We start from the raw sequence: 144179 nt of genomic DNA, 5'->3' as shown, positions 1-144179 counted from the left end.
TGCTTGTTTGTAGTTACTCGACATTAAAAAGCAGTCTGACGTCATATGGATAGACCCTATAGCTTTGATGGCAGTTTGAAGAGTGGGAACAAAGCAGTAAATTTTGACGCCACCTGCCGGCAGGGGAGCTGAGGCTGTCCAATTGCCAGGATCTACAGGTCCATGGCTGAATCATACAGGCTGCGTCATGAAACGCTGGCTAAATCGTTGCTCAAAAACTACACGTTGCACATAAAAAGCTAATTTAATATAATATGAAAATTCTTAAAGTTTGATGTTCAAATAATTAGGGTGTCAAAAATTTTGAACAATTAACTTTCTGGAAATACTAAATTTAAAAGTATGGTCAGGTCAGGGTAAATAAAGACCTTGCTAAACTGCGTCAAATATTGTAAAACAAATAGTTTGACATTTTATTTTCAAAAATATTGTTTAATACAATACATTTCTTAAATTCAGTTACCCTAATAAAAGCTTATAAACTCATTCACACAAAAAGAACGTTTCGGCCGACGTCGACGGCCGCGTGAGCAAACGAGGGTGGACGCACAAGGGCAAACTGAGTGTATTCTAGATGTTTCATTCATCATCAATTTTTGTATAAATGTTCCTTGTGTGGCCGTCCTTCTTTGCTCAACGTGATTGTCGACGCCGGCCGAGACGCGCGACTATATACCTCGGACGGGGCAAGCTGATGAGTGCGCCGTATACGCCGTGCTCTATCGGTGGACACTTCGGCAAGAGAAAAGTAGCCCCCCTATAAACTATTTACACCTTGTCGCTGTAAAATGCTGGTGGCCACCGTCGAGGAATAGCCCGCTCGCTTTCTTTGCCTCACCTTACCATAGGCAAACCGTAGGGGCTGCGACTGTGACCCGATAACTTTAAAACTTGTCACCCACCACGAGTGCTTGTGCACAGCCGAGCCGGCGTCAAGCGCGAAAAGTCCGCGCTTGTAGCCGTTATGGTAAGTCTATGCTAAGGTGAAACGAAGTAAACCCGTTTTCCGCTATCCACCGGCTACACCAGCCGGTATCTGAATAATAATAAAAGAGGCGATTCCAAACGTGCTTTTTAGAATACAAAAATATTGTGTATAGATACCTGTATCGTCCAGGACAGGGTCCGACTTGTCCTTTGTTGGCGAGAACACAAGTTACTAGTTAGGAACTCCTTCAGCAATGGACTGTAATTCGCTATTAGCCAGTGAGCTACATAATTACCCAGTCGGTTATGCTGAAGAAGACTGTGCCCGCAGTAACGGCACCAGCCAAGTTGGCTCAGTAGGGGTGGTCGTGCTGGTCGTGCCGCCAGATCAGCGGGCCGTGTGAACCCATCGCATTCACATGTTTCCTCATGGTTACACCGCCCGCGTCGAATTGCTTTGGTATCTTTCGACGTGAGCATCCTGAAGAACTAACTCACTGTCCCGCGGCTTCGGCGCATTGTCTAACATAGGCTTACATCACTCTGATAAGAAAACAAATGTCACCCGCAGATGCTTCCGATTAGATTCGTACTTCATACGTTCGAAATTCATCGTCCTTGCACGCTGGCTGCGCCCGCAGAGAACACTGGGCGGCCTCTACTGCCGCCATCTAGCGGAGAGCAGAGTGTTTTTTTCTCGCTATAATGCGCATAGCCGGCCCGATTTTGCCGGCCCTGCACAAACGGGCCGCCAAAAATTACAGGGCCGCCTACGGAGCCGCACCATCAAAGAGGGGAAGGGCCAACTGCAGCCGTGACGTTGTACACGGCTATTTTGACGGGGCCGGATCAGTTCGCGGCTAAGTCATAGAGTAATATACACAAGGTAAAGAGCGGACACTGCCATTGGCCCCAGCGGCCCAGATAGACCAGTGACAAGTTGCGCTCCTAGCGGGCGGTATTAAGTATAATCCGATTCCGTTTCCGGTCAAGTTAGTTTCGGTTTCGGTTTGGGCGTTTTTGCTCCGGTTCTCCGGTACCCTTCTCTCTCTCTTTCCTCCCCGCCTCGCTCGGCTCTCGGGAGCTCCTTGACTCCCAAAGCCGGTGTTTCTTTTAGTTCTTTTTTTAATACTGACGCACTTTTGCTTTATTTTTCACGATAGAGTCTGTGCAAAAGGTGTCAAACAATATTTCAACTTACTTCACAAAGCAGAAGTATATATATTTCTTGCTCTTTTTCTATTGTAAAGCATTGAAGTTACACAATCGCCGCATTGACTCCTGGCTGGTGGAGCATTTTGGGGTCAACAACAGTAAGTGGTTCGAACACATTTTATTGGACCACATTCATGTATACATGATTTACTTCAGAAGCAATGTATGTTTTATACGAAAGAGACCGATACTCACAAAAATAAATGAGTATGAAGGACTTCGGCATATCGTACACTTCGTAATAGATTCTTAGCGGAACCAAGTTAACAAAACCATTCCACGCAACATGCTGTATGATACATTCACTTTCACGCCGACTCGGGTACGGGAAGTAGGTGCAAAAGTAAATAAGTCATCGCTATAATTACCAGTCATAATAGCATAATAACAGTGCGAAGCACACGCCGGATAGTACAAATTCCCGATTTCCGGCAAATATAAAAAAAAACACCAATTTGCATAGCCTCGAACTCACTGCGGGCGAGCCATTACCAAACAATGAGAACTATATTCGAAATCTGACAAGATTCAACGTCCCTAAACATTCCCCCAAATTGTTCAGAAAAGAAATATGGCTTCAGAAAAAAGCGGCTAAAAACTATGGACAGTGGATACAAAAGTGGATACATTTTCTTTCAAATATTTTTAGCCTCTGTACACTATTTTCTATCGAAATTTTGTAGAAAGTGGACAGATATTTTTGTTAGGGAGCCGTGATACACATTCGCTGGAAAAGGGGGAAGCAAATATTTGGAGAGCAAGCCGCACCGCCCACTTAATAAGCACTTTTTGTTATTGGTTTGGCAACCACTTCTGGTAATACACTATTAACAGTTAAACCTGTCTCGTTCTTACTAGCCAGTGAAGAGTGCAACCGAAATTTGTCCAAATTCCGGTTATGAAATCAAACATGTCAACACAAGCGTATTCTGCAAAACAGTTTTAAAACGTCTTTGTGGTACGTACTCCTCTGGGCAAAGGCTAAAACCATCCAGACCTCAAAGTGTGCTATACAAGGCGGCACACACTCCTCGAACATGTGTCACACTCTCTATTATGGGAAGAAAGGGATTTTCTAGTTGCTGAATGAAATAAAAGGCAGCCTGTGATGGTACTACTAAGTTCCCGAAGAATTTTCCAGGCACGTGGTATGCCTTAGGAACAAGACAGTACTGGTGAGGCCTGGTCAAGTTATTAGACTCATCCGATAGCAGCTGAGAACAGCCACAGCTGTAAGTTGCCTGTTCAAGCAAAAGCTTAAAGGAGCTGTGCAACAATTTTTGTACTGTGCACAAATACCGCTTAAAACGGATCCCTAACGTTAATGACCTATGAAACACGCGTTCGTTTTTCACCCCACGCAATCGAAGTCCCAGAAAAAAATTTAAGAAAAGCGAGCAGCGTTCACCCCCTCAACTCGCAGCTAGAACAAGCGGGCACGTGATCTGGAGCCGATTATATGCCGCCAGTGTTGATCATAGCCACGCGCTGGGGTTGGCAAAGCGCAGGGCACGCGCTGAGTTCCAGACATTGTTATGGCTCGGCTGTTGTCGTCGTTGCAGCGATTGGACACGGGTCACAACCCGAATGCTTCTCGAGCTAGCAATTGTCACGAGCCCGAGTCGAGTGCTCACGCAATGCTCGGGTCCAATCTATGAGCCACATTCAAATATCGTCACTTGGGTGTACTGCGATCCCCGAGTTACGTCATCAAATTTTGCAAAGGAGAGATTGAATGAAAATGATCGCTTTTGTCCTTGAAATTACACCGCAACAAAGGAGTTTCTCGGGCGATGGCGTTGCGTGTGAGTATCCTTGAGTCCCAGGTGTGCCAGTAAGCTCGTGTAGAGAGAAAAAACATTCCAATTGAATATCGTTGCACAGCTCCTTTAATCAGATAGCCCCAAACGTAATAAAAAAAGTGGACGAGTCATCAATTATGTTAGACCTGATGTCTGATGCCAGCTCAGAAATATCCTCTAGTGGCGGGAAGTTATCAATTGGAAGACATTCCACAATGTCTAAAATTAAACTTTCATGGTGCGAAGATATTTGCAACTCCTTTAGGAGGTCAGCTTTGTCATCCTCTACGTTTTCATTGTCCGACAGTTTGAACAGTTTCTTTATCCAGAGGTGTTTTGGTCCTGAGGTGAACTGATGCACATTTCGGTTTGTGTTGCAGCCCAGCATTTGTCGTATATAGCTTCAAAAACGTTCTCAAGTGTGTCTTGCTGCAGGCGTCGTATAAGTAAGAACTTAAAGTCATGGCTGCTTGAAAGCTCACCAAAAAGAGCATGAGGACACTCTTTATAGTAACTTGCCGCCCAATGATGGCTTATGGCTGCCTCCTACTTTGGAACTGCCATGCTGAAATCCATCCGAGTTACTGATGGAGAAAATCAAGTATTTTAAATTCTCCCTTCAGAATGGCATGACGCGACTTCTGCCCTGTCTTCTTGATTTTTTTAGCTATTTAGACAATCAAAAAGTATGCACATCCTATCACAGAAATAGGCTGTAGCCATGGCTGCCTCAGGAAGTTCCTTGGCATAAACAAGGGACATGATTGCAAGAAAGAGTGAGGCACTCAGTACCTGTGGGGCACAATTTTCTTCCATGTTACAGAAAGGTTCTTGAAAAAATATGCCTCTCAGTAAGTTTCGGAGCCAATTGCAAGCTCATCTCGTGGATAGAACAATAAAGTTCAACAATAGAAGACCACTCAATGACCTCATTTCCAATGCAAAGTTTGTGGGCCTGGAGATTGCTCTTGGTTGTTTTGGGAAGGTGCGGAACATCAAAAACAAAGTAAACGTGTTCGTTGTCACCTTCAAAAAATGGCATACCACCACACACACCAAGCTTACGTTTGAAGCCCCCTAACCACAGACCACAGCCTTTACTGTGAAGCCAGCAGTCTTAAAGGGGCGATGCACTGATATTTGTATTTTGCGCAAATACCGCTTAGAACGAATTCCTGACGTTAATGATCTGTGAAATACCCGTTCGTTTTCACCACACGCAATCGAACTCGCAGAAAAAACTAAAGAAAAACAAGCAAAGTTCACCCCCTCAACTCGCAGCCAGAACAAGTGGTCCCGTGATCTGGAGTCGATTATATGCCGCCAATGTTGATCATAGCCATGCGCTGGGGTTGGCAAGGCACAGGACACGCACTGAGTTCCAGACATTGTTATGGTTCGGCTGTTTTCGTCATTGCAGCTATTGGACACAGGACACTATTCGAATGTTTCTCGAGCTATCGATTATCACGAGCCCAAATCGAGTGTCCACGCCATGCTCGGGTCCAATCTATGAGCCGTATTCAAATATCGTCACTGGGCGGTACTGCTACCGCCCAGCTACGTCATTGGGTTTTTCGAAGAAGAGATTGAATGAAAACACTCGGTTTTGTCCTCGAAATTACAGCGCAACAAAGGAATTTCTTGGTCAGTGGCGTTGCGTGCGAGTATCCTCGAGTCCCACTAGTGCCATTAAGCTCGTGTAAAGTGAAAAACATTCCAATTGAATATCGTTGCACCGCCCCTTTAAGGCCGGTTCACACATACAGCGGAGCGCTAAGTTAGCGCTACGTGAGCGCTCCAAGGAGCGCTCATGTGGCGCTTCCTAGCGCGTGATGTAGCGCTCCGTTAGCGCTTCAGAAGCGCTCTGTTAGCGCTTCCGAAGCGCTTTGTTAGCGCTCTGTTAGCGCTACAGAAGCGCGTTGTTAGCGCTCTCACGCTCCTTGTATCGTGCTTGCTGCTGCGGAACAGCGCGTGCACGTCGATTCCGTTGTTGTTGTTTTGTCTTTGGCATTGAAAGAAGAGGAAGTAAAAGAGCCACTCTCCAAGCAAAGGGTCGGGCACACGATCCAGACTCATGGACTCTGAGCGACTAGTTGATTGGGTACGGCCTCATCGCTTTCTATTCGATATGCGTGACCCTGGTTTCAAAGACACGCAGTTAAACAAATAATCACCTTCGAAAGAGCTCTGTGCTAGTCCGCAGCCCCGCGGTACAAGAAGCGCTTCTGAAGGGCTAACAGAGCGCTACTGAAGCGCTAACAAGGCGCTACAGGAGCGCTAACAAGGCGCTACAGGAGCGCTAACAAGGCGCTACTGGAGCGCTAACAAGGCGCTACAGAAGCGCTAATCGCGCGCTATGTTAGAACTAAGTCACGCGCTAGGAAGCGCCACATGGCCGCTCCATGGAGCGCTCACGTAGCGCTAACTTAGCACTCCGCTGTATGTGTGAACAGGCCTTTAAGCTCCCGAATGCGAGAAATAAGGAGACTGCGTTAAACAGAAGACGTTGGAGTGTGCACAACAGTGTCTGCAAGGGGCTAAATGCACCTCCTGGAAATTTCAGACAGCATAACAACCAAGGCTCTATGTGCAATGTTAGCGGTTCGTTCAACACCGTCATCTGTAAACCCATGGACAATGTCGTGTGCAGGGTCATAAGTTAAATTCTTTTTTTTTAAACAATCTCACCGAAAATCAACTTGCACACACGTTCAAGTGCAGCCAGACAGCCCGGCAGAAACAACAACGCGGGAAGCTCGAACCAATCGGCTCCACGAATTCACGCCGAGCATGCGAGCTCGCGGGTGGTCATGCGTCACCTTGATTGATGCAAAGTCGACCGAACATGATGCAGCAGAAAGCACAGATGGACGGCACGCACGGCACAGACGAACGACGCAGGGACGAACAGAGGCCATGCAGAATGATGTAGAGGCGACGGCGTGCATGCAGGCAGGCCATGGCAGGCGCCATTCATCACGTGGTTTTTGTGACGTATTTGACTTTAAACTATTTGGTGGTTTTAAGTACTTTAAACAATTTTAAAGCATTGCCATTTAAAAAATAAATACTTTTCACAGAAATAGTTTTAAATAATTTTAACTAAATTGCAGAAAAGCGCCACGTAGCGGAGGGTATGAAATGCACTATCTGGGCCGCGAATCGGCTCCTGTGTCCTCTCTTTACGTTTACTATATTACTCTATGGCTAAGTCCTGAAAACTTTGAACGTCACGGCTATGGCCGTGACGTTTGACGGCCCCAGATTAAGAGTGTAGTTATTTCTGGTGGCGTGTCAGGGGCCGTAAGTATTGTCTCGTGGGCTCGATGCAGCACACGGGCCGTCGTTTGCCGACCCCTTCCTTATGCCGAATGAAGTCTACTACGAGAGTGTCTAAAAAAATCTTAGTGCAATATTTTGAGAAAGGAGAAAAAAGCGGGCGTTCAGACACGTAGTTTCCGACCTGTGGGAGAAACATCGGTTTTTGCCTCTACCACTTCAATAATCATAACTAGTAAAAAAATAAAATAAAAACAAAAACAAAAAAACGCTCACTTTTATTTAAAGAAAGCGCCCCAAAACAAATGTTTGTTTTGGACAAAATTAAAAATTTGACCCTAAAACCATTGCGGAATAGAGCTGAAAACGCCTATATACGTTTAGCTGACGATTTCGCACTACCCTAAAATTCTGTCGACGTCTTCATCGTACCATTTAAGTATAGCATTACTCATTAAATGTCTTGCCTAATTGGAAAAAAAAAAGCTATTCAGTACACAGTCAGAGCAAACGATCTCTATCGATATTGACCCCCGTCGGTATCAATACATTATTCCGGAAATATCCAAAGCCTCCCATCGTCTTCCAACGCAAAACGGCTGTCCGATGTACGGCGCGTGAAGGAGTTGCCATGAATAAAAGGAGCGGTTAATGTTTGTTTAGACATTTGCAATTTCAGAACGCAAAGAAAACAGGAAAGTAACAAAACTGAATACGTATTGGCTTCGGGATGTGTTCGCTGGGCTTTATTTGTGTTCTGAACTCACGCTGCTAAGAAAGGAGGGGCTGCTTCCAGAACGCACGGAGCTTGCGAGCTGGTCTGAGCGTACATCGGAAAGGACCCATAATGTACCACGCCGCGCGGTGCAGTTCACGAGAGATTTGTGGAATTTTCCGGAAGGGTCTATTGCAATGAGAATTAGATGCAGTGCTTTATTCGTTTTCACGCAGATAGAGCCGGCTTGGTAGCTTCAGATCAAACTTGGGAGGTAATACATTACAAGCAAGGGGTTACATGTACTCAGTTAGTTTATTAAGTAATTGTAACGTTACATTTTTGCCGCGGTGATTTGTAACGAAACTTAGTTACAAGACACTTCTAGCGATCTTTCTTTACTTCTTACTTTTATATAAAAATAAAACATCATATAGTAATTAAGAACTTAGTGCCATCGCCTTAACACACACAAAATAAAATAGCACCAGAAATTTATGCGTATCATTAGAAAATTTGTAGTGTGCAATCAAAACATTATTACAAAACATTATGCCACTATTCATACACTATTTCAATTTTATTTTTATGTTTATATTAAGTAGGCCAAACTGCAAGTGCAGCAGCCGCAGATGGCGACTACGTAATTATTTCGTTATACGAGCCAGCAAAACCTGCGGTGCAAATTTTTAAATTGGTTTATTAGCCCATGTTACGCATAGAGTCACTGCACAGGAATTAACTCGTAAGTGCTTATGAAGCTGCAAGCTTAGAAAATAGCTTATTTTATTTATGTATCTGCAATTTGCACAGCTTTAAACAAAATATAACCGTGCGCGTCTTAAAGCTGTCACGTAACACGTAACTTCCACTTCGTTCTGTTAAATCGCACTGACACTACCTTTGGAAAACATCGCACTGCACTTTTGTTCGCTCGCATTTTTTTACAGCGGAATTGTTAAGGGCTAGTTTCCGCAGCATCCTGTCCGGTCCCAAACGAATGTCGACACAACACACTGGTTGCCGCCTTCGCTCACAGATGGCGGTAGCTGTCAATAGTGTGTTGTGTTTTTGGCGGTTGTCTGCTTGCCGCCGTCGCTCATATTTTGCGCCAACCTTTCCAGCGGCCACCAGACGACTGGTTGCTGCCGTTGCATACCTGGCGGCAACATTTCTTCGGAGGAAGAAGAGCGGGAACGGGACGAGCGGCCATGCGCGCAGCAGCGCGAATAGTTCTGCAATGGTTCGCCTAAAGTTCCACTGCGCCGAGCGCTTCAGATTCCCTTACGAAAGATGAGCAGATCGCTCGCCTGGAAAGCCACCGCCGGGAACAGAAGCTGCAGCTGTGCTGCTCTTTCTTCTTCACCAAAGTAAAAAAGCTAAACGTTTTTTTTTCCGGGGGGGGGGGGGGGGGGGGGTGTTATGTCAAACAAGGTAGGCACATTTTGGGGAACGGCGTGGACACGAGCGTATGTCATTCCAAAAATATTTGGCGTGCAGGAGCGTACCGCATTAAAAAAAAAAAGAAGTTTGATATGCACGCACACTAGCTCAAAGAAAAGTACCGTCGAAACCTATGCTTTCGTGTTCGTAAATTTGTACATCCAACAACACCTACAGGCGTCTCGTGAAACGCACGAGCAGTCAAAGCGTGACTGAGGGCGACGAGTACGTGCTGGAGGAAGATATTTTACTTACATTCTTGTCCTCTCATTGAATAATGTATCAAGTAAAACTTCCTCATCAGTAATTTCAAAAACATGAAATACGTTTTTCTACGCCCAGGAATTTGTTTGTCCGTTAAATTTAAGGAGGAAATTGAAGTAACGTGATCTGACGTCACGGGATGTCACCACTTGACACCGTGACACCGGCAAACCAGACACATTTAAGCTTGCTCGTCTCGAATTTTGGCGTGATTCGGCGTTGCAGTGAAGAAAAAATACAGGGTTGCCTGGTCATACCCGTGTGCCATGTATCAACGATCTAATACCCGAATCGAAGGGCTTAATACTAGTTGTTAAGAAATATTACGGATGGTATCGATGCTGTCGAAACCGTGTTGTGTTACATGGATGTGCACAACGACCATACAGCTTACCTGCACGCTCATTTTGCTTGAAGGCCGGGAGGTCTTCCTGGAGTTCGCTTCGTATATCGCGGGCCTGCGTTGTACGGAATGACACCAATAGTTTGCTACAACTACCTTCTTCTCAGACAAGGACGAATCCGCGAAAGTTAGTCATTCAAATCGCGAGCACAACGGAGAGCTGGGGAACACTGCGACCTGACCGGACACAAACGTAAAGGGGCGAGTAACAATTTTGGTACTTTTAATATATACACAGGTTAGAAAGATTCCATTGAAATTAAAAAAAACATGAACCACACGTTGTTCTTTTTCTCCACGCGATGGCAGTCGCAGGAAAAAGAAATCAGAGAAAAACAAACACCGTTTTCTTACTAAACTTGCAGCCAGAACGAGCGGCCATGTTATCTGAAACATTAATATGCCGCCAAAGCTTTTTTTTTTTTTTTTTTTTTTTAAGATAGCCGCGCGTTAGCATTGGCAGAGCACAGGACGCGTGCCGAGCTCCACACATTGTTAAGGTTCGGTTATTCCCATCACCCGAGCGATTGGGTACGAGCCGCTCTCCGAATGCATGTCGAGGAAACATCCACGCAGTGTTTGTGCCCTCCACCGTATGAGCCGCATTTACATATCGTCTCATCGGGGATCGGAAAGCGTGATGGTGCAGTCCCGGTCACCGCATTGTCCGCGTTGTCCCCGCAGCTGCGTCATCAAGTTTTGCGAAAAAGGGACTGAAAGAAAAGGTCCGCTTTTACTTTTGGGATTCCACCACGACTAAGACTCTTCTTTTGTCACTCAGTGGGGTTGCGCTCGAGTATTCTTGGGCCCCAGTTGTACGAGTAAGCTGGTGTAAAGTGAGAAACATGCCTACCCAAGAACGTTGCACGGCCTCTTTAAAACATCCATCACATGTCTTGATTTTCGTGGCGTGAAGACATAATTGGTGCCCCGTGACGTAAACGAGTGTCAGGTAATAATTAACTCGGATAAATAATTACCGTAAAATCTCGAGAGATGCCCCATCCCCGAAAAATAGCCCACCCCTAATTTTGGCTTGATTTGCTATATTTGTTTTTTATACACCGCAAGCTAGTCCACTTTTAGTAATAGCAGTGTTGTGACCAAAGATGGCCTTGGCGTTAACGCGGTTTGGAATCTGAAGATGTGGGGTTCTGCCGGGCACTGTTAGTGTATTAGTAGGAATATGAAGTATTCCTACTAAACGCGGCTAGTTAGCTATGGCGGGATGTGAGCGAACGTTGCTGACTGGGAAGTACAGTCATCTTTGCTTCGTTGCCCCTCGCCACCATAGGAAGCTTGGAAGGGACACGACCTAAAATAACAATTTTTTAAACTTTTTCTCGATTGTACAGCGAAAGTTATACCACTCCATATTTTCACCCGATTTGCTCTCGATGTTAGGTGGGCCATCTCTAGGGGTTTTTACGGTAAGCACTCATTAGCCTTGGGCGGTGCGAGTGGGAGCCTAACCGGCTCGCAAACAAGACTCTCAAAACCTTAAGAAAAACAAACTTTTATCTCCAAAGTTTTATGTTACATGAAATGCGGTATATGAGGAGGCGATGTTTTAAATTTGTTTAGAAGACATCAGGCCGATCGCTTAGTGGAGCGAAGAAGTACAAATGCATTTATTAATTTACCCGCTAAATTTAGCGGAGAAACAAGTTTGGCACAAAGGTCACGTGAAGTAACTAATCCCGTTAACTGTAGCGAACTAAATTGTTGTAGGTCGCGCGGCATAAATTTTCTGCAAAATTTAATAGGGAGATTGAATTTATGAATAGGTCACGTGGCGTCAGTTTTTCCGATAAATTTAGCAGAAAAAGCTAATTGATGTTTAGGTCACGTGAGGTCAATCTTCCTGCTAAAATTATCGGAATGGAAGGAAGGACGGACGAAATTTGGGGACTGGGGGTCCCATAAAAAGCATTCCAAAAGACATTGAAGGGAAGCTGAATTTGTTTTAAATATGATTAAAAACGCATGATTTTCTTTTTATCCGACTCCAAGCATCACACATATCACAAAAAAACTAGGCTATTTTATGCCCACATTATCTAGATAAACGCCTTTGAAGTTGGGCAGTAAAAGGAGAAGGGAAAACGTGTTGTCAGGAAAGGTTCCTCATGCTCCTCGGCTCGCAGAGCCAGCTTTGTGCATCGTCGATACTAAGCTAGTTGGTGATTCATGCTTCTCAAAGATGCCAGCTGAACGTAGGAAGATACACGAATAGAGGGAGAGAGAAAAAAGGACAGACGCACTGCTGGACTAGCAACCATTTACTGAAGATCTTCTTCCACACCCATTAGTTGGGTACCTCGGAACGAATGGGTGTGGAAGAAGAGGTTCAACTTCAGTAAATGGATGCTGGTCCAGCAGTTCCGAGCATCTTGCTACAAAAGATGCAGGGACCTCAGCGAATTCGAGGAGCTTACGCGAAGCGGAGACGAAACGAGGTAAGGATTTCCGATTGGTAGTTGAGCGACAGATGCAATTACAACCGTGCCTGCTCATTTTAGGACATCACGGCTCGACCAACCGATGACGTTCGGCGGTGGTGGGCGGCTGCATTTTTTTTCTCGATTGTTTTCATATTCAGTGTTGTTTTGAGAACAGATGATGGTAGCCATTGTGAATAACCTGAGACTGGGGCAGAAGTGAACAAATAAGTCGAAGGAACAGAAAAGGACAGGACGACGTCTCAAACTCAGCTACCAGGTTTATTTAGTCCGCCTCCTTATATAGCCCACAATCAGCCACTACCTACACAACGGGACAACTTCTAAACAGTCCAAACGTCAAAGCCTCCAATACACAAAGTAGTACTATGGACGGCCTTCATGCCGATTCACAAAGATAACTCTACAATCTCCCCCAAAATTTAATAAATGAATAAGTACCTAATTCATTAAAAAAATGTTTTCTTTACAAAAAAAAAAATTATGCCAGCCATGAAGGGCTGACACACACTGAATCTCAAACGGGGCGAAGGTACACACAAAAAAGAAAAAAAATCTTTTGGAATTTTTATTGAACTGTAACGAGGCCCGACTTATGCAATTACCTAGAGATTTTATCCGCACCGTCTCCATTACTAGTCTTTTGCATCATTCCTCTCCTTGTGAATGATTTCTGTCTCCGACCAAATCGCAGTGCAGTCGTTACATTCGTGGACATGTTTTGCGATTTCTGAGTTCGGTGCATTGTTTTTCACGTTTCTTTTGTGTTAATTTAATCTGTCGTTGGTGCATCATGATGTCTGTCCTACGTACTCAAACCCGCATCCCAGTGGTATCTCATACACAACACCATTCTCGCAATTTACCCATTTTTCACGGTGGTTCTTTTTGCAGTTATTCGCACCTGTTTGAAATGGCGTCAGTCTACTGAGTTTAATATCCGAGGTAAAGACTGTGTCTACGCCAAACGTTTTCGCGCATGCCTTCAAGTTGTGCGAAATTTCATGAAAATATGGGATCACAACAAATCTAGTCCTTTCACCTTGTTCCTTTTCTCTCCTTCTTTTGATAACCATTTCTAATTTTTGTTTGATAAAACTGTCTTTATACCCTACACTGATCAACCTTTTGCATTGTCTTTCAACCGAATCCGCGAGGCAATGAACACACGATCTGTCTAGCGCGTTTCTGACCAACGACTTTACAACCCCAGCTCTTACGATCTTCGAATGACAGATTTTGTCCATGGATATTAAGGACCTTTATTACTAGAAAAGACTCGGTTGATGCAGAGAGTGAGTGAGGCATTGGAGTTGACTTTCGTAAATTTCCAAGCAGGTTCAGGTATATCGGTAGAGAGTTTCCTAACGATCCTCGAGGTTTATCTGAAGTCGACGGTAGTCGAACAGGAAGGAAAGAAGTACGGTTAAAAAGTCAGTTCGGTCAGTCAGAGTCAGTTCGATAACAATTCCAAAAGTTTCTTAAAAATATTTTTTTTTTGGATGTGTGTACTTTTGCCCCGTTTTAGATTCAGTGTGTGTCATCTGTTCATCGCTGGCATAAAGTTTTTTTTTTTTTTTTTGTGTGTAAAGAAAACATTGCTTGTGTTTCTTTTGGAATGAAATGGGTACTGATTCTTTTGTTAAATTTTGGGGTAGATTGTAGAGTTATCTTTGTGAATCGGCATAAAGGCCGTCAATAGTACTACTTTGTGTACTGGAGGCTTTGGCGTTTGGACTGTTTAGAGGTTGTCCCTTTGTGTAGGTAGTGGCTGATTGTGGGTTATGGAAGGAGGCGGACTAAATAAACCTGGTAGCTGAGTTTGAGACGTCGTCCTGTCTTTTTCGGTTCCTTCGACTGATTTGTTCACTTCTGTCTTAGACTCAGGTTATTCAACATGGTTAACATTCACCAGCTCGCCTGCACCCTTACTATATAATCTCAGATGATGGTGATGTAGATTCTCCAGGAAAACCTACGCCAAAAAGAAGCATTAACTCATTCTTTTTTAAAACCGTTTCAGCTTCCCTTAGCTGATCATTGCGCGATTTTACTTCATATTGTGCAGAAAACAGGGGCCATGTCTCGAGAACGCGAGAAAGGAAAAGTGTGTATATTGGTGAAATATTTATTTCATTAGGGCGAAACTGAAAACCGTTTTTGCGTCCTATCTTTTAGGGCTGGGCAACTGATCGATGAACCTACCGATTAATCTATTAATTTTTTGATCGTGATTAATTTTTAACCGGTTATTCGGTAACGCTCTGAAGAACCAAAAGAAAGTCAAAATTAAATGCTTTCACAACGCAAACATGAACGAGTACAGCTACATGAACAGCAAACTTTAGGGATATTTTAACCTACAGTAAACACAAAGGGCAATATTTGGGACTCCAGACAAGTGAGGAAAATGGCACTTGTCCCGATCACTTCGACGCCGTATGAGTGTCCGTTTAGCGCATCAAAACCATCGTGAACAATCAATGGAGGCCAACGTTGCCGGCGATTATCAATGAATGCCTTTGCCTCACGCAGATGAAGTAATGATCTGTGAATGTGAGTGTCTTTGAAACTGTTCTCAACTACGTATGAAAGTTGATTCATAGTCGAAATTGTATTGCGCCGTTTATCACATACTATAGACGACTTAATTTTTGCGAGGACCTATTTTTCGCGAATTTCGCCTACAATTCGCTAAAAATAGGTCCCACGAAAAATTGCGATAAAATGCAAACATATTGGAATATATATTGAGATCCCACCGCGTCGCGAAAATTAGAAGCTGCGAAATATTAGAAAGCTTCATCTTTGTACTAAATCGCGAAATTATGAGCCGGTGACAAATAAGTCCTTTACAGTATTGAGCAAACCCCGCCCCAAACAACCAAACAAACACACACACACACAGACATACATATATATATATATATATGAATATTACTTTTTAAAAATATTATGATGAAAAAAACGAGGCTGATTAATCGTTTAATTAATTGATTAAGGGGTTAAAATTAATCAGGTAAGATTTTTGACCGACGCCCAGCTCTATATTTAGTTCTCGAGTTTTTGACTTGTAAAGGACCAAAGGCGAATGAATTTTAGAATTAGGAAATCGTCAAAGTTCGCGTATTTGGGAGCTGTGGCTTGACTCCACAACACGAACATTTTTTAGGGGCGAAGCTCCTTAGGGTCTAGCCTTGTCCGTCCGGCGTCCGTACTCACATCGATTGCCATCTCATCTGTCTTCTTAAAAAAAAAAAAAAAAAGAAAATCTTTACGCAGTCGACAGGATTCGAATTTGTGCGGGGAGACCCCAAGGGATTTCTAGTCCATCGCCTTAAAGGAGCGATGCAACAATTTTTGTACTGTGCACAAATACCGCTTAAATCGGATCCCTAACGTTAATGACCTATGAAACACGCGTTCGTTTTTCACCCCACGCAATAGAAGTCCCAGAAAAAAAATTAAGAAAAACGAGCGGCGTTTACCCCCTCAACTCGCAGCCAGAACAAGCGGCCACGTGATCTGGAGCCGATTATATGCCGCCAGTGTTGATCATAGCCACGCGCAGGGGTTGGCAAAGCGCAGGACACGCGCTGAGTTCCAGACATTGTTATGGCTCGGCTGTTGTCGTCGTTGCAGCGATTGGACACGGGTCACAACCCGAATGCTTCTCGAGCTTGCAATTGTCACGAGCCCAAGTCGAGTGCCCACGCAATGCTCGGGTCCAATCTGTGAACCGCATTCAAATATCGTCACTTGGGTGTACTGCGATCCCCGAGTTACGTCATCAAATTTTGCAAAGGAGAGATTGAATGAAAATGATCGCTTTTGTCCTTGAAATTACACCACAACAAAGGAGTTTCTTGGCCAATGGTGTTGCGTGTGAGTATCCTTGAGTCCGAGGTGTGCCAGTAAGCTAGTGTAGAGAGAAAAACATTCCAATTGAATATCGTTGCACAGCTCCTTTAACCACTCGGCCATGACTGCGGGACGAGTAGGGGGCTCTGAGATGTGGTAGTAACTCAAGAGCTGGGGATGCCATGGATGAAACGTTGCATGTAGCCGCTCAACATCTATACAGGAGAGGGCGCTGCGGTCAAGTGCGTATATAATCGCGTTAAACTTTGCACGCATTGGCTCAACGTTTATAGACGAGAGGGCGCTGCGGTCAAATGCTCAAATGCGTATATAACCAAGTTCCTTACCACACATTCTCTTTCTGACATGAACCGTTGACTTAAGCGGTTGAGATGCGTTCCCACGGCTTCTAGCGGATCCAGGCTGATTCGCTAGAAGAATCACTGACTCTGCATTTCACCGACCATAAAGCCGTAATAATGAAGTCGAAATGCAACCCGGAACTCAGCACTACCTATGAGCAATAAAAAAATCGGCACCGTCAGCACTACCTATGAACAATAAAATCAGTATCATCAGCACCACCAGAGCTTCGCCCCAATCAACATCATTCACCACGTGGAGATTCGGTCATTTTTTTATGTGGCTGTCGAAACCACATTAAAAGGCTGCGGCGCGGTTCGGCCGCCGTGGTCTTTCGCTCTGTTCGTTCGCTCGTTACGTCCACTTTCGCTTTGTCCGGGGGGAAAGAGTCTCCTTGCACGCTTCCAGTGACGCGCGGCGGGAGCGGAACAGGAGGGTTGGAGTAGCCGTGGTGGTGGCAAAACGCACGCGACAACATAAAACCGAGGCTAAGCGATCACGTCGTTTGCGCGAAACCGCCGACACCCGGGGGGAAAGTTTGGCTCTTCGAAGAGAGCAGTGTGAGCACCGTTGCCAGATTAGAATTCCCCTTCTTCGCCAGGTCGGAGATCTCGCGCTAGATGCTATCACATTTCGTGGAGAATTATTGTGGCGACAGCAGCGATTTCGGAATAATTTTTAATATAACTCAGATATAACAAGGTGCTTGAGTATAAAATAAAAAATTTACGAAGAACCGTCAATATGTGCCGCTAGGGGTCCATATCACAAGAGCGAATGACATTTTAGCGAACGGCGACATTTGAGCGAATGGTCGTTTTAGCGAATAACGGGGGCGCGCGTTAACCCATCCGTCGCGCTGCGCTTTACGCCGCTTCGCGGCGACAGTCTGCGGCAACTCATTACAAAAATATGAACTCACTTGGCCCACCCGAAAACGCCGCTTCGCGGCGTCCGACTATTCGCTAAAGTGTCATTCGATGAAACGTGGGCGTTCGCTAAAACGTCATTCGATCAAGAGAGTGCCTCCCGTGCCGCTAGTATAACTTTTCTCTAAAACGAGACAAAATCAATTTGGCAAGCTTGGAGTTTGCTTCACGCCTGGCGGGGCTCATTTCTCCGCTAGTTTTGCGATGCAGTGCGTGAAGAACAAGGACCTCCCTTGTCTCTTGCCACCTCTAGCCACGCAAGCATGCATGTGCTACCAGTGTGCGCGGGAAGCTGCCCTTCCTTTTATTTGATAGCCTGTCCTTATACGCCGCCATAAAATTACGAGCGCTCTCGGTGGTTTGAGTTGCTTCCTCTCGGCAGCCAGGGGTCTTTAGTTCTCGATTGATTCTCGCTGCACATTAGTTAAGTGCCATATTTTTTGTTAATTTTTTTTTATTAAAAGTTTACGAACAAAATATTATTCCCGTTATTGACACTTCAAAAACAAGTGAGCATAATGATGACCGGTTTAATATTTTGATTTACATGTAACCCGATTAATTTCATTGGGCCACATTTTGATCTGACAGACTGCCCAGTAATAATTCTATTGTGCTCGAAGTGTTAAGGGGTCGTACGTTCGTGTGTTAGAAGAAATAAGTGCCATATATTTATTTATTCTGACACAGGGTAAGAAGAGATGAACAGATCTGACAGTGAATGTCCGTGCAAGCACTTACCGATCTTTCAATCAACTTCATCCAGACTTCAAATTTGGCCGATGCGTCCTCTGCGATCGTAGTGTGGCCCTCATTTCTCTGTGAATATAGTTTGAAAGGACGTTAGACTTACTTTCGCCAGCGGAAATCTTCGAGTGCTAGAAAGTGCGCGGCAGCTTCTTTTTTGCTCCGTTTCTTGTCTGTGACGGAGCTTTCTCGAAAGGGCACCGCTGTACTTCGTTTTAGCTTCCGCACAGACGAAGCCGACGCTATGAGCTAATGGGACCAATCAAGCACAGTCAAAGAGACGAGCCACTGGGCCTTTTCTGCTAATAAGTGGTTCAACGATGACAGAGCGCGTACAGCAACACGAAGATCCCCACGATAGCGCGCTTTTCAGGCTGTCTGATGGGCCCCATCAGCAGCTTGTAGCGTCGGCTGCGTCTGGACTTGAGGAGAAACCAGGTCCACAGTTCGAAAAGCGAGGCCACTCTCGGAGAAAGAATTCGAGCGCATTTACGTTTCCGCGTAACGCGTGTTGCAGCGACAGCGACTCGTCGCTCGCGTACATCGCTCTCGTTGTGCCGTTTCTGCGTCGCCCTTTCCGGTTCCGCTCTCGAATCTGCCAGCGGGCCTTGTGAGGAGTTGGTCTACACACCTTTTCTGCGTAGTCGTCGCCATCTTGAATGTTGCAGCGACAGCCGCGCCGTCTGGCGTACGGTTGTTGTGCGCCCATTTTGGTATGCGGAGAGCAGCGTTGTTCCTAGCTCCCGCGTTGTCCCCTTTGACCCCGTGCATCGTATCTTCATTGTTTTCCCTTTAGTGAGTTCTTAATTTGTTTGTTATTGAAAGTGTGAATTATTCCTGAGTTATGGCGTGTTTATTCGCCTTCATGGCGCCCGTTGTTGCGCCAACAGCGCAGAGAGGTTCGTCGCCAGCGTCGCCGGTAATCGAAATTGGAGGTGTGTTCACTTTTCCTGAACACGTTCACCAGTGTTTACTCTTCGCGTGTTGTTGTTTGTGAAAAATGACAGCCTTCTGCGAATGACTAACGGATGGTTTCTATGCGCGAGCGAGGGCGACCCTGGGCATAGAAGTATCATCGTTTAATCGTAGTAATACTCACAATGGGAGTTGGCGACGCGGGCCGAACGTTTTTTGTTATGGTGCACCGTCGAGGTGCGATCGCTAGTTACCGGGACATCTCTACTTCGTATGACGCCCAGATGCGTCGGAACTATTCAGGAGATGGGGCTGGGAGGGGGGACGGCGACGACGATTTTGCGCCCTCTATTCGTATTGTTTCCATTAACGTATTTTAATGGGCGTCGCTACCGAGCAATACACAAAATTATAGTGCACATCCTCGTACGAAAAAACGGAATGAAAAAGAAAACTTGAGTAGCCAATAACAATCATAACACCCAAATTTGCACCACAAGCTGAAAAATTTGTTCTACATTTGACATGTCGAGGCCTATTACTGCACTTGTAGATGTTTGTTTCTATTCTGCCGGCTTGATTTTTTTATGTGCTGAGATTGCATCGCTTCCCCGCTGATATCAGCGGGGAAGCGATGCAAAGTGTATACTTTAAAGCCGCATTCGCTTTGCGACTTGTGTTCGGTGCACACATTGTCGCGCGCTATCTTCCGTTTTCGAAAATTGCTGCTGCAGCCAACGACTGCGCAGTGGTAGCCCGATGACGAAATATGCGCGGGCATGATACATCGACGTATTAACCCACCTTATTACAACTCACTTCGCTGTCATGGGCTTCAAAACCCATTTAACGCGCACCACTTCAGCACCTTGTCAGCCGGCTAGGCCTGCTCCCGCATACCGGAAGTGTTAGAACCGGAAGAACTATTCCCGCTGTGCGCCGAGTTGCCGAGTCGAGGCTACGCACGTTACGCGCTGGGTCGAGGTTAGACGGAAAAGGGACCACCTCAACTCACTGACGTCACGCCGCTGCGGTGGCGATACTGTCTGTACCGCGCTTGCGCAAACGCTTCCCTCCTCTCGAATTTGGTTTTCGCGCACGCGCAGTGCCCTCACCTGGTGTGGGCAGAGCGGGCTTCTTTGTAAACACTCTGTTGGTGTATACGGCGAACGTCCTCGGCGCGCCTCAACTAAAATCCGCGTCCTTCGGATCCGCAACGGACCTTCTGAGCGTGGCGTACAAATTCGTCTGCCCGCGGATGGACGTGCGCACGCGCCGGAACAAAGTTGTGTCGACTACCGCCATTACCTCCTTGAAGACCACTCGTGCGCGTGACGTCATCCTTATGTGCGCATGACGTCAGCGCTGATCCGCCCCAAGTAGCAACCACGCTGAAGCGAGACGAAAGCCGCGGCCGCCGCGGCAAAGCGTCGGACGCTTCCATCTCGACGTCGCCGCGCGGTAACATTGCGCCCGTTGCGACACTCCGCAAGACGCGCCGTGGATGATGCTCACGTAAGGAAGGCTGCGCTGCGTAGATCCACCGGTGATTCTTGTACGAGATAAAGTAGTTTCTACGGTTGATTTTAAAGGTCGCGAAACTTGGGTCAAAAAGCAGTTTAAAACTAACTGTTAGGGACATCAGCCTTGAGGATGCCCGATTAAAGCGCGTCTAGGAGAGTTGTGGAAAAACATTATTCTGATACATTGTTCTGGAACTACAAGTATAATAAGTTTTATTTTAAAGGTAGTAAGGCAAACACGAACCGGTTCGGCACACTCATAAAAGCCGAACTGACTTTGTATTTTTGTACAATATTTGGAATTATTTTCACTATTTTGAGGACGTGGGTAGACCTTCCGACAATCGTGTTTTTGCGGAAAGGAAGGCTCGCGACGGTATTCGCCTGTTTATTTGCTTGCTTGTTTTGAACCCTCGCGTTCTCTTCGTTTGGAAGAATTTGTTCCTTCAATGTGATTAACTAAAGTTACGCGCAGGAAAGCGCAACACAAGAGTGACAGAACGATCACAACAGTTGCCTTCGTGCGCTTGGATTCTGCTTCGTCCGGCCGGTTCGATATTGTTCATAACAATAGGGAATTGTAGTAGACCGTTTCCGCAGCCCGCTAAGCACCCGGATAGCGCTCCGTAATCCGCCACAAGACCTTGAACTATGCAGACAAGGCTGGCAGCGCGCATGCGCAGCTGCGGCGTTTTCTTCGGGGATACCGTAGCGGAGGAGAAAAACGATCTACTACAATTCCCTACTAGCGAGTTTTAGAATAGCGCACGCTAAAGCTTTGCGTACGCAAAGAATAGCGCCGTTGCCACACTCTAAAAAAAGGGTGTATTGTTACACCCTTTTGTCCCGTATAATGCACCCCAAGACTTTAGTTCGACGTACAGCGTACTGACGACAAACAGACGGCCCCAACTTTTACAATGGGCTTGATAACGGTGCGAAATAATTTAATGAACAGCACAAGTACGTATCATAGACTACAAAAAGAAAACAGTGAGGTTTTGCAGTAGGGCCAAGAAAACTCCGATTTTTGTTCTTTTTTTATAGTGAGTAACACGTACATAGATATTTTATTAAGTTGTACCACTCAGCGATCAAGCCGCTCGTGAAAGTTGGTACCCCCAATTTGACGTCTGCGCGCTGCACGTTGAACTGCGGTTTTGGGGTGTATTATGTGGGACAAAGGGTGTAAGAATATACTATTTTTTTCTGAGAGTGCACCGCGCATGCGCCTAACGCTAACCACGTTAGCATACTGCGGCCTGCGTGCGCTATTTTTCGGAAATTGCGTGTGTACGCAAAGAGTCTTTGCACTCCTCCAAGGAGGATTTGTGATGAGAGGTTGGCTAAAGCCAAGACGAGCACAGTTGAAAAAATGGCGACTCCTAGGACCGTGGCAGCGGCCGCTTTCGCGGCGTCGTGAGGGCAATGCGACTGCGATTTTAAATTCGGGACGACATTGCACTCTGTTTGGAAAACCCGGTAAGGTGGGCAACGATCACCGGCAACTTGATGCTCGCGACGCGCGATTCTTTATCAGCCAAGGTATGGTGTGCGAAGATCAGTACATGAGACAACCTCTTGCCGAGGCGACGCGAGCGGACACGACCAAACAACCGCTCGCGTCGCATTCCCATGTTTAAACAAATATAATATGTCACCTTAAAGAAAAAAGCTTGTTTTTTTTCTCAAGTTACAGCATTTCGTGTGTGAAGTAAAAGTTGTGACTGTAAATTGGTGGCGTTGCAAGCGCGAGATGCTTGGGCTTTCGCGTAGCGGCGGAGAAACGCACTTCTAAAACTCTTGCGTAGCGTGCCCTAACGCAAGCGCTAAGTTTACAGCTAGCGTGCGCTAAAATTTTGTACGGTTTTCTAATACTTTCTAATAGGCACCGTACAGTACGCAAAGAAAAAAGTGTTCCGTAAAATTATACGAAAGTGACGACCTCACGGCTGGCGTCTCGCTGCATCGGGTTCACTGCGACTTTCGAGGGTGAGGTTCGTTACTGCCATCACATGTTGGGTATATTGGATTAGGTATGGCATGCGGATCGTTGTGTGTTATTTTAACGGCTTACATAGAAAAAACATCATGGTTTGTTATGTGGGCACCAGGAACTAATAACAAAACAACCATTGGCTTAGTGTTGCAAAACCTGAAGGCGTTATATTTAGGAGAAGTACGGTGTCGCTTTATAATCGCTGTACATTTGCAGTGTTTTGTACTTTCATGAAGACGCTCATGACATTCCAATTTATTTGTGATGGTTTGGAACTCAGCAGCCTGTGTCTAGTGTCGTAATCAGCGGTGTTGTAATCAAAGATACAACGCAACACAGATACGTACGAGCAGACTTGTACACGTTACTGAAAAATAGTAAGGAATTACATTTACAATTACTCAAGGCTAAATTGTAATTTATTACAATTACAATTACCCTCCCATGAAAGTAACTGGCCGTTACCCCAAAAAGTAATCCGTTACTTTCGTGGCGTTACTTTTAACATTATTCTCCTCAAGTAAGAAACAAAGGGAAGAGGGTTATTCAAGTTCTTATTGTTGCAACGTGTTTCATTTAATGACCTTGAGTATTTTGAGCAACAGTTGGCTCTCGAAAGTCTCGTCAGACATTTTGCGTTACTTCGTACTCAATAAGTCGACTGCTACGCTGAACACCATTTGAACTGAGGCTCTGGATGGGAGTGCCATATTGTTCCTCACGAATTCTTCATGGTCTGCATTGAGCTTTTTCAGCGAAGTAAGGGAAGTACCGTTTACCTCGGATCTAGAGCAAAACTTCGTCGTTGCAGCCATTGCCTGCTATGCGAGAGATTTAGTATATCCTTCCGATACCTTCGATACCCGCGATAACGGTACCCGATAACGATATGATGGATCTGCATAACGATATCCGAAGTATCGGATATCGTTATCGGAGTCATCGGACCGATCTACTAAAAGTCTCCATTGCCTAAATCGCGAAGCTGTGGAAGTCATCACTAGCAAAACATAGGTGTAACACTAAGGTGATAATTAAATAATAAATAAGGTTTGGCTCGGTATTCTTCTTTCTTTGGTTCTGAACAGTTCGAGCCTCACTTAAGACGTTGCTGAATAAAAAAAAAGTTTCCAGTATATAAATATAAGTAATAAACGAAAAAGAAGGACACTCAAAACAACAATTAATTAGAACGTCGTTTAAAACAAGGAAATGTAAACGCACGCTTGCCGTGTGTACCTTTCTTAGTGCCGTTCAAGAACGCACGGAGCACGAACCGACTGCAGTTTACTCCGGTGTTCTCCAGATAAACGTCCGTTGATGCCACGGGCAGCAAAAGGTAGAATACTACGTCAGCCACCATTATGTATTATTTGTAAAAATATCTGCTTGAGATAAGATGCGTCCTGCTAGGGCAAAACAGGAAGAAGAAGAAAAGAAGACTATTACAATTTTCTAAGTGCTCGCAAAAAGCTGACTCACAAAAAGGGTAGGGTAGACGAAGCGTTGTCTCGTGCTGTGACATTATGAAAATGGTCGTAGTCACCATAACCGAGAAGGACATTGCGAATTCTTTTCAGCGCACTTACCGCCTCGAGCTACTCGAAGAGGCGCACAATCACTTGGTGTCCTCCTCTCCCCGTCTTCAATCGCAAAGAAAAAACAAAGGACTAAAAAAAAGCGGAAATAACTTGCCCCCCCCCCCCCCCCCCCGCCCTATTTTTTTTTTGTTGAAATATTTATTTGGATTTTTCGACATTGTTGTTGGGGTCTAAAAAGAAAAATAGATTCAGGGCCTTGGTATTGCAAGAAAAAAAAAAAAAAAAAAAGGCTTTGCGGAACTGAAGAGTGCCAGCCTCCCTTTGCGCTGGTGAATTCTCGTGACAGTGTCATTGCGCTCGACTTTCCAAAAATGGAAAAAAAAAAAAAAAAAACTTTATTTAGAATGGAGGGGGGGGGGGGATCTGACAAAAAAATGTAACAGATTACAAGGAATCCGTTACGTCAAAAATGTAAGGGAATTACTTTACAATTACTCTAGAAAATATGTAATTAATCCGTTACTAAATTACTGATAAATGTAAGGGATTACAAGTAATTTCGTTACTTGTAACGGATTACGTACAACTCTGCGTACGAGGCATCTGTAGGCATCTGTGCTAAAGTCTTTTACGCTTTTACTTTCTATGGTCCATACAGAGTGGTATTGATGTGCATTTTTTAATGGTCTCGCTTTGTTTTGCATTGGTGTGTGCACATACCAGCTCCGCTTCCGTCCTACAAGCTCGCACGACATTTACATAGTATCATGCTTGATCCGCAGACGGCAGGTCTGGATTCGATTCTGCAACAATCGAAGCGTACTGGGGAGGACTTCATAGCAGCTAGGAGACATGCAAGTTTGCTCCTTACATTTCTAGGAATGAGCTTTTCCGGGGCATGGTTACTCACTCTCCAGCGGTGGGCAACGCCACACACCCAGAATACATCGGAAAACTCCTTGTTCTTTGTTGTTCCTCAAATTACGTCACTGCATACGTAACTTGGAGAGTTGAGACGCGCCAACAACTTCAATCTTTGGCTTTTCTTTAATAGAAACGAACGCAAGCGGGAAAACTTGGCTTTCAGATATTTTCTCTAGACGGTGAGAGGGCCCCACTTTTACAAAAATTTGACCGAAGTCCAAATATTGTTGCCTCGACCATCTAGAGAGATAATTCAAAACGAGAGTGTTTTAGAATAGATATGAATACTTGAAAGGATAAAACATCGAGGACGGAAACGGAAATAGGACTTCTTTCAGAGTGTTAGTGAATAGATATAAAGAAGTCCTGGTTTCCGTCCCCGTCCTCAATGTTTTATCCTTTGAAGTGTTCGTATCGCATTTAAGGTGCAGCGACCACAATGCTTTTCCAAACATTTGTTGCACATAGGCTCTTTTGTATAATTCAGACGGCCTTCATATAAACGTGTAAAAGCAGCAAACTCGTGTGTAGCAATTTTGTCAGTGATTAGCCCAGTGGGAACACTTTCTGCAAAACCCGAACCCAGGGATACTGGGTTCGAGCCCCACCCCTGCCCGTTTCGATCTGGATGAGCATCGTACCGGCGTGCGGTCGTGTATCACTGCTGCGTGGTGCACGTTAAAGACCCCAGGTTAGCGGTTGTACTGCACTGGCTAAATTGCTCATCTACAGCTGGTAGACTCGTCGCCCCTGTGAGGCAGACCAAGTTCTAGGCTGTAAAAACATACACACAACCCAATTTTTTCTGCAAAACCCGTGCAGTGAATAAGTAAGGTAGAGGTATGACATACAAATTTATAGCATTCAAATTTGTGTCTATCTCAAAAACTGTCCTCAATATACTGTATTTCAGTTACCTTTGGTAGTAATTCAGTATCTTGGAAATACATGCGACCGAGAGTATTTGCAACTCTATCCTGATTGAATTTCTCAGTACCTTCTATTGATTATATCAAATAAATTTTCAATTAAAAAAAATGTCACTGAAATATTTTCGGAGATAGGTTGCTTTTCCACCGGCGTTCGGTCTGCTCAAGTGGAAAGGGGTGGCAGCAGCCTCCCTTCAAATCTTATCTTATCACCGACTATATATCCCTAAAGTCAATGCAAATTACGCAATGGGAAGTATCTTCGAATGTAATTGAATTACATTTTGAGGCATTTGTACTTTAATCAAGCTTTTTCGCAGACAAAGCATCTTGTGTAGTACTCTAAACACTTGCTAAAACGTGTATTTATTAAATTGTCTCAAATACTTTTGTCGAGTATCTTCTCCAATCATGATTGATTATTGCTTGCTTGATCTGTGCAAAATGTTTTTTTTAGTGAGGTATGTTGATGTTGAAATGCCTCTTTTATGATGTTGTAAAGTAAGGCTGGATAATACAAAGACAGTGTTCTGGCATCTTTCATTTAGCAGTTGCTTAGTGATTCTGATTTTATGAACTTTTATTGCACAGTGGAGCATTCGAATGATTTGAGATATGCCTATATGCTTTGCGTTGTATAAATGTGCCACACAATGCATTTGGTAATCTGTATATCTATAATTACATAATCATTACCTTCGTCTTCAGTACAAGAGCCGCAAAAACGGGTGCTTTGATTTTCTGCGTCTTGAAATGTTGAACACAGCTGCCCTTGACACACTGCAAAGCTTCCATGCTATTTAGAGCGGTGTATCCTGCCATTGCCTACACAATATGCAGCAGTCTGTACAATGTGTTATGAAGTTACGATGTGCCTTATGTAGCACTTTCATCCTCCATAACACTTGATACTGATTCCTTGTTTCTGATTAATGTATTAAATGGATGGTTGTTAGTGAATAAAAACGCGACTGCTAGACTAATATTGGACCTGCATTACAGTTACTTTGTGTCTTCTTTAAAACACTCAAGCAATGTAATTCACGTTTTTGCCTTGAGGATACATCATTCACTTTCAAGTCACTCGCATATGTTCGAAGAAACTTGAAAGAACAAAGACTCAAAGAGGGCGGCTCGCGTTTAACCGACGTTTAAAGTATCGGCCATGTGACGAAGGAAACGATTTTCGCAGCGAGTTGCGAGTCGGCTAGAAGAACCGACTCCAGAAATAAAACGAGATTCCCGTCAAAAAGCCCGCAAAAAATGACGTCATGTTTTATTTTTGTAAGTGACGTCACTTTCGGTTTATTTTTTTGTGAAGTTTCCCCCCGGTACACAGATGGCGCTATACCCCATGAGCCGCCATTTTTTCGCCGTCTGTGCCTCTCGGGAAACTTCGCTAGCGCGTATACATATGCCTTGTAATTTCCGTGAGCCTCGGTGCTCAGCGTACACTCTTCACCAATTTGAAAGACGCAGTCAAAGCGCGCGGCCGAGACGGTGGCAGGCGGGGGGCGCGGGGTGCGTTGTGGCCAGTTTCACGTCTCTCCAAATGGAGTAAAACTTAATAACGCAGTAAAACTGAATCGGCGCCTACTGATGAAGCATCTTTCATCCCTTTAGAGTGAGATGGAATTTTTCAAAGCCCGAGCACCGCCCCACTAGCCGCCGTTTTGGCAACGCGCTGCATGCGGGTCTTTCATATTGGTGAAGACCCGCATGTGAAGGTGAAGGTGAAGGTGCGCCTGACGGAGCACAGAAGTGTCAGACTAACTACGCGCGCAGGGGTCTCGATATTACTAAAGACACTTTCATCACCAAATTAGCCGCATGCGAGAGTATATTAATGACTGTTGATTTGATTAGGCATTCATTTTAACTTGTTGCTAACAGCGCCCACTTTTTGCACCGGTACAGCACTGAGACTCAAGACAAAACCAACAAACAAAAAAAAAAAACGGAGCTTTTTTTATGAAAAACTGTGGCATATTAAAAAAAAAGCTAACATTGACACCAACATGATTGCTATCATATTATGTGTCTGCACATATTACATTAATTGCTGCGGAAGATCCCGATTTCATTCTGGTGAGGTCTTCACGAATAAAAAAATGCGCTAAGTATATAAATAAAGCCAAGAAAACTTTTGATAAATCGGACAGATTTATCACGTATTGGTACCAGTATAAAACAAATAGGCAAATAAGAAACATTCCTTTTTAGCTTACCACCTCGTCCATCGATTTTTGGAACACTGAAAACAAATATCAGAAATATCAGAAACTGTTAACCGGAGTTCGAAGGTCAAGAACAGGACGACTCATCTCCTTCTCGTACGACAATAGTGAGATTTAGCATATCGTTTTAGCGCTCTAATAACGGTACTTGATAACGACGCCATGCAGGTGCAAAAAAGGACGTGTAGTATTGGGTATCGTAATCAGCATATCTACTGCAACTTCCCTATAAACGAGTTCTAGTAAGTCGTTCTGGCGCTCCGACAACGATACTCAATAACGACACAATGCACGCAGAGGAGCAGGTGTAGTATCGTGTATCGTTCTCAGTCTTAGTTCCGCAAATTTTGTAATTGCGAGTTTTGGTAGATCATTCTAACTCTTCGAAAACTATGCTCGATGACGACTCGATACACGCTTGAAGGCGCAGGTAGTATTGCGTATTGCTGTCAACTTACCTTCTGCCTCTTCGCTAATAGCAAGTTTCAGTAAATCGCTCTATCTTTCAGATGACGGTACCCGCGATAACGACCCGATACACGTGTAAAGACCTAGGTGTAGTGTTGGGTATCGTTATCAACCTACTTTCTGCAACTTTCCTAATAGAGATATTTAGTGGATCGTTGTAGTATTTCAGCAAAGATACTTGATAACGACAAAAACGTAATTTTTTGGGCTAGTTGGTGATGCACCTTTTGAACCATGGATAAAAGCGCTAAAAAGAAGAGCACAAGAGAGAATGATGATGATTGGGGTTTTTTGGCGCAAGTGCAACTTAGGCCATATTGCGCCAAACAAAGGTTTTTCCAAAAGGCTTAAAAGTATAACCTATAAGAACTGGAGGCTACAGCTGGTGTAAAAAGCCAGTTTTATGAAGGAAATTTAAAACTCGATTGAATGGTACCAATGGTTGATCGCCGAGCAGAAATATGGGTGAAAGGGAAGGTGACCTCGAAAAAGTTCTGGAAAACATGATCGCCGCTCTTGGTTTAAAGATTTGCAATGCCACAGGATGTGCAAAACAGTCATAGCTTTCCCACAGTTGTCGCAGAGTTTAAAGGGATACTGAAGCGAAACTTGAAATACACCTATTATGGTCAGAAATAGGTTCAATATGATCAATGATATTCATAAATCATAATCACGCGTTTGTATTTTGAACGGATGGCTATATTTTTCACCCTAAAGGGCCCGATTGGGCGCGCGCTCAAAAATCGGCCATCGGAGAGCGCGATGCGTCTTGGGATACTGGGCGCATTCGTGACGTCACTTGTGCCAGACGGGAAAGGCTACGGCGTGAATGTTGTGGTTACGAGCGTTGCCACTTGGTGGCGCGTCGACGATTTACGACCTGTGACAACGGGGCCGTTTGAGATGTGCAAGGGCTGCACGCACGCTGCACCACGGCAAGTCGGCAACCACGGCAGCACTGACAAAACCAGCTCTGAGGCCGGATTCTCAAAGCGAACTCACGACGAAAAAAGTGCGTACGACAAACTTGAGAGAAAACCCGTACTCTCGAAACGAAATTGTCGTAACCTTTGCGCAGGTTACGACAGAATCCTACGACAGCTCCGAAGCTGTCTTACCCACTTTTTACGATCAAATCAACAAGGCCGACAGCGTCGCTCAGTTACTTGGTATCGGCCACCAACGGACATTTATTTTTCTACGTGCTCTTCTCGTGCCTCCCGACTTCAACCGGCAAGAAAAAAGGAAGGAGTGCTTAAAACAGACGTCGACGATCAAGAACGCAGGATCCACAAACACACGAGAAGAGCTACAACGGCCACGATTCTGCCGACCGAGTGAGCTCGGCGCACCGTTGCTCTGGCGGTCCTTGGCCAAGACCGTCTGTCCATGACCGGCTGGCCTGCTGAATGGAATATGCCCGCGCGACCCTTGTGGACCCTTACCGGATGAGTAGTTTGATCCCTGAACTAAATTTCAGAGGTCAATATTTTCCCCTTGTCATCTCGATCTCCTTGTTTTTCGAGACAGCGGTGACGAACGCTGTCGTCAAAAAGGGACTCTCATTGATTCTATCTCCTTGTTTTGTGTGATATAGAGCTCAAATAAACGCCATATGGATTACCTTCGTGCCAGAAGCATGCTCGGGTCGTGTCGTGCAAAGGGCCGCAACGAGAACGAGCTCACTGTGGCCAACTACGCTTTGGCTTTCTCCGCCAAGGCTTTGCAAACGCGTTCAGGCCTAGGCGAATTCTGCCGGCACGCCGTATTGCCGCAGAACGGCGCTGCTATTATGGCACAAGTGATGTCACGAGAACTTCCCCCCATCCACCAGGTGAGAATTTGAAATCGTTTAATTATGTTTAAAATTAGTTCTCCTGTGTTTTACAGCGCAATATTTATATTTCCGAGGTGGTGCCTGTCCCTAGCCCATATTTATGCAACAAGATCGGCGCTAAAATTTCGTTTCACTACCCCTTTAACGTCCTCACCACAGAGCAGGTGCAAATGAGTCAAACGGGTATGACCGATTCGTAAGCGGCAAAGGAGAACTTCAACCTGACGGTCTTTATGGGAGGAACTCTCCCACACTCCCAGTTGGGGCTTGATAACATGAAGCTTGTTCTCTTTTTCCATATTCCAATCCAACTGCCATGACTTCATAATTGATTTCTGGATGATTGGTTTCAGGTCTTGGTGTGGCAAGCCAAGAGGCAGTTTTGGGGACTCTTTTGCAGATCCAGCAAGCAGGTCTGCTTTCTCATTGCCGGAAATACCTACGTGGCTAGGAACCCAACAGAATTTGATCAAGTGTCCTAGCTGAAGTGCTCGGTTTAACCGTACCCGAAGGTATTGTACGAGAAGGTTCTTACTGTCTTTTAAGGACGAAATGGCTAGAAGAACGCTCTGGGAGTCGACGAACAGAATTGCTTTCATGATATTGTTCTCCAGTAAGTACTCAACAGCCATTGAAATGGCATACAATTCAGCAGTAAAAATATTTGCAAGATTATGAAGTTGTCTATTTTTTTTAAGGCAATGGAGTAAACCGCACACCCCACGAAAGTTGATGTTTTTGATCCATCAGTGTAAAAGTGTGAGTAGTCCTTGTATTTCTGTTCTAGTTCGGCAAACTCCTGCTGAAGAAGGAGTGAAGAAATAGCTCTCTTTCTGTACTTGGACAGTGACCAGTCACAATAGATTGGCAGAAGGTCCCAAGGTGCAATTCTTTCATTGCTCTTCAGCAAAGCAGCTTCACTAATGGGAAGCTGGAGTGATGTTGCCATGCTTCGAACTCTGAAACTCAGAGGCCGAACAATACTTGGCTTGTTTTCAAACAGTCGGAGGGATGTAGCAGATTGGAGGGCATCAAAAGAGGGATGTTGAGGAAAACTGTATATCTTGTAAGCATAACAAAGAGTCAAATATTGCCTTCGTCTTTCCAGAGACATTTGATATGTATCAGATAACAAGCTAGGCACAGGTGATGTTCGAAATGCCCCCGTGGCAAGTCGGAGCCCCAGATGATGGACGGGGTCCAACATCTTTAGGGCAGACGGACGCGCCGACCCATAAACAATCGCGCCATAGTCCAAGCGGGACCGTACCAAGGAGTTGTAAGGTCGCAAGAGGCAGCGTCTGTCAGACCCCCAGGTTGTATGCGACAACACTTTGAGAATGTTTGAAGAACGTAGGCATTTATGTTTCAACTCTTTCAAGTGGGGTATAAAAGTGAGCTTTTTATCAAATATTATTCCTAAAAACTTGTGGGCCTCCTTTACAGATATAGCAACATCATTCAAGTGCAACACTGGATCTGGAAACAGGCCACGGCGGAGTGAAAAGGGAACACAGATTGTCTTTTCGGGGGAGAACCTAAAGCCATTTTGATCAGCCCACCTGCTCATCTTATTGATTGTGAGCTGCAGTTGCCGTTCACAGCTGGACAAGTTACAAGAGGAAAACAATATCTGCACATCGTCCACATACATTGAATAGGATACAGATGGTGGTATAACCTTTCCTGCAGGCTATTAATCTTCACGGCAAAAAGTGTAACACTTAATACTCCACCCTGAGGGACGCCATTCTCCTGGAGAAAAACATCCTACAGGATGGAGCCCAAACGCACTTGAAAGAACCAACCCGTCAAGAAGCTTTGAATACAGCGAAGCATGCGAGCTCGGACACCATATGAGTACAAGTCTCGAAGGATCCCATATCTCCAAGTCGTGTCTTAAGCTTTTTGTAGGTCAATAAAGACAGAGACACAGTACTGGCGATGGACAAATGCTTTCCGAATAGAAGTTTCCAGGCGGACAAGGTGGTCTACTGTGGAGCGGCCTGCTCGGAAGCCACACTGATTTCTATCAAAAACACCCTCTGTCTCTAAAAAGTCTACAAGACGGCGATTCACGAGTCTCTCATAGGTTTTGCCTAGGCAGCTTGTCAAAGCAATTGGGCGGTAACTTGTCGGTAAAGAGGGGTCTTTGCTGGGTTTCAGTAGAGGGATTATGTGTGCCATTTTCCAACAGTCCGGAAAACAAGCAGCATCCCACAATAAATTAAAAAAAGTGAGCAAACTGCTTAGGGATTCAGGCGACAGTCTTCTTAGCATCTCGTACTGAATCCTATCCGACCCAGCCGCAGATTTCTTTTTGATGCCGAGAGCCAACTCAAGCTCACACCTTGTAAATGGCTTGTTATAAGAAGCACCCTGACCACCAGACAAAGAAATAGTTTGTTTTTCTTCTGCTGATCTAAACCTCTTAAAGGATTCACTATGGTTGGCTGAATTAGAGATTTCCTGGAAGTGTTCACCAAGAATATTTGCTTGTTCCCTCAGGGATGTTGCTGATGGAAAGAGGGGTATCCTGAAAGACCGATAGTTTCCCCTAATCTTCCTGAGACGATCCCACACTTCCTTTGAAGAAACAAAGCTGATCAAAGAGGTGACATACTTTTTCCAAGACCTGCCTTTCGCTTGCTTTCGCGTCCAGTGAGCTTTGGCTCGTCTTTTCTTGAATTCAAATAAATTCCTAGAAGTGGGATAACGTCTGAAGATGCACCATGCCTTGTTTTGCGACTTGCGTGTTGTGGTGCAGTCATCGTTCCACCATGGCTTGCACCTCTTGGGGAGTCGTCCAGAGGTCTGGGGAATATTGTTTGACGCGGCATTTATAATCGCTTCAGTAACATACAGCGTGGCATCTTCAGGGCTCATATTTACGAGAACAGATGAATCAATAAAAGCCTCCAAACGAAAAAGAGACCAATCAGCCTTTTCCAATTTCCACCTTGGAAGTCGTGTCGGAATGGGAGGAATTGGCATCGTGCTTTCTAAAACAATAGGGAAATGATCGCTCCCAAAAGGGTTATTTAAAACAGCCCATGAGAAGCATGGAAGTAAAATTGGTGATGCAATGGAAAGGTCAATAGATGTAAATGATTGATGTGCCGCACTAAAAAATGTAGGTTCCCTCCCATTCAAAAGACACAACCCAGATGATAATAAAAACCGCTCTACGACAACTCCACGTGAATCTTGGCGAGCACTACCCCACAAAGGGTGGTGGGCATTAAAATCGCCTAAAATTAAAAAAGGTTGAGGTAATTGTTTTACAAGTGACTCAAGTTCACTGATTTGCAGCAGAGAGTTAGGAGGCAGATAAAGAGAAACTACCGTGATCAAACGGTGAACAAGAAGGCGCACCGCTACAGCCTCTAAGGGCGTAGAAAGGGGGACCTCAGAGCAAGCAACACCATTCTGCACCACTAGTGCCACTCCTCCAGACGAATTTGAGGAAATTCTGTCTCTTCTAAAAACCTGGTGCTGACGTAAAATCTGCGTATTAGTGTGATTTAAATGTGTTTCTTGGAGGCTGAGTGCAATGGGTCTCAGCTCGTCCATAAAATAATTTATGTCATCAATATTTCTGATTAGGCCACGGCAGTTCCATTGCATAAAATGGAAATTGGTCATTGTTTTAAAATTGAGTTAAAAAATGAAAAAAACAAACAAAAAAACTGGGAGAATAAATAAAAGTTTTAAAGCTGCCGCATGTGGCAAAAATTAATTCGTAACGTCATGTTGGTGGGATCACCGGTTTTTTGCTTTTGTTTTTACTCTTAGTAGTCTGCCACTCCATGTCGTCTTGGTCAGACGCAGGAGTGGAGACTTCACACTCATCCATGCCCTCAGTTTCCTGAGGCGAGGCTTTTCCTTCAGGGTTCTTTAGCTTTGGGGAACGGGGCGCCATGCGCCGTCCACGACCAGACCCAGCCAAAGGGGCAGACGAGGTGCTGGGCGAAGCGTCGCCCAGGTCCACCCGTTCCTGTCCCTTAGGCGCTGCAGGTGCGGCACGAGAGCCATGCCGCTCCTTCGATGATGCTCTCTCCAGGGAGTGTGGGCGAGAGTGTCGACCCTTCTCCCTGGAAGGAGATCGCGGAGGAGGGACGGTTGCGGCAGCCACCGGCCCCTCCTGGGTTTGGGAAACAGTCTGAGAAGACCCAGGCTGTTGCCCTGTTGGAGCGCGAGGGTTTGCACTCTGGCTTGGAGGGTCCGTAGACCGCCCAGCCGAGATTGCACGCCCCGGAAGCTGAATCTTCAGCTGGGGTGTGGGGGACTTCCGTGGCTTCCCATAGTCCAGGAAGGACGTCTGGGTTGCCACTGCAACCTTCAGTGGCGCAGGTCCCCGCTGCACCACTTGGGCGTAGCCGCCTTTCTGCACGAATGCGAAGCGACGGCGTGCTTCAGGGAAAGAAAGGTTTTCCTTAACTTTCAAGGTGAGGATCTCTTTCTCGTCTTTCCATTTCTTGCATGATCTGGAATATGCTGGGTGAGGTTCTGAGCAGTTTACACAGTGTGGGTCGTTAGAACATGCATCAGCTTCGTGGTCGGTTTTGCTACACTTCGCACAGGTGGCCTTTCCACGGCAGCTCTGAGAGCCATGGCCAAATCTCTGGCACTTGAAGCATCTACGGGGGTTTGGCACATAAGGCCGAACCCTGCAGCGCAGGTACCCAGCCCTCACAGCTTCAGGAAGGACGGTCGATTGGAAGGTGAGTACAACGTGTTTTGTTTTCAACTCGTTCCCGTCACGACGAATGGTAATACGCCTTGCAGCTGTGACACCTTGGTCAGAGAGGCCTTCAAAAATTTCACTCTCAGGGCTGTCAATAAGGTCATCTTCGGAGATAACTCCTTGAATGCTGTTTAACGTTCGGTGGGGACAGACAGAGACGTCATAACCGGAAATAGATGTTAAACCTAGTAGTGCAGTACTTTGCTGATTCGTTTCCCCCTCAACAAGTAAATCGCCGGAGCTCATTTTCTTTGCCTTGTAGTTTTTCCCAATTGCACCTTGAAGTACTTTTGCAACTAAGAATGGGGACATCTGTGAGAGCTGTTTATCGCCTCCAGAATGAATGACTAGAAACTTGGAGAATCTTGGAGGAAGGTCAGGTGTCTTTGCAGTGATGGCTTCGGTGCGGACCCTTTTCAGGGCCCGATCAGAGGTTTTTTGTCTAGAACCCATAAAGATGGGAGAGAAGTTCAGTGCCCGGGTGCACCGCCCACCACGGAGCCCAACGAGGGGGTAGGTACACTCTCAGAGAAAAAGGTGTATTATTACACCCCTTGTCCCATATAATACACCCCAAAACTTCAATTCGACGTAGAGCACCCCATAACCGAACAGGCGGCCCCAAAGTTTACGAGGGGCTTGATAGCCGTGTGGTACAACCTATTAAGATAGCTGATGTACGTAATATTGACTACAAAAAAGATTATCGGAGTTTTCTTGGCCGTACTGCAAAAGCTCAATGTTTTCTTTCTTTGGTCTTTGATACGTACTTTAGCAATTTAATAAGTTACATCGCACCGTTATCAAGCCCCTGGTAAAATTTTGTGCCGTCTGTTCGATTATAGGGCGCTGTACGTCGAAATGAAGTTTTGGGGTGTATTATATGGGACAAAAGGGTGTAAGGTGATACCCTTTTTTTTTAGAGTGTAATGTGCCATAACAAGAAAGGCTTGGCTGACACAATTACTCTACCAGTGCTGCCCGGGCACTATAACCGAGTGTGGATGCAGGGACAGGACCTGTTTCCACTCAAGGTTAGCCCTTGCCGCCTAAGAAGGTGAAAAAGGAAGGAAGAGAGTGCAGAAGAAAAGAGAAAGAGGTGGAAGGAAAAGTGAAAGAAGGAAGAAGAGGGTAGAAGAGGCGACTGACTGAATCATCCTGGTCGGGCCAAGCCAGAACACCCGTCTACGAGAAGCTGGGGTCGAAGCGGTGTATTGCCTTGCCCGGGGGGCCCCGAAGGGTCCAAACATACCCCGGGCTCATCTCAACCACCAGGGTCCCCTTTTCCCCGGACACGGGTACGCCACGCACAGCCAGATGTGGGTGGGCGAACCCACAAGGCTCGGGGTTCGTCGTGACGCCACTCAAAAAGCACCTACTAAAGTAGGTGCCCCCTGCGTGTGGGTACGGTGGCCCACGTGGCTGGGGTCCGTGGTGACGCTACTCACCAAGCACCTAGCACCTAAGGTGCAGGCGCCCCCTGCGGGGCTCGGGGTCCGTGGAGACGCCACTCTCCAAACACCTGCTTTCACAGGTGCCCCCTGTGGGGAGCACAAGAGAGAAGACAAACACGGGCGCTGCTAACAACTGTATTTGAAAAGACATTTAAGACTGCTTACGTGCAGGAATGCGAAATCATTCCTACACGCAGCGCATTTCTACAAGCAGCGCGCCACGTCCTCCTTTTTCAGACGACGCACCGTCGCTGACATCGGGCTCCCCCACTGCGCAGGCGCGGCGAATCGCGCCTGCTTCAAGACGGCCTCCGTGAGGAGCAACGAGGTAAAGTGGCTTAGAGCGATAAACTGGGGTTCCGGTCTGCACTCGAAAGTGACCCCCGTAAGGCGGCTGCCATTGTACGCAAATTTGACCACTCGTCACATGACAAAACCAAATACGTGACGTCACAGGAAAGATGGCAGCGCCCATGCAGCGGCTGGCCCCAGCTGGGCCGGAGCTTGTCGGATGCTTTCTTGGTTGTCGTTCGTCTCGGCGAGTTGATTTCAGACGCGGAAGCCGTCATATGAGGCCAGTGGAAAGCGACTTCGGAGTTCAGCGTGGTGTTTGACGTAGGTATAACGTGAAAATACGGAGGAACGGTGTGCATTTCGCTGGTGACCGACGGGGATATTGCCACGGAAGAGACAATCTGCCCTAAGTTGCTCGGACCTCGGATTGATTCGGATACCGCTATGATAAAATTTAAGGCGACGTTTCTGTGCTGTCGTTGACCATCGGAATCTTCGAGGTTTGGTGTGAAGCGTGTGCAATATATTTAGATACACAGTTTAGCGACGGAAATTGCGTGAGTCGTGCTTGGCACTGTGTAATCGTGGTGCAGCTTCGGTCAAATGACTGAGGGCTCACTTTGGTTGTGCGGCGCACCGGAAAGCTGCCTTGAAGCTGGTAGTTCCCGTGCCGCGCTAAATGATGCTGTGCTGCTTCCCAAATTGTTCCGGCGTAGGCGTGCACTTTCACGGAGCACAGGTGTTGCAGTTGGCATTGATCCCGCTTGTCTGTCGCACGTTTCGCCAACACAAACGTTTCTTCCACACTCGTTACGCGAATTGCAAGCTGTACGGACATTGCATCGAGCGTGTTACCTACCCAGCTCACGCCGCTTTGCGGCAACAGTCTGCAGTGGCTCATTACCAGAAAAGTTGTCCCACATCCATTTCAGTTCAGTTTGTCCACGGCAGTCGCCAAAACCCGAAGGAGAGGATTTATTCGGACAGAATGCCACTAAAGCAATGCAGCTTCTTCAGTGGTCAGGATAGACTCTCTTCTGCGAGTTTTCTTATATTGTCACGGATCCTTGTTCCAGTCCTATCTTCTATCAATATTCACTATTCTGGAACACTGCAGGTCATGCTCGGCTGTCATTGTATGTTCTGGTGGAGGTGCTGGGTACTTTACCCATAGCCCTTCACTCTGTGTGAACCCGGCGGCTCTTCAGCCGAGTTACCCGATAATGGGACACGGGTGGCGGACTATCCTGCGTCTTACACCCCCGGCGAGCCGTAAGCAAAGTCCTAACCCGAGCCTGGCAGAAAAACCGCAAGATGAGCGAGTACCACAAGGACGAACCTCCGAAATACACCACGAAGCACCTGAAATCCGAGCCAGTTGCTGCTACCAGGAAAAACCACCGGAATTCGGTCTCCTGCCAGAAAAACCGAAGCTGACTAAGCCAACAATGACAAACTTGTAGCAGCAAACCGCGTCCCTTCCCACCATTGTTTGCATGCCCGTCCCACCTCACTCTCCGACACTCTTTCACCCGAGGCGTAGGAAGACGTCGAGGGCTGGATTGAACAATATGACAGTGTCGCCCGCCACATTGGGTGGACAGACAACCAGGTCTTGCAGAACCTATACTTCTCGAGGAAGAAACTGCTAGACGCTGGTCTGAGAACCATGGATCCTTCTTAACGTCATGGGAAGTTTGCAAGGTCGAGCTGAAGCGCGCATTCGTCAGCCAACATCAACGAGAGAGCCGCATTCTTGATTCTGTCCAGGACACTGCCCCAACGAGAGCGTCACCGCACTCGTGGGAAATGTTTTGCGCTTGATCGAGCGCCTACGCCCACGTCGACCTTGATGCTACAGAAGACAACAGCCTAAGAATCCCATGTCCCTCATGTGAGGGACAACACCTTCGGCAGCATTGTCCGCAACCCCCCAACAACAGTCGAAGTGTTCATATCACCGAGGCTTCCAACATTGAATGTGCACTGCATGCCCGAGCCTGTCACTATGAAACACTTCCCGGCGTCTCGACACTCGAGTTGTCCAGCTGCTACTTCAACGCCAGCCTCCCAGGCATCCGCGACATCATCCACGACGTTGTCTGGGAGGAGATCAGGAAGCTACTTCCTGCCATCAGTTGCCCGGCTTTTATTTTGATTGCCGAGATTGTTTCGGAACAAGTTTGACAGGTATTTCAACCGAGACTTCTGCGAGCGAAGCGGCATCCGACAAGCCGAGGGCAACTTACGCCACAATGGCACGACGACCGCCACCGGCTGCCCCTTAGTATTCAATGCCAACTCAATGAGGTACCCCAACGCCGAAGCATTCCCGACATCATGTGTAGGGTTGTGCTCAACAAAGTACACCGAGGAAAACGTAGGTGATGCGAATGGCCGACCGAAAACCACTTTGCTACCACTGCATGAAGCCGACCATGTCTACGAGAGCTGCCCGTACCAATGAATTGGCCTGCGAGGGTTTGTGCCGAACGACCCTCGATCACGTCTCGAGGAGCGACCATGGGAGATTAAGGATTACCCTCGGCGACCTTTGTCCCTGATGCCGACATTACCCCGAAGCTCCTGATGTCCATCACCTCAACGAGAGGTGAGCACGACAAAGCAGGTGAGCGGCAACGCAGTGACAGTGGATTTGGTGTCGGTTGTCGTCCAAGGACAATACCTAAAAATTTGCTGACACCAATTATCTGTGTCCACTCCACGAAGCACACAATTTTCAGCTTTGAGGGAGAATGCTGCTGAGTGACTTGAAGGAATAGAACGGTTGGTTGCTCTCAAAAGTGGACTGCAAGCATCACCAGTCTTGAATAGCAAACAAACATTGTTGCCAGCTATCAAGTCAACGGTACAGCAAAAGGCACAGCCACGTAAGCAATACATGCCCGAGCTTGCTGCATTGATGCAGAAAACTACCAGGAAAATTTTCGGATTAGAAGCACATGACGTATGATTACAAGACAGCATCAGTCGGTCAAAGTTGCCACTCGACCAAACTGAACACCTACGTGCCAGGAGCGTCATCCGACAACAAGATCCACAGGTACAACGACTGAACGCCTGACACGAGACTGTCGCAGAAAGAACTCAATATGGAACCATTTACTAAGAATCAATAATTATGTAATCAAGTGGAAATAAACATATTTCATACACTAACCAGATAAACATATTTCCGCTTGCCTTCACGCCTTGAGAGTCTATACACCGAGAATTGTGTTCACTGCACGCTCTGGACCTTACGAGGACACTCGCATCTCTGACCCTTCAGTATTATCTAATGGCACATACAAGACTGGCAGACTTGTTGCACGGGGCTGCATTCGTTCAACCTTTCCTGAGCATGTGGTGCATCCGAAAACCAACTCCAGTGATGTGAAAATATTATTTATTAATTTATTCCCTCCAGGGGCCTTCATACGCATTGCAGAGAGGATACTTAAAACTACACACATGATAATAACATTAAATCACACTGCTGTAACTTGTTAATTGCAAAAACAAACACACCTCTGAGCATATAGTTTAATAGTATGTGTTGATGCATTATTATATAGCAGGACACTTCCTATACGTATGACACAATAGACCCTTTGCAGTACCCCATCAGGCAACACAACTGTCACCATTTTTTTCGGCGTAAAGCACACGAATGGGCCCCAGTTCACGTCGAACGCTAATGCAGGAGTCGAGTCCAATAGGCGCGGAGCCGAATTCACAGGGATGGCGGACACAACATTCTTGTCGAACAAATGCTCAAAGTATGAAAGCCTGGGGTAACTAGAGTAGTAGCTACTGTATTTGTTTAACCAGAATTTGGCAGACGGCAAAGGCTACAGTCTCGGTGAGTCAATACGCACATTGGAGAGAGGCACATGACAACATATCATCAGAGTGCTCGTCTGCACAGATTTGTCACACATTCGCTCCGTCTCTCTGATTGGCTCGAGGGAGCTGTGGCGGTTGGCCTTTTTCAAGCTACGGTGACACAAAGTACACACTCTAAAAAAAGCCCGTGCGTCTACTTTCCCGCACAACACTCGGAGAGCCAATCACCGCAACTTACGGAGGCGGCTCAGCGAATGACGATGCCGAAACATATGTTTATGCCAAAAAAACGCAGACAGAGTTGTCACATGAAGCAATGCAAAACGTCACGCTTGCATTGCTTAATGTCGCAACTCAGACTGCGTTTTTTGGTATAAACATATGTTCCGGCATCGTCATTCGCTGAGCCGCCTCCGTAAGTTGTGGTGATAGGCTCTCCGAGTGTTGTGCGGGAAAGTAGACGCACGGGCTTTTGTTTGAGTGTAGGCAGCCCACACTTTGAAAAAGAGTCTATTGAAGAGACCGAAAAAAATGGTAGTACATTTTTCAACAAGACTGCTCTCCAGGCAAGGGATGAACACAAATATAAATCATCTTATCCAGGTATTTAGAACAATTAAATAAATGTCCGACTAATACAATGCACTCTTGATGGAAAAGAGTATTGCTGCAATAAATGCTACAAAAGAAAAAAAATGTGCAGTTAACCTATGCATGCACCAAGACAGTTGTTTTTATACCAAGTCGAATACCTGTGAAGCAGGTGCCTGCAACGATTTATTCTTCCCCACACTCAATAAGACGTCATCCTCGTAGCTGAAAATAAGTGTGCACTTCGCACTCACAAAAAAAAAGGAAGAAAAGCGATCGAATGTAGAATCGTCGATTAGCACAAAAACTTAAAATCGCAGGAGCTTCCTCGCTAAAAGTTGCTATGGTTGTTCGGTGACGCAGGGCTGAAACAACTTCCCCTAACGCGACGTATACGTTTCGCTTCGATTTTCGTACATTCCAATGTTCAATCGAAGCTAGAAAAATGCGAATATTTTATGCCTGAAGTTATATCGTAAAATTGTTGATAACTGCGAAACGTAAAGATCGCAGGAGCTTCCTCGCTAAAAGTTGCTGCGATTATGCATTTACCTAGGGCTGAAACGAATTTCCCTAGGCCCTACACCCGACGCATATATTTGGCTTCGATTCTCAGATATTTTAACGTTCAAACAAAGCTAAGAGAATGCGAAAATTTAATGTTAAAAGCACTCAAAGTTCTATCGATCCTTGAACACATCCCGGAATCCTGAGCACCGGTACGGCGATGCATAGCTGATGCTGTCTCGCAGGCGTTAATATCCAGATGATCCAGAGCGATCTTGCGCAAAAAAGGTATAAAGTCTCATTCCTTCACATTTTCACATTATACCTGCGTCAGCGAGCAGGAAGAAGCCCGAAGTCGCCGGAAAGCAGCTGCACATCACGGCTACCGCGCACCGAACAAACTCGCATCCGGCAGCTCTGGGCGCTGCCATCTTACCGGTGACGTCACGGCTCTTGGGAGGTCACGTGACGAGTGGTCACATTGGCGTACAACATGGCGGCAACCCGGGGGGGGGGGGGGGGTGCCACTTCCGAACTTCCGGTTTATCACTCTAAGCCCCTCTCTCTACCTCGTTGGTGAGGAGGCATCTGCATCGCTGTGCTTTTCTTTGTGTTTTAGTTCAGAGGCGCGTCCGCTTTGACCTTGAGTGCCTCCACCGGCTACCGCGACGAAGCACCTGCGTTTCTGCCATTTTCTTTGTGTTTGAATTCTGAGGCCCGTGTCTGATTAATTCGCTCAGCCAATGGACATTTAGGTGTCGTTTTTTCGCGGTTACAGACAACGCCGGCTTCGCTCCATGGGAATGTTAATGCTTTTGCATTAAAAGAAGATAGAAGTTTACACACATTGACACACACGCGCACACACACACACACATATATATATATATATATATATATATATATATATATATATATATATATATATATATATATATATATATATAGGCAAAAGTAAGTTGCGTAGACACAGCAGCCATGGGATAATAAGAACAAATTTCAATTCAATAGCGAACTAAGAAAAAAGTCACACAAGAAAAGAGTAACGTGCCGAAAAGAGGTTGTACTAGCTAACAAGAGGAACAATCAAAGCTAGGCAGAATACCGCTAGATACGCGGAGAATACACTTAAAAATGACAAAATAAAAGTCAAAACATAAGAACTTACAAAAACGAATTGTTAAATGGAAAATAGAGTGAAGAATTAAAACTACAAATAAAAATAAGGACAAGAAAGGGGTCTGACGTCCGTCGATGTTTCGACAGTGCAGTGTCTTCTTCTGGACGTCCTGAAGAAGACAGAGCCACTGTCGAAACGTCGACGGACTTCAGGCCCCTTTCTTTTTTTTCTTTTTAATTCTTTATTCCATTTTTCATTTAACAATTTATTTTTATAAGTTCTTGTGTTTAACTCCGACTTTTACTTTGACATTTTTAACTTTATTCATTGCGTATCTAGCGGTCTTGTGTCTAGCTTTGATTGTTCTTCTTGTAAACTAATACAACTTCTTTTCGGCACTTTATGCTCTTTTTTCTTGTGTGACTTTTTGTTAATTCACCATTAAATTAGATTTTTTTCTATCATCCCACGGCAGCTGTGTCTACACACACACACACACACACACACACACACACACGCACGCACGCACGCACGCACGCGCGCACACACACGCGCACACACGCGCGCACACACACACACACACACACACACACACACACACACACACACACGCACGCACGCACGCACGCGCGCGCGCGCGCACACACACACACACACACACACACACACACACACACACACACACACACACACGCGCGCGCGCGCGCACACGCGCACACACGCACACACTCACACACTCACACACTCACACACGCACACACGCATACACGCGCACACACACACACACACACAGTGCTTCAGAATTTGTAATATGAACCCACCTTATAACATGATCCATCCGAGTCACCAATATGAAACCAAACAAATTAACCGTGGTTTAAAGAAGGTTACTTGCAAAAATAACAGAATAAGCTGATCTCACAAAGCCCTCCACTCCGCAGAAAGCCCTCCTACAATTTAGCTGAGCGAACGCTGTAAAAGAGTTGAGTGGAAAGAAGGTACGGCTCTGTTGTCCAATCTCCCCACACTTTGGGTGACTCGGAAGCATATAAGACGACAGTTTGAGACGCGCCATCACAACAAAACAGGGTTCATTTCGTGCAGACGCCTTTTGTCGACCATGGCAAGCAAGCTTTACCGTTCAGTAACTATGAGGCTCACCGGGGGTGACGTGTTTCTTTTAGCGGCCTTAATATTAAAAGAAAAAAAAAAGAGTTTGAGGTAAGGGGAAGTATGTACAAATGTCACAAAAAGAGGAGCACACGCATTAATTCTTGTTTGTACTCGCCACAAACGACGCCCTCCCCACGTAGCACCGTTTGGGAACGAATGCATTTCTCTAAGTATCTGTATCTGTATTCTGGAATAATTTTTCGCAGTTTTTGTAGAAGTATCTCAGGGATATCTTTTTGCATAAAATACAAATGTATCTCAGTATCTCTATTCTCTAATATTTTTTCGAGTATCTCTGCCCATCCCCAATATATATATATATATATATTACTATAAAATTGTAAATTATATGCTATAAAATATATGGTGTATAAATTGCCTGATATAGTGGTTTTCGATTATGCTCAGCATGTTTCTAATTGAAACCGTATTATTAATTTTAGTAATTAAAAGTTATTGAAGGAAGTTTAGTTAATAAAATACTTGTCGCAAAGATTAGCCGCCTATAGGATGTCCCCCTGGCCTACAAGTGACCAGCCCAAACTGTATTAATGCATCTTTTACATGTATTTTATAATAATTCTGTTAAAATTAAAATTAAACGCCTGGTATATTTTGTGTATAGTAGACACCTGTCATCATCGTTCGTCGTCTCCAAAGAGGAAATAATCGAAAATATGCAAATGAATGAACCGTACTCGATCGAATGCATCAATATTTTACGAAACCACCGAAATTCAAAATAAACGGTGGAGTCAGGATTTGAACTTCGGGCCTCCCAATGCGACGCTAATACACCTGTTGTCATAGGGCTAAGCATGCGCCGGTATACACACCCTTCATCTCGTTTACATAAATATATAATAAAAAAAAAAAATGTGTCTCGTCATTCTTTAACGGAATCGACGTGTAGCTGACGCGTTGGGGCCCCCTCTTCCTGATAAAGAAGGCCTCTTGCAGTTTGCGTGTTCTTTAATTTTTGCTTCTACCTATACCTCGTTTCAGCTTCGGTCCGAGGGCGGACGATGTTATGAGCCGAAGGGCCTATCAAACGGCGCGCGCAACGTCCTGGCGCACTCTCTGCGCCTGATAGGACTAGCCGGCGGAGGAACACGCTCAGAGAGACGGCGAATATCGGCTGGTTCTATCAACTGCAGAGAGCACGCCATGACTTTGTGCCTCTTTCGCTGTCTGATTGGCCCTTCGGCTCATACCATAGGCCGCGCTCGCACCTAAGGTGAAAAGAAGAATATAATCATGGTATCACCGTAGCGTGGTTCGCATTTGCATGCCCCAAATGCGTGTAAAAATATGCCATCAGTTTGTTTTTACATTTTATGCATGCTTCCTCAAAACGCTCACTGATGCACTTTCCCGTTTGCCCAACGTAAGATTTTCCACACGTTAGGGAGATTTCATACATGACCCCTGTGACGCATTCGATATACGTCCTGCAGTGCTTCGTACCACATTCTCGCTCGTGTTTGCTTTCACTAGCGATTTGATGAGAAACTTTGCCGAGTTTCTTTGGCGCTGAAAACACGAGAGGTACACCATACCAGATCGAAACCTTCCTGAGGTTATCGGACATTTTGTGTGCGTATGGTACCTCAGGCCTCATGTTGATCACTTCCGAGTGCGTCATTTTCCTGGTTGTGTGACTTTTTACTTAATTTAGGATGGCCTCTGTGAGATTCGCCAAGACCGTATGAGCGTCTTGACGATTCGACTTATCAAGAGCAGGTTAGTATTTGGTACTGCTATAAACCTAGCTACCTTTGAAACTTCCCTAATAGCTAATTTTAGTAGATTGTTCTAGCTTTCTCATAACGATACTCCCTAACACGATCCACGCGAAAGAACCCAGGTGTAGTATTGGGTATCGTTATCAACCTTCTGCATCTTCTGTAATATCGCGTTTTAGTAGATCGTTTTAGATTTTAGATTGTAATACTGCATTACGACACAATGCACGCGCAAACACCTATATGTAGCATTCGGTATCTTTATCGGTCCACATTCTGGAACTTACCTAAGAGCTAGTTTTAGTAGGTGATTTTAGTTTTCCGATAGCCGTCCTTTATAAGCACACGTTGCATGCGCAAAAACCTAAATGTAATATACGGTATTGTTATCAACCTACCTTCTGCAGCTTCCATAATAGCGAGTTTTAGTATATAGTTCTAGCTTTTCAAAAGCGGTATCCGATAACGCGAAGATGCATACGGAAAGACGCATGTGTCGTTATCAACTAATCTTTTGCAAGTTCCTTAATAGCGAGTTTTAGTGGATCGTTCTACCTTTCCGATAAGGATACTCGATAATAACGCAATGCTCGTGCGAATACTTTGCTGTAGTGTTGGGTATCGTTATCAACTTGCCTTCTGAATCTTGCCTAATATTGAACTTTAGTGGATCGTTCTAGCTCTCTGATAACGATACTCGATAGGGACACGATGCACGCACTAGGACCCAGCTGTTGGATAGGGCATCGTTATCGGCCAACCTAGTGCAACCTCCCCACTAGCGAGTTTTAGTAGATTGTTTTAGGGCTCCAATAACGATGCTCGATATGGCAGGTTCACACGACGGACCGAATTGCGATTGTAGTCTTGACGTGACCGTCACGTCACCAATTTCTGCGATCCGCGCTTCGTCTGCGGACACGCGGACTGAAATAGCTGAGCGCATCTTCACTCGCAGATACTTGGTCGAAATTGACTTGAAAATCGTTTAATGCAACAACTGTACTACGTTTTCTTTTTTTTCTAAGGAGCAAAACAAAGATAGGGCTTATTCTGTATTGTGCGTTCGCTGTATCGTTTTGTCGTGCAATGTTTGGTTCCACGCATAAAAGAAGCAGAAAAAAGCTTCTTTGAAAAAAGGGTCCCTATAGTCTTCACTAAAGAGAAGAACACTCTTGTAACCTATTTTTCTTCATAAATGAAAAAAAAAAAAAATTTCGTCATGGAAGCAGGGTAGTAAAGTTCCTCTGTCGCCTGCATCTCATAATGGCGGCCCCGAATCGAGCAAATCGAGCTCCAGTACGGTACGAACTGCGCATGTGCGAGTTTTCTGGAGTAGAATTTACGTAGTTCGCACCGGAGGGCCTATCGTATCGTATCAGATGTGCAAAGATGGTTTTCTAAAATTAGGAAGCTTTAGGGAGCCGCCTTTGCACACCCGGTATGGTATGATAAGCCGTTTGGAACGAACTGCGCGTGAGAGTGTCTTCTGCGGCAGCGCATGCGCAATTCGTACCGGAGGGCCCATCGTACCGTATCGGATGTGCCAAAACGGTTTCTTAAAACTGTCTATTTTTTATTTCTTGAGTTACAGTAGGTCTGATGTGCTACCTCCGAGGCTGATCTTATAGACTTCAGTCAGGATGAAATTCTGGCTGGATTCCAGAAAAAGGCAGTTGTGGCCATCAAGCGGATCACCATCGGTAGAGACGGGCAGGAGCAGCCAACCGAGCATTTGATCCTGACATTTGAGCTGCGTACGCTTCCTACAACCGTTAAAGCTGGTCACCTACACTTTAATGTCCGGCCTTTTATTCCCAATCCACAGAGACGTTTTCAATGTCAGCGCGTCGGGCATGGCTCGCGGAACTGTCGGGGCCGTGAAACTAGCTCGAAGTGTGGCTGCACTGACCACGTTGCTTAGATGTGTGAGAATACTCGCAAATGTGTCAACTGCCAAGGCTACCATGCTACTTATGCTAGAACGTGCCCACAATGAAAACAGGAAAAAGAAGTTGTAACCTTCGAAGCACGGAAAAACATTACTTACAAGGAGGCGAAAAAACGGTTTTCCTTTTTGGCAAAAGGAGCGTTTGCCGAGGCGGTACGGAGGGGACCAGCACCGCAAACAGAATCGTAGCCAACTCAGGTCTCGCCTGAGGTCCTGGCAGTGGCTCTTCAGTCCCAACCCCCAGCAGTGGCAGCAGCGTCCTCCGGTTTCTGGAGGGAGTGCACCAGCTGCCCCGGACCACAGGACAGGCAGGGAGCCCTCTGTCCGTCCCCACTACGCGGTCTCCCCCAAAGAAAAAAGGAGCGAGAGTCTCGCCCCAACTCACGGCAGAGGGCCTCATTTAATGAGCGGAATCGTGCTGCTTCTTCGGCAACTGAGGGGCAGGGACGGACTGAGTTGGGAGACGCTCAGCCCAGCACCTCCACTGCTGCCCTTTTGAGTGGGAGCGGTCGTGGCCAGGGTGGTTCTGCCCCGTGCCTCGACTCTGCCCAGACCTACATGAGAAGCTTCGTCTCAAGAGGTGAAGGCGAAGGACGAGGTCACTGAGCCCTCCGCTCTTTCGTCCGATCAGGACGTAATGAAATGGAAGATTCCTAAAACTCAAAAACCAGTAATTTCACCAAAGTTGTTTCCTCTGGGGACTTCATTTCTGGATCAGAGTAGTTGATTGTGTTTCTCATACTTGCATCTCTTTTTTTATAATAATGCCTCCACTTCTTCTACAATAAAACTCTGAGCTATTCTTGCCAAATAGGATGATATTACTGATTTATTGGAGGAATACTGTCCCATAGGCTCCTGTTTGCAAGATACTCATCTAAAATAAAGTCACACAAACATCAATCACTTCCAAGTGTTCCAAAAAGATCGGCAGCATTCAAGCCATCCATCTGGAGGTTCCGCTGTTGTTTTGCAACGCTCGGTATCATGCTCGGAAGTATCCTTAAACGCAGAACTAGGCTGTTGCTACACGTATATGGGGGATCGGTGGCCGAGTGGGATAGCGCACACCAGCTCGAAGCACGTGGAGCGAAAGCTCGCGCTGCAGAACCCCGGATTCGGGGTTCAATCCCCAGCCCTGTCCGTTTCGATCTGAATGAGCCTTGTACCGGAGTGCGGTCGTGTATGACTACTGCGTGATGCACGTTAAAGACCACAGGCAGGCGGTTGTACTGCACTGGCTAAATTTCTCATTTCCAGCTGGGAGACTCGTCGCCCGTTGAAGCAGGCCAAGTTCTAGGCTGTATAAACATACACACAACCCAATTTTTTCGCTACATGTATACTGACTAATTAATTGATTACTATTTGTTCAGAATATATACCGCCAAACTATCAGCTTAATTATGAGGTACTTGAAGCACTCCGCGACCAGCTTACTTGTCCTTTTGTGCTTCTGGGTGATTTTAATGCTTATGATCCTCTCTGAGGAAGTGGGCGGAGATACAGAAGCAGCACATATTGAGCGTTTTTTACTGTCATCAGGATTGTTTGCTCAACTCGCAAGAGCCTTCAAATTTTTCATCGCAAACACGTACATTCACATCCATCGATCTTTCAACTCTGCATCCCCATTTTTTTTGACATAGCTCATTTATTTATTTATTTCAAAATACTCTCGGTCCCTGACAAGACCAGGATAGGAGTGGAATATATGATACATTTACATTTATATGATACATTTATTCACTGTCATAGGCAGTGATAAATACATATGGCAGTGATCGTTTCCCCATTATTTAAGACTTTCACAATTTCTCTCTCACACTTCCAACTCGGACACCTCAATGGAAGTTTGGCAAAGCCAACTGGGCTCTTTTCAAGCAATCCTCTGTTTTAGCTATTACATCTCTTCAACTCTCTGTTGAATAGGTAGTCGACCATATCACGTAGCACATCTTGAAGCTGCTATGCTCGCAATACACCATGACATCCACTCACCTTCCCAAATGACCAAAACCATGGTGGAATAAAGATTTCTGAGAGGTTAAAAATCACAAAAATAAGCATGGGGCAATTTTAGACGGTACCCTACACCGCGCATCCTTAATACATTCAAGGAAATGAAGGCTTTTCCGTGATTTGTTCGCAGACTATCTAAACGACATTGCTGGGAGAAGTATTCATCCTCTATAAATAGTCTGGCACCACCAAAAGACGTATGGGATCAACTCCACAAAATAAATGACTCCTACCATGTTTATTCCACTCCCATTTTGACAAAAAAAAAAGTAATATGCCCTGAAAGCCTAAAAAAACAGGCAGACATTCTTGACGAACATTTCTAATTTGCCTTCAGCTCAAGGAATTCTACGCCTACATTATTTCGACAGAAAGCACAGGTAGAGTTTGACTGGTTATCAAGACCCATATAATGCCCCACCCATATTGCATGAACTTGAAATGGTTCTTCATTCTCATAAGCAGACTGCACCTGGCTCAGATGGAATTCATTACATTATGCTTCAACATCTTCATCCCTCAACTGTTCAACTCATCATCTTCCGTTTCAAAAAAGTTTGGTCTGAAAGCCACGTTCCAACTCCTTGGAAGGTGGCCTTTGTAGTTCCCTTGCTTAAATTGGGAAATGACCCTTCTAGTGCCTCCAGTTATAGGCCTATTGCCTGACTACCTATCTATAACAAAATCATGAATTAATAATTAGCAGAAGGCTTATGGATTATCTTGAAACTCACAAAACTCTAGACAGGTATCAGTGCGGCTTTAGATCGGCACGATCCACAGTGAACCACCTGGTTCGCTTCAAGACAGTCGTAAGAGAGGCATTTGTAAACAAGCAGCACTGTCGTTTCGTGTTGTTGTTTTTTATCTCGAGAAGGCTTATGATATTGCCTGGTGATTTAAAATCCTGCAAGATCTGGTCGACATCAGTATTTGCGGAACAAAGTTCGGCGTCATTAAAAGCTATTTGGAGTTTCCAGTTTCACACATTTTGTGTGAAACTGGAAACAACTTTCTCTCAAGAGATTTCTTACAGGAAAATGGTGGTCCCTAGGTTGGTGTATTTAGTGTCACTGTTTTAATTAAAAATACAAACTCCATTGCCCGAGTAGTACCTTCTTCAGGTCAATACCCTATTCATGTTGATGATATCCAAGTTTCAGTATCATCATGTAACCGCTTCAGTTGTAAAATGACAGTTCAAGTGGCAATGAATAATTTGACGAACTGGGTTGATACCAACGGTTTCAGGTTTTCTACAGAAAAAGACAATGTGTGTATGCTTTTCTCGCCGGCAAGGATTTTTTCAAGAACCTTCATTAACCATTTATGGACTACCGCTAGCTGTGAAGAGTGATCACAATTTTTTAGGTCTTCTGTTCAATTCAGAGTTATCTTTTGCTTCTCACATTAAGCAATTGAAGTTAAAATTGCACAAAATCAATCAACATTGTAAAAGTATTGTGTCATCAATCTTGGGGTTTTGATAGACTGTTCCCATCTTACGCATTTATCTTTCAGTGGTTCGCTCCCATCTGGATTATGGTTGCTTTTTGTATGGCTCAGCTAAAGCATCAGTACTGAAGATGTTAGACCCTCTTCATAATCAGGGGCTACTGCTGTCTGTCGGAGCTTTCCGCACTTCACCGGTTCCCAGACATTATGCGGAGGACAATTGGGCATTCCTTTGAAAAAAAAAAAAAAAAAAAAACGTTTTGCTCAAGGATCTATGCATTCACTCCGAGTAAGACTTGTCCATGTTCATCCTGCACGTAACTCTGTTGTAAAAATTAGGTTCCAAACGACTTTGCCAAGTAAGCCTAGTTTTGTGCCTTGAGAAATACTACGGCAGCAGAACTCTGGTCTTGAGCCCAAACCCAGCGTCACGCAGCACAGAAGCACTGTAGCTCCTTGGGATTACTCCCTCATTCATTGTTACATTACATTGACAAAACACAGCAAGAAAGACACTCCGGACGAAGTGCTTAAGGAAGATTTTTTTTTAAACTACGGAGTCACTATCAGTACCACACGAGCCCGTATACATATGGTACAAAAACGGAAACATTTTAGGCTGTGCAATGACTGGACCATCTGTTTGCAAGGTAAAAGGACTGAACACCTTTGCCGCAATTTTAACGGCAGAGTTTAATTGTCTATTTCTTGCTGTCTAATATATTATTAAGAAGCTTTGTCGCTTCGTAGTATACGCAAAGTCTTTAAGCTCATTTAAAGCAACTGTCTCACTGAATATTCCCACACAGCGGCGTAGACTTTTCATTTTCCCGGGGGGGCATGCTGAGAAGTTCTCCGGGGGGGGGGGGGGGGGTTTCGCACAATTTTTGTTCCACCGGCATTTATCACAAGTTTATATTAGGGGGTACATTTTGCAGCCGACGCACACGGCGACGGACACACCGCCATGTGTCCGTCGCCGTGTGCGTCATTTTGTTTACATGCCACTACTAGAAGCTCGTTACGTGGCACGTAAACAGCGTCTCGGTAAGGATCATGGCCCAAAGGGGGGGGGGGGGCTCCTCCCCCCCCCCCCCCCTTCCCCCGGGATTGCACGGGCCCCGATGCCCCCCCCCCCCCCCCCCCCCCCGTAGTCTACGCCGATGTTCCCACAAACCCCTTGGTTTTATACCTGCAGAGTAAAACAATCTGTGCGATCAAAAACAGATACGATATTACGTTTTGTTGGGTTCCAAGTCACGTTGGCATCCTGGGTAATGAGGAGGCAGATCAGGCTGCACGATCTGCTGCCACACACATTGAGCACCCCAAACAAATTCCTCACAAGGAGTATCACGAGATGGGTAGACACTGCATACTGCAGCGATGGCAGCATGAGTGGGATATTGAGATAAACAATAAGCTGCATATAATGAAGCATTTCTTGAAGAAATGGGAGACTGCCCGACATTGTGAACGTGTCTATGGGGTGGTACTCTGCCGTTTAAGGATTTGCCATACACGGCTCACGCATGGGCAACTTTTGCGTGGAGAAGACGCCACGGAGTGTGAACATTGTCATATCCCTTTCATTATGCTTCATATTCTAGTTGAATGTAAAGGCCCGTTCACACTTTTGCGACAGAGTTAGACCGAGAGAGACCAGACCGGTCTTTAAGCCTCTTGCGATCTCTTAGGACCAGCTCCGCTGCATCGCATCCGGTCCTAAGAAGTCGCAAAAGGCTTAAAAACCGGTCTCGTCTCTCTCGGTCGTACTCGGTCGCAAGAGTGTGAACGGGCCTTAATTCGTATGGCCTAGAACGCCGTAAATACTTTTCACAGCTTTACAAAGAGCATAGCATCTGGTAATTTTACTTGGCGATGAACCTCTCATATCACACTCTTGTGTTTTTAGAGCGTAGCTCTTAGGCGCCCGTTTCCGGCTTGAGCGGAGTCGGCGTCGCAGTAACCGCGCGGTGCATTGTGGGAAATGTCCCGTAATGCACCGCGCGAGCCCCCCCGGGGTTACGTGACCTGGGGGGAGGGGGGCACGTGACCCCCCGAGGTCACGTGACTCCCCCCCCCCCCCCCCCCCCCCGAGGTCACGTGACCACCCGAAGTCGCGTGACTCTCTTGAGGTCACGTGACCCCTCCCCGAGGTCACGTGACCCCCCCCCCCGATGACGTCATCGTCACTAATGACGTCACCGGCATTCGCATCGTCATCGTCATCATCACTGATGACGCCATCAGTGACGTCACTGATGACGTCACCGACATCCGTATCGTCATCGTCATCATCACTGATGACGTCATCAGTGACGTTACTAATGACGTCATCGGTATCCACATCGTCATCGTCACTGATGACGTCATCAATGGAGTTGTAAACGGCTCACTTTTTTAAACTTCCTCAAAGCAATCAGCCTTCTACAATGGCGTAATTCTTTTTTTCACTCATGTCCACACCTTTTACACTAATACACACATCATGTACATTGTTGTATCCTATCATATGCTACTAGATATTTCTTCTCTTGAACCCCCTCTCAGCAACAATGAATGCACCTGGCGCATTATAGCCTTAGATGCTTTTGCGACACTAAAACCCAATCGACCAATAAATGAACCATCCGAGCGTTGGTCAAAACTGTGTCATATGCGCTGGATTTGCAGTTGTTATCTCTAGAGAACCCGCTTGTTGTGCAATAACTGCTCATGAGGTCCCGAGAAGTCTACTGGGAGGCCATTTTTATTTGTGAGAATTTCGATATTCTAGTTGAAAAAAATTCTCATTCCCACGTTCAAATGCCTGATTCTCAAGATTGGATGTTAAAAATGAACGTAAAAACCCACGTAAAAATGCAAGAAAGCGTCAACCAAAACACTAAGTGCACTAAGAAGCCCAGCTGACATTCGACTTCAGGGTCAAGCATAGAACTTCCAGTAGTTTTGCTTGCACTCGCGTCCGAGCCTGGCGAAGCGCTAGCCAGCCCCCTCGACGCGGCGTACGCCCTCTGTCGGCAGCCCTTCTCTCTAAGCGTGCATGATCTGCGAAGTGGCGGCGTAGATTGCCCAAAACAGGTTGTTTTCTAGAACGCGGTAAGTTTATTCTTTGATTTTCTTAATGTTAACTTCCACTACCTGCTTCCGCCTTTGTAGTAAATAGCAGCGCGATACGTTGAGAATCTGATATTTGAGGGCCGTCTAAATTTCTTTCAAAGCGTTAGTTTACTCGCTGCACTAAACCTCGCTACTAGGGAAGTTGCAGAAGATGGGTTCATAACGGTAGCCAATACTAAACCTCCGTCTTTGCACGTACGTCGCGGCGTTATTTAGTATTTCTTATCGGAGCGCTAGAATGATGTTCCTCCTAGGACTCGCTAGTAGGGAAGTTGTAGTAGGTAGTTTGATGATAGGAAATACTACACCTGGGTCTTTGCGTGAGCATCGTGTCGTTATCGAGTATCGCTATCGGAGCGCTAGAGAGACCTTTTAAAACTCGCTGGGTGAGAAATTGCAGTATATAGGTTGGTATTGATACCCAATATTACACTGGGACTTTGCAAGTGTGTCGTGTCGTTATCGAGTAATGTTATTGAAGCGCCAGAGCGATTTACTCCTGGCGATCTACGAACTCACTACTTAGTGGGGAAGTTGCAGTAGGTAGGTTGGGAATGATAGGAAATATTAGCCTTGATTCTTTGCACGTGCATCCTGCCGTTATCGAGCATCGTTATAGGAGCGCTAGAGCGACCTACTAAAACTTGCTGGAATGGAAGTTGCACTACGTAGGTTTATAACGATACCCAACCCTACGCCTGCCTCTTTGCGCGTGCATCGTGTTGTTACCGAGTATTGTTACCGTAGGGCTGGAGCAATCGAGTAAAACTCGGTAGTAAAAAAGTTGCAGTGAATAGATTCAGGACGATATGCAATACTGCACCTGGGTTTTTGCGCGTTCATCGTGCTGTTATCGAGTCTCGTAATCGGAGCGCTACATCGATCTACTAAAACTCGCTAGTAGGAAAGTTGCAGTAGGTAGCTTGATACCAAAACCCAATCATACGCCTTGAGTCTGTATTGTATCGATATTGGCTCATTTACGCGATGGACAGATCCCAGGACGGATTGATCACATGACGACACGTCTTCCAAGCTCTTTCAAACGGGAGATATGACGAGCAGACAGACGACAACGAGGACCTACCGAACCTGGTTGAGACCTCAAAATGCAGCAAGACGAAAACATTGCACTGTGGCACCGTTGTCCAAGACCGAAAGCGACGTTTCTCGCTATGGTCGCGGCGCTATCGTGAAAAATAATCTTTGTGTGTAGCTCTTACATACAGAGCCAGACAAAAACACTGTGATGCCTTTAGTGTGGAGCACCACTAGCTTTTCTAATCGAGGGCCTAACACAAGCGTGGTAATGCCGGAGGACGCTTCGGTGTAGACGTGACGAAATTCTTGGCTCGCGGAGGGGTATTTGCAGATGTCCCACGCACCGCGCGCTAGCGCAAAACACTTCAGTACACGACAGCCACAAAAAAGGCCTTGCTAGATGAAAGGCTGGATAGACGTGCAGAAAATATCGCATTTTGCAAGATGAATTTTTAGAAAAGCTTCTTGAAAAGGACCCGGAGGTGGAACCTGCGGCGCGTCAGCCAGGTAAACTAAAATCTCAGAAGAAAAAAAAAAAGAAAGAGGAAAAAGGTAGCAACGGCGCGTTTTCTCCCTTCTACTGACGCGCTCCCATGCGGACACGAAAAGAAGGGATGGACGAGACGTTTTTCTACTTCAGGCAGACGGGAGAACTGTTCCGCCCTCCCGCCTCATCTTCTTTCAATTTTGTTTTTAGAGCATGTCGAGCCCATTCTGTAATAGATGTTATTGAGTTGATTGAGCTTCAGCGGCAGCACAGGTCGCCTGTAATTCCGTCTCCCAGACCAAACGTGCAAAACATTTCGGTTGCATCGGTGTTTTTATCACCAATTTTATAAAACGAGCAAACAAGAAACAGCGAAGTTCCGGAGCAATGCCAACAGTGCTACGTACACTGGGCTAAGATGGCCGCCTCCGGATTGCGGAACGGCGTGTCGACGTTGACGACGTTAAGCGCCGTTCACACTCTTGCGACCGAGTGAGACCGAGAGAGACCAGACCGGTTTTTAAGCCTTTTGCAACTTCTTAGGACCGGATGCGATGCTGCCGAGCTGGTCCTAAGAGATCGCAAGAGGCTTAAAAACCGGTCTGGTCTCTCTCGGTCGTACTCGGTCGCAAGAGTGTGAACGGGCCTTTATGGAAACCGCAGAAACTGCGTCCTCGACCGGGAGATTTTGGTGCCGTGTGCCTGGGTGACATTCTGTGCTAAGTTCGGTTCTGTTTTACGATGCCAAGTGCAAACCGGCAATCAACGTGCTTCTGTATTTCTGCGTGTCAGCAACATAGCAGCAACATCGCGTTCGCTATGTTGTGCAAGTGAACGGAAAAGTGGAATTAACGTTGATGTGACCTTGTGTTAGCGTATCAGTAGTGTAACAACAAGATGAGACGACGTAAACTGCCGGGCATTGATGCCGCTGGTCGGGCCGTGATCGGAGGGGGCGGGTTGTAGGTTGACATTCCGCTTTATATTAAAGAGTTTTAAGATCGCTTTAGGGATTACGGTGCAATTGATTGACCTGAGAATAGTCATGTTGGAACGCCGGTCTGAACCATAGGCTCAATCGTACGATGGCCAATGTGACTGCCGTCTGCGACGTCCTGTTGTCTCCAACCCGAGAGCGATTGCGCTCTGGGCAAAGGATTGAACAGTATGGAAATACGATGGAAAATACTCATATTTACAGTTTGAAATTTTAGCATTAAAAATAATAATAGGCAAAGTCGACAGAAAAAAAAAACAACTATCCTTTATTTTGTTGTTTAAATATAGTACGGTTCCTGGAGAAACTGCCGTTCAGGTGGCGCGCTGGGATGAGCGCTAGTTTTCGGGCTCGCCACGGCGTAGCTCCGTACCCTTAACACCTGCCGCAAGTCGCGGCTTTGACTGCATTCAAGGTGATGGAAAAGCGAATCGCTTTTCCATCACCTTGAAGCCGTGAATCATCGCCTCCAACTGAGTGAATTCCCCCTCTACAGAGATTTATACAAGACGACAATTGGAGCCGCACGCGAACAGCCCAAATAGAAAACAAATATTACAACAGAAAAACTGGCTACGACTGCCGTGCGGGGAAGCAAACACATGGCTTTTAACAACAGTGGAGCGCCTTGTTTTATTGGGTTTCAAATAATTACGACATGAGAGCTTACTTTTACTAAGAGATTCATCCCCTGAGCCGTTCAAAATAGCCTCATAGGTACGACATTACTGAAAAAAAAAAAAAATCAACATGCTGGGAGTAATATTTATTGCTTTGGTGGTCACCGAGAAAATCCGTACCTTCAATACGACGAGTATAAAAGGCGGAAACACAGAACTGGGGATGCAGCAGTCGTGTTCGTTTGCTGTTGTATTGATGTTTGTATGTGCCATGTATGTGTATGTGCTTATTGTATATGTTCAGCTGATGCTTGCAGTATACGTGATGTATCTGCTTGGGAGGAGAGCGTGTTGGTTTAAGTCATGGATGAAGAAATAATAAAACAATTAAAACAGGGACAACACAACCACATCTTTCAAAAAAGATGTGGTTGTGTTGTCCCTGTTTTAATTGTTTTATTCTTTCTTCATCCGTGATGTATCTACGTGTGTGTATACTGAAGGCGCTCGAAAGGACCGAAGCGTAATGGTGGCATGAGCAAATAAAAATATTTTTATAGCACATGAATTGGGCGGTACCTGGCGCGCCATCTAACCTAGCTACTTCCAATTCTAAACTTGACCCCGCCATTTGGTGGCAAGCAATTTAACCTTGTTTCGCGCTTTGCGATATTTTTGGTTACCGTGCAACAATGAGCCAAGTAGCCTGCTTCAAATTTGCTCTTTCGAGAGCGGCGTTTGGTTTAGCGAATGGTTTACCACTCCTCCGTGATGTGCAGTTGACGACGGAATTGTGGCTCGAGGAATAGCAAAGGTAAGACGTAAAGTGCACGAAGGAACAAGGTATCGGTTGTCTCCATTTAACTCACAGTGCTGACCACGAGAAGACTGAGTGACTGCTTTCGGAACGCAAGTTTCTTTTTCCTGCGGGAGGAAGCCGGCTTCGTAAATAAATACAGTTCGCGTAAAGCTCATGTTACGCTTTTATTGTCTGCTCCTCTCGCCCCGTACATGTAGCTGTTTCACATCCGATACTTAAGTATCGGATGTAAAAAAACGGTTCCCTGAAATTCTCTTATAGCGAGTTTTAGTAGACCGTTCTAATACTCCGATAACGATACCCTATAACCACACGATGCACGCGCATAGGAGCAGGGGGAGTGTCTGGTATCGTTACCGGAATATAAGAACCAACTACTGAAACTCTAGTTAGCCTAATAAGAGAGTGTGGCTTTTGATGTGTACAGATCTTGTTCGTGATTGGATATTCGGCGTAATTGCCGGCTAAAGATGCAACCTGATTGACTGCGAGGCAATTATAAGTTGCTCACGAGGCTCGCCGTGATCCGCGTGTCCTAAGAGGTCAGTAACTATAGTAACTCGTAGCAAGTGTTAGTGCGTCATTTCGTCGCTCCCATAGCTACACTCGATAACGACAGAATGCACGCTAAAAGACGCACGTTGAGTATCCGTTGTCGTTATGGGAATAAAAAAAAAAAAAAAAAAAAAATATATATATATATATATATATATATATATATATATATATATATATATATATATATATATATATATATATATATATATATATATGGTCCCTTGCTTTAGCACTCCGACAAATGTACCCGTCAGGATGTGTAAACGCGCATTTAGAGGATAGACTATCGTCACCGGAATGCAAAAACTACCCATTCAAACGTGAAGGTAGGAGGAGGCTTCTGGAGGCGACATGACGCTACCAGAGTGGAAGCCAGGAGCGTGGAGGGACACGCGCCCCAACGATGACCAAAACCACGGCGGTTTTGTCAACCTTGGGGGCGTGTCCCTCTACACTTCTAGCTTCACCTCTGGTGGTATCATGGCACATCTAGAAGCTTCCTACCTTTATGTACATACACTTCCTGTAGTCAAGGGACACTGACAACCTAAAGACCGATATTTATTTAGCCGGCTCCAATACTTTATTAAAAAAAAAAAGAGAAAGATAAAATTGCTAGCGCGCAAAAGAGCCCGTCAAAGTTTGTGTCCGGCTACTCCAATCCGAGATCCCTCTCGCTTTTTTTTTGGTGACGTAATTGGCATAGGCATTTTTGAAAACGTTAAGAGATGTCACAAGTTGCACTCTGTAGAAATTATAATCGTCATTCCTAAAATGTTTTTTTTTTTACAACGACTGTAAACGCATTATGCTTGTGACTTTGAAAAACAATAATCCGAGACCGGAAGTGTTGATGACTAAACATCGGGCGTCACCTAGATTTGTATTTTCATGCTCTCAATTTAACGTGATTCCGGAAAGTTCGTCTGACGTTTCAGTCGAGGTCGGAATCCAACTCCCAACGATTTATTTTCAAATCTTGAACGTTTTTTTTTTTCTCGGTAGGGGTATGTTTAGAGGAATGCGATAAGCGATCCGCCAAAACTGTGTATAGTGTCCTGACGGCAGGGCGACTGTGACTCGACTTGCCCATTGGCTGCAAATCATTTCTTGCTTTCTTCTTTTGCTGCTTCCGATTTTTATGCTGTTCAACCTCCGGCTGTGCTTGACTGAGCCAATTATTTGTGGCTTGGAGATATCCTTTAAATTTACATGTAAGGCCATATTATCGGCCGGAAAATGCATAATTGGAGCTTGCCAAAGGCTTGACAAATAAAGGGGCGCTTTACCTAACTTCAAGATGAACGCGTTGGTCTAGTTAATAACTAGGACGCGTAGCCCGGGAACGAAATTAATGTATATAATAAAAGTGGACTAAAGACAAAAGCAGTGGTAGTTTTTGCGTTTTCTTATTATTTACCTTGTCGTCACCCTTCTGCTAACTGTATATGTCATTTGATCCCCCTGATGAAATGCATTTAATCTGAAATGCCTTTGAGGTATAACAAATTGAACTGAAGTGAAAACATGTGCGCTTTTAATTTTTTAATGCGGATATTGTGTTTTCTGAAAGTATCGTGGACTCCCGAGAGAGGGGAAAAAAAAAAGAAGAGTAGGCTGTCCTTTCCCCTGTCTCCATCCTGTAATTTTCAATAACGCCGCCAAAGTGCAGAATATCAACTGCGATGGATATTTGAATATTTTGGATACTTTTGTTCACTTGTTTTCGTAGAGCTTATATTTTTGTTATCTCAATATACTTACAGCTCCGGGTCAATTCAATGGCAGAAAAAATATCAGCGTCTGTCCCATTCGTTTTGGCCATGTAGCTTTCAACTATCGGCTCTTGAATAGCTGAAAAATGTCCCCACAAGTTCCGCCGTTAATTTCGCGCGCTTTTATTTGTTCAAAGAAATAAAGGCATAATTATTCTTCAGACAAAAAGCAAAGATGCTCCTCGCAAGATAAAAAGGTCTAATGATATTTCAACACAATTTGGTTTTAAATAAAAACATGGACTAGTAGACAAAACATTAGGGGAACAGACGAAACTGAAGCTTCTAACAAAGTATTTTTGGGATAAAAGCGAGTTTTTATTTTTCAATTACCATGGAAGCTAAATTTAACGAATCATACAATTTTGTTTAAAAGCAGCTCGCCGTCACATGTGGAAGCACAGCTAGGCGCTTTAAAAAGATTATGATGTTCAAAACAGATTGATTTTTGTTGAGCTCTCTTTGGGCTTTTTTTATTCAAACACAACCAAATTATAGAATATCTGCACAGTTTGTTTTACAAATCCATTATGCCGGCGTTATTGAAGAGGCACTGCTACATTTCAAGGAATGGTATTAGCCGAGTACGCCCCTTTTCCTCCCCTATCTACATCCTGGGACAGTAATCTAACAAAATGTTCACACTATTTTATGACACTATGTCGCGTCGGTCGTTTAGGTGTAAGAATGCAAATCGACTCAAAAACCGGCGTAAATCTCCAAACAGTCTCCATGCCGCGCGGAGTACATACCGGCAATCTAATGAAAGTTGGGCGCTCACCGTCGTTGCTGATTCGTCTCAATTGCTGCTCCATAGCTGGCTTGACATCACCTTCAACAATTTCTTCGATGGACTGTAGGAAAGTACATTATAAAGAATATCAACAAATGAGCGCCTCGACGTAGCAAAACCTACTGTCTCCATGTCCTTGAAGAACATGACGCTGCCAGCTTGAAGGTGGACTTCGGCGCTGACCATTTCCGCGAACCCTAGCCTGATGCCCTTGTTGCTTACGTAAAGGGCCAGAAGCCAGCAGCTGAAAGAGCAATATTTATTTAGGAAACGGGGATCGGGATTGGTATGAAACGAAAACTTTTATGGGACGCTTCTTCGGTAGCTATGATTTCAGCAACTATGATATCGCTTGGCGCCGACAGTTTTTGCGTAGTTGGTTCGACTCGACGCGAGCCATCTCGGGGTTTTTCCCCTCTCAATTGAGAAAGGTGAGTGCCGCCACCTATCGTCGTAAAAAGCCGCCGAGACAGCGGAAAGAGCCGTCTCCGGTATCTCGGCAAATCCGGTATGTCGGCTCGTGGGCGGCAGACCGCTCCCCCGACGCAGCGCGAAAGCGTGGACAACCCGATGCACATGCGCACTTTCGTGCGAGGGTTTCAAAACTGGTCGAAGAGGATTGGGCGCAGAAGGCGAACTGTCTAAGACAAACTGGCAAAGTAGAGTGTATTCTCCTAGTAATGAATTTGGGTTTTGCTTCTTTCGAGGATGCGTGTAGTGCCTTGAGTCTTTAGCGCTCTCGGACTGCGAGGAGCCCCTTGTAGGTGAAGTAATCAAAAGAGAATGAGGTTTATCGCACCCGCTAGTATATCTATTGGCTGTTGTGCTAAAAGGTGGCGCCATACACACTCTGCGCTATCCATTGTTGTGTGATGACTTACCATGAACGTAAGGGCGGAAATGAGGTGGTGTGTACTAAACCTTTTGAAACCACCCGAGACTGAGGAAATAGGAAGAAGAGAAGGAGAGCGAAGAGAGAAAGAGAACGTTATAGGAACACATGGGGGCCGCAATTCGTCATTCGGTATCCAGCGGCGTGCTTCAACGGTCACACGAACAGGCAGGCTTCAGGAAGTCATACTTGCTTCTGGGTTGCCGAAGGAGACGTCTGGGGTTTTAGAATGTTGAAAGTTCACCAGCTCGCTTGCCTCTTCCCTGTAATTTATATCCAGTTGAAGAAGCCTCTAAACTTCATAAAAAAAGATAACACTTTTATGTTTGATGATATCATCTGCATTCGAGGAATTTTCATAAAACCACTTTTGAAAATTGTTCCGTACCACACGAATTGAGGCGGGTGCCTAATTATTCAATAGTATGCCCCATCTTACAGCAAAATACAAAGTCTGAAGGACACCATTTCGAGTCCAATTGATAGCAGCTCCGAAAAGAAAACACTTCATAGGAGTCCTTTATTTTTTTTTAGTTAGCTACGATAATTGTTTTTCCTATGTTCTCTATATCTAATAATTGAATTGCTTGTAATAAATTTATAAAGCCTCATTTTGTTATCCTTTAATTAAATGACGAAACCTCCAGTTTATGCACAATCTGCCATATTGAAAACCAGAAAAATCAGTGTGGGCAACGGTTTCCAAAATGCTCAAAAGTTCAATCAACCTTATTTGTTGAACATATAAAAAAATGAAAAAAAAGTCTTTTTTTGTTGCTGAAAAATTACTTTTGAAAGAGAAGTCTCCCTGGCCTTGCCTCCAGGCGCCCGTCTCACAGGCGACGCACGCTGGCGTTCGGTGTGAGACGCCATCGATAGGTCTTCACTGTTCTCCTGAGAACACTTTATGTGCACTCGAAGTGGACGTTATCCAGACTTCCACAGATCCGTATCTTCTTTACGCAACGTAATATACTGGCGTTTTTATTTCACTCTACTTGCGCCCAGTTAACTGCGGACGAACGCAGGCCTGCATTGTCTGCTTACCGAGTTCGGGAAGGCAGACTGCGCGTCGGCCTCGTCTGTCGTATGTCAAGAAATAAAAAAAACGATTCAGACCGGGTAGCTCTTCGCCTGTTCGAAAACATTACTGTGCCACTTGGTAAATATCGCTTTTTACAATTAATTACTCATGTGTATACGTATGAACAATTTTGCCCAGGAATGCCGTTGCTTAGGATATTTCTGCGCTTCGACCTACGGACTGGGTGTGCTCTATGCTGCATTTTTTCGCCACACCAAAGGGAGGCTCTTTTGCACGAAATCTAGCTCATGTAGATATTCCGTTTTATTAGGGGCACTGGGGATGATGCGTGTGCAACCCACTGGTTTGCCCTTTTTTTCCCGTGCGATAAGCGATGAATATCTGTACAGATGGTTTTTGCTCGGTACCAATCAATCTGTAGCCAATATTCGGATTTGCTTTCGTGAACAGTAATTATATAACGAAAATGTTCAAACTGGCGATTTATGTGGCAGCAATATCCTTCCCGTTTAGTATAAATGCTTCGTAATAACTGAACGCTGAATGATAACAACTCGTAATTTTCGCCCACAATGTGCGAAGAAACGAAAGCGATAGCTGTAGCATGGTCGCGCAATGCGGGTGGAATGGTGCCGTCACGTACGTGAGGACGGAAGTGCGACGTGGTTAATTCTCACAGCCGTCCTGGTTGGAGTCGTGGATGCCACTGACGACCGCCACGAGCGCTCGGTGATGCGTGAAGTGGGTAAGCGCGGTGGAAGTTTCTAAAATCATCCAACATTACGCGTAGCAACTGGATACTGCCAAAGTGGGATTTCACATAACGTGAGTAATGTTTGAAAACAAATGTTTAAAGCAGACAACAGGAAGACTCTCCCTTCGTCGGTTCATTACTGACGGGATGCCCGGGGCCCCCTCTTTCCGCTCTCTTCGCGCCGCGCGGCCGACGGGAAAACCCGACTTCTCCGTACTTGCCCCAAGAGGGGAGAGAAGAAGAGTTTCTCCTTTCCATTTCTAGCGCCAGGAGGGGAGAAAAGTATTTTTTTTATAGCGGCGGCAAGAGCCCACGAGTTCGAAATATCTCGAAGTATCAACCGTAAAACTATCGCTTTAAAAATAACAAAACACTATTACGGATATAATGAGCTGAAACGCCGTGACCCGTGGTGCGCGGTACTAAAAGAAACGCTTATCGAATTTTTTGTTTGTTGCAAATTTTGGTGCTCGCTGAGGCGAGCACAACTCCCCTCTTAAGATCCCTCTACCACTTTGCACTTTCTTGTCGTCTGCTACTCAGACGGAAGTTCTCAGCTGTGGTAAAACGTCCGGATGGATGCCTGGATAACCAAATATTTTCTCCAGGCTCAAGCTCTAATAATAAAGGGTCGACCGCCACACCTTAGATGAGCCAGCAGCTCCTTCCCTAGAAATTCGATAACGTCTCTAGTGTAGCAAATCCCAATGTCGACCTTAATCTCCTTAGGCGTGAATATGCGATTCAGAGGTGCTAACGAGCTTCTCTATACTATTAACCTCATGGTGATACTCTTTAATGCTCCCACTTGTGGCGCACTTCTACCGACACCCTCGACGCCTTCGAATGTATCTCTGGAAAATACATAGAAAAATTTGTGTTTGCGCCACTGAACTCTGAACTGATTTATTGCATGATCACAATTCGGGGTGTCGCACAAATTTTCTCGAGAAATTGAGTGATATATTTATGCTGTGTCGTGTTTAGGTGTTACTAGAGTCACTGAATGGTGTTACAGTTTGATTAAACGAAAGGATGTTGCCTGCAAACAGGGAGCATACCAGGGAAACGCCTAGCTTGGCATAATGATTGCAAACCTAGGGCGTAGCTTGGGCTATAAAACGGTTTTTCTCCAAAGCGTTAGTTAATGGCAGAGTACGCTTATGGCTGTTTTCTGGCTTGCCACACAATTTCGAAAGTACCAGACTTGAGTCAAAGAGACCACGAAGGAGCCGAAGCCAGCAGTAAATCCGAAATCAGGCACTTGTCTGGCAATTTAGGCCCAAGGTTTTCATTTAAATACCGAAAAACCAAAAGTGCAGCCTAACTCCGGCACTTCTTTGGCGATTTAGACCTAAGGGTGCTGATGATAGCCAACTACTAGCAGTGAAGCTTAACTTTGGTACTTGTTTTGGCGAATTAGGTCGAAGAAACCCAGACCCTTGCGAAAGAAGGTAAAGTTTGCCTCTAGCTTGGCTTCTTCTGGCTCTTTAATGCCATAAACTCCTAAATGGAAGTCAAACTTCGGCCCAAAAGCGTGTGCTGTCTGGGCACTTGATCACCAGCGGACAACACGCAAGCGCAGAGTGGCGCCACGAGCGCAGGAGGGGATTTGTTTTGACCATTGCCCGCGCATCATAGTTCTAAGGAAAATGCGATTAAGGGCTGATATAGACCGCGATAGTACAAGGCCTGAGTCTGGTTCAAAGGAAGAATTCTTCGCTGGAGACTACGTAACAAAGTCCACAGATCTACGAATAGAACCGATGCTATAGCATCGGTTTTATTCGTAGCTCTGAGGACAAGCAGCAAAAATGTCATATGAACGTCCACGGGTCATCCATGAAATGTTAGGAAATCCCAAGGACATTCACAGCGTTAAGTGTGCCACTAAGGTACTGACTCCCATGGTTTCAGGTGAGATTGGTTGTGGCCCGAGACGAATCTCTCTTACGAGTATCATATTGATGCTCAAATTTACACGATATTATATTTTGTAAGTTCATCGGGAAACACTGGTGTGCGCCATATTTAGGGCACCGCTTCTTGCGCGGACCAGATTCGGACGCAGCACTCGCGCGTATGCGGAGCGCTAGTTCGTCTGCTTCTTGCACAGGGGTTGCGATGATGTCAGAAGGCCGAGCTCTTATTGGCTCACCACAAAAAAAAAAAAAAAAAAATAGTGGGTAGATTGCAACGCATCTACAATTGAGATCTACCCGCTTTCCTTCTAATGAAAGCGAATCAGAACTCGGCGTCGTTTTGACGTCACTGCAACTCCTGCGCAGGAAGCAGACGACTTGCTCTCCGCGTAAGCATGCTCAAAGGGCCTGCCCGAAAAATGAAAAAAAAAAAAAGAAATACAAGGCCTGCGCTCTTCTTCCCAAATGTGATCACTAGCGGATGCACGCAAGCTGGACTTGTTCGCGTAAGCGTCTCCACAATTTCGCCTTGCCATCTCACAACGAGCGCGACTCTATCACGCGGAGACGGCAGACGCACGCATCTTCCTTTTTTCTATGGCACCTGGGCCCGTTTGCTCGAAGCGCTAACCGCGGCTAAAGTTAGCCGCAGTACCTAGGAGAGGGATTTTGAAATCACGTGACTGGCTCGGTGGGGACGCGGGGGAAAACATGGCGGTGCCCCGGTGAGTGAGCGCCGCTGGCTTTGGAACTAATATGTCGTTGTAGCTGCAATATCGGGCGCGTTAGTCAGCAACGATTGGTGGAGGAGGCTTTCGCTTTGCCTTACCTCACTTAAATCGCAAAGCATGAGCAATGACCTCGCCGCATTTTTTAGATAGTCTTTCGATTCTGGCCATTCCTAAGCCTAAATGAACGCGGTAATTGTCGGCTTGCCAACGTCTTTGGAAAGCGGATTGCCTTGACTTCATCGGCCGGGTATTGATAGCACACAAAAGCGGACAGCGCCCAAATAGATCTTTTTTTTTTTTTTCTAAATTATCCAAGCATCGAGAAGAACGCTGGAAGTGTAATTCTACGGTGCGCGCGCGCTGGCCTCCCTTTTATAGACGCTTTACACACGCGCCCGATTACAGCCGCCATTGATGACCTTCTCTTGTCTTTCCCAGATGCCGAGCCACTAAAGCGGGCGTTGACAATCCTCCAGAAAGGCCAATGCTGTGGAGAAGGACACTGCAGCAACTAAAATGGCCATAACTTGCCCCGCTATGGTAACGATGAAGTGAAGTAAATGTAATAAGAGGAAACACGAACTGAAGGTCGGTTATGGTGGCGCCCATGCACAGGTGCTGCGAAGCGTCTATAAAAGATTCAAAGTAAATAGTCATAATAAGGCTTTGACGAACGCGCGTGCAAGGCAAATTTTAGTTTAGACTTTTTGCTTTACAACAATTACTACTGCAGACGCCAGCACGTGCAACGCATGTGAGTACACTCGTAGCATGCACCTCGGGACTTGGGAAATTTAGAAAATGGTCTATTGGGACGCTGCAGTGTCTACTGGGCTTTTGTGTGCTATCAATACCCGGTCGATTGCGTCAAGACAATCCACTTTCCGAAGACGTTGCCATGTTTACAATTATCGCCAACGTTACTAAAACACTCAGTTGGGAAACTCGCCGTCGATACCTGGGCCGCTGGCGTCCACCGAGACCGAGCTAAATGCGACAACAGCGCCACTCTGTCACTTGTGTGTACTGTGGTCACCTTGAGCTTTTTGAAAGCCTGTTTTTGCTTAAAAACAAACGGAAAAGACTCTTTTTGTATGAAATTTATTGAAGTTTAGTACAAAAAGAGGGGCGCGTTATGTTTTTAAAATCTTTAGTTTGCAGGGTTCTGCGGCAGAATTAATATTGTTTTTATACAACCATGCCTCAGCGGTCCTTTCAGGTAGCGCGTCCCGACCTAGGTGCATTTTAACTTCGGAAGGTCGACGCGGCGCGTCCGCCGGGGAGGGCACCCCTGTAACCCTTTCCGCTGTATCTGTTCTTAAAGCCAAAATAGAAGTCACGTGCAGTTCCTCGAGTGGCCGCTGCGGGAAAAATGGTGGCGTTGTGTTCGTCACTAGCTCGGTGCTCGGAGACAAATTGGGGCAACTTTTTCAAAGCTGTCTATGGGAGTTTCCCAACTGAGTGTTTTAGTAACGTTGATTATCGTGTTCATTTAGGCTTAGGAATGGCCAGAAACGAAAGACTATCTGAAAAATACGGCGAGCTCATTGCTCATGCCTTGCGATTTAAGTGAGGTAAGGCAAAGCGAAAGCTTCCTGCACCATTCGTTGCTGACTAACGCGCCCGATATTGCAGCTACAACGAGATATTAGTTCCAAAGAGAGCGGCGCTCACTCACCGGGGCACCGCCATGTTTCCCCGCATCCCTACCGAGCCAGTCACGGGATTTAAAAATCCCTCTCCTAGGTACTGCGGCTAACTTTAGCCGCGGTTAGCGCTTCGAGCAAACTGGCCCTAGAATAGGTCTCCGACTGGTGTGCTTACATCGTCCAAAGAAGTTGTCCCTCGATTTCCGCCTGATGACGTCATACAAGTGTCACGCCGTCGCCGGCCTTGATTCGGGCAGTGCCACAGCAGCTGTAGTGGATGCGTAGACGCCTGTTCTGCTGCGGGTCGCTCTCTGGCGTGACATTCCGCGAAAGCTTCAGCATCTAGAAGTTGGAACGCCATGACGACAGCGACACTCGCGTTCGCTCGTGCTTTTCGCCAGCGTTTCTGCTACCAACCGTCAGAATCACGGCATCCGACAGCATGATAATCTGGCTTATCTGACGTCATTTGACGCCACTTGGGTACCACTTTTGATGTGCGGGCGGGATAAGACGCTGAACACACCAGTCGTAGACGCGTTCCAGGGACTATAGTTTTGCGGCGTGCTCCTGTGCATACATGGGTAAATTACTTTCAAAATGTAATTTAATTACAATTACAATTACTTAGCTCCCAAAGTAGTTTAACTACAATTACAATTACTACTACGCGAAAGTAGTTCATTGCAATTACAAATTACTTTTCAAAAGTAATGCAATTACTTTACAATTACTTATTTCTGAAAGTTACCCCCCCCTATTTTGGGCCATATAACTGTAGACGAGTTATATGGCCGTATATTATAAATGGTGTATAAATGTCACGCATTGTAATTTCCTTTTATGAGATTTGTTAAATGAATTATAGAACTTAATAGTTTGGAGTAATGAACTCTTGCGTTCTTATATTCTCAAAAAATTAAAAAAAAAAGGCGACGAAATTCACAGGTGCGAGGAGAATCTCCTTAGAGCTTATGCAAATGGTATCCAAGTCAAACCAACAAAAAAATAAACTTAAAAATAATACAAGGAAACAAATATGCGACAATACTGGTACCATAAAACTCACGTAAAAATGACTAACAAGAGAAACTTGTAGACGACGTCAAACATTTAAAGAATACGACAACTTACGAAAACATTTCAGCCACAATGATTCGCTGCCTTTCCCTGTCTGTGGACTTGTAACAGGGTAACCGTAGCACGCAAACTGTGGTCGCTTCCACAAAACTAGTGTCACAATAGCAGCAACTCTATTGCCAGGGATTCTGGGTTAATTCAGTGCACGGTAACACCCAAAAAGCTCCTGATATAGATAATAAATTTAGGATCGTCATGTAGCTAATCATTAGGATAGCAATGATATTGTCGATGTTATGCGTCTCATAAAGAAGACCGATTTGAATTTAGCATGGCAAGAACAACCTCGAACAATTCATGATATACTGTAAACGACTTTATTTTCGATTTCGCGAATCGCCTACAATTCGCGAAAAATAAGTCCCGCGAGTAATTCCGGTAAAATGTAAACACATTGGAATCTATATTGCGACCCCACCGCGTCGCGAAAATTAGAATCCGCGAATTATTGCAAAGCTGCGGCCTCTTGGACGCCCCGATTTCATGATTTACTTGAGCGTGTTTCAGCTGGAAGATAAAGACGAGCCATTATTACTTTTTTTTTCCAACTGTAAGTATTTTTGAAAGTGAGAAAAAAGTTGCCTACCTGCACATGTTTTCGCAAATTGGAGGTCGCGTTTCGGTTTGTTGAATTTGTTTTCAGAGACGGTGCAGAGAGTTTGCACCTCACGATGATATTTTTTACATTGCTGCTAATCTGTTTAAAGAATTTTTCGGAACAAGGCCCCGGCAGCCTTTCCTTTTCCATTGTAGATAAGACTGTTGCAGGTTCTCAATGCAAAACAGCACTGCGCGCCTCGGGACGGTTCCACAGGCCAGGACGAGAGGAGAACGCGTGGAGGGTCACGATAGAGGTGTAAAAACAAAGTGCAAGCCAAGCCCTCTATAAAAAAAAGAAAAAAAAACAAAACAAGAAGCCTTCATGGAACAACAAATGTAAAAACAAGCTCCCTACAGTCTAAAGCCGTTGTTTGTAAGTTTTGGAATCTCGTCCAATCGGGCTGACAAACGGTTGAAAGGGTTAGGTAGAGCGAACACTAAATAATGAAGATTTATACAAAAAGGTAGACGAGGATTGGGAGAAGGAAGAGCAGTGTAGCAACAACAGTTGGAAGTAAGGCAGGGCGAGTCGTGTTAATGAGACCTGCTGCTTCTTTGCTTCTTCGCCTCGATGTTAAAGTAGCACGACATACTGTTAGTGGTACCAACATACGAAATAGAGGAGAAGGACGTGAAAAAACTCATAAAGAAAAGAGAATAATTTCATGAACAAAAAAGTCCCTAAACCTGACTGAAATATGTAAGCGAATATGCTAGCGGCGAAGACGCGTAAGGAGAACCTCGAACCTCCCCGCCTCGACCGGATGATGTGATCGGAGCCAACCAGCTCGACTTCGACCCATGATAACCCCGTGTGGGAATGAGAAATAAGAAGACACCTAGAAACGGGAGCAACAGGAAGCGAACGAGACGAAGAGTCAGATTCAACTACGACAAGAACGAAAACGGACGCGAATGTAGCCTTCATTTATCAAATTATTTCTCAAATTCTTCATTAAATCGTTTTACAGTCTACAAAATCCTTCATTCCGTTCTATCCCAGCCTCTCTTTCCCATCCATCTTTTCCCTTTTTTTTAGCAGGTTGGGAGACACTCTCTCCCCTGTCGCTTTGGCTGTGCTGTCTTCTCCGTGGCCAGAAGGGAAAAGCGCCGCCGCCACAAAATCTTGCAAAAGTAATTGTAATTGTGCCTGAAATTTAGCAATTACTGACGCTAGAAAGTAATTAAATTACAATTACAATTCCTTTTAGCCAAAAGTAATTATTACAATTACAAATTACCAGGAAAAGTAATTAAATTACAGTAATTCAATTACTGTAATTAATTTACTACCCAAGTATGCCTGTGGAGCTTGGGCGTGTTTTCCGCTTGGTGCGGGTCGAAGATCTACTAATAACGACGTCATGTGCTTACCCAAGGCCGCCTATGCAGAAGACCTGGAGCTTAAAGAGCCGCCAGAATTGTTTCTTGTACGCGTCCGTGACGTTCAGAAGGTGATGGCCTCTGGAGACGCCCAGCGCGCGTATGGTGATGAACAGCAGCCCGCTCACGAGGAGGAGTACCGAGAAACCCACCAGCAGGGACGACAGGCCGAAGAGGACGGGCTGGTGCGTCTGCAGCTGAGGGGGCGCCAAAGTCAAAAGAAAATAAAAGACCGTAAAGAAAAAAAAAACAAAAAACAAAAAAACAAAACAAACAAGGACAGCTATAGGACACGAACCCAAACACAGCGCTATCAGCTGTCGTGTTATTTCGCGACAGATTACATCGCTATAAATAAAGATAAGGAAAGCCTGAACAAGACTTCTTTCCGACAAACCATTTCATAAAACACCCTCAAGGGAATGCGCCAATCAGATTCACAAGAGAAAATTCACAACCAGGACTGATTGCACACTAACGCAAATATAAGGTCAGTGATGTCGGTTTAAAACGCCTAATAAATTCTTCTACAATTTCTATGAAACTTATCTGAAAAATTTATTCGGCGGTGTTGTACATAATAGTTCGATAAAGAGATGTCCTGTCCGTTTTTTTTTGTTTCATTTACGACAACGCATTTTGTTGCGAAAGAAAACGACTGTCAATAGTCGGCGCTGTTTTTGAGTGTGTCTTCTACTTGTTCATATGCGTTTCTGTGTGCTCTTTTATTTATTCTGATCATGCACTCTCTCGCCCACTTGTGCTGCGCCCGAAACACCTCGTTTCTACTGGAGAACTCGGCCTGTCCTTACGTCTTTGCTTTCGCTGCAAAATATTTTTTTTTTGCTTTTCTCAATACATACTTTTGGCCTTGGTGAGCGTTCAGCAATCTCAAAATGTTTTTTCTTTATTTGTTTTGCGGATATTTTTCCGCATGGGGGTGGGGGCAGGGACAGAGAAAAAGGCACAAGTGCCTGACGGAGCCTCTACCCCCAACAGTTCAGCCGTGGTAGATAAGATAAGAGTGTCATATGCAACAACAGTGCAACAAAGCAGAACTAATATACACCCTGGAAGCCACAATCACAGGATTGCGCAAGCCAGGCAAAGCGCACCATCAATGACAACAAAACAACAAGGCCACAAATCAGAGTGAAGATTAGATTATACACAGGCAATCAGCTGAAATAGTAAAACCACTAGCGTGACACATCACTTTGATAACGTATTAACGTTGGACATCAGCAAAGTAGTGCATGCTGTACGCAAACAAACAAAAAAGAAATGTACATTCAGGTGGGTGACTAATATGAAACTTTGATAAAAAAAACTGCGCCGACTTTACTTAACGAGATTAACAATTTAATCAAACGTTTCGTCTCCCATGCGGGAAACATCATCAGTGAGACCTTCAAGCAGGAAACTTTGACCAAGAGAAAAGAGTAGTCTAAATTCATACACATAGAGGTCACGAATAAGATAAGTTCAGAATCTAGAAATGGAAAAGAAAAACTTCACAATGAAAATGTAATAGCACCACCAACCACAAGCGTTCTGCATTTATTTTTGAATTTATAGAAAGTTGTGTTATACTCTATGTTCATAACTGTATTGTTTAGAATTTTAATTATTTGAAAAGTTAAACTTTGTCGGCCGTAATTTGTTCTTATGGTGGGCATTTTTTTCTTTGGATCTCGAAGCGTATATGCGCTGACGCTATTTGTTAGAGTGGTGTGCAGTTCGTTCTTATGTATCCATTGTAACAGTTTAAAGTAGTAAACCAGGTCAGCCTTGATCATATTATATTTTACAAAGAGTGGCTATATGCTTAAGTTTCTTTTATCACCTCTATAGTTTTCACATAAACGTAGTATTCTCTTTTGTAATATAATTATTTTATTGTAGTTTGTAGCTGTTGTTGTTCCCCAGACCAATAGGCCCTAAATAATTTTCGAGTAAAGTAAGGAATAGTATAACATTTGTTTTAACTAGGTAGGTACTCAGTTTTTAATTTTATATAAACTGCGAGTGATTCGAGATAATTCAGTTTTAAGTTTATTGAGATGAGTATTCCACGATAGGTCCTCGGAAAACCGTACACCCAAATATTTTTGATCCCTTACTTGCTCTGATAAGGTGCCATCAAATGTTATATTGATAGAGCTGCGATCCCGTTTATTTACTGGTCTAAAAATTACATACTTAGTTTTACTTGTATTTAAACTTGAACGGTTGATTTGTAGCCAATTCGATAGGTGTAAAGGTAGTGTGTTCACGATTAGTACCAGCAACAAGAACAACTTCTTTATTTTTGACCACGCGCTCCTTTTGTCTCTCCGCGTGCACGCAGTGTTGCTCCCGCTAGCATATGGTACATCCCCCTGTTTTTGAAGGAACAAAGTTATACACAACAACCACGAACAGCATGTGGAGCGGGCTGTACTCGTTTAGATTAGTTTTGCCTGTTGGAAGCCTTTTATGTAGCCCAGGCGTTGTGGTAGCCTTTTAGGCCTCTCGGACTGAGGTCCTGCTCCTGCTGACGCCTGCTCAATGACGGGTAAGGTTGGTGGGTGAGGCGACGCCTGGTTTCGAGGAGGCTCTGGTGGTGAGGGGGGCTGTGATCCATCTCTTGATGGTGGCAAGCAATCGTCGTTGTCGTCCTCTGAGTCGCTGTCGTTGATGGAGATGGAAAATCCTTCCGGTGTCTTTCGAAGATGCTGTCAATTACGCCGGAGGATCCGGCCGTCCTCGGTAAGCACCGTGTATGACCTTGGGACCACCAAGCCTTGCGCTTGTGCTTTACGCTCCCATCGCCCGTTGTTAAAGGCCGACTTACGAAACCATTTTCCGCAGGGTAGGAAAGTGCTCCCCAACGACCTTCGCTCCCTCCCCTCCCGCACTCCTTCCTCCTCCTCCCCTGAAAAGGGCGGGTCCGGAAGCTAGTCTCTGTGGAAAGGAGAAGGGGTTTCCTCCTTTCTGGGTGGCAAGGAGGAAACCTCTTCTCCCGCGGGAAATGGTTTTGTAGGTCGGCCTTTAAGGGTTCGCACGATGTCCCACTGCTGAAGAGGAGCTAGCTGTCTTCCTTTCGTCTCGTTCTGGATGTGCTTTCTGACCGGAGATGCGGGAGACGCGGTGAAGTCGGGAAGTAGGGTTCGTAGTTCTCGGCCCATCAGTAGTTCTGCGGGTGAGCGGCCATCTTCAAGGGGAGCTGCCCGGTAGTTAAGGAGGCCCAACCAAAAGTCTTCTTTGGCACATTCCGTTTTGCGTAGTAGTAACTTGTACACCTTTTTCAGTCAGACCGCGTGCACGCAGTGCTGCTCCCGCTAGCATATGGTACAACAGGTTCACAAGGTAGGAGTTAGCAGAATTTTCTAAACACTATTTCGTAAATGCAGAGAAAAATACTTTTGTATTGTCTGCATACATTATTAACTGAGGAGAGCCTGGTATATTTGTTCTATCATTAATATATACACGGAATAACAGAGGCCCCAGGATAGAACCCTGAGGAACGCCGTTTTGTATTTTCAATTTATTAAATGATTGATTATTGATATATTCATATTGATAGCGATTTCTAAGATAGGGTTTGATAAGTTTTAATGCGATGTTCGAACTCCGCAAGTTTGAAGCTTTTCTAGTAGACTATTGTGTTGCACAGTATGAAAAGCTTTTCATAAGTCTAGGAATAGGCCAAGTGTATACAACTTATTTTCAATGTTTTCAACAATTTTATCTTTTATTTTAATCAGTTCTAGTTCTGCAGACATGTTTTTTATGAAATTCACATTGAGCCTGTGCTATCATTTGATGCTTCTGAAAAAAAAAAAAAAACTGGTTAGCCTATTATAAATAACTCTCTCAAAGATCTTCGAAAAAAACTGGTAGGACTGAAATTGGTCTATAATTATTTATAGTGGTCACACCGCCTACCTTGTACACGGGAATAACTGGCTATTTTTAACTCATCGGGAAATTCGCCAGACGCAAGTGTGATACTTATTCGGTGTTATAATATAGGGCTAATAATGCTCACGGTGTGCTTAATTGGTAAGGCTTTTATTTCGTCATCCCCAGCGGCGGCATCATTCTCTAAATTTCTTATAATTCTGTCGATTTCCAACGGCGTTGTTGGAAAAAATATGATTGATTTTAGTTGATTTTTTCCGAGCACGCATTTCTCCATATCTGCATTTTTCCCTGTACACGTTCCTATGTTAACGAAGTGCCGATTCATTTCATATGTTAGTTCTTTCCCGGTGAGATTTACATTATCTATCATGAATTCTTTCCGAGTAGAATGGACTTGCTTTTGATTATAAGTTGTTTATCATGTCCCATACTTTCTTATGATCATTGTGAATATGCACAAATTGATTTGATGGTAATCACATTTCGCCTTTTTTAGACCGGAGTTTAGTTTGCATCTGTATTTTTTTTAAATTGTGCCAACATATGGGGATCACGACACTGAAGAAAAGCATGATGCATTTTATTTTTTATTTTATCCTTTTATAGAGGTCGCCTGTTATCCATGGTTCTCTCATTTTTTTTTACGTCCGGTTTTACTTCGCCGTAATGGAAAAGCTGCATTATAGCAGCGTTTAAATTCAGCCACGAAGCGTTTCCGTCCGTCCGCCAGTCCTTGAGGTCGTCAAACTGTCAATTAAGCCGAATTAATGTCAGTTGGGTCAATATTTACTCGAAATAATTAAGAGTAATAGCGATAAAAATTGAGCTCATGATAGATTAATTGGTGGCGCAATAACTCAATGCACTAAAAATTGTCACCAATTTGTTAATTGGGCGGATGTAAAGCCCATCGGGACATTAGGAAATAAAAAATAAAAATATTATTCATGTCGATTATGCTTAAAAATAAATCAATTGGTTCAAAATTAGCAGAAAATAATCAAGTGTCATCACAATGTCAATTAAGCCGAATTAAGATTAATTTGGACATTAGAGTAATAAAAATGTGAATCGAACTCTTAAAAGACCAATTTTGTAATGTTACCTCAAAGTAATCAGAAGAGTTACCAAATTGTCAAATAAAACAAATTTACTAAGTCAAGGTAACTCACAGTAATCAGAAGAGTAATCATAATATACATTAGGCTCATAATAAATAAGTTTCAATGATGATAAGCTCAAAGCAATCAAAAGAGTCATCCCAATGTCATTTCGGACGAATGCAAGTCCTCCGGGTTCAAAGTAACTCAAAGTGATCATAAGAGTAATAATAATTTCAACTGAGTTCATTATAGATCATTTGCAGGTGTAATAACACAAAGTAATAAAAAAAATTCCAAAATGTCAATTAGGCCGAATTAAAGTCCATTTGGTCAATAGTAACTCAAAGTAATCAAACAACTAATCGTGATGTCAATTTAGCTAATAATAGATAATTTTGATAAACATTAGCCCAAAACATTAAAACAGTCATCGGAATATCAATGAGGCCGAAGTCCTCTGAATCGAAAGTAACTCGAAGTAATCAAAAGAGTAATATTAATGTATGATTGAGCTCACAACCGATAAATTGGCACTACAATTACACAAAGTAAACAAGTCGCCAAATGCCACTTAGGCCGAATTATTGTCAATTGGACTGAGGGTAACTCAAAGTAATCAAAAGAGTAATCATAGTGTCACTAACCATCACATAAAAACTAATTTCATTGAATTATTGCTAAACGTAATGAAGAGTCATCACAATGACATTTAGTTCAAATTTATGGCCAATGGCCAAAAGTAACTCAAAGTAATCAAAAGAGGAATAATAATGTCAACTGAGGTCATTATAGATCGTTTGGAGCAATAATGAAACGAAGTAATCAAAAGAGTAATCATAAATTGCAATTAAAGTCGAGTAATAAGAAAAGATAAACAAAACGTCCATCCAGCTAAAATAAATTCGAGTGCGCCACAATAACTCGAGGCTACAAAAAGAGCAATCAACATATCAATTAAGCCTCGTCAATGGTGGGACTAGTAACTCCAGGTAGTCACAATAGTGAACAAATGATCAGTTGTCCCCCGAAAAATCTAATTGTACATACAATTATTCTGAGTTACCAAATATGTAAGCAAAACATGACCACTGAAGACCCCCCCCCCCCCCCCCCCCCCAAATAAGTGCATATATATATATTGTGGGTTCAATTAACTGACCCGGGATAAAATTGAGTAGCGCAAGAATTAAATTGCGTGGCGCTTGGATTAAATTGGGCGGGATCCTGGAGTCCTTCCGGCGCGATGCAACTTCTGTACGTTTAATCTAGAGCACGCCAAAACCTAAAAAACATACCAAAATTTCGCAATTTAAAAAAAAAAAAAAATTACACACAGTCGCTCGCGTGAAAATGGACATATCCTACCCTCTTCATTTACTAGCCCTCTCGCCTGTGTCCTCAACTACGGAAGTTCAGTACGCACTGGAGTTTTTGTAGCGCTGCAGTGGAACACCCAAATACCTGGTCGGCGTCGACGTAAAATGGATACCTTGAAGAACTTCGGGTTTAGTAGCCCATGGTCCATGCGAAAGACCCCAACACTTCTTCCAGTTGACAGCCGCGCCAGTCACTTCGCAATAGCCCTTCACGTCCCGTGATGCCTCGACAATGCTTCTTTTATCCTTGCAAACTAGAGCAACATCATCCACGTAAGCGAGCAGTTTGATTTCTGTATTTCGGACTGAAATACATATAACGAGACTCTTAGTCATTACGATCCTGCAAAAAAGGTTCTAAAAAATGCTAAACAGCAACAGCGACAACGGGCATCCTTGCATGACTAATGACACTAATGCGCGGGGTCAGTTTGCTGTCAAGAACGAGCTGTGTAGTACATCCAGTGTATACCACTTGAACAAAACTAAGAATAATTTTGCCGACTACAACATGTCCTAGTATTTTATAAAGTACATGATGTTGCACAGGATGAATAGCCTTTTCCAGGCCAATCTGGAGCATGGCTACCTGATCTAAGTCATTATCGCACAATTCTAAAATACTTCTTGTATGTGAACATTTGACAAAATGGACCGCCATTTAATACCACACGTTTGGTACTCTCCTACTATTTTACCAATAACAATTTTTAATTGCCGAGCTAATTCTTTTATTAATACTTTGTAGTCGACGTTCCCTAATGGTATCGGCCGATAGTTTCAAGTGTATCTTAACTTCTGCTCGACGTATTCTTTGGGAATCAGTACAGTGTGCTTGAGTAGAAAAGAAGCTGGCAACGGTTTTGTTTCGTACGCCTCAAGTAATACAGCGTGAAGACAACCAGCTACGAGGTGTTTACAATTCTCGTAAAAGCCGGCAGTCAGCCCATCGGGCCCCGGACCTTTTTTTTGTCGTCAGTTTACCAGTTGTTTGCTCGATCTCGGCCACACTTAAAGGTTCTTCAAGCTAGTATTCTTTTATCTCGACGCTGAGGCGCGGCAATACCGCGAGATACTCTTTAAGTCGTGAGTCACTGCCTAGGCCACGAAGACACGCTTGCATGCCTTGAGAACGAGCTTTGATATAGATACACATATAGCTATCGCCTTCCACTCTTAATGCTTAAGCTTTCTCCTGTAAGTTTTTTATATATTCTTTTCAAGAAATAAATACTATGTGAATTGTGTATTCTTGTCGAAGACAATTAATTTGCAGTGCTTCAAGGATTTTTGGATGTAATAATAAACTGAACATGCCAAAGATTTCCGCTCTTCATACTCCTTTAGTTTATATAAGTTGCTTCCGGATATGAGGACGCAGTAATCATGCTTAAAACAGTTCGACGAACTGGACCGTCATAATTATAGTACGAAACATTATTTTGCATATCATCTCGGGATATAATGCTAATTAATGTATAAAAAAGACAGTCAACAAAATAACTAAAGAAACATAAAAATGAAGACAGTGTTCGAGAAAAAAATAAAAGCGAAACAAAAAAAAAAAAAAACGACAAAAGGATTGAGAGACAGAGACTGAGATGAAAAAGAAAACATCTAAGCAGAAATAAAACAACTTGAGAAGAAGACTGCTTTCACGCTTACCAATTTGATGTAACGCTTTAACACAGGTTTGTCCCTCCAGTTCAGCTCGTCGTCGTAGAAACCTAGAGAAAGTAAATACTTTGGGTTTACTCAGAGCGGCCGTATGACTGTGGTCACAGAATACTGTAGATATTAAGGTTTAAATATGCGCAACCTTGCAATGACTTATCTGCACCATTTTTAAATATTTTCCCCTGCCTCTTGACTTCTTTTTTAAGCTTCGCTGAGAAACGGCTTGTTAAGCACTAAGTCTATTCGTTGACTCATTGATATTGTCGGAGATGGAAAGAGGCTCGACAAGCGTAAACTGAAAAGAAAAGTTTACTCGGCGTACTTTTGCCACAATGAACGGTCAACAAAAAGTGGTAGTTGAAGATAACTACGAAGCGGTCGCGGGCGTCGGAGTCGACGTTAACGCTGAGCCCCGAAGGAGTCGGGAGAGTCTGAAGGATTGGGCAAAGCCTCGCTCGGCTCCTTACCTGCTACACTCGGTAGGTAGAATATTCGACTTGGAATGTTCGGGAGTGAGGTAGGGCGATACTGACTGGGCAAGCGCATTCTGGCTTCCTTATATTTTACACTCTGGGTAAGAGTAAACACGAATTTCTAGATGTAAGGAGAAGCGTTCCTTCTCGGTCATACAAGAGGCAACATCTCTTGTACAACACATGTTGTCGAAGTTATGCAACTTTCTAGAGTTAAAATGGGTCTCTGTAACCTGAAGTGGTTACATTCAAAGAGGTTCTATTAACTATTTGTCGAAGTTTACAAACAATCCACATGGTAATATTTAAAATTTTTTTTGTTGCAAGCTAAAACGCACCCGGTATCAGTAAATATATATATATTTTTATTTTCCGAATAAGCTATTTTTGGATTTGATAATCGTTGGTGTAATGAAGCGATTAAGTACGGTAGATCACTATCGTTAAATTAACAATAAAAGACGTACAACTCTGCCACGCTATTGTATTAACCGTTCGACTACATTACATACACAGGGATGGAACTTTGCAGGGGTATGTAATGAGGGTCTCGTGTTAACAAGTAAAGCCAAACAAAATTAACGTCTTTGTTTTGTTACCATCAACTGCGCACAAAAAGAGAGTACAGCAAAACAAATTAGGCACTAGATAAGCGGTTCTCAAACTGGGTTCCGCGAGCTGGTCTCATGGGTTCCGCAAACACCCAAATTGCCCCCCCCCCCCTCCCCCCTCGGGATTGATATGGTGGGAATATATGAGAAGCAACAGGAGCAAAATTGCCTGCGATTGTGCTTGTGTTGCTTTTAGGTTGGAAAATATGGAACGGGGGGGGGGGGGGGGGGGGGGGGGGGGGGCGGGGGCGGGGAGGGGGCGGGAGGTCCGCGACACTTCTTGAGGCTTCCTAGGGCTCCGTGGGACCAAAAATTCGAGAACCCCTGCATTAGGCCGGTCTTCCATGGCATGGCCGCACTGGTTTAAGCTGAGCAGCAATTGTTTCACGTTGGCCCCACGATTTCGCAGTGACGATTGAACATAAAGCGCCTCACCCGTCACAGTTTCAGGCCAACGTAAAACGCAGTGTATATCCAGCGCTCAAGTAATACACTTCTGACTTTCTCTTCTTAAGGATTCGTTTCAGAAAATTCAGTTGAAATTAGCCCTGTTACTCTTCACAACCTATTCGGAAAAAGTACCCCTAAATTGGATATGTGACGGGCATAAGTTGGCTCTTGTCGCCAGTTCTGTTTCATTAGGGGGCACTAGTGCATTGTCTTTACTCAAACGGTCGTCCCAGAACGATTCTCTAACGCCACTGTGCACGCGCCTTACGAATCGTTCGGTGCTTTAACACAATTGAGTTTCAGTGAGTCGATCGCTTCGAAGTGACCGATTCTGCCCCGAACGTGCTTGGGAGTGGTTTGGCAGAACTGTTATGATTCGCAGCAGCTGAACGAGTGTGAAGGATGAAGGTCCAAAGCCTTTCAACGTGGCGGATGGAGCGGGACGTGCTTGAGCGAGTGGTGGAACCTGTATCTCGAGGCGGTCCAAAGATGCAGCATTGGTTTAATTAGTTTAGTTTCCAAGCCAAAGTTGTTTTAACGAATAATTCGTCGACGCTTTCGCGTGTGCCTTAAGGCAGATTCACACAGCGCCGTATTTTTTTTGTTTTTTTTTTTTAGATTAAGTTACGTTACTAGTGCTTGCGTCCGCTTACTTACAATAAACCGGGACGTCTGTGCTTCGTATTAAGCTTGGCTGCCAGTTCAAGGAAGTAGCCTGGCACGTGATATTCGGGACACGAATTTTTCGGTGACTTAAACATAGTGTAAGAAAAAGGTGCTGTGCGAACGAACACTTATGAGACGAGCAAGTGTTGCAATGTGCGTCTTTGGCGATCTGAAACCCAAAGAAGTGGTGGGCCGATCAAAGGACAACATAGAAAACACGTAGAGAACGCGCGATGGCGAGGCAGTGTAACGAATCCAAAGTGGGAAGTGAAAAGCAAAAGATCTTACAAAAACAGAGATCATACCTAGATGTATATCTGTACTTTGCACAAAAAACGACAACACTAACCTTAAACAGAAAGTGGACCAGGAATCACAATCTGCAGACAATATACCGTTTTACTGAAAGAGGCCAAGAGAGAAAATCTGAAAGGGCTGCCGGCGCTTTTCTTCTTTTTTGAGTGGTCAGGAACGAGTGGAAAACCCTGATGAACGCCTTGGACTCCTGTGTTCCTTGAAGTTCGGTTGTTTGCTTCATTATTTCCTGTACTTCATTTCAGTTCCAGATGTAATAATAGCTAGCGGAATTAATGACGACAATCCCCCGGTCATCGGGACTTCATTGATCGGTAATAGGCTGCACGAATAACAACCGAAAGCGTAGGATATTATCGCGTGACATCTGTGTCGTGCACCGCACCTGACAAGGCAACTGCGGCTGCAATGCCTTGAAACTACATCGCTTTCCCAATGACCAAAACCTCAGGTAGAAGTGGGTTGCGTCCGTAAACAGAAAAATACTTTTCCCCGACACCATCCTCTCGAGTGTGTTCGGAACATTTTGTAAATAGAGCGCGCACCGAACTTAACGCTCTACCCTCGATGAACATGGCCTACGCTCGCAAGGTGGGCGCAAGTTTTCTCATGAGAATCGCTGTTTCAGCTTATACCTTTTTGTAACTTATTTTATCTTAATGCTTATATCTTGCAGTGGTAACATTGACTGGATTTTATCATCTACAACGCTTAGTTGGACTCTTATTTCCGCCACCGTGTGTGGCTGGAAGTTGTCGAATAGTTAGTTCCATCGTTTTTTTTATGGTGATATCCTGCGCGATAGCAGAGGGCCGTGAACTTACAATTAACGTCACAACGCAACTGGGTTTGTCTTATTTTGCCAATTAGTACATAATGTAGCTTAGCTAGAAAGAAAACTTCAATTTCTATGGCTGAAACATGCTCATGCATCGATTTCGTGACGCTCGTCGTGACGCTAGTGTTTTCTAAACTTTATAATTTATAGCCCATTTCACTTTGGGACTGTCAACAGCATTATTTCTGCACCTTCATTATCACTGGCAATGACAGAAGTCTAATTCCTTGCACCAGAGAGAACTAGGTTACTTATAGCTCATCGTGACGCTAGCGCTTTTTAAAACTTTATATTTATAGTGAATTCCCTTTCCTTTAACAATTTTCTTCTCTCATTCTTGGAGAACGTTAGAAGCTTTCTAGAAAGGGGGGGGGGGCGGGTTTTTACATTTTGTGTTATTGTACGTTGTTGCTCAATGAAACAAGTCCGGTTTCCGTCCCCGTCCTCCATGGTCAATCCTTTCAAGTATTCAGACTAAAAATATTCTCATCCTGTTGTATCAACAATATCAACTCCAAAGTATTACAGAGCACGAAATATTCCTGAAGGCTCTTTGTAACAAAAAATTTCCAGTAATTATCATATACGGGATCGGTTATTGGAGAATCGGCAAGGACATTCCGGTCCACAAATGTGATGATAAGTAATCTCTCTTAAACAATAGGCCAATATCCCCAATTTCGATCTGTACCTTCTAAAATTCTCGTGCAGGTAATTCACAAGCAATCATCTAACCTCCTCGATTATATTTTATTTTCATTTAAGAAGCGCAGCACAGTTTAATTAGAAACTACTCCCATGAAACATAGCTTCTCTGCCTAACTGACGATCTGTTTGCAAACCTCGATTCTGGCATCCCCACTTACGCTGTATGTTTCGACTTTGCTAAGGCTTTTGAGAAATTTCCTCATAACTAGCTGATCCTAAAACTTTCATCACTAAACCTTGGCAATAATATACTCTCCTGGATTGAACCTTTTCTCTCCCAACGTCATGAGTTTGTCTATGTTAACGCTACTTTGGAACCCGTGACATCTGGCGTGCTCCAGGGAACGGTGCTTGGTTCGTAACTTTTCATCATCTACATTATAGATCTTCTTTTTCAGTATCCTCATACATGTGCTCATTTTCCGACCATTGTGTCCTTTACCAAAAAATAGCATTCCCTTTTGATTCTTTTACACTAGAAATTGCCTCACTTAGTTCATTGTTGGTCTACTAACTGGCAGATGACGCTTAACGTCAGCAAGCGTAAATGCACGCGCTTCTCTCGATCCTCTTGCTAAACCTTTTCTGCTGTTACTCTCAATAGTATTCCTCTTCAACCTACCGATGTATATAAGTATTTCGGTGTCCTTCTAACTCCAAAAAATATCGTGAGAAACCCATATTAACTTTTTTCTGAATTCCGCTAACAAAACTTGGGTTTCCTTCGCCGCAATTTCAAATCCGCCCACCCCTCCTTACTTAAAACGACTCCTCGATCTTTCTGTAGTCCGATCTGAATTAAAATACATATAATAAATCTGGCACCTCCACATGCTACAATAAGAGGCTACATTGAGTCCGTCCAGAAGAGTGCCGCACATTTCATGAAGTCCGATTACTCAAGCTTTTCTAGTATCACTCAAATAAAATTGAATATCTCTCTCCCATCGCACCTTTCCTGTCAAAAAAAAAATCCCCTTTACGTCATTTGAATAAAGATTTTTATTCACTATCTCTAAATCAGTCTTCTTTCTCCCCATCGTCCATATATGGTCATTGCATTAAAATAGTTTGGCTGCAGGGTTTCTTCACAGCATACCAGCATGCCCTTCTTCGTGACACAATTGTGGACTGAAATGACCTTCCCGAAGACGTCGTCACCATCCAGGACCCCATGATATTTTGAGAAGTTTTCATCATGGTACTTAACACCCACTGCACACTGTAACGTCTTATGAATCTGGGGGTATTAAAAATAAACAAATAAATAAAATAATTAATAAATAGATAAATACATAAATTAATTAATTAATCAATAAACCAATAAACCAGTAAAGTGTTTACTGTACAGTTCTATTTGGGGACGCCTAGCGTTCACCCTCGACCAAACTTGCCAGAGGTCACTTCTTTTACGCCCTTTAATTTCAGTTGGCAAATTTTACGGGAGATGAATGTCAGACTTTAATTGATGGTCTTGTCACTTATCCCATACCTTGACAACGTTGTAAGAAAATATACATATAATAAATATTTTATTTCATAAGGCCAATACGGTAAAATTCTGCTAATGATTACTTTAGTTCAAGAAATTTTATTCTCGGCCTAAGTTGATCCATCAAAATATTTCTCGAGAACTTAATTTTTTATATAAAACGGACCTTGACAATATAACTTCTTGGTATATTCGCTATGTCATTATAATAGACTTTTCCAGTCTGCCTGTCTGAAAAGTTCACGAAGTGTTACTGTACGAAAACCAATCATTAAGCAATAAAGTTGTCAGTCTATCTGTTTGTCGTGATTGAGCCCATTGTTAATAATGCTGTTAACCTGAATTAATTTTTTTAACAAGTGTCTCTAGGTACAGCCGTGAACGATGCTAATCAATGGATTAGCGCAATTGTTTCACCACCGAACCTGGCCGAACTTAACGATGGACGTAATAAGACGGATATGGTGCTCGCAAAACTGCTCGCGATTTAGGCCACTCAAAACCATTTCGTGGTTCTCCATCGGGTTCAGTACTATCGTTTCATTTGCTGTGTGCTACAAGAAAGAAATTGCTATCCCAAAATTAAGAAAAAAAAAATCAAAGGCGTTTACGATCTTTTGTAACGCCGAATTAGAGCGCAGCTTTTGAAGAGGAGGAGGGGAGGGTATCGAGAGGAGGGTATGCCCCTGCTCCTCATCCGTACCCTTCCCTCCTCCTCTCCTTCTCCCCTCCCGTTTAGTGGGGAATTTTTCCCGTTAAATTTAGCGGGGGAAATTCTCCGCTAAATTTAGCGGGGAATTTTTTCTGCTAAATTTAGCTGGCAATTTTTCCCGCTAAATTTAGTGGGGAAATTTAGTGGGGAATATTTTTCCGCTCAATTGATTTTTTTTGCTAAATTTAGCGGGAAATTTAGTGGGGAATATTTTTCCGCTCAATTGAATTTTTTTTTTGCTAAATTTAGCGGGGAAATTTTTCCGCTAAATTTATCGAGGAAACTATTGCGCTAATTACAGCGGTAAATGTTTTCCGCTAAATTTAGCGTAAACTTTTTACATTAAATATAGCGGGAAAATTTTCCGCTAAATTTAGCGGGAAATTTAGCAGAAAAAATTCCCTCCTTCCCCTCGTGACCCTCGTGACGTTACATGTGACGTCATTATGGGAAACGCCCCTTAATGCAACGCGCGGTTACTCTGACGCCGACGGCGACGCCGCTCAAGGCGGAAACGGGCGCCTAAGAGCTGCGCTCTAAAACGGCATGAAACAGCAACACAATCGCGTGCATGTTGAAGCCAATGCCAATCAAATTAAAGCAACCTCTTTGTGTAGAGTGCACCAGCGCCTTCTGCCGGCCGGTCAGGCAACGACTGAAATGAAAAGGTCTATACACAGCCGCACTGTACCGCAAGCTTCTTTTTCATATGTCATTTTCAGTCACAGAAGCATGCTCATCTTTATGCGAGGGGGGGGGGGGGGGGGGGGGCGCTGGACTACACTCTTAAAAAAAAAGGGTTTCGATATTCATCCCTAAGTGGAGGAACGGTCTTGTAACTTATGTTCCTTTAGAAAAGTGAAAACTTTCGTCCCTGATGCAGGGGAGCAAATAGTTCTTCCGTTGCCTGCATCTCATTATGACGGCCCTGAATCGAGCATATCGAGCTCAATAAGGCTTAACGAGGACGCTACGTGTCTTGTACAGGACGTGAGGAACAGCAAATAAACGCGCAACACGAGCTTTCCGCGAACTATGTTTATTTCTGAAGCCAGATTTCCCAGCAGTTACAGAAACTTGCGTTTCGGAAGCCGTGACTCAGTCTTCTCGTCGACAGCACTGCGATGTTAAACGGAGACCACCGATACCCAGTTACATCGCGCACTTTACGTCTTACATTTGCTCTTCCTCGAGCCACAATTTCTTCGTCAACCGCACATCACGGAGGAAAGGCAAACCAGTCGGCGAAACCAAAAGCCGCTCTCGAAAGAACGAACTCGAAGCCGCTGTTTATCGCGTAGCATGAAAGAAGGTTAAATCGCTTGCCACGAGATGGCAGGGTCAAGCAGAGTAATTGCAATTAGCTAGGCTAGGTGACGCCGCCCAATTCATGTTCTACAAAAAAAATGTTTTATTTCTTCAGGCCATCCTTGCGCTTCGGGAACCTCTACTCTACACACATGTAGACGCATTACGCATTCTACAAGAGTTAAACACACATCGAGAGCATACACATACATGGCACATACAAACATCAATACAACGGCACACTAACTCGAACAATACACCCGACCTCTGCGTTTCCGTCTTTTATTCTGGTTGTTTTCAACGTACGGAAGTTCTCGGTGACTGCCAAAGCAATAAAAAATATTCCCAGCATGTTGAATTTTTTTTCAGCGATGTCATACCTCTGAGAGAATTTTGCATGGCTCAGGGGATGAATCTTTTATTAAAAGTAAACGCTCGATCATGCAGTAATTATTTGAAAGCCAATATATCAAGCCGCTCAAATGCGGTTCGAAGCCACGAGTTTGTTTCCTCGCACGGCACGTCGTAGCCTGTATTTCTGATGTAGTGTTTGTTTTTTCTATTTCTGGTGTTTGCGCACGGGTGCAACTGCCGTCATGAGTTAATCTCTGTAGAGCGGATATTCACTCAGCTGGAAGTGATGCTTTACGGGCTGAGAAATCGCTTTTCGATCAACTTGAATGCAGTCAAAGCCGCGACTTCCGTCAGGTGTTAAGTGTACGGAGCTACGCGGCTACGCCGTGGCGAGCTCGAAAACTTCTAGCTCTCATCCCAGCGCGCCACTTGGAGGGCAGTTTCTCCAGGAACCGTAGTATATTTAAACAGCAAAATAAAGGGGTAGCTTTTTTTTCTAGATTTTACCTACTGTTCTTTTTTAATGCTAAAAATCCACACTCTAAATATACGTACTTTCCGTCATAATTTCGTACCGTTCAATCCTTTCCCCAGAGCGCAGTCGCTCTCGGGGACGAGACAACCGACAGTCACATTGGCCACTGTACATTAGGAGCTTACTGTTCAGAGCAGCGTTCTAACATGACTATCCGCACGTCGATCGATTGCACCTAATCTTTCAAGTGGTCTTAAACTCTTTAATGTAAATCGGAATGTCAACCTGCGACACCCCGCCCCTTCCGATCATGGCGCTACCAGCGGCATCAATGCCCGAGAGTTTACGTCATCTCATCTTGTTGTTACACCACTGATACGCGAACACACGGTCACATCGACGATACTTCCAGTCTTCTGTTCATAACGCACAACACTGCCATCACGATGTTGCTGCTATGTTGCTGATACGCAGAAATACAGAGCCACGTTGATTGCCGGTTGGCACTCGGCATCGGAAAACAGAACCGAACTCAGCACGGAAGGCACCCAGGCAGCCGGCAGCAAAACCTGCCTGTCTTGGACGCAGTTCCCGCGATTTCCATAACGTCGAAAACGTCGACACAGTTCCGCGTGGTTCCGCTACTGTAGTTCCTCGTGTGTCCCGCAATCTGGAGAAGGCCATCTTACCAAGTGTGCGTGGCGCTGCTGGCACTGCTCCGGAACTTCGCTGTTCCTAGCGGCTTCGTTTGCTCGTTTGATAAAATTAGTGATAAAAACGTCAATGCAACCGAAATGTTCTGCACGTTTGGACTAGAAGGCGGAATTACAGGCGGCCTTCGCTGCCGTTGAAGCTTCATCAACTCCTCAACATTTATTAAACAACGTGCGCGAAGTGCTCGAAAAACGAAACCGAAAGAAGATGAGTCGGGAGGGCAAATGCCTTCTTCCGTCTGCCTGGAGAAGGAGACAAACGTCTCGTACCTCCCTTCTTCTCGTGTCCGCTTGGGGGCGCGTCACTAGAAGGGAGGAAGACGCGCCGTCGCTACCTTTTTCCTCCATATTTTCTTAGAGTGTACTTTGCTGTTCCACCCTGCTAAGCGTGCCGTACAAAGGGGCCTGTTTCTGCAAGCCCGAATTCCAATGGTGTACTCTTGTGTCCAGAATTGCGCGTCAACATCTGGGAAGACTACTGGTGTGTCTTTCCACCAGCTACCCAACTATGATCTTCTAATCAATGCGTGAAAAAAGAAGATATAAAGGAAGGACTTTGTTGTAAACGGCAAGTGCCCATCTCGGTTCTGTGCAACACCCTTACAAAAACGGGTCTCAACATTCTTTTTAATTTTTTTAGACTTCTTATTGACTTTCCGCGATCCTATTGAATTCCTTTATAAACGCACTTTGTTTTGACTATTGTCAAAAAAATTTCAAAAGAAAAAATATTGAATTTTTTTGTAGACTTATTTATAAAAAAATTAAAAAGAACTTGTAAAGACGTTTTTCTATAGGATATTTTCTAAAAAAATTAAAAAGGAAAAAAAATAGATTTTGTTTTGTAGACTTATTTATAAAAAAATTAAAAAGAACTTGTAAAGACGTTTTTCTGTAGATTATTTTCTAAAAAAATTCAAAAGGAAAAACAATAGATTTTGTTTTGTAGACTTATTTATAAAAAAATAAAAAGAATTTGTAACAACGTTTTTTGTAGGTTATTTTCTAAAAAAATAAATAGAAAAACGATTCACATTATTTCTTTATAATATTTTATAAAAAGAGACTTGTTTATTATTTTATTTGGTCCGCAAGTCGTGTGCGGAATCCGATATGACGGATGTTTTTTTTTTTCTTTTTCTTTTTATTGAAAATGTGTTGACTTCTTGTTCACTTTAATTACTTTATTTTGACTGGCTTCCTGTTGACATGGTCTACAAAAAGTTTGTTGATTTTGTGTTGAAACTTTTTTATGATTTTCTTCTGCCTGGGTCAAAAGAAAAGCTATTGACTTTCTATTAACGCTACGTTGGATCTTTTTCTGTTGACTTCCTGTTGAAAGTGTTATCAGAAATACTGCAGACGTTCTATTTACTTCGTGTTTAAATTATTGAGTTGAATTTCTGTAGCCAGTGTCAAAAGAAAAGCTACAGACTTTCTGTTGACTTTTTATTGAACATAATACATCTTGACTAAATGTCAAAAGTCACTAAGTTTCTCAATGGCCTCTAACAAGTTGACAACCGTAGGGAGGAGCTTCCGTTCTCCTGCCTCCAGCGCGAGCCTTCTATCCTTGACAACTCTTCGACGTCTCGCGCCCCTCGAGCTCGACTGCGCAGTCAAAGCACGACGGAAGGCATGCGGCGCGTGCTGGAGGCCAGGCGTTCGGAAAACACGCCCTGCCGTTCTCACTTCGTAAATGACTATCGTTGCATTATTGACCCTATTCAACTAGTAAAGAAGAGCAAAATAACGATTTTAAAGTGGAGCAACCGCCTTGACTGGCTTCGTCCCGAGTGGTGCTATGCAGAGAAGCGATAACATTTGTTCTATGAGCTGTTTTTGTGGATGTTGTTTCAGCGACTATACGAAATTATTATTAGTTGTACCAATGCTTTTTAGTAAGAGATAGAGTCCACGAACTTCGAAACACTGTCTTTCCTTTGACAGACTTTCGAGAAGGAGACCGGAGACTTGGAAACTTAGTAAGTGCTGAGGGGGTCACCGGCCAAATGATTACCTTCGATATGTAGGCTATATAAGGCTCTGGTGCTGTCAACAGGACTGTGTGTCTGATGTTGAGTGCTTGATGGTGTTTGTGTTTGTTTACATTGCTTATTTGTGGGATGTGTATGTATCCAAAAGACACTATTTCCTAACGAAATTAAAAAAAATATATAAAAAAATTTAGTGTTTTTTTTTTACGTTAATCTGCGGTTTTGTCAAAAAGAATTCAACAAAATTTATGTAAGAAGGAATTCAAAAGAATGTATGTAAGAAGGAATTCAAAAGAATGTATGTAAGAAGGAATTCTAAAAAATTTAAGTGGCCAATTTTAACTAGGAGTTAAATAAGTTGTCAAAACAAAGTCTAAAAAACATCAAAAAAGTTTAAAAAGAAATTCAATACGACTCCAGAAAATTTTCAACAAAAATTCAAAAGAATTTAACTACAGATTTTTGTAAGGGCAGGCGCTTTAAACCGGAAGATTATGTTCCAAGATATCGCATAAAGAAGTGGTTCTTGCTGTTACGCCCACGGTATTTGACGAGTCTTCGGAGAACCCAACGACTGCAAGCGAGAAAGCCCGAAGAAAACCTGTTTTAAAGCAGTCGGTATCTGCAAGCAGAAAACCAAAGGCGAATGTCTGGGCTCCCTAAATGGGTTGTGAACCAGGCCGATCAAGATAAACCAAACAACTCGTGTACGAGGGCAGATGTCTCCACAATGGCATCAGGGAAAGATTTTGGACTGGCAAGTCAGCACCTCTCCAACATTGCCAAGCTGCCCTCTAAGGTGATCTACTACCAGGATAAATCTTTGAAGCTGCACTTCCCAAACCCCGATTTTGTTGCGGTGCTCGAAGTTATACTGGGAGTTTCTGAAATATGTGTAGCACGTTTTTCACGCAATCGTGTACTCGAAACTCTTCCAAGGTATGATTGAACCACGCCTAGGTTGTACTAGAACTGCGAGGTGTGCCGACCTTGTCAACTTCTTCATAGGAGCCTTGTGTTGTGATGCCAAATTCTGCCGCAGAGTCCTGCGGTGACGCTGCCAATCACAGCGGTGCCAGGGACCGGTTAGGCAGCGTTTAGTGAGGTTGGCTGGGGTGTGTTGGTGTGACTATTTCTTTTTGTATTGAGTTCTGTTTGAAGCGATAGAATATTGTGTGGCTCCTAGCTGTGCCGGACAGACAAGGGAGAAGTGGAGATAAAAGCATCACATATCATAATATACTAAAACGTCGCTTTCTTGGTGCTGGTATGTAAGGTGAGATAGACGATTATTCTCCTATAACAGCAAAACAACAAACAATAAAACAAGCGAGGCTGAGACTATGTAAGTAACTGACCACCACCAACCGGCATTTGGACTTAGAATATGAGCTTCTGGTGCTCGCGCAAGCCATGCTTTTCCAGAGGGGTATGAGACAGGGTTCTTTCATTTTTTCTTACAATAGAGCACACAAAAGAAAACGAAGAAAGCGACCATTTTAACGTCCAATAAAGCCTCCCTGCTGCAACCCCCATGGCGCTGTCAGCAGTCGGATGGCCGTGCACTGCCCCTTGGCGCCCTCACCGGTGGGCTTGCACATCGTGACACTCTCACGGCTGCCTGACGGCATACCTCCCCACTCTAGTACACCCTACCACGGCTTTAAGAGTCACCACTTTGTCTGCCCTTGATTTCTGAGAATTCTTCTCGTGAACTAAACAAAAATGCTCACCCACAAGCTAGACAAGACAAAAGGTTATGTGCATAAGCCTCCAATAAAACATTACCGGCTACAAAAGCAACTATTGCACGAGTGTGAACGAGATTTTGTTTGAAGAAACAAAAGCTCCTGGTGTGGGGATCAGTAGAAGTGGATAAATGTATATACATGATTTCGAGCTTCAATTATTATTATTATTCCAGAACATTTACATTTTAATAAACATTCAGGCACCTTTGCTATAGCAAAGATGCCTGAATTTTCTACAATAACTTTGTTGTGTTCACACAAAGCTCTCTAACATTTTCCATATTATTATTTTAGTAGTCATCAAAAGAATAAACAAGAAAATGATCACACCCTTCGACTTTCGTGCCCTAGCTGCAGCATTACTACGGGGAGATTCAACATTCAGGTCTTTGACCGGCGCTGTAATTACGCCGCTTCTACTTCTTCTAAGACCTCATGCTCAGAATTAACGTTTACCACCAGTCGCGAAGAAGCTAGTAGTGCGTTAGGCGAATGTCGCATTCCCAGCTAATCTACAAGGATAGGGCATAGCAGGCTCCGCGATAGTTTCCAAACGATTTACCCGCTCGCTTCGTGTTTGACGGCTTCTTCAGTATGCTTTAACCAGACTCTATTGGCGAAGGGCGCGATAGAAAGCGTCACCGTGGTCGTCCTGCAACGATTGGCCGAATGCTGACTATGACGTCAGTAAAAGATTTCTCATCGGCAGAAATAAGAGTAATGTAAGAACTTCAATTTTGACGCTGTCGGCAGGGTTGATTTCAGAGTTCTATGATTTCGAGCTTCCATCATGCACTTTACAAAATCCATCAAACTTGCTGTTCGCATAGTACCTAAATCACGAGAGGGAACCGTAGGAGGGCGCTACCAAAATATCTCACCGCTAATACTCGGGGACAACTTTCTGTGGCATTTCCAAAGGAAGGGAGGGGGTGATCACGCGTGCGTTTTTGACTGCATGCATAGCCGCAGAAACTTGTCCCAGAGTATAGTAGTGACAACCCCTAGGGCTGCGCTGTGGCGCAGCTCCCGGCAGTCTAGTGGAGCTTGCAGCTTACTATGTGCCAGTGCCGCTTTACAAACGTAGGTTCTGTAAGACAGCGAGCGCGTATCCAGGCTGGCCGTGTTATATACAGGGTGTTCTCACTAATCCTTTTGGTGCCACCGATGGCCCTAGCGATTTGTAAGAAAAGTAATTTGTACTATTTTGGGACGTCCGTTGACTCACTGTTCTGGGCCTTGGAAGTGACCAAATGGATTATGGATTTGGCAGCTTGGTTCCAAGCGGCTAAGGCTCCCGGCTTGAGGGATTGCCGCTCAATGAAGGCATACGAGAACCGGCCTGCAGCTTCCAGCGAAAGACTGCCTGCGAAGAGCAGTACGCAACAGCGGTTAGTGAACCACTGAGTGACTTCATGGAATGTGGTTTCGTGCTCCAAAGTGCAACACAACAACTCTGGTGCATGCGACCTGTTCTTCCCATGACGAACTTTTTTTCAGCAGATAAAAGTGCATTCGTATATTTAAATATTAGAATATTGGAGTTATCATACACACGAATTGTTTGGTTTTTGACAGCACTCATAGGCAAGAATGTAGACACAAAACAGAAGTCCCGAGTGAGTCATCGACTGGGTGGGCCATGCCCTTTCGCTTTTGTCTGTACCGAAAATTACGCCTATGCGTATGTTTCACGGGCGTGGTGCATTGTTGGAGTAAGCCATTGAAAGCCAAAAGGAAATTTGTGTCTTGCACATAAGGAGGTTTTACAAATAATTGAAAAGGTAAAGGCTCGTTACCTACGAATGTTTTACTCTCTTTTGAAGATTCTTACGCAGACGCTATTATGCTTGTTTGTAGGTGATACGTCCTGTTTCGCTTAATCAAGTTCTCTTTTGAAAATTGCGTGTCTGAAAGTCCAACGAGCCTGGATATCCAAATAGACGGAGGATCCTGTAGGGGACTTTCAGACTCGATGGACCTTTCGTCTCGATTGGACCTTTCGTCTCATTGTATATTCATAATCGCTGAACATATCGTCTCGCGTGGCTCATCGAATGAACACGTAGGAAAGGAACCATGCGCTGAACGAGGATCGTTCAGTGCTTTTCCTTTCGGGAGGATTCACTTGTACAGTGCATGATCCACCCCAGCAATCTTTTACTGTTCGTCAGAATCTAGTTTCGTCAGCACTTGCAAGCATCGAAATTTCCCCCGATTCATCAAGGAACACAAGCGCTTTCACTGATGTAACGCATAAAACCAAAATATTCGTTTGTAGGTAGGTATGTTCTTATTTGTGCTCGTAAGAGCAGGTGTCACGGAGTGGCATGTAGCCCGTACAATGAATGCCGGAGAGGGCCGTATAGGGGCTGATAATGATAATACAGTGAGATATAATGTGGGGCACTGATAAGGTACTGTGAGGCATCACAAAGGAGGGGTCTAAATTCGTCGCGGGTGTGCGGCAGCTTTGCGACAAAGTTGCGGAACCTCGGGTCGGTATCTAATGGGCACGTTTGTTATTCTTTTTCGTAACGTTCAAAAAGTGCCAACCAACGGAACCATCAATTGTAATTTTGCTGTGTGTATGTTTATACAGCGGGAAGTTAGTCAGCCCCGAGGGCGTTTGGTGCCTTCGTTAGAGATAAGCCAGTGCAGTATACCACTGCTTGTCTGACGTTTTCAACGTGCATCACGCAATAGTGATACATGACAGCACGCCGGCACGATGCTGGTCCAGATTGAAATGGACAGAGGCGGGAGATTGAATCTACGATCAGTGAGCTTTACAGCGCGAGCTTTCGCTACACGTGATACCGAACCCCGAGCAACCAGACATCGCGGTCGAATTCGAGCTCGATAGAAAAACAGCAACAATAATAAAATCTCCGGTTTAGGCATTTAGTACTTGTGTCGCCATCTCGTTTAACACGTTGGAAATAAAATTAACAGGGTAATTTTATTTACACAAATACGCAAATACAACATTATTTTGTTTTCTTGTTGTGGTCTTAAAATTAAGATTAGAGGCACCCCCAGTGCGTAGGGTCAAGCGTTTTGTCATGTTTTGCTTCTAAATATTTGTATTTTCAAAAATGTCTCACAACGCGCTCAAAACAGTCAAAACGGTCATATTTCTGGATTTTATTAAAAGCTCCAGCGCTCTGAAGGAAATATCCAAGTGGCGTACAACCTTCATCACGTCTTCATAAGTAACCTCCAAAAGAATGAATACTCTCGTGCATTCCTGAAACTAAGGTTTGTGTAGCGAAATTTGCCCATTGAGTGACGAGCGGTTGAATCCCCCTTAATGCCGTGATTTTTGAACATCTTATTAAGAGATGGCAATGGGGACGACGGACACTCCATGACCGAAAACTCGACCAGTCAAAGGAGAAGTGACGATAACGGGTTATCGGTCGTGCATCGGTTCCCACTTTCATACCAATATTCGTGGAGGCCAGGGGAGGGGAGGGCATAGAGAGCAAGAGAAGCGGTGGCCATCGGTCTCACGAAGCAATAGAAGATCACACCACTTTTACGCGTTATCTCTCTCTCTCTTTCTGTCAGCACTCCTTAGATAGCCTAACCCCCCCCCCCCCCCCCCCCCTTTCCTCTTTATGTTGACAGTTGACTGTAAAGTGAGGAGTGGACTCGACCACCACACCCCTAAAAGTAAACCAAAAGAAGTATCGTCCGTACCCTCGAAGATGCCCTTAGCTGCGCCCCGCTTTTCAGCTGTGCCTCAAGAGCGTGATAAAAATACAGTAGCGCACATCAAAGACAAAGATAATTTGACACCCTCGAGCGAGGCTACATCGTCTGTTACGCGAGTTGTGAACCCGTGAATCAAGGGGATATGGACGCGCGTTTGATATCTGTGCAGGTGGCGGGAGACGTCGAAGAAGTTAAAAAAAGTGAAACGGTGTAAACAAAAAAAAAAAAAAAAAAAGAACAAATAAACATGAAGAGCTTTCTCTTGCCCGGGAGAATAAGAAAAACACGATGGAAGGCGACGGAAAGCTTACTTGGCGTTGTCTTACTTTATCTTTGTCTTTCGTATATTTGTATATGCCTTGCCCGTTTTTCTAGTGGTTCTAGTGACCAATCATACAAAAAAAGAGAAAGAAAACACACAAAAAAACGCGTTTTCTTTTCGGCTATTTTCCCCTTCCTGATGTTTTCTATTTGGTTGAACTTGTTCTTCTTATGCTGCTCATTGTTCTGTTCGTATTGCTCCAGTTACTGTATATGCTCATATTTTTAAGAAGTAACGAGTAATTAAAGTAATCCGTTGCAAATATTTGTAACGAAATTACATTACAAAATACTTGCGAAAAAAGTAACCTGGCCATTACAGAATTGCTTAAAGAAGTAACTGACTAAAATAATCCGTTACTTGTAACGGATTACTTCCCAAGTCTGTAGAAAAGTGTGGGAAACCGGGCCTGCGACAGACTGCCATTAGCTGCATATCAAGGAGTCATCTTTTGGCGCCGCCTTGCAACTACATTCCATCTCACAAACATTTGCAGTGCTGACAAAGATATGGGCACGAGCGCGTGGCTTTGGAAAGTACCTTTTATGCACGAGTTCTTGTGAAACCAGAATCATTCTGCTGAACTATGCTCACGCGCCTGTCGCTTCGTCTCTACTGCAGACATTTGTGAGATTGAGCAAAAGGCGAGGAGAGGACTTTTTCGGGCAGCTGCGACGCGTGCGACACACCTACAGGATGCTGCCGTAAGGACCAACACATTTGGCACACCTTGTAAAATTACAATTCCAGTTGTACATATCTGAAATGGGGTACCCGAACGTTGTTTCACAAGAAGTTTTAAGTCTATTTTTTTCAGAGCTCAACTCGGAGGTAGTGAAATGCTAAAATTAAAGCGGAGGCCGTGTACTTCCTATGTCCTACACCAGTCTGGTTGTCGTCTGCACACTGGTTTATGAACTCGCTCATGGAGGGCTTCTCGAACGGAAAAAAACGTTAAGAATCAGGCTGGCGATCATCAATATATAAACTATAATACTTTTAACCAAATATATGATCAATGACCACCTAGGAGCAAGATTCCAAACCAGCGTGCGGGCGTCGAACATCCGGAATAGGGCATATGAAGTGCACGAACGTCGTTTTTGTTTGATTTTTAATATTTTACCATCTCCGACTTGAGCTCTGAAAAAACTAGACATAAACCTACATGCGAAACTGCGTTCGTGTGCCCAGTTTTAGGTATGTGCGTTTGGAATACAAATGTTTGTACGGCGTGCCAAATGTGGTGGTCCTAACGGTTTCACCATAAATATAATCTTACACAGTGGCCGTGGTTTATACTCCGTTCACCCTTAAGGCTGGTTCACACGTTTGGAACGGTTGTGTTCGCATGCAACCGAAACGACCGTAACGAGAAAAACAGCGCAACGACCGCACACTCATGAATTTCTTCGCGAAGCTACCCCTTGCATCGCTTGCCGCGCTGTGGACGACGAACGCTTGTGCCGGTGACTTTGTCGTTGCGGTCGTTTCGTCTGCATGTGAAGGCAACCAACGCAGATCTGTGAACCAGCCTAAAGCTGAGACTAGAAGCTCCGAGTCAAGCTCGAGCTCGCTGGCTTCTGCAGTGCTTTGGTTGCGCGTGTCTGCGCGTGCACCCTCGTGTTAGCAAGGGCATAAAGTTTGCAGCATGAACTCACAAAGAAATTTAAAAAAAAAAGAACAGTCTTCAGTTAATCTAGAGTACAGATACTTGCATAGCTGCTACACGTCACATCGAAGTCCTTGAACACCTGCATGGCGTTTACACACTCCTGGGTGCGACAAAAGAAATGAGTTTGGTACAAAATAGACATCTCACCATTTTTTTCTCTCGAACGCTTTCGTTTCTTTGTTGTTCTAGAGCGCGTGAAAGCGCGCCTTCCGATCCGAGCTCTCGGCATTGCGAGTGCGACGGCGGCATTTGATTATCGGCTTTCTTTATATTTTTCCAAGCGCGTGCAGTGGACAAAGGGTGCTACAAATCTTCCAGCCTTTCCACTCTGGTGAAGAAGGAAGAGCAGCGGAGCTGTAGCTTCTGTTCTCGGCGGTGGCTTTCCAGGCGAGCGATCTGCTCTTCTTCCGCAAGGGAATCTGAAACGCTCGACGCAGTGGAACGTTAGGTGATAGCTGCCTCGCGGCAGTTGCGGAACCATTCGCGCTGCTGCGCACATCGCTGCTCGTTCCGCTCCCGCTATTTTTCTTCCAAAGAAAGGTTGCCGCCATCCATGAGCGACGGCGGCAACCAGTTGTTCTGGCTGCCGCCGTCGCTCATAGATGGCGGTAGCTGTCCAGAGTTCGGTGTCATCATTTATTTGCTGGTGGACATGATTCTGGGGAACCTAGCCCTTAACAACTCCGCTGTAAAAACGGTGTGGCGTATAGCTCTGTTTTTAACCCCTCCGCTTTGCTGGCCGGGGACCCAAGTCGGATTCCTGCGGGTGGCAAATCCTCTTTTTCAAGGGTTCTGCAGCACCGACGGCGGACGCCCTACTACGCCATGTACAACTAGAACTACAAAATCAACAACGGACTTCAATTCCATTCATAGGAAGAGCCGATAACAGCTATCGCTGTAATAAACGGATACATATTATGCCGCCGCGACATTGTGAATGCCAAGAGCTCGCCACTGAGGTTCGGGGTCCTATTTTGGTTACGGTGAGAGAGAGAGTGTTCTCGACTGCTGATTGGAAGTCGCGTCACAGCTTAGTGTAATCAACCAATGGTACAGTTTTGACACGTTCGCATGTTCACAACTGTGCAATATTTTGGCAGGAAAATCTCATCAACATACAAATAGTGAGAGAGCTCTCGCGGCCTCTGCAGAGCGCAAGTTGGTCTGCTTCGTGCAGCAGAGGCTGCAATGACGTCGGAACGCCGAGCTCAAAGGAAGCATAGTGGGTAGACTTCAAGGTAGCTAGCATTGAGGTCTACCCACTATTCTTTCAGTCAGAGCCAATCAGAGCTCGGCGTTTTGACGTCCCCGCAGCTCCTAAGGAAGAAGCATACGAACTTTCGCTCCGCATAGTACTCCTTGGGTATGGCAGCAGTAGAACTTGAGATTTGCAAACGAATTCCCGCTTGTGTCAATGACTCCCAACGCGAAATAGCAGACGGTTATAATTTGAGCCCGCGTCTGAACTCACTTTACCGCGGCGCTCATTTGTAGCAAACGATGTGCTTTTTCCCTGTCGGTTAGCAGACGACGTACGGTTTTTCTTGTTCTATTTCTGTCTGTGCATGACGCTTCGTTGCAGACGAGCGGCTTATGCACGCTATCGTTCTTCGCTTTTCGAGAGGCAAGCTAGCTGTCGCTCGCGCGGCGACAAACATTGCATCTCTGAAGACTGTTTCACGCGCTCCAGAACAAAAAAAAAAAAAAAATGCGCTTCATACAATATGGTCAGTCGCAAAGCGCGCATGAAGGCGCCCTTCGTTATATAGGGAGTATTCACGGTGGGCCTAGCTCTGTGCCCGACTGCTGAGCGAGTGGTGATTACGATCTTCCACAGTTCTTTTGCAACGTACATTCCACATCATCAAAATTGGTGGTCCTAGCAGCATAATATTGCGTGTTCGTTCTGAGCATGCGCTTTAAACAGGGCCCTCAAATATGGCGTCCAGTGAATGGCCCCTACAGGATGTATTCATTGTAAGCCATAGCCGTGTCCGCGGCTGCTGAGCGCGTGCTGTTGGCGAGCTTCAAGGGTTCTTTCGCAACGTGCATTCTACGCCATCAATATTGCAGGTCTTAGCAGGCAGTGCGGAGCACAAGTTCGTCTGCGTCTTTGCGCAATGGCTGCGGTGACGTCAGGACACCGAGCTAGAATTGGCTCTAATCGAAAGGATAGTGGGTAAATCTCAGTGTTTTTAGGTCTACCCACTATTCTTCTAATTGAGCCAATCAGAGCTTGGCATTCTGACGTCATTGCAACCGCTGCGCAAAAAGCAGACGAACTTGCGCTCCGCATAAATGCAGGCTCGTTTTGACCATCCGAGTAAACAGGGCACTCAAATACGCACCATTTCAAGTCTCCCGCTAAATTTTGCGGGAAAACCGACGTCACATGACTTATGCACAAATTCAGTTTCCCCGCTAAATGTATCGGAAAAACAGACGTCGCGACCTTTGCACCAATTCAGTTTCTCCGCTAAATGTGGCGGGAAAATTGAATAAATAAAATCAAGCGTATATTTTCGTCGTCGTATTCACAATAAGCTGTGTCGTAAGTTTCATGACGAATGCTATCGCAATTCATAGACAACCAAAAATAGTAATTTCTGCAGGCATTTTTTTTAACGTTTTTTTGTGATCGCGTGCGGCACCAGAGCCGGACAACTGCTACAGGCAGTATGAGACGCGCGAGTTTGTACTACCCATTACCTAATAACAATAGGCCTCCTGCGTTGCAGTACTGAACAAAATGAGGCGCCTTCATTTTGGGCAGTGCAAGCTCACCTGATTGAGCCTTGCAATACTTATGGCACATTGGCTGAGCTTTTTTCTTTCTGTGTAGTGCTGAAGAACAGAAAAACACCTTTGCAAGTCCGAAATCGGCTAGATTCAACGCCGCAAGACAATGGAAAGTTCCAGATTTATGCCACCAGAGCTAGGCTACTTGTCTCGTTTTTCTGGGTGGTGACGTCAAGCATCTAACGTCGCGACGTTTTGTTTCTTTTTTTTTTTTCATTTTTGCTTTGGAACGCATGAAACGGCGCTTTTAGGCTTCCTGCGCTGCAGCTATGAACAAGATTTGGCGCCCCCATTCCGGGTAGTACAAGCTATAACTCAATGTAAAAATCCGCAAAAAGAAAACTAATTAAATAATGGATCAATGAGGAGAAAAAAAAACCCAAAAAGTAACTAATTATAAAGAAAATCAAAATAAACGAAGCGGACCAATCCTTCGACCGTGCCTAATATTATATATATATATTTTGTGTATTGTAATTTATTCTACATCTGATTGTAAATAAACGTTGAAATTACCCTTAATATTATAAAATTGTTTGTTTGCTTTTGCTTTAAGCTCTTAAGACAGAGTATACTATGTATACTATTACAATGAAACTATTGGGCACGCCAGAGCCACCCATTTCAATTTAACATGAATGTGTGTTTACCGGAGTGTACCTGCCGTGCCCCACACACATGTCTTATAGGCCCGCAGCTCTCAAGTTTTGAGCAGCGTTCCAGGCGAGCAAAATAGAATATTTGGCTCGCGTTCTGAACAAGCGTCAATACGCTTCCCCTCTACAGTTTTTTATACTCCGTTCCATTATAAGTGCCAGCGTAGTGGATGCTACAAGAGCGAGCTCTCAGCTTTCAGTGTCCCTGCCAAGCACGCGCGCTGGTGCAGTGCGAGCATTGTTCAGGGGAACATGCTTTAGCAAGTATAGCTTGGGCTTCGCTATCAAGTATTGTGAAACATACGGGCTCACGGAAGCTATAAAAGAAAGCAATATAAAAAAAAATAAAGCTGAAAGGAACGTTTGATGGAACGCTGAGGCTGCGAGCTGCATAATTTTTTTTTTTTTAGACGGTTTGTTATGCGGAGGGCAAGTTCGTCTGCTTCTTGCGCAGGGGGTAGCGGTGACGTCAGAACGCCGAGCCCTGATTGGCTGATCGCGACCCCCTACATATACCTTGCCCTCTATCTGAGCGTCGTCTGCTCCTTTGCAACGTCGTCTGCGTCTGCCTTACCTTTCCTGCGACTTTCGGAAGTGCAGAGGCCTCACAAAACGATCTTACGCCAAAAATGTGCGTAAGACAAAACTTAAGAACAAATTCGTATTCACGAAACGAAATTTTCGTACGTTTTGTGCAGGTTACGACGAAATCCTACGATAGCTCCGAAGCTGTCTTACGCACTTCTTACGATATAATCAGCATGGCCGACAGCGTCGCGGTCGCGACGATCCACGAACGTTTATTTTTCTACGCGCGCTACTCACGCGTCCCGACTTCAAGCAGCAAGAAAAAAGTAAAATGCACTTGAAACACATTACGACGAACAAGAACGCAGGATCCACAAACACCCGGGAAAAGCTCCAACGGCCACGATTACACCGAACACGACCAAGCGAGTACGGCAGTTAGGCCTAGCAGGCACTCCGCTACTCGGCGACCGTCTGCCCACAACCGGCTGGGGTGCTGAATGGAATATGCCCGCGCGACCTTTGTGAACCCTTCCCGTATTATACTTTGATCGCTGACCACAATTTTAGATTAAGACGTCAATTTCTTCCTCTTGTTATCTCCTTGTTTCCCGAAACAACGGTGACTCTCGCCGGTGAAAAAGCGGTGAATCTCCGACAGACGCAGGAAAGGTAAATCAGCCATCGCTTTGACTAGCAGACGTAAAGCAGACGATGTTAACTGCGCCAACCCGCCGACGCCGTTAAAGAATGAGGGGTCTCGCCGCACACGAAAGGAGGGAAAAAGTATTTGGGAGGGAACTTGCGGGGCACAAACACGCTTACCCTCTCTCGGTTCTTAGCAAACAAACCTCAGCGCCTCGGGAGAGCTCGCCAGTGAGTCGTTTGACTTCCCTCCTTGATGCGCGTCTGCTAGTTGTTAGACAAAAACAACGTACCGCTCGAGTTATTTAGTCTGCCCCCTCTGAAAGGCGAAGTCGAGCTCGCTTCCGAAAGTCGCAGGAAGGGTAAGACAGACGCAGACGACGTTGCGAGCAGACGACGTTGCAAAGGAGCAGACGACGCTGAGATAGGGGGTCGCGATCAGCCAATCAGGGCTCGGCGTTCTGACGTCACCGCTACTTCCTTTCTCATGCGCAGAAGACGAAAATGAGCTCACTTGCGAGACGTATTGCGCGCTTACAGATGCTTACAGAGGCTCGCGTTTGAACGTGCCACGTGCAAAATCGAACGTTACAGCGCCGCCTGGATGATGCTGCTAGCATTACATGGTCGCGTCTCGCGGACGCGCTCGCGCCCCCTGCCCGAGAGCAACGGGTCTATTGGCTTACAAGGGCACAAAGTGGAGTATGTTAAAAACGAGAAATAAAATGTATGTATGTATGTATGCAGCTGACTGGGCCTCACACCACATATGGCACCTTCGCTCAACTTTTATCTGTCTGTGTAGTGCTGATGAGCGGAAAAAACACCTTTGCGAGTCCGAAATCGGCTAGAATCAACGCCGCAATACAATCGAAAGTGCCACGTTCATGCCTCCACCACTAGTGCACGCGTCTCTTAACTCTGCGTGGTGCATCGAAACATCTGTTGTGTCGACGCGTCTTTTTTTTTTTTTCATTTGTACTTTGGAACGCGTAAAACGGCGTCTCTTGCAGCGCGCTCTTGGCGTCTTAGCTCTGTTCTGTGCTTTGACGGCGTTCGAATCTTTGTTTCTTTGTATTAGTCAGATAATATTACAAACGCATTTCTGATAAGGTACGCAGAATGGGTGTCAAAATACTTATCACTAATATATAGGAAATCGCTGCAAGAATCAAAAATTCCACCCGACTGGAAGCAAGCTAAAGTTATCCCAATCCATAAATCGGGCAGTAGAGAGAGCATTTCAAATTATAGGCCCATTTCACTTACATCAACATGTTGCAAATTATTGGAACATGTTATTCTAAAGCATATCACTGCTTTCGTCGAAGAAAACAACGTTTTAGGTGTATGCCAGCACGGTTTTCGATCCGGATTGTCAACCATAACCCAGTTAATTGAAAGCGTGCACGACTTTTCCTCGGTTATAAATCGAAGAAGCCGAGTGGATGTCATTTTTCTAGACCTGTCAAAAGCGTTTGACAGAGTCTCCCACAACAAACTAATTTTCAAGTTAACGAAAATCCTAGGCGACGGACAAGTTGTAAATTGGATTATAGACTACCTCTCTGGACGATCTCAATTCGTGAAAATTAACGGAAATAGCTCAGCTAATAAGGCCGTGTGTTCAGGAGTACCTCAAGGTTCAGTACTCTCCCCCCTCCTCTTCCTGCTCTATATTAATGATATAACTGATAACATCGACATTAACGTTAGACTCTTTGCTGACGATTGCATAATATATTCTGAAATAACAAATTCTTCGGACCACTTAAAAATACAAAGCGCGCTAGACAATATCTCAGACTGGTGTAAAGAATGGCAGATGCTTATTAATACAGACAAAACAGTAGCCATGTCCATAAGTAGGAAAAAAAACATATTTAATCATTCTTATAAGATCAATGGAAACAATATACAAAACGTTCATGAATTCAAGTACTTAGGTGTCCTGTTCACAAGTGATCTTGACTGGGGCATGCACATAGACGGAGTGACCAAAAAAGCGCTAACGAAATTATGGTGCATAAGAAGGCGATTAAAATACGCTTCCCGCGATACCAAACTGTTGGCCTACACGACACTTATTCGGCCTGTGCTTGAATATGCCAGCCCTGTTTGGTTCCCCTTCACAAAAACTAACATACAAAAATTAGACAAAGTGCAAAGGCTCGCTGTAAGGTTTATTACTAATAAGTTTGGCACGCGAGATTCACCATCTGAGCTGTGTAGAGAGCTCGGCGTGCAGCCCTTAGAAATAAGAGCTAAGCTCACGAGATTAAAATTAATTTACCAAATAGCCAATAACTTGACTAAAATAGAAAAGTCTAAATACCTTATTCCCCACGATGGAAGAGAAACCCGTTCAAACCATGGGAAATTATTCAGGGAGTTCCAACCTAAAAATAATTGCTTTAAATTTTCATTTTTTCCGCTAGCAGTCCAGGAATGGAACAGTTTGCCCCGACACGTTGTTCACGCTAGCTCGCTGAAACAGTTCATGGATGATGTCGAAGCGCTCATGATGTGAACATACTATGTCTCATCCACTCCGTTTGTTTCATATACTTTTTATCCTCTGTATAACTGTTTTTTCTGCACTATGGTTATGCATCTGTGTTTTTTGTACCACCCTACAAAAATCCTCCTATGAGGATTAGTAGTATCGATAAATAAATAAATAAAATAAATTTGCTTCGACGGCGTTCGAACCTTTGTTGTTGCTTTGTATTTTTCTTGACATCGCGTCCCGGATTACAGCAGGCACGCATCTACGGTGTGACAGTTTGAGACGCTCAATTTTGGACAGCTTTTCATGATAGTGCAGGGGAGGGTACAGGCACGCGTTCCCTCTCCCATTCTGAGCGCTGGATAACGCTGTGCGTGGGCTCTCCTCCTCTCCGCTGCATTGCCAAGAAAAGTCGTCGCCGAGTATAGAGTGGCTCTACCGAAATGAAGTCCCCTTTCGCAGCACCCGCTCGGCAATCCAGGAGGCCTATCCCCAGCGTCCGCGAGACGCGGTCGCGAAAGCGGCGCTTTCACGGTCGCGATACGGGAGCGCTTGCGCGCCGCTTCATGCCAGCAGTTCACAAGGGCGCGTCTTGCGGACACGCTCCCACCCACTGGCGGAAGAGAGAAACAGGCTTCTTGTGCCGCCCAGAACCAGTGCACCCGGAGAAAACCACAAAACGGAGGAAATACGCACCTATCTGTGACATGACCGGTCGGTGAGTTCCGCAAGTGACTAGCAGCCGATGCGTTCCGAGACTCGCAGACAAAGAGGTAAGCGTTACTTTGCTTCGTTGGATGCAGGTTCGTAGAATGGTAAAACACAATGGCTCGCTCCGCGTTATGTTTTCTTTTTCTTTCAACGTTCCCGATAACACTGATAGTAACCCCGAGACAAACGTGCACGCGCACGCGAGAAGAAATGCTACCGCCGCGTGCTCCTGTGTGTTCGAAAAATCCAGTCCGTTCTCCCACCGAGTTCTATACTCTTCGTCGTGCCATGCGTCCTATTCAACTTTCCATTAGGGTCGACGACCGCCCGACGTCGTCACAGGCAGCAAGTGAGGAGAAGCAGATTTCGAGAAGGTAAGTGGACAATCTGAACACGCGTGGGGACGTAGCGCAGAACAAAAGTAAAATCGATTGCGTGGACATCTTGGCCCCGGGAACGAGATTGGGCTGAAACCTGCCAGCTTCTGTTTCATTAGCAGTATAAGCATTTCTGCGGTTGCAGTATGATAAAAACCTGGCTCATATAAACGGGCATCATACAACCCCGAGCGTATACATAGCTTGCATGTGACCTCATGCCAGTCTTTTATGCGCCGCATGCGTTCGGTCCGCTGCATAAGCTTCACACCGCGCAAACTGTAGTTCGAAGAAACTAGTGTGCATAAATAACCGTCAGTACCCAGAAATGGCGCCTCTAGCAAAATGTTATTGAAGCCAGTAGAATTAAATATGTTTTAGGTAATGGTTTGTCGTTTTTTTTTTTTTATACTTAAAGCGCATGAAAAGGTGTCTCGTGGCGCGAGCTCTTGGCACTGATAGTGCTACAGTGGTTGTTTGGTTCTGATTAGTTTTTTTTCTATTTTCCTTTTGAGCTCGCATCGCCGGCATCGGATACCACAAAGAGTGGCATCACCATAAACAGACGGACTTTGAGGTACCCTAACCCATGCGCGGAGGCTGCTTTCTATTTGAGAACGTGTTTTGAGTACGGTGCCCTTCGCCTTCGCTAGGGCGGGCTTGATTTTAGATGCTCACGTGAAACCGCAACTTTAAAAATGCACAGGACTATCTGCGCAGATCACTGCACTGCGTTACACCATGATAGTAATGTTCAAAATATTAATAAAAATATAGATAATAATTTGTTTTGTAACAGTACTGGTAATTTCAATAATCAAAATTGATAGAAAAATAGTTCCGGCCCCATAAAGCAAAAATTGCTTGTTTAAGTAGAGATGCAAATAAAAAAAAGAACGATATAATGAAGAAACAAAAATTGATTACGGGTTTTAAAATGTTTTACTTTTTTAATATTTATATTTGATGTATAAAAATAATTAGTGCCGGTTGTGATCGCGAAATTAATAAAATACGGATTTGAAAACTCGCAGACGACCCCAGACCGCATGAATTTGAGTGATTTTTCTTTGCGTGGTTCTTCAAGTTGTGCCGTTGCCCCCCCCCCCCCCATCACATTTACGTTTACAAGTAGGCCAAGCCATCTCATTTCCATCGCAGTTTTCTTTAGTTTTTATTTTTCAAAGAAATTTATTAAGAAAGTAATCTTTTCTGCACCGTGAAAGAGTATCCATGGTAACATTCGAACGTTTTTTTTTATGTTGAATCAACCTGAGACTGGGGCAGAAATGCACATATAAGTCGAAGAAACAGAAAAGGATAGGACGACGTCTCTTTATGTAATGTTGCGGCATCCTCACAGGTTGTGCGCACGAATTTTTCTTCTTAATACTGTCCTATCTTAACCAAATTCGGCATGCATATACTTTAGAACTCGTAGAATTCAACGATCTAGGTTTGGGTAAAATGTTTTGAAATAATTTTTTTTTTGTATTTATGAAACATTTAGGAATCTTCTCTTAGCCACTTGAAATGTCATATTTGCCATTTTTAAATCTTCTAAAAAAAACAAAAAAACAACGTCGCCCAGAGTTTTCTTTTCGTTTTTTTTTTCATTGCGCTCAGTAGTTCAAAGAGAAGCCAATTAGTTTATTTTGCTAGGCTTGTTTAAGTATGTTGACATGCCTCACGTGTGCACAAGGGCATGTTTTTTTTCTGCATGTAGAATACATAGAGAACTTAACGAAACCTGCTGTATCAAATCTAACACCAGATTTATGCAAAGAAGGTTTTAAGCACCATATACTGCAAAAAGTTTATTTCGATAACGTACATATCTGTTTTCCCCTGGCGCAAGGGGAGGAAAACAACCTGTATTACGCTTACCAGAGGCATCAGCTGAACATATACAACGAGCGCATAAGCATATATAGCGCACAACAACGAAATAAATGCACTCTTCCCCGATTACTAATTTGGAATACTACACGTCCGCCTTTTATACTCTTCGTTGTGAAGGTACATATATTTCCTCGATGATCACCCAAGCAACACCCAATGTTCCCAGTACGTTGATATTTTCTCAATGGTGTCTCTTCTCAGAAAGTATTTGCAACGGCGCGAGGGATGAATCTCAACAAAACGTAGACGCACAGGCCGCAATTATTAACGACAGCCGATTGAACAACTCGCTCAACTGCGGTTCCTCGCAGCCACGTGTTTAGTTCCCCGCAAAGCAAGCTGTAGAACGGTGCGAGGTACGCCAGTTTTCCTATCGCAGCATTTGTTTTTGATTTTGCGCGCGCGGCTGCAATGGTCGTCTCGAATGAACGCCCGCAAAAGTATTAACTCAGCTGGAAGCGTGCTTCACGAGCAGAGAAATCGTACTTCGACCGTCACGAATGCGGATAACTGCGCGATTTGCGAGAGCTGTTGCATGCGGCTAGGTGTACGCCGTGGTGAGTTCAAAATCCGGCGTCTCGACCGCAACAAGCCGACTGTCGACTAAAAATCATTCGACTATAGCACAAAAAAAAAAAAAAACTTTCCTGAGACCACATCCGTCTTTCAGTTTGATTTCGTTCATTGCTATTATAGCAAACCGGTAAATATACGCACGTTCCGTCATATTCCGAGACTGTTCCGCCCATCGCTGACAGTGCAATCGCTCTCGATGATGGGGACAGCACAGGCTCGTACAATATAGGAGCTACGGTTCAGACCAGCGTTCCAACGTGACCCGCAGGTCCATCGATGGCACGCAATCGCTCGAGCGATCTTCTTGTAAAGCAGAATGTTAACCTGCGACGGTTTACGTCAACTCATCTTGCTTTTAAGCCGGGGTTCCAGTGCTCATTCATCGTACGAAATAGTACAGTGTGCAGATAATGGGGAGTTTTAGGAAACTGTTTTTGCACATCCCATAAGGTATACGATGGGCCTTCCGGTACGAACTGCGCATGAGTGTGTCTTCTGCGATAGCGCATGCGCAATTCGTACCGGAGGACTCATCGTACCGTATCGGATGTGCAAAAACGGTTCCCTGAAACTCTCTATTGTCTGAGACGTGTTCGATCCTTGTATGAAGGCCATGTGACACCGGTCATGCAATATCTGCCTGCAGAGGAGTTTGACGTGCACATGTGTGTGTCGCGAACATGCTTCGAGCGCGTCCGCGGCGTACCTTATCCCACGGTGCAAACTGGACTCGCACGCACGTCGCATAGATAGATTATTAAGACAGTATACCCTCCCAATCAGGTGGCAGCTAGCGCCAGCGCACCCATTTTGTCTTATTCAAAATATATAGAACTCCCGTCGGCACTCCCCGTCCCTCCAACGACCTTTGTGTCGGTATTTATTTATATCGGCGCGGAACCCCGTATCAAATGGTTAACGAAATAAGTTGGTGGCCTAGTTGGTTGAACATCATAAGAACATTAGCGCGGAAGACAAATGGACGAAGGAGGACAGGACAAGGGCTATTTTCAGCCGACGTTTTACTGAAAAAAATCAATAAAGAAAAAGGTCAAAATTAAATTTATAAAAAAGAGACGAATAAACGAAAAGGATCTAGGAGTACTAAAATGATAAAAAAGTTAATGAAAAATGTAGAAAATTACCAAAAAAATTCAAAACACAAGGTTGATAAGAAAGAAAGAAAAACAAAAAAAGGTATCGTAGTTTCTTGGGTTACAAGTTCACCGATGAAGCGCTTATGTAGGATTCGCTTCTTGCTGCGATGGCCTGGGCTACGTAGATTTCTTTAGTTCACTTGTCGCGGATCCGCCTCACAATCCCTGCACTACAGCGTTCTACAGATTTGTAGAGGCAAGAGCGGCGGCCGCCGCGTGAGAATTTTGCGCGTAAACGACAGGCTGCTGTTCTGAGCCCTATAGAACGTGCCCCCGTCAGCTTCGTCGTCGGCTCTGCTCGGCGTACTACTGTGGATGGACTGGAGCTTTTCGTGACGCAGAACAATTGCTAATGTGAAAAATTGTAGGTTTTTCTTTGAACCTTTGGATGCTAGAGTGTGTGCTATTCTCTACTTTCATTATTCGCGTCTTTTTGATGGAGATCATTTGATCAATATCAACTCTCCTCCGCCCCTTCCCCTCCTTCCCAGTAGTGACAGGTCGTTCAGCAACGCTATCACTTGGGCTGCACGCTTAATAGCTGCGAAAGAAGTTTCGCGATACTGTCTTAACAAGAAAAAATATTCTAGTAAATCTCAATAAATCTCTCACTTTTTTAATGGTGAGAGGAACAATACTGGTGCATTGTTTTCGTCATCGCGTTGCTGATGCGGGGACTAGCGTTGTGTAAGGTGCAAGGCCGAGCGCGGTTAGCAACGGCAATGTGTCACTGCAACTGGCGAACATTTATAGCAAATTGTATTTTGTAGAAGGCAGTCTATGAAGAAAAAATACCTCAATTGGGAGTACATGAAGCATTAAAATACGATATGAACACAAACTTCAACAACCCCTAATATGAAAAAAAAAAATTATTCTCAACTCACTGTTCTATGACTTCTCAAAAGTGGTAATACACTTCATCGACATACACGGCAAGCACTTGACCGATATCCAGCAACATACTACGCAAAAAGACTACAAAATGGTCATAATATATTGCGGTATAGAATCCTAACCTTTTCGCCATGGACGATGTGCACATAGTCGCGAGGGATATGGCGCGGTTTAAAATGTCTCTCGCACACCGCTGATGTCTCGGCGAGGCGTTTATCTTCTCGATTAAGATCTTTTTCCGCCTGTAGTCTGCGCGACTCCTCCTTTGGCGCGTGAAACAGCGACGGCTTACGATCGCTGGTGCTCCGGCTGCACTTGTTGCACCGGGTAGCCCGACTTGCATCCCGGCGCGAAGCAGTGTGTGTGTCCGTCTTTTACAGCGGAGCTGTTAAAGGCTAGGTTCCCCAGGATCGTGTCCTTGTATGTTGACACGAAACCACCTGGACAGCTACCGCCATATATAAGGGCCGGCGGCTAGCACACAACCAGTATGGTTTCTCCCGTCGCTCGTAGATGGCGGCAACCCTTCCAGCTATTATGGGCGAATGGATAGTTGGGCGCGTTGGTGGGAATTCATTGTAGGAAATAGCGCGAAAAACAGACGACGACGAAGAAGAAGCACACAGTGTATCGAGTACAGCTCCGTTGGTCTTCCTTCTTCGGGAGAGTGGAAAGGCTGAACGTTCTTTTCTTGCATTTATGACCGAAACGGCAGCGGAACGGTGAAGACTCCTCACCAGTACACCTCAAAGAAAAATGGTACGGTGCTATGCTCGGGAGAAGCGTACCGCCTCAGCTTCGTTTCTTCTTCGCTCATCGCACATGTGCTATCTGCCTCAAGTTCCCTTAAAGGGGTACGGAAACCAAATTCTGGAGCTCATTTCTTTGTTTCAACACGACGCAGGTAGCAGCACAACCACAGAAACATAAATATTGCGCTAGAAAACGCAAGAAAACATATTTTAAAGTGAATTAAACGATAATCAAAAACCACCTGGTAGTTGGTTATGAAGCTTCAATGGAATGTCGTGACGACAACATGCCTCTGAAAGCAGCGCCGCAGCGGTATGTCCGCTCACTGGTATAGATTGCCTAGGCCTGAACGCAATACCGAGGCGTCTTGGTGGAAAGAGCCAAACCGAAGTGAGCCACCTTGGTTTCAGCTCTCGCGCGACGTGCAAACGCGTGCTTCGGTTGTTCTCAGGTTTGGTGCACGTGCTGGCCCCGCGATATCTACAGCCCTTGGGTACTTCGACAAAGCGAGATTGTAACGCGTTGACGCCTCCAAGTGGCAAAACTCGTCACTACGGTACGCTTGGTCGTCCGAGGCATGATGACGTCAAGACGTCTGCCGGATCTCCCGAGATGCATCGCGCTCCTCCATGGCTGATTTTGAAGCGCTCGCCAAAAATCGCGGCATTTAGAGCCAAAAATATAGCCATCTGCTCAAAATACGACCGTGCGATTATTCATTACAGGCTTAGCTGATCATATTGAACTCATTTCTTGATGTTTTCTCTATATTTCAAGTTTCGATTCCGTATCCCTTTAAGGTACGTTTATACTCCAACGTAAACGTCGACGGGCGCGGCGTAGCCCAGCGAGCACAGATACTGATTGGTCGCAGATATCGAGTTCCTGGTTGCCGGCCAATGAAAAGCGCGCGTTCTGCGCTACGCTGCGTTCACTGCATGCGCTCAACGTCGGAGTATAAACAGCCCTTTAGGGTTCGGAACTACAGCGCCACTCGCGGCCATCGACGTTGACCGTCTTCACGTAGCCCATTATAAGCGGGCGCCGCTCTTGCCACTACATCCTCTAGAACACTGTACCCTGTACTCTGCTCCGTTCACCCTTCAGCCGAGACTGCAGCCAATGCCACTATCACGAGGGCTTGCGTGGCTTGTGGTCATTGCTTTAAAGGGGCCATGAAACAAATTTTGGGTTGGGATGAATGATTTTAAATTGAGACTTTACTAATCGCATATTGTTTAGTTGGCCAAAAGAAAGAGGCTAGAAAGTCAAAAGCCAGCTTTTCGGTACGAACATTTGAAAATATAGCGGACTATTTTGTACCTTCTTGCCTTCGAAAGCTCTCCGCCTTTTCACTATGATACATCCGCGGTTCCAAAAGCGCGTCACGGGCGCCAAACTGACGTCAGCAGAGCCCAGCTCACGCATTGGACACGAGAACTGCGTCACTCGGACGTATGCGCTCGTCAACAATCAATCTGTCGACGAATATTTGGATTCGCGTTCGTGGCCAATGAGTGCCCTGACGGAACTTATTGTCACTGGGGAATGACAAGTTCTATGGTGTGCATAAAAAGCACGGTGGAAGCTAGGAGTAATCACACCGGTGCCGAAGGAATGCCACGACCCCGTGATTTCACAATTCGCATTCGAGTTGAGGATTAAAGCTAAGGAGGAAGAAGTAGGAAAATCGTTTCATGACCCCTTTAAAGCTTTTTGCCGTAGAGCGAGCACTCGCGCTAGAAATGCACGTCTCAAAGTCAAGAGCGTGGGCTAACTCGCGCTTGTAGCATTGGCTGCAGTCTCAGATTAAAGGGGTATACCGAAACGAAATGTTTTGCACTTATTTCTTTGCTTAGATCTGGTCTATGTTAGGCCGGCAGCCCAGAAACACTAACCTAGACTAGTGTTTCTAGGCTGGAAGCAGAGGAGTCAAGAAAACCAATTTTAAGAACGAAAGAACGAATTTCAAAATTACGTCCCGGTTTGTGAAGCTCCGTTGGAATGCCGCGACGTCATAAGTTCCCAAGAAGAAGCGCCAGTTCGCGGCGGTATGGCTCTCTCGTGGAGTTACTTAGTCCTGAATGTGACTTGGTGGAGAACGCTAACGCCTTTATACTCCCTTTACCCATAAGTTGAGACTGCAGCCAAAGCTACAAGCGCGAGCTATCCCGCGCTCCTGGCTTTGAGAAGTGCATTTCTAGCGCGAGCTCAGTTCTGAGGAAGAACGCTTCAAAGCAGCGACCTCGAACTCTCGCCTTAGGATAATACTATTAGGCGAGAGTGTCACGCGTGGCCGGCAACAAGCAGCATTGCATTGCAACTACAGTACCCTCGACCATGCAAGATGTATTGATGTCACGAGCGCGATACGCATTGTGCTTCTCGCTGGCCGACTTTGAAGCGAGGAGCAGAGAGCTCGCGCTCACGTCATTTCGTTTTCGCACCCTTCTAAGAGTGAACAGAGCATAGCGGATAACGGAGCGCACCCACAGACCGGCCCACCCAAACTCCCACACCTGCATAAGCACGCCATCAGTGAACTTGTCACCCAAAACATTACGATACCTCCTTATTTCCTAAACTGCTTTTAATGCGAAAGCATAACTAGTCCATGGAGCGGAGCCGGCGGCGTCTGTAGCCGCAAAAAAAAAAAAAAATCCTTATTTTTTGTAGGGCGAGCAAAACGGCTCCTAGATAGCCATTGGCGACCACGTCACGAAAGCGCGGGCCGGCCATCGCCCTCGTGTTATGCGTTGTTGGAGGGGGGGGGGGGGGGGGGGGATTGCTGCGGCCACTTCACGAGAGCGCGCGCTCGGCAGCCTCGGCAGTAGCGAAACGTGGCCGTCCGCGCCAGCACACCGCAGGCGAAATAAGGGAGGGTATTGTATTAAAAACGTAACTAATACCCCTGTCAGACGGGCTAGTTTAGTGTCACTACAAGCGAGTGCACCTCAACCCGTCGAAACACACTCCAAGTGTGTTGGTGCTACACGGGAAAACTTAGTGTCCCTCCAAAATGATGGCAATAACGATGGGTAAGTAATGGACACGCAACATATTACAGTGCATACGCATTTTTTCATAAATAACTTCGTCGTCTTCTTAGAAACACGTTACCACACATTGTTGCGCTAAGTCACGAGTTTTAATCAAAATTTAAATCCAATTTCATCATTACGATCAGCTATTACAAGCCAGTGATACACGTCCGCACGCCGGTACGATGCTCTGTTTCACCTTATGATGTACCGCAGAAAAGGCCACAAGCGCGAGCTCTTTGCTCTAGTGCATATCAAGGCGGCGCAAGCTCTCGTGCGTTAAGAGCAGCTCCCAACGCTATGAGCTCGCGCATCTAGCCTTGTCTGCGGTACAACATAAGGTGAAACGGAGTACAGATCGAAACGAGCAGAAGTAGAGATTGAACCCAGGATTCCTGGGTTCTGCAGCGCGAGCCTTCGCTCCACGTGCTCCGAGCTAGTGTGCGCGAGCCCACTCGCCACTCGCCGCAATGAAACATCATGGAGTGTGTGGAGGACGAGCCGGAGGGCAATATCCGCGATGTTGGACAGTGGAAGCGCATGTTTGGGGCACTTTTCTCTGTGAGAGCCCAACGCCTTTCAGATAAGAGGCAGCTGGACCTGGATGCCGACGCACAGGCAAGATTTCCAAGTAACATCGATCAGCAGCTGCAGGCCAATGCCTTCACCATAGCCACTCTCATGACCGACCACCTACCCGTGATCAGTCGACAACGGTGGACTTTCCAGAGGAACGAACGGTGGTTCGAAGACACCTTGCCCCATTTGGGCGAGTTCTACTTCAAGAAAGCCTTTCGCGTCTCTCCTGCCACCTTCAGATTCCTGGTGGAGTCGTGCAGGTGCCTCCTGGCCTTCGTCGGCCGTCGCGCAGGGGCCAAGGCTGGAAACTAGATTAGCCGCTTGTTTTTCTACAATGCACTACTTTCCTGCCAACAGAAAACAAGTGCGCATCTAACATTAGTCCTATCAAAATAATACTAATTTTACGCAGCGTTAATTTCTTCTGTTATTTTAACTCCTTGAACACTGCTATCGAGATTACACACTCGGTCTACCGGAGGAAGCGTAGTGTGCTCCCCGAACTCACTTCATTGGAAGTGTGTTCTTCGGGCAGGGCTGGGGATTGAGCTCAGAATCACTGGGTTCTCCTTCTCCAGCGCGAGCTTCCTCTCCACGTACTCCGATCAGGTGGGCGCTAGCCCACTCGGCTTCCATACCCCTTAATAAAGACACTTTAAAAAAATTGACGTTTACAATTCTCTGAAATGCCGAATTAGAGTGAAGCCCTTGAGGAGGAGGGAGGAAGGGTACGAACGGGGGCGGATTTAGAGAAAGGGGGGGGGGGGGGTCCGGATGTCCTGACCCCACTCTTTTATTTCTTCATCTGCAAAATTTAGGGCGTGAAACGAGGAAGAGGGGGAGGAGGTTCCTAAACATATGGTACGCTGACCAACACCTGACACCCCCCCCCCCCCCCCCCTCAGGAAATTCCTGCATCCGCCCCTGGACCGAAGGGGAGGGTATGCCAGCTGCTCCCCCTCCGTACCCTCCCATCCTCCTCTCCTGTTCCCATCCCACTTAGCGTAAAAATTTAGCTAAATTTCCAGCTAAATTTAGTCGGTAAATTTTTCCGCTGAATTGACGTATGACATCACATGACACGCCATCTGAAATTTTAAGTGTGACGTCACGTGACGTCACATGGGTGAAATTTTTCCTCTAAATTTAGTGGAAAAATTTTCAGCCAAACTTAGCAAAAACTTTTACCGCAAAATTTAGCGGGAAAATTTTAGATGACAGGACATCTGAAATTTTGATTGTGACGTCACATGACGTCACACGGGTAAACTTTTCCCTCTAAATTTAGCGGAAAAAATTTCTGCCAAACGTAGCAAAAATTTTTACCGCAAATTTTAGCGGGAAAATTTTACCCTCGTGACGTCACACGTGGCGACACGCGTGACGTCACGTGTGACGTCATTTTGGGAGACAGCCCTTAATGCAACGCGCGGTTACGCCGACGCCGCTCAACCCTGAAACAGGTGCCTAGGAGCTGTGCTCTAAAACAACGTTACATTAATGAACGATTTTTATGCAAATTGGATTATTCTGATCGATCATCGCAAGCCAAGATAAAGAACGAAGCATATCCAACTTTGGCGTTCCGCTTCGTTCCACGGAAGTCTACGAGGAGGCCCTGACACTGCCTAATCAGATCATAATTATCGTGTTGTCTCGAATAGTTACATGCTGAAACAAAAGTAGGCTCTATCATTCTCTGCTAACCAAGATAGCCATGAATGACTGACTTTGTCGTCGTCTTTTATCAATTCAGCGCTTCGCTAGTCTTGATTCAGATCAGCCTAAACTCCAAGTCCACCCCACTATTTTGTTTTCGCAATGCCATTCTTTTACATGTCGTCGCTTTCACGAATTTCTTTTTCTTTATAAAATAAAACTTACGCCACGCTTTTGGTTTCTGTCTTTATTTTTTACTGTTGAAACACTCCTACTGATTCCACGCGCACGATCGAGCGAACTGAGTTCGTCAAACTCACTCCAAGCGAAGTGCGTTCCTCAGGAAGGAGCCGTGTGGCACACTACAGAAATGACACTAAGGGCGAAGTGCACTCGCTTGTAGTGACACTAAACTAGCCCGTCTGACAGGGGTATTAGGGAGCGGAAAAACGACATTCACGCTTTCGCATGCCCAACTCATAAGTGCTTAGGTGTCCTCGGAAGTTTCTTCTCGACCTTTTGTTTTCAATAAAAAAAAAAATCCTTTATTACTTTATTTTATTTTTCTATTAACCTATTAACAGTCAAAAGACAACGAAACGTATATTATTACTTGAACCACTAAGGCAAGGGGGTGAGTCGACATCCTACATCGAACTCCTTCGATTGCTCACAATAGTCTCTGCTGCGCTAAACGGACACTCGTGCTGCTTTGATGTGACTGGGACACGTGTAACCTTCTGCACTTGTGTGGAGTTACAAATCTCGCCCTTACACTTTGCTTTAGGTCAATAGTTCACCTAAAGTTTGCCTTCATACAGGTGTACTCGTCCACGTCTCCGTGGTGGAAGTGTGACATTTTAATTGTTTTTGTCGGCCAAGACGTAACTGATTTACCCGTTAAAAAATTAATCCCGATTAAAGCACTAATCGATTAATGGGTAGGTAGGTAATCAACCAATAAAATGCCTATCCCTAGTTTGTATTCTCTCGAACATGGAGCTAAAGTAAGAACAAAATGTCCGAAATCGATGTATAGGTGCTGACGTCAGTTACGTGACGTTAAATTTTCCGTTAATAGACCTTTTTCAAAAGCCCGCCCCAACGACTTTTTTTGCATTTGCTCGCTCCCATACCGTGACGTCGAGGACTCGGCTCCAAACATGCGTTTCGTGTCCAAACAATGGTGGCCGCCAATGTTGCCCGATGGACTTTTTAAAATGGTCGATTTAGCTGGGAAACTGAATTGGTGTAAAGGTCAAGTGACATCAATTTACCCGCCGACTTTGGCAGGGAAACTTAATGGGTATTTGGAACACGTGACGTGAGGTCACGTGGCATAAATTGACATCCCGTGAGCTATATTCCAATTCAGATACCCCGCTAAATTTAGCGGGAAATGCACGGACGGACGGACGGGAAAAAATTAGGATAGGATAGCGTTAAAAAGATCATCATGCTTTAATAAAGGGAACGTAAAATGATAATATCGCATACTTTGTTTTCCTTTCCTTCTGGCCTATCTGCGTTCTAAATACACACATTTCTGAACCATTGTCAATTTCGCATTTGACTCCTAGATAATTTCCCGTGCCATGTGTTGGAACGTCACAAAGTGTCAAGCAGACGGTCCAATTTGAAGATGTCCACATTTCGTAGAGGTGGGTCAGCAGCGGGTCAAGGGGATCTGCAGCCTGTCGTTCGATCGGTGCACGGTTGCACAAAGGAGCCCCAGGAGCATGATGGTGCTGTCGCTCACTGGGTTCGAAGCATCAGGCTTCAAGAGAGTAGCCCAGTCAAAGCAGAAAGCTGCCGCCTCCGGCGTACCATGAACCAGGGCTTAGATTGAGGCACCGCCGACGTCCGGTGTGGCATCTTCTAAACATCGTCGTCGTCGTCGTCGTCGTGCCGCTGCGAGATTGAACGTTTTTATTTCACGCTTTAAATGTCGTTTCCAATATTGTGACGTCGCGGTTCGCTGATTGGTCGACGCGTTGTCACATATTTAGTTTACGTTCCAACCGCGGGAGGAATATTCGGCGCTGGCGGCGGCCTTGGCTCCGCCTACTGGCCAAACTCTCCCAATATACGGCTCTGCGGCACGGGGGCCCGCTGCGCCATGGAGTGGCGTCCCTTCAAACTAGGGCGCGCGCCAGGCAAGGGGAGTTCATTCACCGTTTAACTGCTACATGCTTCAGACTTCGCTCCATGGGACAGGGTACTTTAAGTGCAGTTTGGTGCGGCTTCAAGAGCCGATAACGCCGGTACGCTCCGTGGGACAGTTAATGCTTTATCATTAAAACATAACCGCGTGGGTAGCACGTGCACTACCCAGAATGAGAAAAACAGTAGCGCCCTCGCGAGCTCCGCACCGCGAATACGCGCAGGGAGCGAGCGATGACGAGGCAGCCGCGCGCGCGCCGTCACTGGCTCAGGTCGGGGGAAAACAAAAGCAGGGGGTTCATTTTGGGGGTAAACAAACTTTCGCGGGGGCGGAAGGAGCATCGAAGTTGCACGGCGTATAAATAGAGTGACGCAGGCACGGATGCAACGCTGCCTTCACTGCGACAACAATGAGCTTGAACCCCAACTCGCTTTTCGGACATTAACTCTACATGAATACGCATAAATGTTTATACGGGTACTGAAAGCCTATAAACTAAAGCAGTAAATTACTAGCTACTTTTCTATTTTACGCGCACACCGAAAGATTGCGCGGTACGAACGTGATGTCACATATGACCGCTATACCGTTGCTATGGTACACAAGTCTCAGTGTTAGCGTCCCTCTCGAGCAGGTAGTTTCGGTTTCAGGAAAAATTTAATTTTAAATCAAAAATATTTAAAGTTATATGCAACTCTGAAGAAAATATGCACTTTCAGGAATGCTGACTGTGTTTAAATCACCATCATTAGGTTGCAAAATATCATCGAATGTTTTCACTAAATCTCATAAATCAGATTTATTTGATTTACATCAGATTGCTTTGGTTTAAATTACTGTAGCTAAAAAAGAGTGATTTTTTATATTGGTGCAAGTATTTTTAAACACGCCAGATTCGTTCCTATGAATTCGTCCGATTATTGATAATACCGCAGAGGAAAGAATTACCATAAATTAAGAGCATAGTTTATTAACAACATTTTGTAAATGCAACACGCCTCTATACTAGTACAAAAACGGCTTGATTTTTGTCAGCTAATAACGTTGTGTTTGACTTTTTTGTCGCATTTTTATTTGCTTGCAATAAGGCACTACTTTTCTAGTTTTCGGTTCTCTCTTTCACGTTTTGATTGGCTTGCAAAGGCGCTTGATCCTTTTTTTTTATCTCAGATCAAAACAAATACACAGGGAGAGAAAAAAAAACCTTCAAATGAAAGAAAAACAGTAAATAAAAACTATTTCTTGGAATATTTTTGCAGCAAAGGTTTGATTTTAATAATTCTAATAAGACTGCTCTAGTGTAAACTATGATTTAAATAATTATTTTGCACACAATTTAGATCTTGATTTTTATTATCTGCACTGGCCATACCGAAAAAAAAAATGAAGTGGTGTTAGCTTCTTCTGGTTGTGGTTGCCGGAGATGGAATGATGGCAACCCCGGATTGCGCCTTGGGGAACACAGATCGTACCCGGGTGAAGATTAGAAATAGATATATACGCATTTTATTTACATACTATATTAAAACTGGGTTGCAGATCTTGGGAGCCACGCGAGTGCTTTTCTGGTGGCGTCTTGTCCCCCCCGATAGTCAGCATAGACTACCCTTTCTTCTCCCGCGCGCTGCTAAGTTCCCGGAATCCTCCCCCGTGCTCCAGTTCCCTGACGCGTACGGGAAGTGTATCTCGGCACCTCGCTCGGTGGTCCCTTCCCCTCATCTCGTTCGTTCGGGCTCGGTCGGGGAAGGCCACGGTGTAAGATACACTCTTTAGGTGAGGACACGGCGGGGCTGAACGCGCGGCGCGAGGAATAAGATAGTGTTCGTTCGACGGGCATCCGAAAGGCTGCATCATTCCGCGGCCATCGTGCCCGCGGCTGACAGTGTCGCCGGCGGCCAAACGGCGAAACTCTGTGAGAGCGAAAAAAATGATCTCGTTGCCATGACACCCCGGAACACCGTGGTCTTTCTGCACGAGCGACAACCTCGCTGGAGCTCTGCGCGTGAGTAGCATGAGGCGGCACGAGCCGTCTTTGCCGTGCCCACGGGTCGACGAGTCATCTGCCGGCGCCGCTTGAAACCATAGTGTGAGAGAGAAAGAGAGATAGAGTGAAAAGCGAACTTTATCTGCCCTGCGCGAGAAGCGCGCTGTCTTCACCTGAAGAGTATTATCTTACACCGTGGGGAAGGCGTATGTCTCTCTCCCGAGAATCAGGTTACTCCCGAAACCATTAGTGGCATACGGCCACGTCTGCGACATCCTAAGCGGTAAATATTGCGAAATCCGCGTTCCTTTGACTTTGTCCCGAAACAAGCAAAACACAAACCACATACCAAGAGGTCTTTCTACCTAAGGGTGTTACCCTTTCATTAACGACTGTTTCATTTAAATTTAACCTAATATTTGTACAAAACAAAAAAGTAATGTTAAACAAAATGAAAACGACATGGGCAATGAGGATGCAGCTTGTAGGTTTCGGTGCGTACCGCTCACCCGCAAGAAGAACCAACCAGACAGATGTCAAAGCACATATTTAACCTGGAGTTCATGGCAAGGGAATGATGGCCGCAGGGCGCCGAGCGTGGCTCGTGCGATAATGGCCTGCGCGTCGTGGGCCCCCCTTCCTTCTTCTGGAGCCCACTATCTACCTCTCGTCCTCCGCCTCCTCCCACGTTCTAGTGGTTGTCTCCCAAGCTGTGATAGTGAAGGTGGAGGACAGCGGCTTCATATGTCTACGCCGTCGTCCTCATAGATGTTGATACCGATGTCCGCCGGACATGGAAGCAAAGGAGGACAGGACGCAGGCGACTAACAACCGGCAGGGCACATTGTAGATTTATTCAATCCTTCGCGGCCAGGTGCAGAATGACGGCCCTTGTGGTAGCCGCTGACTCCCGAGAGCGGGGAAGCTGTTCCGCCCCGACCCCACAGTGCGGGCACAGTTATTGACGCCGGTCTTCTTCGTCACACGTGTCTACTGGCTTATTGGGGTCACGGCTCCCGAGCGCGAGCCCTCGGAAGGGCCCCGGAACCGCCGCCCGCGGATCGACTGTGGGAGACCTCGGTTATAGCTTCCAGAAGAGGCTGAAGGCCCAGCCGGCAGTGTGGCTTAATCATTATAAGTGGCCAGGGACAACCTAATGGTTTTGGTGCTGGCATATTTAAATGAAAACCAACAGCATGCAATAATATAAAAGCCACGAGTGCAGGGCATGTTTGACAACAAAAACAACAACAATAATATTAATAATAATATTTAATGTTAATAATGATTGCCACAGAAACCAATAAATGGTATAGTGTTAGTCATAGTCAAGAATGTTAGTAGCAAAGCGCGTGATAAACAAGGACAACAGGACAGGACACGGACAAAAACACAGGGCTGACGAAACATGTCACGTTTCTCTTTTTACTTCTTTAAATGAAGCAGGACCGCGGTATGAAGAAAACGACGAAACACGCTGAACAATCTTCGCTCATTACACTGACTACTTAGCAAAGTGGTGTAGTTCTTGGGCGGATAACGAAACGGAAGGGGCACTGACATATTTGTCGTGGAGTCGCACGATGTGCTCGGCCTCAATAATTTCTCTAATTAGAGGATCGCCACTCCGCACCAACACAGTGCAACTTGTGAAGTGAGGATCAGATCCATTGTCTTTGCAGTTAATCTCTAGATGGCCAGAGAGTTTTTTTTCTTTTGTTTTGATGTTCTCGTTGTCGATGGTTAATACATCGACCCGTTTGTTCAACGTACTGTTCGCCACATCAGAGTTGTATGGAATACACCACTTTTTCTGCACACTGAACAAAGAGACTTTGTATTTTTTGTGCATCTTTGTTTTAGATTGACTGCATTGTTTACTTTTTAACATGAACTACCCAGCTTGTTTGGTGCTTGAAAGAAGCATTTACGTTAACCCGTTTTGCTAACATTATAACTTTTTTGAATGTCTTTTGTATATAGCGCATCGCTATCGGTATTTTCTTTTTATTCTTAAGGTTCTTTTTTGTTATTCCAACCTTTTACCTTCTTTGAAAGCCTTTCGGCTACAAATAATAAAAGAGAGGCTGGGTATTCTGCTGACTGGAGCCTTGAGATCTGGGTATTGAAGCTTACCTTCAACAAATGTCGGCGTGATTTCCCCAAAGCATTGGTCAGGCATATAAGAACTATGTTTTTTTCTTACTTTGAATGCAATAATTAATAAGTGTTTTCGTTTGCTCTTGGTTTATAATGACCAACAGACGTGATCTTCGTGCAACCATATTTTGAAGTCTAAAAATCTTTTGGATCCTTCGTTTGGTAGCTCATTAGTTATTTCCAACGAATGTAAACTTGTTCTGAAGCTAGAAATAACTTCTGAAACTGTCATGGAGACAGTTTTGTCATCGCAGGTTAAGATAATAAAAAAATCTTCTACAGAGAAAAAAAAAACTTTAACTGCTGAATTAACTAGGCGGCCTATATTAATTCTGTAGTGCCACACAGCAACTAAAATGAATTTGGCTCAAATGTCATTTCGTTCCCCGAACTTATTTACGGCTCGCAAATCGTACTCTCGACGGCAGCGATTGACACATACTACGGGATTTCTAAAAAAAAAAAAAAAAAGATCAGGGTGATTAGTTCCGAAAAAAAAACACACTTTTTGATTATTTTATTAAAAAAAAAAATGCGTTTCACGCATATTTTGCTTATACTTTACGCTCCTAATTGTTTAATCGACTCACGGGTTCAGTTATCTAGGAAGCCTAATGGCTCTAAACCGGACGCTGAGTCGGCTGTCGATACCTTCGTTGCGCTGCACATCTACGCGTTTTTACGATGTCGAAAGGAGCGTCTGCTGCGAAGACAAATCCGCCTGTCAACTTGACCACCCGAACGATGTCGGCGCACAAACCATGTGAGACGACCGCCTCGAATATCTTCGTAGTGGAAGCGGAACGGCGGGTTCTGCGCCCTGCATAGCCTCCCCTGACGTATATCTTCTGTTCTATTGGACATTATAGAATGATACATTCGCATGCCACTCTGCAGAAAGGGGCAGGGGATCCTAACGACGAGTATAGACATATTTCTTCGAGTTTATCTTAATTGAGCTTTGTCAAGCAATAGACCCTTTCCGGAATTCAGTGCCATCTGGTGACTCAAATGGCAGTTTAACTTTTACCGTACTAATGGCGGCAATGAACCTGTGGTCTGCAATATTTTATGGGGCACCGTCACTTTCGCAAGTCAACGTTAAAAGAGAACGTGCCCTTCATTGTACAGTTCTCTTTTAATCTCTGTCCGCGTCGATGGCGAAAAATATGCAACCAGTCAGAACGAAGCGCTAACTCACATAGATGCCTTGTGCCTTGATAGAGTTCTACACATGAAGAGGTTTTGAAGCCGAGTGTGTGTTACTAACATATTGACTGGGACCGAGTTAGAAATAAACGCTTACGCAGCTCTTGCATCCAATTCCTGCTTCAGGTCGCGCTAACGTCTAGAATGTGTAGGCCTCGAATCATCTGCTTAGGAGCATCTTCAACTTCTTCCTTCATCAGTAAACAGAAGGCCACCATTAGTATAGCACATATGCCATTTTTTTGATGATGATATTGATCAAAGTTCCCAGACTGAATTCCGGAAAGGGTATATTAAACTGTACCTACCCACCGTGACATATTGATGTCTGTAGGTAATAAGGCTCACAACGCATGCTGGTCGGGGGCCGTAGGGAAGCACAGTCCGCTGCTGAAAGATCACATTGCAAAATTGACCAACCTTTTATTATTGCTGTGGTTTACATATTATAACAGCTGAAAGCTCACCTAAAATATCATGACGTCCACGATTTGCAGACACGTGACCACGATAGAAACACCACCCGAACGGCGATGCGATGTTCTCAGTTCCGGTGGGGTCAGCTGGCTTTTTTATGAATTCAGTATGGTTAGAATCGTCATTGCGACTATGGCCGCGCACTACCCTTCGAATATATGTCGAAGTGAACTTCAATGGCCACAGCCAAGCAGAAACATTGGTAGAATTAATCGAGCTATAAATAATAACAGTATTCTCCTTCCTTCGATGGTTCGGAAACAATGACGAGATATTGGGTCCGAGACTCCGTCGCGCGCCTTCTGATGGTAAAAACAAAAAGCCAAAGCCGTGAGCCAATAAAAACGCTACCCCCTCCCCTCCGCAAGTCAAAATGAAAAATTCCTTCCTAACGTGTGCAATCGTGTCACCGTTCAGGTTAGACTAACAGCCGTGACGGAACACATTCGCGCGAGGCCTTCAAGGTCAACAAGGCCCACAGAGAAAGCAGTGCGCACTCTCGATTTGCCATCGTAGCAATGCAAATCCCCCCCCCCCCCCCTTTTTTCCCCATACACACACACACCGGCGTGTCTGGGTGCTGGAGCTCTATAATGTACCCTTGTAAAACCCCTTCAACGGCCTCTGGCGAAGCTCAAATTTGTAAATTTGCGTATAATATTTTTTGTCTTGAGACCTTTGTAGTTACTGGTTTCATAGGCGTTACATTATCGACGTGACAAACATATAGTAGCATCCATGGTGTGCAGAGCCTGTAATGTCACGGCTAGTTGCGCTGATGTGACGCCAAGGTGTCTAAGGAGTTGTAGAAATAGCAGAATGTAACGGCTACTTGCAGGGTCACACTTTTGTCATGCCAGAAAATGTCAGACGTCACGCCTAAATCGGCCGACCCGTGTATTTAGCCGTTACCTGACTAAGTGTGTAATGGGTGGTGATATTGAAAGACGGTAGCTTTATATTTCTTTGCCACCGTCCTCATAGATGCTGATGACAATGTTCGCCGGAGATGTCACTGCGCAGGCGCCTAGCAACCGCCAGGGCCCGCTGTAAGCTAGTTTGGTCGATGGCCTGCCAAGCGGAGAATGACAGGCCCTGGTGGTGGCAGCTGACTCTCGTGCGCGACGCAGCTGTCCCACCCTCGGGGTGGACCGGTGGGTTTCGGGAGCCCCACGGCACGGACACAGTTGACGATGCTCCTCTTTGTCGTAAACGGCCAACGGTTCATTGGGGTGATAATCTCCGAGCGCGAGCCCTCGGAATGGCTCCGGACGCCGCCTTGGATCGACCAGAATGCGTCTCGGTAGGTATACATAAAGAAAACGCAAAAGCGACAATAGCACGTGTCAGAAGCCGTAGCGATACCTGGTGGCAAAAAACTGCATGAGCAGAATAAAAGAGAACGACGAGCGTGGCTCGAGCGCTTTTTTACTGCCGAACGTGTCTAACGTGTGTACCGTTTCTTCCAGGTCTTGAGCCAGACAGACGACGTAGTACGATCGCCCCACTGGCGACGAGGTCACTTGAGCTCGCCTGACCGCATAGTGTGACGATCGGACTGCGTCGTCCGTCGGGCTCAAGACCCGGTAGAAACGATACACACGTTAGACACATTTGGGAGTCAAAAAGCGCGCGAGGCATGCTCGTCATTCTCTTTTTTTTATGCCTGTAGTCTTTTGCAGTCTGTTACCGCTGCAGCTAGTGACACTCATCCGCCCTTAGTAAAAAAAAAAGACTATAACACACTACGTGTGCACACGCCAACTGGGGACACCACGTGCGCACACGTCAACTGGGGGAGTACCGACGTGGGGCTCTTCGTGTTCTAAACTCCTCCGTAGTGGCGTGACGACGGCCGGGGTTCCTGGGGTTGAGTGAGAAACGCCGGTCGCAGAACTCGTTAAGACCGATGGGTCGTTGGGAGACGCAGTGGAAGTTAAGGGACTGGGCGAGGTCGGGGGTCCATGCTGTGGTTGCCAGTTGGAAAATCGGGCATCGGTGCCTTGCTTTCGCGGTCTGGCAACTCAGGCCGGAAGACTGAAGTGACGTCAGTGGGCGCCGCTGTGGTCTCGTTGCGGGGCCTAAGATCGTTCCCATGCCGATGCCACATGGTCCATTGGGCAGGCGCACATTAATAGACGAAGCGCCTACCGCAGAGGCGGTAGGCGCTTCGTCCGACCGGGTGCAAGGAGCACCCCGTCGGAAGTTCCTGGCATATACCGGTGCTCCAACTTCCGCCAAAGGGCCCGGACGACAACCACTGTCGGCGTAAAGCTTTTGCTTAAGCTGATTTAGCAGTGCTGTGGATCGCAGGTTGGGACGCATAACGTCCAACGGTGTTTAGATCATGCGGTCCATAAGCAGCTTGCATGGAGCACTTCCATTGACTTCGTGCGGCGTGGTCTGGCAGTGAAACAGGATTCGTGCCCCTTCTGTGCAGAAATCCCCGTCTTGGCACTTCTTGAGCTTAGTCTTGACAGTTTGTACCACCAGTCCGGGGAATCCATTGGAAGCTGGGTGGTACGGAGGGACCATCATTCGATGGATTCCGTTTCTGCTCAGGAACTCCAGATACTCGGCACTGGCAAAAGCTGGGCCGTTGTCCAAGACTATGAAGTCTGGGAGTGCCTGGGCGGCGAAGATCAGTCGCACTGCAGAGATAGTTGCCGCTAATGGTGGGGTAGTGACGGAGTAATTTCACCCACTTCGAGTAGGCGTCGACGACTACTAGAAATTACCTTTCTTTGAAAGGTCCACCGAAGTTTACATGCAGGCGGGACCATGGCCTTTCAAAAAAAGGTCAAGGGGTGATCTTAATGCGTCGGTGTGCTCGCTGGTGTTCCTTTCAGACCTGACATCGCTGCACGTGAAGAGCAATGTCTTCGCTCAAACCGGGTCACCATATTCATCTTCTCCGCCCCTGGATGGCCTGCATGCAGCAGTATAAGAGCCTGGGGACATAGGACCTGAGGTATCACTACCCTGGATCCCCAGAGTAAACAGCCCTCTTGCAGGCTCAGCTCAGCCCTTTTGTGGATAAACGGGCTGTATTCCTTGAACTGGGTATTCCCTGACCTCTTCCGGCGACTCTAACGACTTCGGACAGAACCTTGTCTCTACTGGTCGCTTAGGCCAGTGTTGTCCTGAGAGTACACCCGTAAAGCTTGCTCCAGCATGATGATGTCTGCTGAAACCTGCTCAATTGTTGAAACCACTGGCAGGGGAAGCCTGCTGAGGGCATCCGCATTATCGAGAGTCTTCCCGGGCTGATGTACCAGCTGGTAAGTGTACGCTGCCAGTTCCAAAGCCCAGCGGACGATCCGTGGTGAAGCTTGAACAGAGACCGCCTTGCTAGCCGCCAAGAGTCCCAACAGTGGCTTGTGGTCAGTGAATGCTTCAATCTCTCTTCCCCACAGGTATTGATGAAACCGCTCCACGCCGTAGACCAAAGTCAGGGCTTCTTTGTCTAGTTGGCTGTAATTCTGCTCAGTGGAGTACAGCCGGCGTGAAAAGGGCGCCACAGGGTGTTCAGGACAATCGCTGTCTCGATGCAAGAGAACGGCCCGAAGGCCGTATGGGAAGGCATCGGCCGCGAGGACCAAAGGTTTGGCCGGATCGAAATGGACCAGCACAGGAGCCTGTATCAGCAGAGACTTGCTCAGGCGAAACGGATCGTCTTGTCGCTTTCCCCACGTCCACTTTTGCCCCTCTGTGGCAGAAGATAGAGTGGTTAAAGGCGTCCAGAAAGGTTGGGCTGGAACCGCCGGTAGAAGTTGATGAGCCCCCTATAGCTTTGGAGCTCCTTCTTATTCTCATGCTGTGGCGCATTCTTCACTGCCTCCACCTTGTGGGGAGTGGGAGACAGGCCGTCCTTCGTGATGACGTGGCCTAGGTACTTCGTCCTGGAACCTAGAAACCATAATAACACATTTTTTGAACTTGAGCTTGGTTCTTGAAGCTTGGCCAGAAGCCGGTAGAGATTCTGGATGTGGTCTTGGTCGTTGACCCTGGTGAGAGGACATCGTCCAGGTACACTGCCACGCGCTTCAATTCCCGTATCAGGTTGCCTATTTCTCGCTGGAATATGGCTGGGGCTGAGGCTACGCCATAAGGCAGACACGTGTACTGAAAAAGCCCCGTCGGTGTGGAAATGGCCACATGCTTGTAGGATTCTTCGTCCAGAACCACCTGCTGATAAGCGTCGCTGAGGTCCAGTCTGGAAAAATTTCCTCCACCAGAGAGTGACGCCCAGAAATCCTGAATGAGTGGTAGAGAGTACTGCCCAAGTTCTGTCACAGGGCTGATGGTAATTTTAAAATCTCTGCAGATTCGGACACTTACATCTTTCTTTTGCACCGGTAAGATGAGTGCAGCCCGTGCAGAGGTCTTTACCGGTGTCAAAATGCCCGCTCGCTGCAGGCGCTGCAGCTCTTGCGACACTTAATCTTTGAGTGCGAAAAAAAGTGGCGTTGGCTTGAAAAATCTGGAACGGGCATCACCCGGAGTGTGCAGTCTTGTAGCAGTGCCCAGAAAGGTGCTCACACCAGGGTTGAACAACGCCTCGAAGTCGTAGAGCATCCTTGGCACAGCGGTCAGTGCAGGGACAACAGTCTCTTCGGACTGCTGCAGCTGAATTCCCAGACTCTAGTTCCAGGTTCGGCCAAGCAGCGTGGGTGATGTCCCCCTTGTTACAAAAAGGGGCAGACGTGTCTTCTTGTTGCTGAAACAGACACTGACTTCGGCCGCGCCTTGGACAGGGGAGTGCTGGCCTGAGCAACTTCACAGTAGAACGTCCGAGGCCTAGACTAGGGTGGACGGGAAGGTTTTCTTGAAAAGCTTCCCCGCAATGACCAAAATGCTGGCCCCTGTATCCAGTTCCATGCGCAGGGGCTGGCCACAAATTTCGAGGGTGACGAGGAAAAACGGGACCGACTGGTTGGTGGGGGCCAGGCACTACATGTAAAAAATCTGAGTGTTTTCGGTGACGATATGTAGTTGAGCTCTATCGGTGCCAGTCATTCTTTCCGTATGTGGACCCCGCTGTGGCTGCGCGCCGGTCCGACGGTGGTTGCCTCGGCCGCGAGCTGGGGCCGCGCCTTCAACGTGCATCGGACAGCTGGACTGCCGCTTCTTCGCCCTACATACACGCGCAAGGTGCCCTTGCTTACGACAAAAGTGGCACGACACTTGCTTGAACAGGCATAGGTGCGACTGGTGTGTGTCACCGCAGCAAGGGCAGGAACCACCCCCCGTGGCCGCCATCTTGTTTGTTGGGAGCACCACCGCTGCTAACTCAGACGCTGGTTGCGCTGGTCGTGACGAACGGGAAATCTCGGCAGAGTGCCGAAAAGCCGCCACCAACACCAAAGCTGCTTTTACGGCGTCGTCAAACGAAGGGTCCGTCAGTTCAAGGAGCCTCGTTTGCATGGCGGTGTCGTTGATACCGCAGACGAGACAATGTCGAAGCAGCAAGTCAAGCTGCTCGCTGAAACTGCAGTTTGTTGTGAGGCCGCGGAGCGCAGCGACGAAATCGTTCACAGCATTGGCATTCCTGCGGTTGCGGTAATTGAAACGGAACCGTTCAACTATTAAGCACGGCGCAGGGTTGTAATGCACACGCAGGACCGTGAACATTTCGTCGAGCGTCCTATCCTTGTGACAAAAGACTGTACGAGCAGAATAAAAGAGTACGACGAGCGTGGCTCGAGCGCTTTTTGAATCCCGAACGTGGCTAACGTGTGTACCGTTTCTTCCGGGTCTTGAGCCCGACGGACGACGTAGCACGATCGTCACAGCGCGGTTCAGAACGCACACGAGCATAAATAGATGCAGAATGTGTGAGCATATTTGATTTACAGTATAACTCTCAGGGCTTGTTTGATTTGGTTTTGAAGTCAAGCTCATGACTGCTCTCAGAGAGACTATCTAAATTGCTAAATATATTTCACAATTGTCTTATTCTTTTGCCACATTTTTTTAAGCTCTCGGCACTTCAAAACGTGTTGTTTCAGAATTTTTTACCTGCAACGTGAAGAATTACGCAATTTGCACTAAAAATATATTAGAACAACCATTTGAGTATAATAAACAGACATATATTGAGCGGTTGTGTAATTTTAGCAATCATTGCTTGTTTAGATTTGACGTGAAAGCTGCTGTAAAAATATTTTACCAAAACTATTCCAAAACTTTCTGTACCGTACTTCATAAACATCCGCCAAAAATATTATTCCGTATGGTACTAATCATATTTTCTCCTTATTTAGTGGGACAAGAAATCTCATTATATACAATAATACTTTCCACTGCACGTTCATGCAGTTCTAAACACTTAATAATTATGAAACTAATTATGACAATATGCAATAGTCGTACAGAGTACACTAAGTGGACTGTGCATAAGAACGCAAAGGAAATTCAAGATAGTGATAATAATATTTTGTTTTAGCTCTGGAGAGCCGCAGTGCCGCGGAAAGGGAAGTCGCCCATACCTTGAAGGCCCGCGACGCCATGTCTAATAATTAAGCATGTGCATTTCGCAAGTGAAAAAAAACAAAACAAAAACACAACAACAAAAAACAACAACAAAAAATAACAACAACACCAACATGGTGATGAAGGTTCAACCAAAGCTTGTGGATGAGGGTGAGGGTCTTTATGTTGCTGGTGCTTTTTTTACCCTTATATTTGGTGCACCTGGCTATGGTGGGACCTTGAAGAAGAACCCGGGGAGTTCGGAGCACTGCTGGCCATCACTATACCTTGCTTGATCTCCCGTTGGGCGGGTGAAGGCTGCGTGGATGTTAAGGCTGGGCATGTCGCGGTACTTGTGTCCGTGCTCGTGGCAGTCAGATCAAGCGCTGAGCATTAGGCCTAGCTTTAAACCGACGAATTTCAGTTGCGCACGACGTAGAAGTCTTAGGACCTGGCCAAAAACAGCACCAAAATGGTTGTCGAAGGCTAGCGTAGTGTCGGGGTGTGGTGGATCCCTTGGAGAATGCAAGAATCTGCAGTGTGAATCGCCGCAAGGATCCGTTATGTATGGATTGATATTGATATTTATTTCGGCTCTGCAGAGCCGAAATAAATATGGTTGCATTGCATATAGTTGTATATATATTTATTGTGGGCATCCTAGAAGCGACAACCGCCTTCGATTGTGTCCAGGCTCGTCCTCGCCACGCGCTCATCCCCTGAGCACCGGCTAGCCCCGCCCGCCCGCGACACTCTTTAGTCTTTTAAATGCCGACATCACCCCCCACCCCCTTTGGGGAGGGGGGATGGGGGAGATGGGGAAAGCGCGTGCTTAAGGCTCGTCGCATATCATCACGGTGCCAAGCGTTCCGCCGAAACGGCTGAAGGTAGTAGTTCCTCAGGGCATCCTGCGGCCTTTCCTTTGGAAGAACCCCGCGCGATCGCCTTACACATACAGCTTTTTAGACTAACTACTTTCGTCTCGGAGGATCCACCACTTCCAACCCAGACGGCAAGAAGATCAACTGTTTTTCGTCCGAACTCAAATCACCACTCACTGTAGCAATCTCACGCACAAACAGTACCACAAGTTCTCACGAATATCACCGCAGTGCGCAGGTCGATCGAGGATTGGTCCCGCTCCAATGTTCAGCCTTGCACAAGACGTGTCCGTTCGTGAAAAGAAAACAGACGACCGTCGCACTACCTGTTGTCCTTGGCGGAAGGCGGAATTGTCCTCTTCGTCCTTGTGGTTCGACGATGAGCCCGGGCTCACGTCTCGGCACAGCTAGCCGGGGGGACCCGAGTCCGCGCAGGGCCCCAACGTGGGTCCCGGGGGGTCAGCGAAGAAGCCCGGAGGACCCAGAAAAGTTCCGAAGGCGCGACTCGGGCTCAGGTAGCGGGTATACCACAACCCCTAACGTTCGCTCGTGGCTAAAAGTCGAGGTGTGTAGGAACATATGGTCGAAGAGGCGGGTGTGACTAATTGTCGATGTTAACCTTAAGAGGGCTGCGCAGCCTTGCCGGGCATGGTCGGGAAACAACGATCAATGCGGCCACCACATCGGCCGACGTGAAAGGCCAGGTAGATGCCGTCACGTTGTCATGATGTCGTTGCTGGCGCTCGATGTGTACGTCCCCTCGTGAGCGCTGCGCTCAGAGATAAGGGGCACTTCGCAGAGGGCGCACAGCGTCGCTTGCTCCTTGTCCGTGTAGACACAGGGCGTATTTTGGGCGCACCGCCCTTGTAGAGCGCGGTCCTGGAACGGTGGCGTAGCGCGGCCGAATGAAGTTTATGAGGCACCTGAGGCTGATGGTCCCAGTTCGCATCGGATGCGAACCCCACAAGTCTATTTTGCTCCATCATGCACCAGGTGGCCGCCTTGCTGGTTTTGGTGCTTCGCCGGGGTGTCCGGTGAAACACCGGCCTCCGGGACTACTGGCGGTGACTGTGTGTTGGTAGAACCATAAGGGGAACGGGACCGATTGTGGAGTGTGGGCCGCGGGGGCCAGGATCTCGCTGAGGGTCTTGTCTTGGGGTGCCTGCGGCTTCACCAGGTTCTGAAGCAAAGAGTAAGTCCTCGGGCCGCAGCAGCTCAGAAAAAAAGGATCTCGTCTTTGCAGGAGGAACATCGTTGGCAAGGAAGAATTCGTGAAGTCGTTCCACGTACACAGGCCATTCGTCACCTCCCCCCCTCGAACGGTGGGATCCTGCCAAACGTCTGCATGGTCCTCTTTTACCTCGTCGCCATTTTGTTACGAGGGTGGGAATAAAAGAACACACTTCTGAACCTGCTGACTTTCGGCATCACACTACTTCTTTTTCTTTTATTAGCATTGTTGTCTGCCACAATGCTTTCTGGTGGCGCTAGCAGATTCTTAACAAGTCGGTATGCTAAACCGTGCTGCGACCACGAGAGGGCCTTCCAATTGCTTGGCTAGGGGAGCCGAGAACCCTTTATCGGCGATACTGAGTGGGTGGATTCGGCGGAGGACTAGGTCTCTGATACAGAATTGAACACCCCCTTCGCCTTTGTTATATTGTTGCTGCTGTTCCGATTGAGGGTGTTCGATATTCTCTCGTGCCATGCGCACTGCATCAGTGATATTACTGCATAGTCGTTGTGCTAAAGCGGAGTGCGAGCGGTGGGAGCCAGTATCAGTGGCAATCAAAAGGCCGTTTTCAAGGGGCATTCTAAGCTCTCGGCCAAATTTCAAATGTGTCGGTATCTTGTAAACCCTGAGATGGGGAACGATAAAAAAACGGACGAACACAACAAAATCTTAAACCCAGCTGAATTTTATTGATATGAGCATACCAATAAATAGACTCTCACACTATTTATTGGTATGCTCATATCAATAAAATTTAGCTGCGTTTGAGATTTTGTTGTGTTCGTCCGTTTTTTTTTATCGTTCCCCATCTCAGGGTTTACAAGATGTCGATTAATTACCAGCTCGCCGGCACTCTCTCACTGCTTACAAGCCGGTAGATCAATTTTTTGTCGCCCATTTGTAGCATAAATGGTGCATTAATTGGGAAGTCTGAAAGACGCGGTATCTGCGATGGCTCTTGCCAATATTTTGAATGCTACCTCGTGGACTGAACTCCAATTTCATGTAGACTCCTGACGTAATAGCTCATGAAGAGGACGGGTCATGTCGGCACAGTTCGGGATAAATTGGCTGTAAAATCCTACCATTTCAAGATATCGCTTCAACCTCTTTTCGTCTTGTAGCATGGGAAATGCCATAATGGCACTTCATTTGTCAGTCTGCGGCTGAATGCAGCTGTTCTCTACTACGAACCCAAGAAGTTCTATCCGATTTGACGCGAGTTGTACCTTTCCTGGGTTGATCGTTAGACCTGCATTACTCATGCTCTGAAGAACGAGCTGCAAAAGATGAAGATGATAGTCTAGAGTATTTGAGAACCCAACCACGTCTTTCATGTACGCCTCTGCGCTGTTAAACTCAGTATCCCCCAAGACTGTGTCTCTGAGCCTCTGGTTGCTCACGGGGGAATTAGAAAGACCAAAGGGAAGCCGATCGACTTCATAAAGCCCTTTTTGGCAAATGAATGCCGTGTTTGGTCGATCTGCCTTGTAAACAGGGATCTGGAAAAATACTCTGCAAGAATCTAGAGAGGTGAAAATGTCCGCCAATTCCATTGCCTAGATACAAATGAAATAGATGGGTAAGGGTATCTATCTCTTTTTGTTACGGCGTTGAGGAGTCGATAGTCTACACACAGGTGGGCTGTTCCATCCTTTTTCTGGTGCTAATACTATCAGGTTCCCCGGCTAGCTGAGTCGGTAGAACATGAGACTCTTAATCTCAGGGTCGTTGGTTTGGGCCTCACGTTGGGCGCCAGAATGGCGGTATCCAAGAAGAGACAACCGCCTTCGATGGTGTTCAGGGTCGTTCTCGCCACGCGCTCATCTCCTGAGCACCGGCTAGCCCCCGAGAGCGACGACGATCTTTATTCTTTTATATGCAAATATCATATATATATATATATATATATATATATATATATATATATATATTTCAAAATATACTTGCCCTTAAGCAGATGGTCTTCCGAATCGAGGAGAAAGTCGCCAAAAAGTTGTGTAACGGATACGTTTCGAGCCTGGTAGGCTCTTCGTCAGTCCAAACAAGAACGCTTCGTTTTCCTTTTCTTCCAATCAAAAAAAAAAAAAACGTCCGAAAAGAAGAAGTAATTGGGTAAATGCTTACCGTTTATCGGGTTTCTACTCAACTGAATTCTCGCCTAAAAGTTTAATATATCCCGATAAAAAAGCAGTAAATAGTATTGAAGTAATTAAATATAATAATATTAACGCCATTATTATCACGAAACCAGTTATTGGGATATGTGGTTGGACATAAGCCAATTATACCTGCTGTCATGTGAAGCCAATGAGAGGCATAATGTTAAGCATTTGCTCGTGTCACATTAAACGATGAAGCCAGAAAAAAAAAAGCAGCAGTGCGGCACCGATTAGAAGATCTAAATTAAATGCCCATAAAAAAAAGACGGCAATGACCCTTTCGAACTGTTAAGGCCCTTCGGTTCTAAAGTATTAACTTTATAAACAAATTCAGATTCTTTATTTTTTCGACCTCTGGTTGTTCGAAAGCCCCCTTGAGTATAATAAAATTAAAATCAGAAAGTCCGTTATATCCTGCGGAGTTTATGTGACGAGAAACTGGTCCGGCAACGTGTTTACGTACGTATGTGTCTTTTATGTAGATTCATGCGTTTTCTTCTGCTTGTTTTAGTTTCTCTTATGTATTGAATGATGCATTTTTTACATTGAATTAAATAAATAACATTTTCCGAATTACAGTCAAAGGTACCATTTATTTTCCAGTTAAAGTTATTTGCTGTGTTCCGAATAGAGTTAGCTATATTTATATCCACACATAAACTGCACTGGTTATTATTGCATTTTATGCAACCAAGAGGGACCAGGTTACGTCCGATGGAGTTTCGGGACTGTCTAACAAAATTCTATAAATTACGTGGTCTCTTAAACGCTGTACCAGGTGGTCGAGGGATAACAGCCTTTAAAGCAGTGTTCATGTGTAAAATATTCATGTGTCGTCTAAGAATATTGTTTATGTTTGGAAGTTTTTGACTATACTCCGCCACAACTTTTCTTGGCAATGCAGTGGAAGGTACAGGCCCACGTCCCCTCTCCCATTTTGAGTGTGCGCGGGCTCTCCTCCTCTCCCCGGAAATGGGGGAGGAGGAGTGCCTGCGTAAACTCAAAATGGGAGAGGGGACGCGGGCCTGTACCTTCCACTGCATTGCCAAGAAAAGTTGTCGCAGAGTATAGTAAGGTAAGATTAGTCGTAATTCATGGTTTTTTTCTTTTCGGTCTCTCTACTAAAAACGCGTTTGGAGAGATCGCTTGACTTTTTGATATTGAATTATTTATTAGCAGTAAGGGGTATCCACGGTCAATGAAATCCTCTCCTAGTGCTCTACCTTTTATATCAAAATCCTTATCTTCTGAGCATAAGCGTCTTAAACGTACCATTTGGCTGTATGGTATACATTTTTTGTTTTCTACTGGATGAAGGCTTTTATAATGTAGAAATTGACGTCTATCTGTTGGTTTTCAATATAAGGTTGTTTTCAAACCATTTTCAGTAAGTCTTGTCTTAATATCTAGAAACTCTATTTCTGTATCGGAGTATTTATATGTAAATTTAATATGTGGATTAACATTATTTGCAAAATTAATAAACTCCAAAAGTTCATCTTCCCCGTTATTCCAAATTATAAATATGTCGTCGAGGAAACGTTTATAATAAAGGGGTTTATGCGGAAAGGAGTTAAGTAGCCGCTTCTCTAAAGACATCATATATATAGTTGCATAGGAGCGAGAGAAACGTGATCCCATTGCTGCGCCATGTATTTGTAAATAGTGCTTATTCATAGATGTGAAGTTATTAAGCTCTAAAGCTAAGTGCATAAAAATTATTTGAGACGCTTTTACTAAAAGTGAGGTGGTTTTCGTTAGCAATATTCAGAACTGCTTGGACACCTTCATCATGCGGTATATTAGTGTAAAGAGACACTGCGTCCATTGTAACCAGCAAGGCTATAAGCCCTAAAACCTACTTGGATGCCCTTAATCAAATTGAGAAAATGGGAGGAGTTTTTTACATAGGACGGGGCACCGGCTGGCAGTAATTTTAATTTGTTCGTCAATAAAGTCTGAAATGTTATCTGTATTTGTACCTATTCCAGAAATAATTGGTCTAACTGGGTGATTTTGCTTGTGTACTTTCATTAACATATAGAACTGTCCTGGTCTCAGATTTTCTTGACTGAGATACCTACAAATGTTTTTTTTTCTATTTTATTATTATCTACTAGGTAGTTTAATTGGTTTTTTATTGTCTCTCGAAACTTAAGTGTTGGATCATAATATATATATTTTTTATAGTACTTAGTATCGTTGTTGTTTATTTGCTTCCGATGTAGAGTCGGCTGTGTTAACTATACATATACCTCCACCTTTGTCAGCCTGGGCTATTATGATATCTCTGTTATCAGTGAGGTTTTTTAAGCATTGTAGATCTTTATAGCTTGAATTATTTTAAGGGGTCTCTGTTTTTTATAAGCCGATAAAACATCTTTCTGGACCGCTTTTATGTATTTTATTACATTAACATTTTGTTTATTCAACGGTGGAATCTAATAGGATTTGTGTTTAAATAAAGGCTCTTGATAAGCAGCTCCTTTGAAAAAAACAACAAAAAAAAAAAAACAACCTTACAGTGCGATTGCCGTGCAAATTCATTTAATCCTTTGTGCAAGTCGAAATCATCAGTATTGTTGCGAGGAGTCGGGCAAAACTTTAATCCCTTATTGAGAACTAACTCTTCGTGTTTAGAAATTACATATGAAGAATGATTGAATATTTCGGACTTTTCTCCAACCCATATCTATAGAATGTTCTGAGTTACATGTGTTATCATGCTGTGTTCTATTAATTAGGCATGAAAAAAAGTTTTTCCATTTTTCTATTAAAGGCGAGAAAAAAATCCAAAAGCACATCATCTCTAAGTGCCTTACGTCGTTTAGTATTAGTTACTTCGCGCTCCTTTTTATGTATGTAATGCTGCAATTATTTTATTATTAAGGGCAAACCAGGGGAAGTTTTTTTTTAAATATTATTGATCTGGGACTCAAAAGCACGAATGTTTTCGATTGACTGCTGTATGGTAATGTCCAGTAAAGACATTTTAAAATTAAAAATGGTGCAATTCCATGTTTGCACAATTGACATGGGACAACTATATAGTTGGAGCTGTATATGTGCTATAAAAACCCTTTGGAACCTTTTTTTTGTGTGCGGCAGTTTTGCAAAAATAGTTTATAGGATTCAAAACGAATTAATTTATCAAAAGAAACGCGAAGATTAAAAAAGGGTTAGAGAAAAGCCTGTGGGAGTTCATTTTTAATCCGACGAACGTCGACGTTTATTTTGTGGGGCGCGTCGAAAACGACCGGCTAAGGGATTTCTATTTCGTGCAAAGCCATCGCTCACACTTTGCCGTGAAAGTTGTGGGAACGACTCCGGCAACGATAATAGAACAGAATCTGAAGACGTGCCCACCGAAAGAGGAACACCCCCTGAAACCTGCCCACTAGGTACCCTTTTTCTTTGGGCAACATCTTCAAATTCAGGGGACCTAGGTGTAAAGGGTCATTTCCAAAGCAAGTGGATAACTAAAAAACCTTTGAAATGGTTGGCCGATTCAGCTATACCCTCCCTACTTAGGTGTAACCCAACGAAAGACAAAAAACGCTGAGGGGTCTCAAAAAAAAAAAAAAAAAAAAAAGAACGGTGAGTTAAAAATACTACATTTTCGTAAATAAAAGAGAACTCCATCAGGGGGGGAAAAAGTTTAATTCAAAGATTTTTTCGTTAATCCATCGGAGGTAGCCTGGTCCACGGGGCCTAAAAATATCCCCCTCCCGGGAAGGAACGCTAGAGATAATAGACAGTTTTAGTATAGCGTTGCTGGATCTTAACTACGCAATACGCAATAGTATAGGGCATGTAAAATAAAGATTTTTTATAGCGTATGCTAAAAATGACCAGCTGGGACCGAATTTAGTTGTGCGTTACGTTTTCGAGTGAACACTGCGCATGATCTTGGTTAAATTTGCTAGAGCCGTAGAATTCCTTGTGTTCATAGCGCAACCATGCTCCTGGAAAGAAATGTGGAAAAAGAACAAGTGTCCAATCATTTTATTTCAGATTAAACTGAGCCACAGCTGCCTCGCCAAGCGCGCTTTTCTGCGGGGTACAGAGGCTAAGAGTGCGAGTGCGTAGCCAAATTCGATCACGGAGCCTCTGTCAGTCGTCCCGTGGAAACGGCACCTTTTATCAATACTATCGCGGAATGAAATTCATGACCCTGATGTCCAGTGCATAGCGAGAACTTCGGCGAGTTCTTTTAGAGTAGTTCGTCCGTCGGCGATGAACTGTGGGAATAGGCTTAGCGTCGAGGAGATCGCCCGTTTAGACGTAATAAAAGCAGGTTTTCAATTTGCTGATTTTTCGGACTGCTCTGTTATTCGGACGTTGTTTCAATCACTGCAAAGTCCGAAAAATAAATCGGCGACTGTATACGTTGTCCCAAAATAATTATGCCGGACTACAAACTCTGCAACATTTTATAAAAAAAGGGGCAGAAATCTTTTAGTCCCGCTGCGGTGGTGTTTGGGGCCTGCCCGGCACAAGGACGACGCGCTGGAGTCTAGTGGCCAACCTGGCCACAAGCAGCAAGAGTACTCTGGGCACCTGCATGGCTGCAGCCTGCTCTTCCATAGCTGCGGCTTGCCGTTCCGTAGCGCTGCCTTGCCGTCTCATTTCGGTTAGCACCGATACCACTTGCTGGATTGATAAGAGGTGCATAAGGTAACTCGGCTCACAAGAAGTTGCCTATTTGTCACCATCAACCTTTTTCGACACTCGGTACTTCACATATTTTAGACATGTCCCCAAGACAAGTAAGGCCTGCTGCTGTTTCCGATTGCCCGAACATCTTTTTCTTGATATGTTGTTCAACGACATGCGCAATTTAATTAATATCAGAATGTATATCACTTTATTACCAGTTCATCATGCAACTCGCAGCAATCAGAGCCATCATTCTGTAATAAGATGACCTAAAAAATGTATAAATTGGAGGCACCCCATAATCTGAAAATTTCATACTTGCTTTGCTTATTATATCGTTCTACCGAATGCTTCGACTTTCTGGGATTTACTGTCGAGACATAAACGATGAAAACACTGATTCCGAGATAACTCTAAGGCGCCCCCTCCTCCCCCTCTTTTTGATTGTCGAAGGGAAGTCTTGGGCCGGGTATTGCTATATATATAACATCTATCTTTCTCGAGTCAATTTGTAATCTTCCTTGGTCAGGAAGATACCAGGAAGACAAAATTGTAATAGCTGTTATTTTTTCTAAATTTTTCTCGCCATAACCGTCCTGCTGAAAGGATAGGAGACAGCGAAGGCATGCACTAACAAATATTGGTACATGCACATGCACCAAGACATGTGAGATGACATCGGCCACCGAGGCAATACCACTTGAGGAAATAGGTCCTATACCCGCTCCGAAGCAGCAGCCCTCAACTCTGCGAGGTCCAATAGGCGTAGTTGGTCTTCGAGATATTCTTCGGCAGCATCGTGGGACCCCTTCCTCTTCCGACGCCGTGGTGCTTGCACAGTACACTGTGCAAACACCACGGCGTCCGCCACAAGCTGGGAACTAAGGGCGAAAACAATTGTAAGCAAAGCATGAGGTGAACGAGACAGCCGGTACAGCAGCGAGCGAGAACTCTCTGCCAAGCTTCATGTGCTATCTCAAAAAGTATTAGAAACACCTAATAAATACAATAATACGCCCAGAATGTGCACGTTTCACAGTACATGTACAGGTGCTGCTTTTAAAATGTGTGCAAATTATTCAGAAGGTTACTTAAAGTGGCCACCCAACTGAGTGAGCTGACCAGCCGTGTCGGCTGCATCTCCAAGCACACCCGTGCACGGCAGTCAAGGATGACGCGTGTGCAACAATTCGGAACGTTGAGGCTTGCCATACGCTTCGTATCCTCTGTGAATTTTTCTCTTCTAACTGAACATGTGCCGACACAACACTTTTTCAGGAATCTCATACTTTCCATTGCACATTTCCTTAGTATTTTCACGCAGCACTCTTAATGTGGCCCACATATTGCTCTTCCATGGAGTTATCTTGTGGACCTGTGTATTGTCACTACTCGAGTCTGAATGTAAGTAATAAGCCGTGCATTTGTCTTATTTTAGAATCCTCTTTAAATTTGTTCTCATAGGCAGGAGATATAAGATTTGAAACACTGATAGCAATGCTTGCTATAGTGAGCAACTTGCCGAATGTGTCGGTCGCGCCCACCTTTCCAGGTGACGAATGCCCGGAAGCTGCAGTGCTGCAGCTTGGGGTCCTGTTTATATTTGTTCATATAATGAAGGACATATATCAATTGAAACACAGACAACATTGCTTACTATATTGAGCAACTTACTGGATGCGCCACTTGCACCTGGAACCTCGCCAACCGAAACTGTTGGTGGCGACTCGGGTGAGTGTGGTGGTGGTGCACCCGTAAGGCCGGCTTTCCTGAACATTGACGCGCACATGCAAGCTACACGTCAAGGGTCAAGGGTCACCGCTATTCACCCACTGCTCTGGTGGTGAAAATCTACTGCCTTGCTCTTGACCTACGACACTTTGTCAGTCCAATAATGTCGCCACCAGGCCGGCGACTCGGTGGCTGGTCCGATGGCGTTCAGCTCAGCCGTCAGCTGTTTCAACAGCTTTTCTTTGCCGTCGCGCGCTACTCCCCCTGTGAAATCACTCGCGGCGCGTGTAATTTGCGGGTGGTAGCGCATAAATGAATACAAGTGCTCTTGTTGAGCAGCAGAAGCTCGAGGCTGCAGCCTTTAAGGTTGTTTCGCACTTTCTTGGCCGTCGTCAATGGTGTTCTATTCGCCCGCGTTCGCTCATAGACGAACAGCATGCTCGCGGTGATTCATATAAACACGTGTTTTTACTACAATCTGGAGCCGGGAACACAATTTATCATTACCTACAGGCATTGATAATTAGCATCCATGCTGTTGCCGATTTTTATTTGTCCTTTACGATTTAAATCAAATTAAACCCTTCACTGCGGAGCGTAGGGGAAAATTGGAAATACGCTCGGGAAGTCGCCCCCTCAGGGGAGGTCGGAAATGTTAAAAGAAGCAGTGGAAAACTCGCCAGGGCGGAGTCAAAAGAAGCTCCTCCCCTCCCCCGTTACGTCGCATCGGAGAGATTCTCGCCGAAGACGAGCTTAGCCCCCCTGGTCTGGGATTTTCTTGAATGATATATCTTGTAGGGTTCGGTGCTACTGCTCACCCGAAAGAAGGACCAACGAGGCAAAACTCAGACCACACACCTTTGCTGTTCCCTTGCGGCGAGCGCACTGCCTGAGCCCGAACTTTTAGCGTGGCTCGCGCGTACGTTTCGCGCCGGGCGCCGAGCGCGAGTTCCTTCGCGCATTGAGGGCCGTAATACCCACAACCAAAAATATTTTATACTATATTATTTTATCTGCATGGGAGTTTAATTGTTTTTTTATTGTCTTTTGAAACTTAAGCATTAGATCATAGTCTAGCTTTTCTTATAGAACTTAGTATCGTTCAGTTGTTTAATTGCTTCCGATATATAGTCGGCTGCGTTAACTCTACATATACCTCCTCCTTTGTCAGCCTGAGCTATTATGATATCTCTGTCACCTGTGAGGTTTCCTATGCAATGTCTATCTTTATCAGTTAAATTATTTTTAAGTGGTCTCTGTTTTTCATAAGGCGATAAAATATATTTTTGGACCGCCTCCATGCATTTAATGACATTATCATTTTGCTTATTCAAAGGAGGAATCCAAAAGGATTTGTGTTTATATAAAGGCTCTTTATAAGGAGCTTCTTAAAAAAAAAAAAAAAAAAAACAACCTTACAGTGCAATTGCAGTGCAAATTCATTTAATTCTTTGTGTAATTTGAAATCTTCACTGTTGTTGCGAGGAGTTGGGCAAAACTTTAATCCATTCTTGAGAACTAACTCTTCGTGTTTAGAAAGTAGATAGGAAGAGTAATTAAATATTTCTGATTTTCTA

Source organism: Ixodes scapularis, unplaced genomic scaffold, assembly GCF_016920785.2.
Source record: "Ixodes scapularis isolate PalLabHiFi unplaced genomic scaffold, ASM1692078v2 PGA_scaffold2__306_contigs__length_199485367, whole genome shotgun sequence".
NCBI classification, from domain to species: Eukaryota; Metazoa; Arthropoda; class Arachnida; order Ixodida; family Ixodidae; genus Ixodes; species Ixodes scapularis.
The sequence above is the reverse complement of the archived record's forward strand: the minus strand, read 5'-3'. Positions refer to the sequence as shown.